Here is a 107,343-nt window from a genome sequence, read left to right on the forward strand (position 1 = left end):
TATACTGACATTTCCTGTTGCTCCAATTTTTACCCTCATTTGATGTCATCAGTACTGTGAATTTTAGTTACTCTGTTAGGTGTATAGTGGTGCTTCATTGCTGTTTAATTTGCAATTCCTTAATGACATATGATGCTGAGCATCTTGTGATAGGCTTGTTATCTGTGTATCTCCTTGGGGGAGTTGTCTTTATAGATCTTTTGCCCATTTTAAAGTTAGCTTTTTTGTTTACTTTTTTTTTTTTTTTTTTGTCTTTTAGGGTTGCACTTGTGGCATATGAAAATTCCCAGGCTAGGGGTCTAATGGGAGCTGGAGTTGCCTGCCTGTGCCACAGCAATGCGAGATAAAAGCTGTGTCTGTGACCTAAGCCACAGCTCATGGAGAAGTTGAAACTTTCATACACTGCTGGTGGGAAAAGAAAACAAAGCAGTCACTTTGTAAAACAGTCTGGTAGTTCCACAAAGATTAACCTAGAATTACACATGACCTATCAATTCCATTTCCAGCATATACCCGAGTGAAATAAAAACAAATATCCACCTCAAAACTTGTAAGTGAATGTGCTGACCCAAAACATACTGTCAAATATTTCTCCAGCAAATATGGGTTTATTCAGGATCAGCAGAGAATTGCATTTCAGGGTCTGCCACTGTGGTGAGCCAGGTGCAAGTCACCCCAGAGCAAGGGAAGGAGAATGCTTTTACAGAGGGGAAAAGCAGGCTGGGAGGACAATAGTAAAGTCTACAGTTTTCCATCTTCTGAGTCCCTGACCAGGAAAGAGGAATCTTTCTTCTTCCTCTTGGGCTCCGCTATCATTGTGGGGCATGAGAGCTCCCCCTTCTGGTCTCTCAGCTCTATTTAATTGAGGTTTCTCCTTTCTTTCTTTCTCTCTCTCTCTTTTTTTTTTTTTTTTTTTTTGTCTTTTGTTGTTGTTGCTATTTCTTGGGCCGCTCCCGCGGCATATGGAGGTTCCCAGGCTAGGGGTTGAATCGGAGCTGTAGCCACCGGCCTACGCCAGCGCCACAGCAACGCGGGATCCGAGCCGCGTCTGCAACCTACACCACAGCTCACGGCAACGCCGGATCGTTAACCCACTGAGCAAGGGCAGGGACCGAACCCGCAACCTCATGGTTCCTAGTCGGAGTCGTTAACCACTGCGCCACGACGGGAACTTCTTTCTTTCTTTCTTTCTTCCTTTCTTTCTTTCTTTCTTTCTTTCTTCCTTCCTTCCTTCCTTCCTTCCTTCCTTCCCTCCTTCCTTCTTTCGGCTAAACCTGAAGTTCTCAGGCTAGGGGTGGAATCGGGCTGCAGCTGGTGCCTATGCCACAGCCACCCAGGATCCTAGCCAGATCTGCAACCTGCACTGCATCTCCTTTACCCACTAGGCAGGGCCAGGGATCAAACCCCCATCCTCATGGATACTAGTCGGGTTCTTAATCCACTGAGCCACAATGGGAACTCCTCTCCCTTTTTGTCTTTTCAGGACCACACCCTCGGCATATGGAAGTTATCAGGCTAGGAATCAAATGGGAGCTGTAGCTCCCGGTCTGCACCACAGCCACAGCAATGCCAGATCCAAGCCACGTCTGCGACCTACACCATAGCTCATGGCAACACCGGATCCTTAACCCACTGAGCAAGGCCAGGAACCCATGTCCTTATGGGTACTAGTTGAGTTCTTTACTGCTGAGCCACAATGAGGAACTCCCCCCCCCCCAACCCCTTTTTAATGGCTGCCCTTGGGGCATATGGAACTTCCAGGGCTAGGGATTGAATCTGAGCTGCAGCTGCGGCAGCGCCTGAGTCTTAATCTGCCACACCAGGAATCAAGCCCTACCACAGACAAAACTCACCGGACCTGCTGTGCCATAGCAGGAGCTCCACTTTTTATTGTTTGTCTTATATCAGTGAAAATAGGATTTTTCTGTAGAGATGGTAATAGCTACTTACATCTCAAAGCTCTCTAGGAACACACTCAAAGACTAATGTCAAGTCAATTTCCTTCCACTGTAATGAGAATTTAATGAGTACATCTCATAGCTGTGGGAAAAGAGATTCTGGGCCCAGGCTAGAGATGCAGAGTTCCAACTTCCCACTAGAGACCACAAGAATTTTTTTTTTTTTTTTGGTCTTTTTAGGGTTGAATCTGAGCTGTAGCTGACAGCCTACGCCACAACCACAGCAATTTGGGATCTAAACAGCTTCTGAGACCTACAACACAGCCCACCGCAATGCCAGATCCTTAACCTACTGAGCGAAGCCAGGGATCGAACCCGCTTCCTCATGGATACTAGTTGGGTTCGTTACTGCTGAGCCACACCAGGAACTCCTGGGATTCTTTATAAAGTACCAAATACATGGGGGTGGGGAAAGGATGAGTATGGGAAGAATCAACGCAGTCCACAGTCAAAGATGAAAATGGAGCCTGACTCTATTACAATTGGTGAGGGGACTTTACGTGTCTGTGTTTGTAAACCGGGTCACATCGCAGCCTTAGGTCAAGGGCCTGATCTCCGGAGGACAACAGACCTTTTTTGTTCCAGTCTGGCCTGGCCCCGGGCAACCCATTTGCTCTGGACTTGCTCCTCAAGGGATCGGTCCATCTGGAGACAACCTTGAGTTCCCTGCACACACCTGTGTCCCATTCAGGTCTAGAACAGGATCTGGTTAAACGCAAAGATCCTGGGAGGGCCAGGGCAGAAACAGGTTCTGCTTGGCTACATGACCTCCGCCTGCTCTTACTCTGAGCCTGGGCGTTGGTAGTGGGGAGAGCGGGTCTCCTGAAAGGTCCGCGCTGCAAGAGCAGGTGGGTGGAGCGACGCTCTGCAAGGCTTGGATCTTGCCTCGCCTTGTGGATGCTCTAGGGTTGCATCTCAATTGAGCTTAATCGCCACACGTGTCTCCGTTGCAGCGTCTTTTGTGCCTTAACTTGCACCCGTCTCGGGAGTCAAAGGGAGGACGCCAGGGGATCTCAGAAGCCGGAGAACGGTGAGTGTGTGGGCCCAAGCGTTCCAGGGCTGGGAGGAGGGGTTAAGTTGGAACCCGCGGTGGCTGGACGTGGGCCTCCCTGTGGCCAGCTCGGGAGTCTGCTGACCTTGGTGGGTCTCGGCGCCGCTCTGCCCTCAGTCTCCCTCTGGTTCGTGGGTGGGGGTAGGGTGGGCAGTCGGACCCCAGGCGTCCTGTCCCATCACTGCGCTCCGAGACTTCAGTCTTGGAGCCTCTTTGGGTAGCTCTGTGCCCGCAGTCTCGCGTATCCCTGATTTTGTGGAGGGTTATCAGGGGACCGTCGTGGCTTGGTTTTTGGGATTCCTGCGTGGGAGGAGCTGTGGTCTGTGGGATCTCCGGGCCCTATTTTCTACCTAGACGGCACCCGTTGTTTTTTGGGTTTATCCAAATTTTAGGAAGCAGGGCCTCAAATCCATGACGCTGTCCCCCTAGCCTAGCTCTTCCTAGGACTGACATTAAATTCCTAAATTTCAGATCCCTCCTGCCTTCCTAAAGCCAGCTTGCCCTCTCCAATTCACAGCCTCATGAGCAGCTGTTCGCCCGCCATGATGCATTTCAAACACCCAATATTTTAATTGTTTATCCTTTCCCCACAGTCAATGGACAGCTCATTTAAAAAGACATATCTTTTGTTAGTGGATATTTTACATGAGAGAAAAGCAGAGAATAAGCACCTGGAATTGGGTCTTATGAAATCTTTGGGCCTTTCCCCCTGGATCTTCCCTGGACAGATGCATCTTTTGGGCAGAGGTACCTCTTAGGAAACTTTCCTGGGTGTTCTCACCTATCAGCGCTGTCCCTCCCTGAGTCTGTCACCTTGAAAAGTTTATTAGAGTCTCATTTTTTCAGTATAAAATATATTAATAGATCTTGAAAACAGTATACAATATTTCCAATGAAGCAAGAAGGGAGTGAGTTTCAGAAAAATGAAAGAATGTATTTCAGTATTATTACATTTCATTTGCTAAAAATTATTTCCCATTTTTATTCTCCTGGAAGCATGTGTAGCTACTCTGAGGTCTTATTACCAAACCAAACTTAGCTCTGCTTTCTCATGTGTGTGTAGTAAAGCCAATCTATTGACATCGGGTTGCGATGAAGGAAAGTGCAGCGTTTACTGCAGGCTGCCAAGCAAGGAGTCTAGGTAGCCAGTGCTCAAAAGGCCCAAACTTCTTAGTGGTTCTCATGGAAAGGTTTTTCAAGACAGAGTTAGGGAGAGGGGCTGTAGGGTGCATGATCAGCTGGTGGACATTCGTCTGATTGGTTGGTGGTGGGGTCATCAGGAGTCAGCGTTATCAACCTGCTGGTTCCAACCCGTCTGGGGTCTACTTGCTTTTGGGCAGCATACAGTTAACTTCTTCCACCTGGTGGGGGTTTAAGTAAAATAGCTCAAAGGACATGGCTCAGAATATATAGTCTGAGGAGGAATAGGTCTTTGATTTTATTATTTTGTTTTACTTGACTGTTTTCTTTCTGCATTTTCTCACTTCTCTGATTAAATTTACTCTTTGGAATTTGAGAAGGCCTAGGAGGCTAAAGTTTCTCTACAGATAAGAGACAGGAGGAGGACATGGAGGGCTTGGTTCCAGGAAGACCCCATGGATTCCTGCTCAGTTATAGTCCTTTTCTTTTGGGTTGTTTCAGGTGGAATGTCAGGGCTTAGACTTGTGTTCATATTCTTTTTTTTTTGTCTTTTTGCCTTTTCTAGGGCTGCTCCCTTGGCATATGGAGGTTCCCAGGCTAGGGGTCAAATCGGAGCTGTAGCCACTGGCCTACACCACAGCCACAGCAATGCAGGATCTGAGCTGTGTCTGCAACCTACATCACAGCTCACAGCAACACCGAATCCTTAACCCACTGAGCGAGGCCAGGGATCGAACTCACAACCTCATGGTTCCTAGTCGGATTAGTTAATCACTGAGGCACGATGGGAACTCCTAGACTTGTGTTCAAATGGGATTGTTTTCTAAGCAATTTCTTGCCATGGAAATAATAATTAATTCTCATATTGATTTTCTGAAGGGAATAGGTATTTGTGAGGTTTCTTGTTACAACTAGAAAAGTGCCTTACAATCTTCTTCCTTCCTTTACACATAAACACTGGGTTGGAGTGATTTTACTGGAGTCTTCAAGCACTGGGTTTGTCATTTTAAAAATATCAATGCCTGCCTAGAGCAACTTGACTGGGGTCAGAGACTGAGGTCAGTGTCTCCAAGCTAAGCTCCCACCTAGAGGCTGCAAAGGGAACTTGAAAGCCAGTAGGTTCTTCCTGAAAGTCTCTCCCTGCAGGTGCTTACCTGCTCCTACCCACCTGAGAAGGAGCCCTTGCTACTGAGAGAAGCTACCACCCTGGAAAGCTAGAGATGCTCCTGCAGTGGGGATTGTGGAGGGATGCCCTTTTGGAGGCTATAACCATGGTACCTTTGTGCCCATTTCCAGATGTAGCTTGAGTTTTGCATCCACAGTGTAGGTGCACTCAGTGTAATTTGTGCACATTGGGAAACTCTGGGAAGATCACACATTCTGTCTTCTGACAATGGGTCTGTGAATTTGGGAGTTCTTTGGGGCAGAACTTTTAGTTGAATCTGGGTGAGAGTTTCCTCATTGTGAGAATGGAAGCCTGGGGGAGAAAGTGTTTCTATTATTCTCTGGGGAGAGGAGGATGTGGGGCGCTCCCAGAATTCATTTCTGTGGCTGCCAGGTGCCCTGCCCTCCTTCACCAGGGACTGAGCCTCTCCAGGGGTTCTCTCTCAACCAGGAGAATCTGGAGCCTGAAGCTTGGGAAAGTGTTTCACCTTTAAAATATTGCTTTTTGAAGGTCCTGTTGTGGCTCAGCAGGTTTAGAACCTGACTAGTATCCATGAGGATTCAGGTTCGATCCTTGGTCTCACTCGGTGCGTTAAGGATCCAGTGTTGCTGCAAGCTTTAGCGTAGGCCGCTGATGTGGCTCCAATCCTGTATTGCCATGGCTGTAGTGTAGGCCAGCGGCTGCAGCTGTAATTTGACCCCTAGCCTGGGATCTTCCATATGCCACAGATGCAGCCCTAAAAAGAAAAAAATTCTGCTTTTCCTTCTGAACTGTGGGATGAAGGCTGCTTCAATATTTGTGATTCTTTCCCTTGATTCCTTTGTCTGATGATTATTGGGGTCCTGTAACTCTAATTTCCTTTAGCAGTTTATAATTTTATTTCCTGTGTGAGTGTATAAGATTTTTGATTTCTTGGGCTTTAAGAATGTACATTGATTGAGAGATACAATGTGAGTTAGACAAGAGAATTGTGGAGACAATATTCCTTTTAGGGCAGAGGACCTCAAAATGTGAGGTCGATTTAAATTTTTAGGTACAGCGTCAATGTTAAAATAAGTTTTTCAGAGTTCCCTTGTAGCTAAGCAGGTTAAGGACCTGGCATTGTCACTGCTGTGGCTTGAGTTGCTGCTGTGGCAGGGGTTCGATTCCTATGGCGGATGTGGCCACAGACACACAAAAAAATCAGTTTTTCTGTGTGTATGTCCCTGAGAATTTTGATATTTAAAAGGCTATCCTACTGCCAAGGCACATGAATTCCCATTAAAATTTTTTTTATTAAAGTATAGTTGATTTACAATGTTGTGCCAATTTCTGTGGTACAGCAAAGTAACCCAGTCATACATAAATATACATCCCCTTTCTTATACTATCGTCTATCATGGTCTATCCCAAGAGAATGGACATAGTTCCCTGTGCTATACAGAAGGAGCTCATTGTTTACTTATTCTAAAGGCAATAGTTTGCTTTTACCAACCCCAAACTCCCCATCCATCCCACTCCCTCCTCCTTCCCCCTTGGCAACCACAAGTCTGTTCTCCGTGTCTGTGAGTCTGTCTCTGTTTTGTAGATAGGTTCATTTGTGCCATATTTTAGACTCCACATACAAGTGATATCATATGGTAATTTGTCTTTCTCTTTCTGACTTATTTCATTTAGTATGAGAATCTCTAGTTGCATCCATGTTGCTGCAAATGGCATTATTTCATTCTTTTTTTAAGGCTGAGTAGTATTCCGTTGTGTGTACTACATCTTCTTGATCCATTCCTTTGTAGATGGACAGTTAGGTTGTTTCCATGTCTTGGCTATTGTGAATAGTGCTGCAACAAACATATGGGTGCATGTATCTTTTGAATTCTTGTTTTAATTGATGGAAAGAAAAATACTCAAAGTTTATATAAATCTTTGAAAACTCGACTATATTTATGGAATTAATAATATAATGCAAACTTCTATTGCATTATAATATGTGACCTATTCCCCTCAATACTCCTTAGTTTGATATATAAGGATAAACTCTGATGACTTTTGCTATTTTAGTTGGGAAGTGATTTGAAATTTTTCATTTTTTATGACTTAAACTTTTATAATCATGAATTTTTTTTTTTTCGGTCATGCCTATGGTAGTGGAAGTTCCCCCGCTAGGGATCTAATCTGTGCCACAGCAGTGAAAATGCCAAATCCTTAACCTCTAGGTCATCAGAGAACTCCCTACAGCCATTAATGTTTAAAGGATATATTAGAATGGTTTCCTATGAAGAAAAGTTAAAATTAATGAATTTTAGAAGGCAGACATAGGTTGTTCTTCTGTGGTGTAGTGGGTCACCACACCAGTATTGTCAATGCTGTGGCTCAGAGTTCGATCCCTGGTCTGGGAACTTCCACATGCTGTGGGCACAGCCAAAAAAAAAAAGCAAAAGTGGGTTAATGAAATATACATCCTATGAGATAGTAAATTAGGTAATAAATTACATACTTTGTTTACATAAATCATGTATGTGAAAGTTAAAAAATATGTAAGAAAAGAATCTGATCTAGAAAACTCCTGGCTGGCATACCCTGGTCCCCTCCAGTGCATTTGCTCCAGCCATCTCAATACCTGTGTTGATAATTTCTTGGGCTTTTTGTTAGTGTTTCTTTGTATAAAAATGAGCAATCGTGGATACTTATTTATTTATGTATTTTTGTCTTTTGTCTTTTTAGGGCCACACCTGTGGCATTTGGAGGTTCTCAGGCTAGGGGTCTAATCGGAGTTGTTACTGCTGGCCTGCGCCAGAGCCACAGCAATGCCAGATCAGAGCTGTGTCTGACCCATACCACAGTTCACGGCAACAATGGATCCTTAAACCATTGAGTGAGGCCAGGGATCAAACTTGCAGCCTCATGGTTCCTAGTCAGATTTGTTTCTGCTGCACCAAGACGGGAACTCCAGAATGCTTATTTTTCTTTTTACCCACATTTGTTCTTATAATGAGCAGCTGTACTCCACATTTTTGGATGTTTTGTCACAGCTTATGCCTCACCCCACCCTCTTTCCCTGGTGCCCCCACTTGGATAAGCCAATTAGGAAGCTTGGTGGGGGATCTCTTCTCTAGAGCAGGAGATGCCAGCTGCACAAGCCCCTGCCTTACCTCCCACCACAGTGAAAACCCAGGCCAGGCTCCTTTCCTTCCTTCCTTCCTTTCTGTCTTTCTGTCTTTTAGAGCCACACCCATGGCATATGGAGGTTCCCAGACTAGGGGTCCAATTGGAACTGTAGCCTCTGGCCTACACCAGAGCCACAGCAACTCAGGATATGAGCCGTGTCTGCGACCTATACCACAGCTCACAGCAACACCAGATCCTTAATCCACTGAGTGAGGCCAGGGATAAAACCCACATCCTTATGGATGCTAGTTGCGTTTGCTAACCATTGAGCCACGATGGGAACTCCCTTTCCTTGCTTTCTGAAGCCATTTCTGAGCTCTTGTGAGACTAGCTGTGCCCTTTTCTGAGTCCTCAATTGTGTGGGTTGTAAGACTTTTCCTACCCTCTTGATGTGTGTGTGTGTGTGTGTGTGTGTGTGTGTGCGCGCGCGCGTGCATTCATGTGCATATGCATACCAGCATCAGTCTCAATAAGGATACCCCACCTCTGCAGGTGACCACAACAGTTGCCACCATGGGCAGCAGTACCACACATAACCACCACCCGTAGATCTGTCTTCTGCTCTGACTTGCTGACATGCTTTGCTGTTTGATGGTGGCTGGTGCTGTGGGCTGCTGGGGACTGGGGAGCTCGTCCTATGAGCTGTGCTATCCTTTGTTGCATTGTTGACCTTACCATGCCTCAGTTCTATGGTTAGCCAGTTTTGAGAATTCTTAAAGCCTTTGGGAGCAGGAATATGGGATGAGGGCTTTTAAAGTAGTTCTGGGTTGATGTCTTTTCTGGGATTTATCTGAATGTTAGAAACTGTTATGGAGGCTGGGTTGGCCCTGACAAATCCTAGGGGGTGGGAGAGAGGAACTGTACACTGTGCAGAAGGTGGACCCATTGGGTGGTCACTGCTGAAATAGCTGTCATTTAAAAAGAGAAAGAGGGGGAAGGTAGCTAGTAGATAGCAGTTGAGTTCATCCTCCTAATACCAGATGGCTCACCAGGACCCTTGGGTAACTCTGCTGCTGCTCCTGCCTCTATAGTGGCAAAGATCCTACCCTCAGGGCTGTAGGTGACAACACTTGGCACCCCTGTGGCCAGCAAAGGTATTAATTTAAACCTGAATGAAGTCCTGGGCCTTAAACCCAATGAAGCAACCAGTTGTCATGGGGGAGACCCTGACCCTAATGGTACTGCTCTGAGGCTCTCTGGAGGAAACATTTAAAAACACCAGGGTGGAGAGGACACTCACCCTGAAGAGACATCTCTTCCCTTGAAGTATATCCAGTGATGGAAATATAGGGGAGGAAGGGAGGGAGGAAGCGAAGGAAAAAAATACTGACAGTTTGACCAATTGGCAATTCAACATATACTAAGAGAATTTATGCCACAAAAAATGTTAAAAGGATGCCGCTTGGCTTTTGAACCTCTGCAGCATAGGTTCTGAATTAATTTTGCCATCTAGTGTAGGTCACTAATTCACAAACCTTCAAGCAGTTAATCAACACTAGGTCTCAAATTACAGTCACGTGGGGATCCCTGTAAATTAAAAAAAGTTTTATTGGAATATAGTTGACTTACAAAGTTGTGTTGATTTCCGGCATACAACAAAATAAATCAGTTACACATATCCATATTTCCATTCCTTTTCAGATTCTCTTCCCATATAGGTTATTATACAGTATTGAGTGAATTTCCCTGTGCTATAAGTAGGTCCTTGTTACCCATCTATTTTAAACATAGTAGTATGAATATATCAATCCCAACCCCCTGATTTACCTACCCTCGCATTTCCCCTTTGGTAAACATAGTTTGGTTTTGAAATCTTTGAGTCTGTTGCTGTTTTATAAGTTCTATTGTATAGTTTCTACTAGATTCCATATATAAGTGATATCATATGGTATTTGTCTTTCTATGACTTACTTGGTATGATAATCTCTAGGTCCATTCATATTGCTGCAAATGGCATTATTTTGTCCTTTTTAATGGCTGAGTAGTATTCCATTGTATGTATGTACCACATCTTCTTAATCCATTCCTTTGTAGATGGACACTTAGGTTGCTTCCATGTCTTCACTATTGCAAATAGTGCTGCAATGAACATTGGAGTGCATGTATCTTTTCAAATTATGGATTTCTCTGGGTAGATGCCCAAGAGTGGGATTTCTGGGTCATATGATACTTCTATGTTTAATTTTTTTTCTTTTTTTTAAAGGCCGCACCCATGGCATATGGAGTTTCCCAGGCTAAGGGTTGAATTGGAGCTACAGCTTCTGGCCTACACAATAGCCACAGCAATGCAAGATCTGAGCCACATCTGCAACCTATACCACAGCTCACGGCAATACTGGATCCTTAACCCACTGAGAAAGGCCAGGGCTTGAACCCACAACCTCATGGTCCATAGTCAGATTCATTTCTCCTGTGCCACGATGGGAAATCTATATTTAATTTTTAAGGAAGCTCCATACTATTTTCCATAGTGTTTGTATCAGCTTACATTCCCATGAACAGTGAAGTAGTGTTCCTTTTTCTCCACACCCTCTTCAGCATTTATTGATTGTAGATTTTTCAGTGATGGCCATTGTGACTGGTGTGAGGTGATTACGCATTGAAGTTTTGATTTTCATTTCTCTAATAATTAGCGACGTTGAGCATCTGTTCATGTACTTTTGGGCCATTGGTCTTCTTTAGAAATATCTGTTTAGATTTTCTCATGATTTAAAAAAATTTTTTTTATATGAAGCTGAATGAGATATTTGTATATTTTGGGAATTAATCCCTTGTTGGAAGCTTCATTTGCAAAGATTTTCTCTCATTCTGTGAGTTTTCATTTTGTTAATGGTTTCCTTTGCTGTGCAAAATCTTTTAAGTTTAATTAAAAACTTAAAATTTGTTTTTATTTTTATTACTCTAGGATGTGGATCAAACAAGATACTGCTGTGATTTATGTGAAAAGTTGTTCTGACTCTGTTTTCCTCTAGGAGTTTTATAGTATCTGGTCTAACATTTAGGTCTTTAATCAATTTTGAGTTTATTTTTGTGTATAGTTTTAGAGAATTTAGAGTTCTAATTTCAATCTTTTACATGTGGCTGTCTAGTTTTCCCAGCATCACTTATTTGTCTGTTCTTGCCTCCTTTGTTGTAGATTAATTGTCCATATGTGTGTGGGTTTATTTCTGGGTTTTCCTTCCTGTTCCACTGATTTATATGTCTGTTTTTGTGCCAATGCTGTACTGTTTGGTGACTATAGCTTTGTAGTATAGTCTGAAGTCAAGGAGTCTTCTGTTTTTCTTTCTCAAGATTGCTTTTGCTATTCAGGGTCTTTTTTTTGTTTCTGTACAAATTAAAAAAATTTTTTTGTCTATTTCTGTGAAAAATTCCATTGGGAATTTAATAGTAGATTGCCTTGGGTAGTAAAGTCATCTTTTTTTTTTTTTTTGACTTTTTAGGGCCGTACCTATGGCATATGGAGGTTCTCAGGCTAGGGGTTGAATCAGAGGTGTAGCTACCGGCCCACACCACAGCCACAGCAATACAGGTCTGAGCCACATCTGCGACCTGCACCACAGCTGACTGGCAGCACTGGATCCTTAACCCATTGACAGAGGCCAGGGATCAAACCTGAGTCCTCATGGATGCTTGTCAGATTCATTTCCACCAAGCCATGACAGGAAATCCCTGGGATTGTTTTTTTAATTCCTCTTTGTGATCTTTTGTTTTTAGTGTCTAGAAATGTGAGAGATTCTTGTGTATTAATTTTGTATCCTGCAACTTTACTGAGTTCATTGATGAGCTCTAGTAGTTTTCTGGTAGCTTCTTTAGGATTTTCTATGTATAGTATCATGTCATCTGCAAACAGTGACAGTTTTACCTCTTTTCCAACTTGGATTCTTTTTTATTTCTTTTTCTTCTCTGCTGTAACTGGGACTTCCAAAACTATAGTGAATGAAAGCAGTGAGAGTGGGCATCCTTGTCTTTTTCCTGATCTTAGTGGAATTTTTATCAGCTTGTCACTGTTGAGAATGATGTTGGCTGTCAGTTTGTCATATATGGCCTTTATTATGTTGATGTATGTTCCCTCTATGCCCACTTTGTGGAGAGTTTTTATCATAAACGTGTTGAATTTTGTTAGATGCTTTTTCTGCATCTATTGAGATGACCATATGATTTTTATTCTTCAGTTTGTTGATGTGGTGTATCACATTGATTGAGTTGTTTATATTGAAAAATCTTGCATCCCTGGGATAAATCCAACTTGGTCATGATATAAGATTCTTTTAATGTATTGTTGTATTTGGTTTGCAAATATTTTGTTTGCTAATGTTCATACATGACATTGGCCTGTAGTTTTCTTTTTTTGTGGTATCTTTGTCTGGTTTTGGTATCGGGGTGATGGTGGCCTCATAGAATGAGCTTGGGTGTGTTCCTTCCTCTGCAATTTTTTTGGAGGTGTTTCAGAAAGACAGATGTTAACTCTTCTCTAAATGTTTGATAGAATTTACCTGTGAAGCCATTAGGTCTTGGACTTTTGTTTTTTGGAAGTTTTCTCTTTTTTTTTAGGTCTGCATCTGTGGCATATGGAAGTTCCCAGGCTAGGGGTAAAATTGGAGCTGCAGCTACTGGCCTACACCACAGGTGTAGCAACCTGGGATCTGAGCCATATTTGCAATCTATGCTGCAGCTGTAGCAACACTAGATCCTTAACCCACTGAGCAAGGCCAGGCATTGAACCCACATCCTCATGGATACTAGTCAGGATCCTAACCTTGCTGAGCCACAATGGGAACTTCCTCCCTTTTTTGGGGAAGTTTTAAAATTACATTTCAATTGCAGTACTTGTGACTGGCCCATTATATTTCTATTTTTTCCTGGTTCAGTCTTGGAAGGTTGTCACTTTTATGATCTTTCGTATTTCTGTGGTGTCAGTTGTAATTTCTCCTTTTTCATTTCTAATTTTATTGATTTGAGCCTTCTCCCTTTTTTTCTTGATGAGTCTGGTTAAAGATTTATCAGTTTTGTTTACCTTTTCAAAGAACCAGTTTTTAATTTCATTGATCTTTCCTATCTCATTTATTTCTGCTGTGATCTTTATAATTTCTTTCCTTCAACTCAGTTTGGGTTTTGTTTTTTCTTCTTTCTCTAGTTGCTTTAGGTTAGGTTGTTTGAGATTTTTCTTTTTTCCTGACAAGTTTATATTGCTATAAATTTCCCTTTCAGAACTGCTTTTGCTGTGTCCCATAGGTTTTGGATCATCATATCTTCATTGTCATTTGTTTCTAGGTATTTTTTGATTTCCTCTTTGACTTCTTCAGCAATCCATTGGTTGTTTAGTAGCGTATTGTTTATCCTCCATGTTTTTGTATTTTTTGCAGTTTTTTCCATGTGATTGATTTCTAGTTTCATAGCATTGTGGTTGGAAAAAATGCTTCATGGTTATTTAAATTTTCTTAAATTTACTGAGGTCTGATTTATGGCCCTAGATGTGATCTATCCTGGAGAATGTTCCATGTACACTTGAGAAGAATGTATATTCTGCTGCTTTTGGTTGGAATATTCTATAAATATCAATCCAGTCTGTCTGGTCTAATGTGTCATTTAAGGCATGTGTTTCTTTATTGATGTTTTGGTCTGGGCGATCTGTTCATATATGTAAGTAGGGTGTTAAAGTCTCCCACTATTATTGTATTACTGTTGATTTCTCCTTTTATGGCCATTAGCAGTTGCCCCATATGATGTAACGCTCCTATGTGTGCCTATATATTTACAATTGCTATATCTTCCTCCTGAATTTATCCTCTGATCACCATGTGGTTTCCTTCCTTGTCCCTTGTAACATTATATATTTTAGTCTATTTTGTCTTTTTAAATAATTTTTTTATTACTCAATGAATTTATTACATTTATAGTTGTATAGTGATCATCACAATCCAATTTTATAGGCTTTCCACCCCCAAAAGTCTATTTTGTCTGATATAAGTATTGCTGCTCCAACTTTTGGTTTCTGTTTGTATGGAATATCTTTTTCTAGCCCCTTAGGTCTGTGTGTGTCCCTAGATCTAAAGTGGGTCTTTTGTAGACAGCATATATCAGAGTCTTGGTTTTGTATCCATTCATTTGGTCTGTGTCTTTTGGATGGGGGATTTAATCCATTTACAGTCAAAGTAATTATTGATATATATGTGTACTGATTGTCATTTTCTTAATTGTTTTGGATTTGTTATGTTGGACTTCTTTCCTCGCTTCCTCTTTTTTTCTCGTCTCTCTCTCTTTTTTTGTCTTTTTGTCCTTTTAGGGCTGCACCAGCGGCATATGGGGGTTCCCAGGCTAGGGGTCTAATCAGAGCTGTTGCTTGCCAGACTATGTCAGAGCCACAGCAACACCAGATCCGAGCCACATCTGCCACCTACACCACAGCTCATGGCAATGCTGGATCCTCAACTCACTGAGTGAAGCCAGGGATCAAACCTGCAACCTCATGGTTCCTAGTTAGGTTTGTTTCTGCTGTGCCAAGATGGGAATTCCTGTTCTCTTCTCTTGTGATTTGATGACTATCGTTGGTTTTGTATGGGGATTTCCCTTCCTTCCTCCCTCCCTCCTTCTCTCTATTTCTTTCTTTCCTTCTTTGTGTACCTAATGTCCTTTTTTTTTGGTCTTTTTTTTTAGGGCCACACCCACAGCATATGGAAGTTCCCAAGCTAGGGGTCGAATTGGACCTGCAGTTTCCAGCCTATGCCACAGCCACAGCAATGTGGGATCCTAGCTGCGTCTGTGACCTACACCACAGCTCGTGGCAGTGCTGGACACTTAACCCACTGAGCAAGGCCAGGGATCAAACCCACATCCTCATAGATACTAGTTGGGTTTGTTACTGCTGAGCCACTGCGGGAACCCCTAATGTCCTTTTTTGGTTAGTGATTCCTATTAGGTTTTGATATAGCATTCTGTATATATGCAAAATTGTTTTAAGTTGCTGGTCTTTTGATTTCAAATGCATTTCCAATATCCTGCTTTTGTACTTTCCTCTTCTTACAAGTGCTGGTTTTGAGACCATATTATGTGTGGATGGTTTCCTACCTTTACTCTATGTTTGTGTTTACTGGTGAGCTTCCCTATTCATAATTTTTTTGTTTATAGTTGTGGCCTTTTCTTCTTTTCTTTTTTTTGGCTGCCCAGCCCCATATGGAAGTTCCCAGGCCAGGAATCTAATCTGAGTCACAGGATCCATTAACCCACTGTGCTAGGATGGAGATTGAACCCATGTCTCTGTAGCTACCTGGGCCACTGCTGTCAGAGTCGTTTTTCTTTTTTTCTTTTTCTTTTAGGGCTGCGCCTGAGGCACATGGAAGTTTCTAGGCTAGGGTTTGAATTGGAGCTGCCACTGGACCTATGCCACAGCAATGGCAGATCCAAGCTGCATTTGTGACCTATGGTGCATTTGTGGCAACACTGGATCCTTAACTGGGTCCTGGTCCTGAGTAAGGCCAGGGACCAAACCCACATCCTCATGGATACTTGTTGGATTCTTAACCTCCTGAGCCACAATGGGAACTCCTGCAGTCAGATTCTTAACCCACTGCACCACAGCAGGAACTCCTTGTTGTGGCCTTTTTTTTTTTCTTTCAACCTAGATAAGCTCCTTTAGCTTTGTTGTAAAGCTGGTTTGGTGGTGCTGAAATAATTCTTTTAGTTCTTGATTGTGTGTAAAGCTTTTGATTTTTCCATTGTATCTGAATGAGAGCCTTGTAGGGTAGAGTATTCTTGGTTTTAGGTTTCCCCTCTTAATCACCTAAAATATATCTTGCCACTCCTTTCTAGCTTGCAAAATTCCTGCTGAAAAATCAGCTGTTATCCTTACGAGGGTTTCCTTGTATGTTTATTGTTGCTTCTACCTTGTTGCTTTTAATATTTTTTCTTTGTATTTAATTTTTATCAGTTTAACTAATATGTATCTCACTGTGTTTCTCCTTGGATTTATCCTGTATGGGATTCTCTGTGCTTCCTCAACTTGAGTGAATGTTTCCTTTCTGATATCGGAATTTTTCAGCTATAATCTCATGGCAATACTGGATCCTTGACCCACTGAGTGAGGCCAGGGATCAAACCTGAGTCCTCACGGATACTAGTCAGATTCATTTCCACTTAGCCATGACGGGAACTCCTCTAGTGTATTTTTCATTTCAGGTATTATCCTATTCATCTTGGTTTGTTCTTCAAATCTTCTAGTTCTTTGTTAAACAGTTTTTTTTTTGTAACTTCTTGATCTGTGTCTTCATTCATTTTCCAAGATCTTGGGTCATCTTTGCTATCATCACTCTGAATTCTTTTTCAGGTAGATTGCCTATCTCTTCAGTTAGTTGTTTTTGTGTGTTTTTATCTTGTTGCTTTGTCTGAAAGCTATTTATTTGTTGTCTCATATTGTCTAAATTTTTTTATGGTCCCCTTAATAGTAGGTTTGTAGATGTGGTGGCTGGTGTCCAGTCCTGGAGTTATTGGGTGTGATGGTGGCTCACATGTACCCAGAGCAGGTGATAGGAGCAATGGTATCATGCTACCTCTCCTGGAGCAAGGTGGCCGCTAGTGATGGGGTCTGTGAGGCAGGTGACACTGGTTCACGGGATTGCAGTGGATCAGGGATAGGGTGGCAGCAGCTTCCATGACCCCTCCTTTGCCAGGCAGCTCATGCTAGGGCTCCTAGAGCTGGAACAGGTGGTGTCTTGCCACCTAAGAGCGTGCAAGCATGCACAGAGAAGGCTGTAGTGGATCTTACCCCTTCTCTCCAGCACCCCCAACAATGCTGCCTAGCTTCCAAGCCCATCCAGGTTTCCTTGGCTATGCTCTCAAATGTTATCGACCTAGTCTCTAGTCCCTCTAGGCTGTTTCTGCAGGCCAGCCCCATTTTTTACCCATTCAGTCAGCTCCATTTCTCTGAGTCTGGTCTCCAAAGCCATAGTTTTAGTTCCCAACCCCTGCCTGCACCAGCAGATGGTCATCCTGGGCTGGGAAGTGCAAGGATGTAGTACTGTTTTTGCAGGACTGTTTCTATTTTAATTGCTTCAAACAGATTGCTGTGCTCTCCTCCAAGACTCTGAAGTTCCTCTTCTGTCCCAGCTGATCCTTTCACTGGTGGACAAACTTCTCAGGGTGCAGGAGCTTTTCTTCTTTCCCAGCTCCCTTTTAGGGGTGCAGATCCTGTCCTGTTTCCCTTTCATATTTTCTCTCCCTTTTCCTTTTTTCTTCTTTTGTCCTGTCTGGTTTTGTGAAGATTTTCCTGCTCTATCAGAATTCTGAGGTCTTTTGCCAGCACTCAGTAAATTTTTTGTGCATAATTTTCCACAAGTAGATGGATTTTTATTTTTTAAAAATTATGGTTGGAGTTCCTGTGTTAACAAACCTGACTAGGATCCGTGAAGATGGGGGTTCGATCCTTGGCCTCTCTCAGTGGATTAAGGATCTGGTGTTGCTGTGAGCTGTGGTGTAGGTCACAGATGTGGCTTGGATCCCTAGTTGCTGTGGCTGTAGTGTAGGCTGGCACCTGTTGCTCTGATTCCACCCCAGCCTGGGAACCTCCATATGCCACAGGTGTGGCCCTAAAAAGACAAAAGACAAAACAAACAAAAATTATAGTCAATTTACAATGTCCTATCAATTTCTGCTGTACAGCAAAATGATCCAGTCATACATATATATATATTCTTTTTTCATGTAGATGGTTTTTGATGTATTTGTGGGAGTGGATAAGCTCCACATTCTACTACTTGGCTGTATTCTCCCCCATCCCCAGGATCTCAGTCACTTTAAGTGAAGTATCTATGGTAATCTTAGGGGAATTACTGAATATACTGTAGGGGATAAATAAATATGCCTCACCTAATCATCAGAAAACTCTTGCCCCAATTCCCCATGGTAATAACACCCAGTGTCCTAAAATATCCCACACAGATCAGGGAAACTATGCCAATGAGTTATGAATTAAGTGTAAATGAAGTCTTTGACACTTTCAAACTGTTTTTTTTTTTTTTTTTTTTTTTTTTGCTTTTTAGGGCCGCATTTGCAGCATATGGAGATTCTCAGGCTAAGGGTTGAATCGGAGCTACAGCTGCTGGCCTACGCCACAGCCACAGTAACACAGGATCTGAGCCATGTCTGTGACCTACACCATAGCTCACACCAATGCCAGATCCTCAACCCACTGAGCGAGGCCAGGGCTCAAACCTGCAACTTCATGGTTCATAGTTGGATTCATTTCCACTGCTCCACAATGGGAACTCCTTTTTTTTTTTTTTTTCATTTTTTTTTCACACTGTCTTTACAAAAATGGGATTCCATGGACCTTACCCTCCTCTCTGTGTTCCCATATCTTAGTTAAGTTACTTAATCTTCCCAAAAGTAAGTCAAACAGGACTTTGAAGGATTGAAAACCATTGTAGGACACTTGTTTAGTGAAGAAGTGATTATCCCCTGTTCTTCTCCTCAAATGGTGAAATTTAGTCTGTTCTTAAACCTGGAAAGAATGAATGACATCTCATGGTGCATTACTGCAACTTGGGGGCTGTGATCACATCATACAAACCCCTATTCCCAGTCTCCAACATTATGGTAAACAACTTGCTCTCACAGATTTGCCTGTTTGAATGGCCTCTCAGCTGCAGTTGGAGAATGACAAAATTATTTTGCTTGTCTGTAAAGCTTTTGATTTCTCCTTCAAATCTGAATGAGAGCCTCTGGGTAGAGGTTTTTTCCTTTCATCACTTTAAGTACATCATACCACTCCCTTCTGGCCTGCAGAGTTTCTGCTGAAAAATCTGCTGATAACCTTATCAGGGTTCCTTTGCATGTTTTTTGTTTCTTTTCCCTAGCTGCTATCAGTAGTTTCTCTCTGTCTTTAATTTTGGTCAGTTTGATTAATATGTGTCTCAGGTTGTTCCTCCTTGGGTTTATTTTATATGGTACTCATCGTGCTTCCTGGATTTGAGTGAGTGATTCTTTTCCCATGTTAGGAAAAGTTTTTGGCTATTATCTCTTCAAATATTTTTTTCTGGCCCTTTCTCCCTCTCTTCTCCTTCTAAAAATCCTATGATATGGATGTTGGTGTGTTTAACATTGTCCCAAAGTTCTCTTAGACTGTATTCATTTCTTTTCAATCTTTTTTTCTCTTTTCTGTTCCACATCAGTGATTTCTACTAGTCTGTCCTCCACCTTGCTTATTCATCCTTCTGTCTCCTGTATTCTGCTGTTTGTTGCTTCTAATGAATTTTTTTCAGTTATTGTAATTTGCATCTCTGCTTGCTTAATCCTTAAATCTTGTATTTCTTTACTCAGGGTTTCTTGTAACTTACCAATCTGCCTCCAGTTTATTTCTAAGATCTTGGATCTTCGCTATTTTTAGTCTAAGGTCTTTTTGTGGAGGTTGATAATCTCCAGGTCACTTAGCTGTTTTTCTGGTTTTTTTTCTTGCTCCCTTTTCTGAGTCATAATTCTCTGCCTTTTCATTTTGTATAGATTTTTGGTGTGGTCTCCTTTTTGCAGACAATAGTTATATAGCTCTCTTGCTTCTGATGTCTGTCCCCTTTGTGGCTGAAGTTGGTATGGGAGCTTGCTGTAGGCTTCCTTATGGGAAGTGTTGGTACCTGCCCATTGGAAGGTGGAGCTGATTCTTATCTCTTTGGTGGATGGGGCTTTGTCTCTGGGTGAGATTATGAGCTATATGTCTGGGGGCTCATTAGGCAGGCGATTTGCTGATGGGTGGGGCTGTGATCCCACCTGGATTATTGTTTGGCCTGGGGCTTCTCAGCCCTGATGGGTAGGGCCAGATTTTTCCAAAATGGCCACCTCTAGAGGAACACACACTGATGGTTATGCCTGTGACCTTTGCCTGCAATGTCCTTCCTCCACAATGAGCCACAGTCACCCCTGTTTTCCCAGGAGATCCTCCAAGAACTTCAGCCATGTCTGACCCAGGTTCCTATGGAGTCTCTGCTTTGCCCTGGGACCCAGTGCAAATGAAAACCTGTGTGAGCCTTTCAAGAATGGGGTCTCCATTTCTCCCAGTCCTGTGGAGCTCCTGTGCACAAGCCCCACTGGCCTGCAATCAAAATGCTCCAGGGGCTCCTTCTCCCAATGCCAGATCCCCAGGCGTGGGGACTTGATGTGGGACTCAGAACTTTCACTCCCGTAGATGCAGTCTCTGTGATACAGTTACTTTCTAGTATGTGGGCTTCTCACCTAGCAGGTATGGGGTTGGTTATATCACATAATTGCCCCTCCTACTGTTTTGATGTGGCCTCTTCTTTGTCTTCTGGAGTAGGATATCTTTTTTGATGGTCTGCAGTCTATTTGGTTGAAGGCTCTTCAGCAGTGGTTGTAATTTTGTTGCTGGTATGAGAGAAGGTGAGCTCCAGTCCTTCTACTCTGCCATCCTGTCTCTTGTGGTCACGTTCAAAGGCATTGTAGAGATCATAACCCAAGGACAGGTTTGGGAGGAGATGGGGTTCTTGTTGATCTCCTCAATGGCGAAGAGAAAGGCCAGAATATAGTGGTAGTTTTTCAAGAAGCACCTAAATATAGGGGACAGCTTTAGAGAGAATATTCAAATCAATTAATTTTGGGACAAATCCATTGCCAAGGGAAGGGAAAGATTTTATTTTTTTTTTATTTTTATTTTTTTTTATTTTCCCACTGTACAGCAAGGGGGTCAGGTTATCCTTACATGTATACATTGCAATTACAGTTTTTCCCCCACCCTTTCTTCTGTTGCAACATGAGTATCTAGACATAGTTCTCAATGCTATTCAGAGGGATCTCCTTGTAAATCTATTCTAGGTTGTGTCTGATAAGCCCAAGCTCCCGATCCCTCCCACTCCCTCCCCCTCCCATCAGGCAGCCACAAGTCTCTTCTCCAAGTCCATGATTTTCTTTTCTGAGGAGATGTTCATTTGTGCTGGATATTAGATTCCAGTTATAAGTGATATCATATGGTATTTGCCTTTGTCTTTCTGGCTCATTTCACTCCGGATGAGATTCTATAGTTCCATCCATATTGCTGCAAATGGCATTATGTCATCCTTTTTTATGGCTGAGTAGTATTCCATTGTGTATATATACCACATCTTCCAAATCCAATCCTCTGTCGATGGACATTTAGGTTGTTTCCATGTCCTGGCTATTGTGAATAGTGCTGCTATGAACATGCGGGTGCATGTGTCTCTTTTAAGTAGAGTTTTGTCCGGATAGATGCCCAAGAGTGGGATTGCAGGGTCATATGGAAGTTCTATGTATAGATTTCTAAGGTATCTCCAAACTGTTCTCCATAGTGGCTGTACCAGTTTACATTCCCACCAGCAGTGCAGGAGGGTTCCCTTTTCTCCACAGCCCCTCCAGCACTTGTTATTTGTGGATTTATTAATGATGGCCATTCTGACTGGTGTGAGGTGGTATCTCACGGTAGTTTTGATTTGCATTTCTCTTATAATCAGCGATGTTGAGCATTTTTTTCATGTGTTTGCTGGCCATCTGTATATCTTCCTTGGAGAAATGTCTATTCAGGTCTTTTGCCCATTTTTCCATTGATTGATTGGTTTTTTTTGCTGTTGGGTTGTATAAGTTGTTTACATATTCTAGAGATTAAGTCCTTGTTGATTGCATCATTTGAAACTATTTTCTCCCATTCTGTAAGTTGTCTTTTTGTTTTCTTTTTGGTTTCCTTTGCTGTGCAAAAGCTTTCCAGTTTGATGAGGTCCCATGGGTTTATTTTTGCTCTAATTTCTGTTGCTTTGGGAGACTGACCTGAGAAAATATTCATGATGTTGATGTCAGAGAGTGTCTTGCCTATGTTTTCGTCTAGGAGTTTGATGGTGTTCTGTCGTATATTTAAGTCTTTCAGCCATTTGGAGTTTATTTTTGTGCATGGTGTGAGGGTGTGTTCTAGTTTCATTGCTTTGCATGCAGCTGTCCAGGTTTCCCAGCAATGCTTGCTGAAGAGACTTTCTTTTTCCCATTTTATGTTCTTGCCTCCCTTGTCAAAGGTTAATTGACCATAGGTGTCAGGGTTTATTTCCAGGTTCCCTATTCTGTTCCATTGGTCTGTCTGTCTGTTTTGGTACCAGTACCACACTGTTTTTATGACTGTGGCTTTGTAGTATTTCTTGAAGTCTGGGAGAGTTATGCCTCCTGCTTGGTTTTTGTTTCTCAGGATTGCTTTGGCGATTCTGGGTCTTTTGTTGTTCCATATAAATGTTTGGATTGTTTGTTCTAGTTCTGTGAACAATGTCATGGGTAATTTGATAGGGATTGCATTGAATCTGTAGATTGCTTTGGGTAGTATGGCCATTTTTACAATATTGATTTTCCCAATCCAGGAACATGGAATATCTTTCCATTTCTTTACATCTTCTTTGATTTCTTTGATTAAAGTTTTATAGTTCTCGGCATATAGGTCCTTTACCTCCTTGGTCAGGTGTATTCCGAGGTATTTGATTTTGTGAGGTACAATTTTAAAAGGTATCGTATTTTTGTATTCCTTTTCTAATGTTTCATTGCTGGTATGCAGAAATGCAACTGACTTCTGAATGTTAATCTTCTATCCTGCCACTTTGCTGAATTTATTAATCAGTTCAAGGAGTTTTGGGGTTGAGTCCTTAGGGTTTTCTAGGTATAGTATCATGTCATCTGCATACAGTGACAGTTTGATCTCTTCTCTTCCTATATGGATGCCTTTGACTTCTTTTGTTTGTCTAATTGCTGTGGCTAAGACTTCCAAAACTATGTTGAAGAGCAGTGGTGAGAGTGGGCATCCCTGTCTTGTTCCAGATTTGAGTGAGAAGGCTTTCAGTTTTTCCCCATTGAGTATTATATTTGCTGTGGGTTTATCATAAATGGCTTTGATTATATTCAGGAATGTTCCCTCTATACCCACTTTGGTGAGGGTCTTGATCATGAATGGATGTTGAACTTTGTCAAATGCTTTTTCTGCGTCTATTGAGATGATCATATGATTTTTGACTTTTTTTTTTTTGTTAATGTGGTGTATGATGCTGATTGATTTGCGTATGTTGAACCATCCTTGTGGACCTGGGATGAACCCAACCTGGTCATGGTGTATAATTTTTTTGGTATGTTGTTGGATTCGGTTGGCTAAGATTTTGTTGAGAATTTTTGCATCTATATTCATCAATGATATTGGGCGATAGTTTTCTTTTTTGGTGGTATCTCTGCCTGGTTTTGGAATGAGGGTGATGGTGGCCTCATAGAATGTCTTTGGGAGTATTCCTTCTTCAACCTTTTAAAAGAGTTTAAGGAGGATGGGCACCAATTCCTCTTTATATGTTTGATAAAATTCACCTGTGAAGCCATCTGGTCCTGGACTTTTATTTGTAGGGAGTGATTTTATGACCTCTTCAATTTCATTTCTAGTGATCGGTCTGTTCAGTTGGTCTGTTTCTGCTTGATTCAGTTTTGGCAGGCTGTAAGATTCTAGAAAATTGTCCATTTCTTCCAGATTGTCAAACTTATTGCCATACAGTTGTTCATAGTATCCTCTTATGGTTTTTTGTATTTCTGCTGTATCCGTTGTGATTTCTCCTTTTTCATTTCTAATTTTGGTTATTTGGGTTCTTTCTCTCCTCTTTTTAGTGAGTCTGGCCAGGGGTTTGTCAATTTTGTTCACCTTTTCAAAGAACCAGCTCTTGGTTTTATTAATTTTCTCTATTGTTTTTTGAGTCTCTATTTTATTGATTTCTTCTTTGATCTTTATAATTTCCTTCTGGGAAGGGAAAGATTTTAAACCCAGGCTTCCCATTCAGAGAGTCTCCTGTCTTGCTATGTGGAGATGATGTGACTAGGCTTCCCAGGACTCTGGAAGATCCTGGACAGGCTCTTTAACTCTGAGGAGTCAACTGGTTGCCTGTCTTTCTAGAGAGATTTATAGGGCACTGTGAGTGGGGTTGGGTGGTATTTAGCTGGATGATATAACTGTCAACGAGGTGATTCTTTTGTTAGCTCTTGTAATGGAAGGTGTATCAACATATAAACAGGATAGCAAGATAATGTCTTCTAAGTTTATGAGTAAGGAGTGCAAAAACCATTGGATCTTGTTTTTACTTAGGACTGGAAGCTAAGATGCAACCATTCCTTCCCTTCCTCATTCATGGTTATTTAATAGCGCCTGATTTAACAATTCCTCAAACATTTTGGAGGATTCCTTTCTGACACCTTATTCATGTGAGACATTGCAAGGTACTTTCACTACTACTTTTGATTCCAGTTAGTCTGCTTTATGAAGGTAATTTTTTAGAATTTATCCTTGAAAAATGAGCATTAAGTCGTTATTCTAGTTTATATTTATAGATTTCAACAAACTTTTAATATTTTTCTTAATCATTTTTCACTTTAGCTGAAACTTTTCTTGTAATTCCTTAATTTGATTTGCTAAAAAAATATTCTTTGATATTTCAGAATTTTCATTTTCTTTGTTAGTCTTGTCTTTTTCTTGGGATATTTTTGGTGTTTTTCTACCTTTATTAATTACAAGCTTAATTAAAACACATTTAAAATCAAATATGGAGTTCCTGTCTTGGCGCAGTGGTTAACGAATCTGACTAGAAACCATGAGGTTGCGGGTTCGGTCCCTGCCCTTTGCTCAGTGGGTTACCGATCCAGCGTTGCCGTGAGCTGTGGTGTAGGTTACAGACGCGGCTTGGATCCCGCGTTGCTGTGGCTCTGGCGTAGGCCAGTGGCTACAACTCCGATTCGAGCCCTAGCCTGGGAACCTCCATAAGCCGCGGGAGTGGCCCAAAGAAATAGCAAAAAGACAAAAAAAAAAAAAACAAAAAAAACAAATACTTATTTTCTAATAAATTTTAATAGAATTAATATTTTTATGTAAATAAGTGCTTTGATTTCCAGTAGTTCTTACCTGCTTCAGTACTTCCATTTTCTATCTAATGTGCAATTTTATTTTGGGGTATATCCTATCAAAATATTATGAGATATTAAAAAAATAATTACCCAGAGGATAGCATTATATTTTAATTCAAATCTGTCATGTCATTTTGTTCAAGTAATTTCATGTGCATTATATTTACTCATGAACATTGATGTTTTTTCTAGTGCCCCCTAATTTTTTTTGCTCCATTAAATTTCTTTTTTTTTTTTTTTGTCTTTTTGCCTTTTCTAGGGCCGCTCCCACGGCATATGGAGGTTCCCAGGTTAGGGGTCAAATCGGAGCTGCAGCCGCTGGCCTACCACAGTCACAGCAACGCAGCATCTGAGCCGCATCTGCAAACTACACCACAGCTCACGGCAACGCCGGATCCTTAACCCACTGAGTGAGGCCAGGGATTGAACCCGCAACCTCATGGTTCCTAGTCAGATTCGTTAACCACTGAGCCACAACAGGAACTCCTCCATTAACTTTTAAAAGAAGACTGTATACAGTTCATATAGATGATAGAGTCAGTATATATCAATAGCTCGTCCATACTAATGATGCATTTAGACATCTGTTCTTTCTTGGGTTCATGTATTTGAACTGCTATAAACTGCAAGAGGTGAATTTATTTTTAATATTTGCCTCATATATTTTTAAAAGGTAATTAAAATTTTTTTCTGTTGGGATGTAATACTTCATTCAGCTTTAAACAAACTTGTTTAATTACCTTCTTTCTTTTATATATTTTAGTTTATACCATCCAATGTTAAGTTTATCACTCTGCAAATAGTGGGCAGAAAACCCAAAGAGATCATAAATACCACCAAAGTTAGCTTTGTAACTTAATTTGCAATACAGAACAGAAAATCCAGATATAGTTTGATTTTTTCCATGGTCTTTAGTAAACTTCAGGGTGCATATAAAATGTGAGTTATAAAATGTGTGCCAGAAACAAAAATGGAGGGCTCTGCAACCAATTCCTTTAAGGCTCAGATAGCTATGACTCAACGTTGGAGGATGAGAAAATGATATTGTCCCATTCCACTTACTAATCTAGATGTCATCATTCTCTAAAACATGTTAGTTTTGAAACTCAATAGGACATCAAAAAAGAACATTTTGTTTGTTTTTTTGGTCATCCTGTAGCATACGGATTTCCCAGGCCTGGGGTTGGATCTGAGCTGCATTGTGACCTATACTGTAGCTGCTGTAATGCCGGATCCTTAACCCACTGTGCCAGGCCAGGGATTGAACCTGCATCCTAGTGCTCCCAAAACGCCTATCCCGTTGCACCACAGCAGGAACTCCAAAAAAGAACGTTTAACGACATAGGAAAATGTATCACAGCATTCAAATATTGGAAGAAAAAAATTTATTACTTCTCCTGAACATTTAAGCTAAAGATCAGATCAATTCTTTAAAATTTCTTTCTGAAAATGAGTGAGAAGTAATACTTCCTTTCTCATTCTGCACAAATAGCATCACCATAATAACAAAACAAGACAGGGACATTACAAGAAAATAATGCATTACTGATTTTTTGAGTTTGTCTTAAAGTCAAGGTTTTCCTCACATTGAAAAATCAGCATAATTTACCACATTAGCCAAATAAAGGAGGAAAAAAACACATGATCACCTCAATACATACAGATAAATGTGTAGCAAATAACATAAAATTCTTTATTAATGAAACCACAGCAAACTAGGAGTACAGGAATTCCTCAACTTGATAAAGCACATCTACTAAACACTTAGTACTTAATCCTACTTCATGTAGTGCCTTGATATACTAAGGAAATCCTAACAGATCATAAGGGGGAAATAGACCACAATTTAATAACAGTGGGGGATGTCAACACCCCGCTTTCAACAGTGAGTAGATCATGCTGAAAGGTAATCACTAAGTAAAAGAAGCAACTCACAAAAGGCCACAAATTATATAATCCTGTTTATATGAAATCCTCCAAAGAGAAAAATTCATAGAGATAGTAGATTATTGGGTTGGGATAGAAGGAGAGAAAAATGAGAAGAAACTTGTATGGAATTTCATTTTGGGGTGATACAAATATTCTAAAATTAGAAGTGATAGTTGCCCAACCCTGTGAATACACAGAAGCCACTGAATTGTGCACTGTAAGATGTTCAATTTTATGATGAATTATATCTTATTAAAGCATTATTGAACAATGTAGAAGCATACCCATATATGCTTGAGTTAGATAGAACAGGGATACAAATGTGCAGAAATAAAAACTTTAAGTACAATATGAACATTTTAAAATTCTCCACATCATCACACTATTAAAACAAAATAAATGTCAAATTAGAAACTGGGTACCAATAACTGTTAAATCTGTAACAATGAGCTCAGATAATTATTACATAAAAAATTATGGGGAGTTCCCACTGTGGCTCAGCAGGTTAGAAACCCAAATAGTATCCATGAGGATGCGGTTCAATCCCTGGCCTCACTCAGTGGGTTAAAGATCCAGCGTTGCCATGGTGTAGGTCACCATGCAACTTGGATCCCGCATTGCTGTGGCTGTGGCATAGGCTGGCAGCTGCAGCTCTGATTGAACCCCTAGCCTGGAAACTTGGATGTGCCACAGGTGTGGCCCTAAAAAAGCAAAAAAGCTTCTTGATGCATAACCAATACCTAGTAAAAATATTGTTGAAGACAAAGACTATGATGATATGCATACCTTTACAAACATATATGATGTTTTAACATCATCGACACCAGTCCTGAGACTCTAATCAACAGAGGTACACATTACAATAATGGTCTTATATTTGTACTTTGGAGTGATGAAAAAGTGGAATAAATATTCATTTTGGCCAGAAAGTTGGAAAAGGACTCTGCTTCCTCTCCCTACTGGCTGTATTGTGAAGTGCTAGGTATATAGCAGGTGCTTGGCCACATAAAGCAAAAGCTATATGAATGTGCATGTGCCCTGATGCAACAATTTTACAGTTATCTAAACCAGAGAAATGTTCCACACTTGCTAAAAATTGATCATTATTTGTTTGTCGTCACACAAAATTAATGACCTTATTTAAATAAATATTGAAATATCTATATGAAATGACAGTTGTATACATTAAATAATAATGTAAGTGTGCATTTACTTAAATTATGTCTGGTAAATTGTTATATATGAGAAGCAGGCTACAGCATCAAGCTTATGGTATATATGCCCACCAAGTAACCCACAGAGTTAAGGAAAACATTCTATAACTGGACAGTTACATTATACCTGCGGCTCTCTGTCCAGAATGGATTTGAGCAGAAAGTTCTCTGGTAACAGTTCAGAAAAAAGGGTACAAAGTTTGGCCTCCAGACTTGTGACATTACTAAAGACTCTCAAGTCCTTCACACTGGCTTCATGGACAAAACAGTTTCTCTCTTTTCCCACACAGTGCCTGAAATCAGAGAGGTTCCTTCAAGCCCTGATAGTCCCTTCCTGCCACATTAACCTTCTCTTGTCCACCTCATGAAAAAAAGTACATAGCTTCTAAACATCTCCCTACTGTTCTGAAGATATGGGCATGTCAGTAAATGTTGCAGAGGCACCAGCAAAATCTTCAACCAAAAAAACACATGCAGAACACAGGCTGCTTATGGAAACCCCTCCTGAAGCACCATTGCTGTAACTTAACCAGACACATGCATGCCACACTTTTGGATACAGTCTACATTTTAAAGCCATGTCCCTCATTTTTCCCAGAGAATTAAATGATTCAGATAAAAATGAAGGGCTTTAACCTCCTCTGAAATATCTCCTTGTCTTCTTTTGGCTTACAGGATGATGGACTAAATACCTCATTCTCGATGGGATTAAATTAATGGTCTTTAGAAGTTATTGTTTTATTAGGGTGGTGTATCCAGTGTACTTAGGTACACTCCAGGGGGGATACAATTCAACAAAGACTTTGTCAGCAGTGGGCATCCAAGCTGAGCCAGTTTCTTCTAAGAGCGATCTTAGGCCAGAGAAACCAATGTCTCAAAGGGATTTTGTACCTCAGTCTAAGGGTCCTGGCAGTAGGAGGGTCTGGGTTTCAGCTGACTCACTAATTCTCAGACCTGCAGGGACTGATCATGGATATTGGACCCCATGGAGTGGACATGAAAGATGCAGAATTCTCTCCTCTGTCTTGAAAACATTGAGGAGAAAACAACTTTTCTTGCTTTTTAGACAGCAACAGAGACATATGAAAGTTCCCAGGCTAGGGGTCATTTCAGAGCTGCAGCTGCTGGCCACTGCAGCTGCTGTGCTGTGCCACAACCACAGCAACACCAGATCCAAGCCACACCTGTGACCTATACCACAACTCATGGCAACGCCGGATCCTTAACCCACTGAGTGAGGCCGGAGATTGAACCCACATCCTTATGAATAGTAGTTGGTTTGTAACCTGCAGAGCCACAAAGGGAAAGAGAAAACAATTTTTAAGAGAGTAGAGAGGCACACAAGGAATAGAACATTTATAATCCTTTTGGTCTATATTTCTGCCATTTCTGTGCACACCTTATATCATTTTCACTAGGATGAAACACACACACACAGGTGAGCAAGGACTTACATGTTGGATAATACTACTTCTGGCCTGAGCATGAGAGAGCCGGAATATGTCTGCCTTCTGGTCCATGACATAAAGGAGGAAAAAACCCACCCACCCCCAGGTCCCCATCTCTATGGACACATGGCTTCAGGTCTAGATAACACTACACACAAGTCATTGCTCATACATGTATAGAGGCTGCAGGAGTAGAAAAAGGCAAATCAGAGGGAATAACATGACAGTGTTTGCTGCACAATAGAGAGACAGAACCCTGTGTCTAAGCCGAAGTGAGAAGACAGATCAGCAGTAAGTCTGCAGGCTCTGCCCTCAGTAAAGAAAATTTCTCCTCATGTACACTACACCATATGCCCACTACTATCAGCCTTTGAAAAGGCCTGTGCCAGGCTGGTGTGCCAGACAGAGGCACAGCTAGAATCATAAAGTGTGTTATTATACAGGAATCACAGTGCTGAGACATTACCCTCATTATCACTGTTAATGGGAGCAGCCTGGCTTCCCCTTTTTACTGCTTCATGTCAGTCCCATGGAGGACCTCTGGGGGAGGCTCTTGTCTTGAGATTCTGCACCTGTGTTCCTCCATCCTGGTGAAAAACAATGAGGAAAACATGTTTTTCCCCTTGCCTCTATGATTTTATCATGACTGTGACCACAAGACATCAAGTTAGGAGTGGAGAGGGAGATGTGGAGTAGTCAAGCCCATCCTGTGTCCTGCAGGGAGCTCACAGTTGTGTCAGACTGTTGCTCTCAGGGACTTAGAGGGTTAGGACAAGTTGATGTTGGAATCAACATAAGATGCTTTAGCATAATTTCAGCTGATGCGTTAGCAAGAAGATAAATGGGAAATAGCAGTTATTGATAATGGCAGGTGTAATCAAGAGACTATTTTCTTGCCTAGTTGCTCTGGCTAGAACACCCAGTACTACGTTGAATAGTAGTAGCAACATGGGAACCTTTGTCCTGTTCTTGGTTTTAGAGTAAAACTTTCACCCTTTCAACATTGTGTGTGTTGTGAGCTGTAGCATTGCCACATATGGCTTTTGTTAAGTTGAGGTATAGTTCATCTCTGCTGAATTTGTTGAGAGTTTTTATGGCAGATGAAACTTCAATTTTGTCAAATGCTTTTCTGGCATCTATTGAGGCGATCGTGTGATTTTCCTCTTTCATTCTATTGATATAATGTATCATGTTTAGAATTTGCATGTGTTGAACCATTTTCCATCTCAGAGATGAATCTCACATGATTATGGTGCATATCCTTTTAATGTGCTGCTGAATTCAGTTGTTATTTTGGAGGCATGTTTTGCATCTATATTCATGAGGGATATTGGTCTTTTGTTTGATTTTCTTGTAGTTTCCTTATCTGACTTCGGTATGATGCTAATCCCAGCCTACCTAAGAGAAATAGGCACTCAGGTTTTAGTTCTCTACCACATTTATACCGTTTGTACCTTAAACCACTCAGGTAGATGATGTTATATGTTTTTTAATTCATACATTAGAAAACATCAGAACTTCTTTATATCTATTTGTCAAGGAATTCTCACCTCGCTCTTTTTCTGTCTCTGTGTATAACTCTCCTCAGTCATCACGACAGAGGTTCTTTGTCCAATTAATGACTATCCTGAAAGTTTTCACTATTGAATATAGCCATTTCTCCCACCATTAAGTATTCAGAAATCCCATTCTTATTACTTCAGCCACTCCTCTATCCCACATAAATCATTTTATAACTAAAATCTTTTCAGATCACCCTTTGTTGTACCTTGTCTGTTTTGTTTCATCAACTGGCAGTTAAAGATTCATATTGGGGTAATATATTTAAGTTACACATGCTTTTCCATATGTATTACAACTATTTTAGAGTTTTTCTTTCTTTTTTTTGCCCTGCTTGCAGCCTGTGGAAGTTCCTGGGGCTGAACCCACACCACAGCAGCAAGTCAAGCTACTGCAGTGCTGATGCTGGATCCTTAACTTACTGCGCCACAAGAGAACTCCACAACTCTTTTTGAAATTTTATATTAACATATAATTTTAGGAGTTCCTGCTTTGGTCAGCAGGCTAAGAACCTGACATTGTGTCTGTGAGGATGTGGGTTGGATCCATGGTCTTGCTCAGTGGGTTAAGGATCTGGTATTGCTGCAAGCTGTATTGTAGGTCGCAGATGCGGCTTGGGTCTGGTGTTTCCATGGCTGTGGCATGGACCTACAGCTTGGGCTCTAATTCAACCCTTAGCCCAGGAACTTCCATATGTCCCAGGTGTGGCCATAAAAAGAAAAAAATTATATATATATATTATATTATTTTATTTTATTTATTTTCCCACTGTACAGCAAGGGGATCAAGTTATCCTTACATGTATACATTACAATTACATTTTTTCCCCCACCCTTTGTTCTGTTGCAACATGAGTATCTAGACAAAGTTCTCAATGCTACTCAGCAGGATCTCCTTGTAAATCTATTCTAAGTTGTGTCTGATAAGCCCAAGCTCCCGATCCCTCCCACTCCCTCCCTCTCCCATCAGGCAGGCACAAGTCTTTTCTCCAAGTCCATGATTTTCTTTTCTGAGGAGATGTTCATTTGTGCTGGATATTGGATTCCAGTTATAAGTGATATCATATGGTATTTGTCTTTTTCTGACTCATTTCACTCCGGATGAGATTTTCTAGTTCCATCCATATTGCTGCAAATGGCATTATATCATTCTTTTTTATGGCTGAGTAGTATTCCATTGTGTATATATACCATATCTTCTGAATCCAATCATCTGTTGATGGACATTTGGATTGTTTCCATGTCCTGGCTATTGTGAATAGTGCTGCAATGAACATGCAGGTGCATGTGTCTCTTTTAAGTAGAGTTTTGTCCGGATATATGCCCAAGAGTGGGATTGTGGGGTCATATGGAAGTTCTATGTATAGATTTCTAAGGTATCTCCAAACTGTTCTCCATAGTGGCTGTACCAGTTTACATTCCCACCAACAGTGCAGGAGGGTTCCCTTTTCTCCACAGCCCCTCCAGCACTTGTTATTTGTGGATTTATTAATGATGGCCATTCTGACTGGTGTGAGGTGGTATCTCACGGTAGTTTTGATTTGCATTTCTCTTATAATCAGCGATGTTGAGCATTTTTTCATGTGTTTGTTGGCCATCTGTATATCTTCCTTGAAGAAATGTCTATTCAGGTCTTTTGCCCATTTTTCCATTGCTTGATTGGCTTTTTTGCTGTTGGGTTGTATAAGTTGTTTACATATTCTAGAGATTAAGTCCTTGTTGATTGCATCATTTGAAACTATTTTCTCCCATTCTGTAAGTTGTCTTTTTGTTTTCTTTTTGGTTTCCTTTGCTGTGCAAAAGCTTTCCAGTTTGATGAGGTCCCATGGGTTTATTTTTGCTCTAATTTCTGTTGCTTTGGGAGACTGACCTGAGAAAATATTCATGATGTTGATGTCAGAGAGTGTCTTGCCTATGTTTTCGTCTAGGAGTTTGATGGTGTTCTGTCGTATATTTAAGTCTTTCAGCCATTTGGAGTTTATTTTTGTGCATGGTGTGAGGGTGTGTTCTAGTTTCATTGCTTTGCATGCAGCTGTCCAGGTTTCCCAGCAATGCTTGCTGAAGAGACTTTCTTTTTCCCATTTTATGTTCTTGCCTCCCTTGTCAAAGGTTAATTGACCATAGGTGTCAGGGTTTATTTCCAGGTTCCCTATTCTGTTCCATTGGTCTGTCTGTCTGTTTTGGTACCAGTACCACACTGTTTTTATGACTGTGGCTTTGTAGTATTTCTTGAAGTCTGGGAGAGTTATATGTATTCTTTTTATCAAAAAGTTTTAAAAATTAGAATTTTTATATAGTACTGTAAATTAACTATACGTCAATTTTTAAAAAAGAAAAAATATACTTTTTTTTCTGCTGCAGAATTTGGAGAATTTTTAGTAGTTGAAATGTATTTACCTCATCCTTTTAAATCCTAATTTCCCAACTTATTCCATTGACAGGTTTATCAAATATGTGAGGGAATAGCCTCATCTAGGACTTTTTGGTATCATTCTCCATTCATCTAAGGTTGGAGATGGAGTAGGGATGGTAGTAGAAGAAGCAGTATATTCTGTTTTACATGGTCCATAGCTTTGGCTCCATACAGAAACTAAATATGGTGGTGTTTGGGTGTTCCAGAAATGAGCCGAAGATTATGCATGTATATTAGCCCCCATGTTATTTATCTCTTTATAGCAGGCTGGGATCCAAAGCCTTCTGGGACAAAACTCAAATTTTATACATCCAGTTGTTTTGAACATCATCCACACAAGCAGATTTTAGTCATTTAGAGTCTACCTGTTTTTTATGTCCATGTGGAGTTGGGGTGCATCACTCTACTGGTACATAGATGTGGTCACTGACTTGGAAGTTCCTCTGAACTCCATCCTATTGGGATTTTTAGAGAGGCTTCGTCACGTGGGCAAGATCAATCATTAACTCCATTTTCAGCCCTTTTCCCTTCTCAAGAAAAGGGAAGGGCTGAAAATTCCAAATTCCTAGTCATGGCTTGGTCTTTCTGGTGACCAGCCATAGCAATGCCAGATCCTTAACCCACTGAGTAAGGCCAGGGATTGAACCTGCAACCTCATGGTTCCTAGTCAGATTTGTTTCTGCTGTGCCACAATGGGAACTCCAGTATGGACCTTTTATTAACACTAATTTTTCTAGCCCATATACACAAGTTATCTTTTCATATATATACATATACTACACTTATGTTGGTATTTATATTTGTGTGTTTGTAATACATATAGATATATAGTACATATATGTATATATGTAGATAAACCGACCATAGGTGTGTGTATTTATTTCCAGAGTTTCTATCCTGTTCCATTAATCTATATTTCATTTTTGTGCCAGCAACAAACTACTTTGATGACTGTAGCTTTCTAGATAGTCTGAAGTCAGAGAACTTGATTCTTTAACCTCCATTTTTCTTTCTCATGATTCTTTTGGCTATTTGGGGTTTTTTTGGTGTTTCACACAAAAGTTTTTTTTTCTTTTTAGTTTGGTGAAAAATGCCATTGGTAATTTAATAAGGATTGCATTGAATCTGTAGATTGCCCTGTGTGTTACGGTCATTTTGACAGTATTGATTCTTCCAATCCAAGAAGATGGTATACCTTCCCATCTGTTGTACCATTTTCTATTTCTTTTCTTTTCTTTCTTTTTTTTTTTTTTTTTTTTGGTCTTTTTGCTATTTCTTGGGCTGCTCCTGCGGCATATGGAGGTTCCCAAGCTAGGAGTCTAATCGGAGCTGTAGCCACAGGCCTACGCCAGAGCCACAGCAATGCGGGATCCAAGCCGCATCTGCAACCTACACCACAGCTCACGGCAATGCCGGATCGTTAACCCACTGAGCAAGGGCAGGGACCGAACCCACAACCTCATGGTTCCTAGTCGGATTCATTAACCACTGCACCACGACAGGAACTCCCATTTTCTATTTCTTTCATCAGCATCTTATAGTTTTGGAAGTACAGGTTTTTTGCCTCCATAGGTAGGGTTATTCCTAGGTACTTTCTTCTTTTTGATGCTTTGTTAGATGGGATTGTTTCCTTGATTTCTCTTTATGATCTTTCATTGCTAATGTATAGAAATGCAATAGATTTCTGTGTATCCTGCAGTTTTATCAAAGTCATTGATGAGCTCTAGTAGTTTTCTGGTAGCATTTTTTTTTTTTTGTCTTTTAAGGGCACACTCATGGGATATGGATCTGACTGGAACTCCCTGGTAGCATCTTTAGAATTGTCTGTATAGTATCATGTCATCTACAAACAGTGACAGATTTACTTCTCCAATTTGGATTCCTACCTTTTCTTTTTCTCCTCTGATTGCCATGGATAGGATGTCCAAAACTACATTGACTAAAAGTGGTAAGAGTGGACATTCTTGGGAGTTCCCATTATGGTGCAGTGGTTAACGAATCCGACTAGGAACTATGAGGTTGTAGGTTTGATCCCTGGCCTTGCTCAGTGGGTTAAGGATCCGGTGTTGCTGTGAGCTGTGGTGTAGGTTGCAGATGTGGCTTGGATCCTGCATTGCTGTGGCTCTGAAGTAGGATTGTTGAGGATTTTTGTCTCGATGTTCATTGATGATCTTGGCCTGTAATTTTTGTAAATGGCAACATTTCATTCTTTCTTTATAGCTGAGTAGTTTTACATTGTGTGTGTGTGTGTAAATACCAGATCTGTAACCAGCTGTGCCACAGTGGGAACTCTGAGGCCAGAAACTTTTCCAGAAAATTTAAAACTTCTAGAGGAAAACAGAACACTTTTGAAATACAGTGTAGCAATGCATTTGCCATGTATGCTACAAGATAAAGAAAATCTTTATATTTTTATAAATATAGGTTGATTTGCTATCTTGGCATTTATAAGCAACAATGCTGTGAACATTGGGGTGTGTGTAATATTTAAATTGGTGGGGTTTTTCAGACATACATTGAGGAGCAGAATTGCCAAGTCATGTAGTAGTTCAATATTTAGTTTTTTATTTTCCACACTTGCTGCACTGATTTACATTCCCAATGACAGTGTACAAGTGTTCTCTTTCCTCTGTATCTTATCAAACATTTGTCACTGTAGACTTTTTATGATAGTCATTCCAACAGATGTGAGGTGACATCTCACTGTGATTTTGCTTTGCATTTCCTTGATGATTAGATAGTGATGTCGAGCATCACTTCATGTGCCTGTTGGCCCATATGCACATCCTCTTTGGAAAAATGTGTATTCAGTTCTTATGTCCATTTTTAAGGGTCTCATGCTCTACCGACTGAGCTAGCGAGGAGGTTATTCTGTCCATTTTTATTTATTTATTTTCATCACTCAATTTATTACATTTATAGTTGTGCAGTGAGCATCACAATCCAATTTTATAGCATTTCCATACCACACCCCCAGCACCCTCCCACCCCCCAAACTGTCTCCTTTGTAAACCATAAGTTTTTCAAAGTCTGTGAGTCAGTATCTCTTTTGCAAAGAAGTTCATTGTGTCCTTTTTTCAGATTCCACATGTCAGTGATTGCATCTGATGCTGGTGTCTCATTGTCTGACTGACCTCACTTAGCATGATAATTTCTAGGTCCATCCATGTTGCTGCAAATGCCATTATTTCTTTCCTTTTAATGGCTGAGTAATATTCCATTGTATATATGTACTACATCTTCTTGATCCACTCTGTCAATAGACATTTAGGTTGTTTCCATGTCTTGGCTATGAATTCGCCTGTGAAGCCATCTGGTTCTGGACTTTTGTTTGTTGGAAGTTTTTAAATCACAGTTTCAATTTCTGTACTTGTGATTGGCCCATTCATCTTTTCTATTTCATCTTGGTTTAGTCTTGGAAGATTGTACTTTTCTAAGAATTTGTCCACTTCTTCTAGGTTTTCTGTTTTATTTGTGTGTAGTTGCATATAGTAGTCTCTTAGGATCCTTTGTATTTCTGTGATGTCCATTGTTACTTCTCTGTTTTCATTTCTAATTTTATTGATTTGAGTGCTCTTTTTTTCTTGATAAGTCTGGCTAAGGCTTTACCAATTTTGTTGATCTTTTCAAAGAAGCAGCTTTTAGTTTCATTGATCTTTTCTATAATTTTCCTTGTTTCTATTTCATTGATTTCTGCTCTGATCTTATGATTTCTTTCCTTCTGCTAACTTTAAGTCTTGTCTCTTCTTCTCTCTCTAGCTATTTTGGATGTAAAGTTAGGTTGTTTATTTGAGCTTTTTCTTGTTTCCTGAGGTGGGCTTGTATTGCTATAAACTTTCCTCTTAGAATGGCTTTTGCTGCATCCCATAGGTTTTGGAGTGTCATATTTTTGTTGCCATTTGCTTCTAGGTACTTTTTAATATTTTCCTTGATTTCTTCAGTGACCCATTGATTGTTGAGTAGCATGTTGTTTAGTCTCCACATGTTTGTATTTTTTGGCATTTTTTTTCTTGTTGTTGATTTCCAGTCATATAGCTGGTGGTCAGAAAAGAAGCTTGATATGATTTCAATTTTCTTAAAGTTACTGAGGTTGGATTTGTAGCCCAGGATATGATCAATCTTAGAGAATGTTCCATGTGCACTTGAGACAAATGTGTATTCTGTTGCTTTTGGATGAAATGTCCTATAAATATCTAGTAAGTCCATCTGGTCTAATGCTTCATTCAGGGCCTGTGTTCCTTTGTTGATTTTCTGTCTGGATGATCTGTCCATTGCTGTAAGTGGGGTGTTAAAGTCCCCCACCATTATTGTGTTATTGTCTGTTTGTCCTTTTAAGGTTGTTAGCAGTTGCCTTATATTTGTGATGAACCTATGTTGGGTACATAGATATTTAAAATTGTTATATCTTCTTTTTGGATTGATCCTTTGATCATTATGTAGTGACCTTCTTTGTCCCTTAAAATATTCTTCATTTTAAAGTCTCTTTTGTCTGATATGAGTATTGCTACTCCAGCTTTCTTTTGTCTCTTTTGTCTTTTTTGTTGTTGTTGTTGCTATTTCTTGGGCCGCTCCCGCGGCATATGGAGGTTCCCAGGCTAGGGGTTGAATCGGAGCTGTAGCCACCGGCCTACGCCAGAGCCACAGCAACACGGGATCCGAGCCGTGTCTGCAATCTACACCACAGCTCACGGCAACGCCGGATCGTTAACCCACTGAGCAAGGGCAGGGACCGAACCCGCAACCTCATGGTTCCTAGTCGGATTCGTTAACCACTGCGCCACGACGGGAACTCCTACTCCAGCTTTCTTTTGATTCTCATTTGCATGAAATATTTTCTTCCATCCTCTCACTTTCAATTTGTATGTGTCCCTAGAAGTGAAGTGCGTCTCTTGAAGACAGCATATATATGGGTCTTGTTTTTGTATCCATTCAGCCAGTCTATGTTTTTCGGTTGGGGCATTTAGTCCATTAACATTTAAGGTAATTATTGATATGTATGTTCTTATTGCCATATTATTAATTGCTTTGGATCTGTTTTTATTGCTCTTTTTTCTTCCCTTCTTCTCTCGTTCTCTCCTCTTCTGGTTGATGACTATCTTTAGTGTTATATTTGAGCTGATTTTTCTTATTTGTATGTGTATCAATTACAGATTTTTGGTTTGCCGTTACCCTGAAGTTTTGATATAAGAGTCTATATATATATGAGATTGTTTTAAGTTGTTGGTCACTTAATTACAAGTGCATCTCCATTGTCCTGCTTTTGTACCCTCCTCTTCTCATGATTTCTGATTTTGGTGGCATAATGGTGCATGGATGGTTTTGCATCTTTACTGTATTTTTACCTTTACTGGTATTTTTGTTTCCTGTTGCTGCTTTTTCTTTTCTGCCTAGAAAAGTTCCTTTAGTATTTGTTGTAAAGCTGGTTTAGCGCTGCTGAATTCTCTTAGCTTTTGCTTATCTGTGAAGCTTTTGATTTCTCCTTCAAATCTGAATGAGAGCCTTGTTGGGTAAAGTAATCTTGGATGGAGGTTTTTTCCTTTCATCACGTTAAGTACATGCCACTCTCTTCTGGTCTGCAGCGTTCCTGCTGAAAAATCTGCCGATAATCTTATTGGGGTTCCCTTCTATGTTATTTGTTTCTTTTCCCTCGCTGCTTTCAATAGTTTCTCTTTGTCTTTAATTTTGGTCGGTTTGATTAATATGTGTCTTGGGGTATTCCTCCTTGGGTTTATTTTATATGGTACTCGTCGTGCTTCCTGGATTTGAGTGAGTGGTTCCTTTCCCATGTTACGGAAGTTTTCAGCTATTATCTCTTGGAATATTTTTTCTGTCCCCTTCTCTCTCTCTTCTCCTTCTGGAACCCTAAAATATGGATGTTGGTGCATTTAACATTGTCCCAGAGTTCTTTGATACTCTGTTCATTTCTTTTCAATCTTTTTTCTCTTTTCTCTTCTGCATCAGTGATTTCCACTAATCTGTCCTCCACCTCACTTACTCATTCTTCTGCCTCCTGTATCCTGCTGTTGGCTGCCTCTAGTGAATTTTTTATTTCAGTTATTGTATTTTTCATCTCTTCTTGTTTAAGGTTTATATCTTGTATTTCTTTGCTCAGTGTTTCCTGTAAATTATCTGTCTTTGCTTGCAGTTTACTTGCAATGTCTTGCATCATCTTCAGCATCAACAGTCTAAAGTCTTTTTCCTGGAGGCTGAGAATCTCCTGATCACTTAGTTGTTTTCTTGGCATTTTTTCCTTTCTCTTATCTGAGTTATAGTTCTCCGTCTTTTCATTTTCATAGGTTTTTGGTGTGGTGACCTTTTTACAAATAATAGAGTTGTAGCCTCTCTTACTTATGGCATCTTCCCCCCTTGTGGCTGAAGTTGGTATGGGGGCTTGCTGTAGGCTTCCTGATGGGAGGGGCTGATGCCTGCCCACTGGTAGGTGGAGCCGATTCCTATCCCTCTGGTGGGTGGGGCTTTGTCCCTGGGTGAGTTTAGAAGTAGCTGTGTGCCTGGAGGGTCATTAGGCAGCCTGTTTACTGATAGGCAGGGCTGTGATCCCACCTGGATTCTTGTTTGGCCTGGGGCTTCTCAGCACTGATGGATGGGGCCAGATTTTCCCAAAATGGCCACCTCCAGAGAAAGGCACACTGATGAAGATTCCCAAGAGCTTTGTTCCAATGTCTTTCCCCCATAACAAGCCACATTCACCCCTGCTTTCCCAGGATGTCCTCCAAGAACTGCAGCAAGGTCCAACCCAGATTCCCACAGAGATCCTGCCTTGCCTTGGGACCCAGTGCATGAGAAAGTCTGTGTGCACCTTCCAAGAATGGGGTCTCCACTTCCCCCAGTCCCATGGATCTCCTGCACACAAGCTCCACTGGCCTGCAGTGCCAGATGCCCCAGGGGTTCTTTCTCCCAGTGCCATATCCCCACATGTGGGTGTTTGATGTGGGACTCAGAACTCTCACTCCTGTATGTGAGTCTCTGTGATACAGTTACTTTCCAGTCTGTGGGGCTTCCCACCGGGGAGGTATGGGGTTTCTTATATCATGTACTTGCTCCTCCTTCCTCTTGATGTGGCCTCCTCTTTGTCTTCTGGAGTAGGATATCTTTTTGGAAGTTTCCGGTGCATTTGCTTGAAGATTGCTCAGCATTTGGTTGTAAATTTTGTTGTTTTTAGGAGATAAGTTGAGCTGCAGTCCTTCTATTCTGCTATCTTAATCCCATCTCCCCTGTCCATTTTTAAATCAAGTTATGTTTTGGATGTTGAGTTGTATGAGCTGTTTATATATGTTGGATAGTAACACCTTATCTGTTATATCATTTGCAAATATTTTCTCCCATTTAGTAGGTTGTATTCTTGTTTTCTCAGTAGTTTTCTTTCCTGTGCAAAAGCTTTTCAATTTAATTAGGTCCCATTTGTCTATATTTGTTTTTATTTCCTTTGTCTTAAGAGACAAATAAAAATATATTGCTACAATGTATGTCGAAGAGTATTCTACCTATGCTTTCCTCTAGAAGTTTTAAAGTTTCTGGCATTGTATTTAGGTCTTTAATCCCTTTTGGTGAGTTAATTTTTCTTTATGGTGTTAGTGAATGTTCTCATTTCGTCCTTTTACATGTAGCTGTCCAAGTTTCTCAGCACTGCCTATTGAAGAGACTATATTTTCTCCATTGTGTATTCTTTCCTTTTTGAGGCATAGATAAGTGGCCATATATATGTGGGTTTATTTCTGGGATCTCTATTCTGTTCCATGGATGTACGTGTCTGTTTTTGTGCTAGTACCATATTATTTTGATTGCTATAGCTTTGTGGTATAGTCTGAAATAATGGAAAATGATTTCTTCTGCTTTGTCCTTCTTTCTCAAGGTAGTTTTTGCTATTGTAGTCTTTTTGTTTCCATACACATTTAAATTTTCTTTGTTCTAATTTTGTGAAAAATGCCCTTGGTATTTTGATAGAGATTGCATTTATTCTGTAGATTGCCTTGGGTACTACAGCCATTTTAACAATATTAATGATTCCAGTCCTGGACACAGTATATCTTTCTATCTGTGTTGTCTTGAAATCTTCATCAGTATCTTTTAGTTTTCCATGTATAGATCTTTTACTTCCTTATATTTATTCCTAGGTATCTTATTCTTTTTAATGCAATGGTAATGAGATTGTTTCCTTAACATTTCTTTCATATAGTTTGTTTTTAGTATATAGAAATGCTGCAGGTCTATATATTGATTTTCTATCCTACAACTTTACTAAAGTAATTGATGAGCTCTAGCAGTCTTCTGGTGGCATCTTTAGGATATTCTATGTATAACATCATATAATCTGTAAACTGATAGTTTTACTGCTTCTTTCCCAGCTTTGATTCCATTTATATCTTTTTCTTGTCTGAGTGCCAGGTTAGGACTTCCAATAGGATGTTGAATAAAAGTGATAAGAGTGGAAATTCTTGACTTGTTCTTTTGTTTAATGGCCACACTCATGGCATATGGAAGTTCCTGGGCCAGGGATTGAACTGAGCCACAGCTGTGGCAATGCTGTATTCTTTAACCTACTGTGCTGGGATGGAGAGTCAACCTGCACCTCCACAGCAAACCAAACTGCTGAAGTTGGTTTCTTAACCCACTGCACCAGCATAGAAACTCCATCCTTGACTTGTTTTTGATCTTAGAGGAAATGATTTCAGGTTTTCACCATTGAGTATGATGTTGGCTGTGGGTTTGTCATATGTGGGTTTTATTGTGGTGAGATATGTTTGCTCTCTGCCATCCTTCTGGAGATTTTGTATAATAAATGGATGTTGAATTTTGTCAAAAGCTTTTTTAGCATCTATTGAGCAGATCATGTGGTTTTTATTCATGTTTTTAATGTGGTATATGTCACATTGATTTGCTGATATTGAAAGATCCTTCCATCTCTTGGATGAATCCCACTTGATCGTGGTGTATGATCCCTTTATGATATTGTTAGATTCAGTTTGCTAATATTTTATTGAGGAATTCTGCATCTATGTTCATTCAGTGATACTAGCCTGTATTTTCTTATCTTTGTCATATCTTTGTATCAGGATGATGCTGGCCTAGTAGAATGGGTTAAATACAGAAATACAATCTTTATCAGTGGTTAAAATGTTTTAATTGACTAATTTTTAACCAAAGTAAATGATTCAGTGTAATCAAGTTAGAATCATGGCATAATTTTTAGAAAATGGAGATGTTGATTCTCCAATTCAAAGGGAAAAGACATTTTTCAAAGAGAAGTATGCTTTTCTCCCCCCAGAAAAGTTGAGAGAGGATATGGAAAAAAGTAATATACCACGATATTGTCAAAAGTTCATTCTTGGAAGATAAAATCCAACAAATCACATATTAATATGGAGGCTACAGAAAGACTCCTTTGTTTATGTGGAATCTTAGTAGTTGATAAAGTTGCTAATTCTAGTAAGTAGGAAAATTATGACTTTCTTAGCCACAGCAATTAGACAAAGAAAAGAAATCAAAGGCATCCATATAGGAAGAGAAGAGATCAAACTGTCACTGTATGCAGATGACATGATACTATACCTAGAAAACCCTAAGGACTCAACCCCAAAACTCCTTGAACTGATTAATAAATTCAGCAAAGTGGCAGGATAGAAGATTAACATTCAGAAGTCAGTTGCATTTCTGCATACCAGCAATGAAACATTAGAAAAGGAATACAAAAATACGATACCTTTTAAAATTGTACCTCACAAAATCAAATACCTCGGAATACACCTGACCAAGGAGGTAAAGGACCTATATGCCGAGAACTATAAAACTTTAATCAAAGAAATCAAAGAAGATGTAAAGAAATGGAAAGATATTCCATGTTCCTGGATTGGGAAAATCAATATTGTAAAAATGGCCATACTACCCAAAGCAATCTACAGATTCAATGCAATCCCTATCAAATTACCCATGACATTGTTCACAGAACTAGAACAAACAATCCAAACATTTATATGGAACAACAAAAGACCCAGAATCGCCAAAGCAATCCTGAGAAACAAAAACCAAGCAGGAGGCATAACTCTCCCAGACTTCAAGAAATACTACAAAGCCACAGTCATAAAAACAGTGTGGTACTGGTACCAAAACAGACAGACAGACCAATGGAACAGAATAGGGAACCTGGAAATAAACCCTGACACCTATGGTCAATTAACCTTTGACAAGGGAGGCAAGAACATAAAATGGGAAAAAGAAAGTCTCTTCAGCAAGCATTGCTGGGAAACCTGGACAGCTGCATGCAAAGCAATGAAACTAGAACACACCCTCACACCATGCACAAAAATAAACTCCAAATGGCTGAAAGACTTAAATATACGACAGGACACCATCAAACTCCTAGACGAAAACATAGGCAAGACACTCTCTGACATCAACATCATGAATATTTTCTCAGGTCAGTCTCCCAAAGCAACAGAAATTAGAGCAAAAATAAACCCATGGGACCTCATCAAACTGGAAAGCTTTTGCACAGCAAAGGAAACCAAAAAGAAAACAAAAAGACAACTTACAGAATGGGAGAAAATAGTTTCAAATGATGCAACTGACAAGGGCTTAATCTCTAGAATATATAAGCAACTTATACAACTCAACAGCAAAAAAAACCAATCAATCAATGGAAAAATGGGCAAAAGACCTGAATAGACATTTCTCCAAGGAAGATATACAGATGGCCAGCAAACACATGAAAAAAATGCTCAACATCGCTGATTATAAGAGAAATGCAAATCAAAACTACCGTGAGATACCACCTCACACCAGTCAGAATGGCCATCATTAATAAATCCACAAATAACAAGTGCTGGAGGGGCTGTGGAGAAAAGGGAACCCTCCTGCACTGCTGGTGGGAATGTAAACTGGTACAGCCACTATGGAGAACAGTTTGGAGATACCTTAGAAATCTATACATAGAACTTCCATATGACCCCGCAATCCCACTCTTGGGCATCTATCCGGACAAAGCTCTACTTAAAAGAGACACATGCACCCACATGTTCATAGCAGCACTATTCACAATAGCCAGGACATGGAAACAACCTAAATGTCCATCGACAGAGGATTGGATTTGGAAGATGTGGTATATATACACAATGGAATACTACTCAGCCATAAAAAAGGATGACATCATGCCATTTGCAGCAACATGGATGGAACTAGAGAATCTCATCCGGAGTGAAATGAGCCAGAAAGACAAAGGCAAATACCATATGATATCACTTATAACTGGAATCTAATATCCAGCACAAATGAACATCTCCTCAGAAAAGAAAATCATGGACTTGGAGAAGAGACTTGTGGCTGCCTGATGGGAGGGGGAGGGAGTGGGAGGGATCGGGAGCTTGGGCTTATCAGACACAACCTAGAATAGATTTACAAGGAGATCCCTCTGAATAGCATTGAGAACTATGTCTAGATACTCATGTTGCAACAGAAGAAAGGGTGGGGGAAAAACTGTAATTGCAATGTATACATGTAAGGATAACCTGACCCCCTTGCTGTACAGTGGGAAAATAAAAAAAAAAAAAAGAAAATTATGACTTGAAAGGTTGAGGAAAATATATTACAATTACTTAAAATTGGCTCCTTTCTGCATTCAGAGAAATTCAATTTTAAAATTCTTTTTTAAATTAAAATTTTAAGTTAAAATCTCTGAAAGAGTTGCACTAACACATGTAAAAAGCATGCATACCTTTAATATATTACCCAAATATGAATCTTTACACTGATGTTGGTGAAAAAAACCAAAGTATAATAAAGGGTGGTTTGAAATATTTTTAGTTATAAAATGAGATTTTTAGATGTGGGAGTGGCGGAAGCAATAAGAATATGCTTACTGTATACTTAATGGTGGAGGAACTGGCTAGATTCAGTAGCAGAAGCTTTGAGGATAGCCATTAATCCGATATAGAGCACCTATCTGAAAGTCTTAATGTCTGAGTGTAGTTGTACACTAAGATTTTTAAAAAGAGAAGGGAGCATCACTTGATAAATAGAGGTAGAGCAGTTTTCGTGGTTTTTAATATCTGAATGAATAAACATCTTATTATCTATCTGAGTGGTATAGTGTTCAAAAGCCAAATGTGATAGAGACTTATTATGAGATAAAACCTGAATGCCTATTTCTTGTAGATCCTATCTGATTCCTTAAACCTTTCAAAGAGTTCTTATCAGGTCTTAGGAGAATAATATAGCACTTTGGGACAAAGATGCAGCCTAGTAGTCCAGCATTAGGGCCCAAGATGGAGAAGATCTCCATGGCCACCATAGCCTTGCCCTTGTTGCTGTGGTGGATGGGGAGGAAGGTCACCCAGACACTGTAGAACACCAGCATGCTGAAGGTAAGGAACTTGGATTCATTGAAGGTGTCAGGTAGGCTCCTGGCCAAGAAAGCCAAGGAGAAGCTCCTCAGGGCCAAAAACCCCAGGTATCCCAGGATACAGTAGAAGGCAGTGATGGTGCCCTTGTTGCACATGAGGATGAGGTTCTTGGGCTCAGAATGAGTGTGTATCTCAAGGAAAGGGGGAGAAGTTCCCAGCCAGACTCCACAAATAACTACTTGGATCAGGAAGCAGATGGGAATGACATAGTTAGAAGCTCCTGTTACCAGCAATCTCCTCATGATTCTTCCTGGTCTCATGGCTTTGAATGCCAGAATCACAGTAAGTGTTTTGGCCAGAACAGTGGCAACAGCCACAGTGAACAAAGCTCCAAATGTGATTTGTCTGAGGATGCAGGTGGCAGTGCTGGGACGGCCAATGAAGAGTAAGGGACAGAGGAAGCCCAGAAGGAGGGAGATGAGCAGGACATAGCTGAGAGCCCAGTTATTGGCCTTGATGATGGGGGTGTCTCAGTGCTCAGTGCTTCGCAAAAATCAATAAAATCACAGCTGTGATAACAAAGAAGCACAGAACCATGCAGGTCAGTGACATCCCCATGGAATCCTCGAAGGCCAGGAAGGTCAAAACTTTGGGAAGGCAGTGATTTCTCTCCCTGTTTGGATACCCTTAGGCTGGGCATGGGACACACTGCTCTGCATCTGTGGAGAAAGACTCAAACATTTCATTTTTACCACATTTAAATGTTATGGTAAATAGAAATATTTCCTTTTGTTGTGCATTGCACATATTGATTTCTTCTGATGTAATAATCAGATACACCAAATTAGAAAGTGTGGTGAGGATGGCAAGACTGGAACATTTGTTCATTCTTGGTGGGAATGTAAAATGGTGCAGCTAATATCATTCTATCAGTTCCTGACAATGTTAAATATATAATTACAATAAGAGTGAGCGGCTCTCATCTAGCTACATACCCCCAAAATTGAAGACACTGGCTTGAACAGGTACTTGTACAATGGTCTTTTATCACTGATTACAATATCCAAAATGTGGAAGCAACACAAATGTCCATTGACAGATGAATGGACAAAGTGTGGTATATACATATAATGTAATTATATCCTGCCTTAAAAAGGAAGGAAAATTTCTGGCACATGCTACACTGTGGGTGACTCTTGGAAGTGTTATACTAAGTGAAATAATCCATACTCCAAAGGACAAATACTGTCTGATTTTACTCATATAATACATCTAGAATAGTCAAATTCATAGACACAGAAAGTAGAATAATGCTTTAGAGGACCTTGGGGAGGGGGTAGGTGGGAGTAACTGTTTAATGGTAGCAGAGATTAAGTTAGATACAGTGAGTTTGTAGATTAATAGTGGAGAAGGTTGCACAACAATGGAAATGTGCTTAATGTCCCTGAATTATACTCTTAAGAGTAGTTAAAATGGGAGTTCCCACTGTGGCTCAGCAGGTTAAGAACCCAACTAGTATCCATAAGGATGCAGGTTCCATCCCTGGCCTCACTCAATGGGTTAAGTATCTGGAACTGCCACAAGCTGTGGCATAGGTTGAAGTTGCAGCTCAGACCTAGTGTTTCTGTGGCATAGGCTGGTAGCTGCAGCTCCAGCTCCAGTTTGATCCCTAGCCTGGAAACCTTCATATGCCATAGGTACAGCCCTAAAAAAGAAGAAAGAAAAAGCCTAGAAGAAAGAAAAAAAGAATCACTAAAATTGGAAATTTTATATTATGTATATTTTACCACAATAAGTAAAAAAATGAATAAATGCATGAATTGAGAAATTTGTGCTTGGTGACTCCTTTGCCAAAGCCCTCAGTTTTCTTTTCTTTATGAAATAGATAAGAGGTAGAGTTATAGGTGATTACAAATTTTTATACCTGTGTGGTTGGAAATGTATCTTTCTGGGCAAAAAACACAAGTAAAGCAGTAAAATAGGCCTGCCTTCTTGTGGAATTTTTCTGAATCCTGAACTGCAACTCTGGCTACACACAGATTGCGGTGTCTGGAAAAAAAGGCATTGGTCATAGTTTTACACTTTATTAGCTGTAATCAGAGGAAATTTGTATTTCTCCCAGAAGAAGAAAGGACGTTTCACTTTTGATTATATCTCCATGTATCTTTCTTCTCTATTCCCATTTTATTGATATTATCTAAACATCTAAGTGTGGGATATGGGGGTTACATTTCCACTTTCTTTCTTCTTAAATATTTACTGAGACAACCAGAATTTTACCAAATTACATCTCATTTCTTACATTACTGGCAACATGTCTTGATTTTCTCTTATTTAACCACCTCACCCCAAAATTCAGTCAATGCTGATATCCATATGGTGATTATATTGAGGTTTTATATGAAGAAAAATATTATACTGTGCTCTCATAGTTGGCTGCACAGGAGACTGTAGGTTCCAGGTAACAGAACCTAAGAAGAAAAGCAATCACACTAGTAAAAGCACCTTAATTAAAAATAAGTTTAGGCCAGGAAGAAAGGAATTATGAGAGTGTGTTATGAAATGCAGATTTGTTTAACCCAATTTTGGACTCCTGATCCAGGTATGGCACAGGTTTGTCAGGAAATTAGAAACATATTAAATGTACAAACATTGTTATTTTATAAATAAATAAAAAATTACCCTGGAGTTTTGAACTGTGGGAGAGCTAATGGAAATCATGGCCAAGGCTTTGAGTTTTAAGTAGAATCAAGTTTGATGAGCAAATTACATTCAAATAACCAAGAGAAAGTATAAATGGAATCTACAAAGCAATAGTGGATATCCATAATCAGCTTGTGTTTATTGAAATATAAGAAAGACTCTTATATAAATAAGGTAAGGCTGTAATTAGCATTGCTGTTTCATATTTATGAAAGTTTTAATTGCAGTAAATCCTAATAATTCTTTTTTATTGTCTTTTTGTCTTTTCTGGGGCCACACCCACAGCATGTGGAGGTTCCCAGGCTTCAGGTCTGATTGGAGCTGTAGCAGCTGTCCTAAACCACAACCACAGCAATGCAGGATCTGAGCCGTGTCTGTGACCTACACCACAGCTCACTGCAACACCAGATCCTTAACCCACTGAGCGAGGCCAGGGATTGAACCCGCAACCTCATGGTTCCTAGTTGGATTTGTTAACCACTGAGCCATGACGGGAATTCCTAAAAACCATTTTTACTCATTTTTTCTTTTGTAACTCTATAAGATAGATATTAAAGTTATTTTATAAATCATTTAAAAAATAAATAGGGTCGTTTTAGTCAACATATTTATTCATTAACTTCATTTATTATACTCACACAATTTCTGCATAAATAAAATTAAAAATAATGACATGTAACTGTAGATGACATGATACTATACATAGTAAATTCTAAAGTGCCACCAGAAAACTACTAAATTTCATCAATGAATTTGGTAGGTCACAGGATACAAAATTAATATACAGAAATCTGTTGCATATCTATACATCAACAACAAACTATCAGAAATTAAGGAAACAATCCATTTACCATCATCAAAAAATAAAATACTTAGCTATAAACCTACCTAAGGAGGTAATAAACCTGTACTCAGAAAACTGTGAGACATCAATGAAAGAAACTGAACACAGCATAAACAAATGGGAAGATGTATTGGGTTCTTGTACTGGAAGAATCAATATTGTTAAAATGACCATACTAATGACCAAGACAATCAATAGATTCAATTCAATCCTTATCAAAATACCAGTGGCACTTTCAGAGAACTAGAAAAAATAATTTTCAGATTTATATAGAAATACAAAAGACCCTGGGTAGGCAAAACAATCTTGAGAAAGAAGGACAAAGTTGGATGAATCACTTTTCCTGACTTGAGAGCACACTACAAAGATACAGTAAACAAAACAGTATGGTACACACACACACACACACACACACACACACACACACACACACAATTCAGAGAACACTGCAATGGAATAGAGAGCCCAGAAATAAAACCACATACTTATGATCAATTAATATATGACAACAGAGACAATCATATACAATGGAGAAATACAGTCTCTTTAATAAATGGGGTGGTAAACCTGGACAGCTACATGTAAGAAAATTAAAACATTATCTAACACTATATAGAAAAATAAACTCAAAATGGATTAAAGACCTAAATGTAAGACTAGAAACCGGAAAACTCCTATAGAAAAACACTCTTTGATATAAATCATAGCAATATTTTGGGGCTTCTTTCTCCTAAAGAAAACAAAGCAAAAATAAACTATTGTGATCTAATTAAAGTGGAAAGTTTTTGCCCTGCAAAGGAAACTATTGAAAAAAGAAAAAGACAATCTACTGAATGGGAGAAAATATTTGCAAATTACATGACTGATAAGGTGTTAATAATCACCATATTTAAACAACTCATACAACTCAACATCAACAAAACAAACAACATGATTTTAAAATGGGTAGAAGAACTGATAGACATTTTTCCAAAGAGGAAATGCAGATGGCCTACAGGCGCATGAGAAGATGGTCACTATCTCTAGTCACTAGAGAAATGCAAATCAAAACCACAATTAGATAAATTGGTGCAACTGCTGTGGAAAGCAGTATGGAGATTCCTCAGAAAACTAAAAATAGAATTACCATTTGATCCAGCAGTCCCACTCCTGGGCATCTAGCCAGAGAAAACCATGACTTGAAAAGATACATGTACTCCAATGTTCATTGCAGCACTATACACAATAGCCAAGACATGGAAACAACCTAAATGTCCATTGACAGAGGAGTGGATCAAGAAGATGTTGTACATATACACAATGGAATATTACTCAGCCATTGAAAGAAATAATGGCATTTGCAGCAACATGGATGGACCTAGAAATTATCATGCTAAGTGAGGTTAGACACACCAACATCATATGATATCACTTACCTGTGGAATCTAAAAAGACACAATGAACTTCTTTGCAGAAGAGATACTGACTCACAGACTTTGAAAAACTTATGGTTTCCAGATGAGACAGGTTGAGGGGTGGGGGGGATGTGCTGGGGGTTTGAGATGGAAATGCTATAAAATTGGATTGTGATGATTGTTGTACAACTATAAAGGCAATAAAATTCATTGAGTAATAAAAAATCTATATGTATCAATATGAATAAAACTCAGTGTTAATAAAAAAATGAGATTATCACCACATTCCTATTAGAATGGTGATCATAAAACAGGACACAAATAGCAAGTATTGTTAAGAATGGGGAGAAAAGGGAAACATCATACACTTTGGGAAAGTAAATTGGTGTAGCCAATGTGGAAAACAGTGTGGAGGTTTCTAAGGAACCAAAAATAGAAGTACAGAATGATCCACTCTTGGGTATATAACTGAAAAAAAAAAAAACTTTCCTAATTGGGAAAGATACACAGGCCCTAATGTTCATAGCATAATTTACATTGACAAGATATGGAAGCAACCTAAGTGTCCATCAGCATATGAATGGATAAGGAATATGTGGTAACTTTATACAATAGAATATTACTCAGGAGTTCCCATCGCAGCACAGCTGAAATGAATCCGACTAGGAGCCATGAAGTTGCAGGTTTGATCCCTGGCCTCGCTCAGTGGGTTAAGGATCTGGCGTTGCTATGGGCTGTGGTGTAGGTTGCAGACATGGCTTGGATCCCATGTTGCTGTGGCTGTGGTGCAGGCTGACAGCTGTAGCTCCAATTAGACCCCTAGCCTGGGAGCCTCCATATGCCACAGGTGCAGCCCTAAAAAAACAAAACAAAACAAAACCAAAAAAGAAGGAATGTTACTCAGCCATAAATAAAAGAATGAAAATTTGCCATTTGCTGCAACATGGTTGAACTTGGAGGGTATTATCCTACATGAAATAAATTGGACAGAGAGAAGACATACTGTATATCTCTCATATGTATAATCTAAAATATACAAAAATTAGTGAATATAACTAAAAACAAAGAGACTCGGGAGTTCCTGTTGTGGCTCAGCAGAAATGAGCCTGACTAGTATCCATGAGGATACGGGTTCAATCCCTGGCCTCGCTAAGTGGGTTAAGGATCTGGTGTTGCCATGAGCTGTGGTATAGGTTACAGATGTGGCTCAGATCTGGAGTTGCTGTGGCTGTGGTATAGGCTGGCAGCTACAGGCCCGATAGAGCCCTAGCCTGGTAACCTCTATGTGCCACAGGTGTGGCCCTTAAAAAAAATTAAGCAAAAAAACAAAAGGAAAACTCACAGACATAGAGGAAAAATTAGTGGTTATGGGCAGGGAGAGGGAGGGAGGAGGGACAATATAGACGTAAGGGATTAACAGATACAAACTATTATGTATAAAATAAGCTACAAAGCTATACTGTACAACACAGAATAGCCAATATTTTCTAATAAGTATAAGTGGAGTGCAAACGTTAAAATTTTTGAATCACTATATTGAACTCCTATGAATGATATAATATGGAATATCAGACATCAATTAAAAAATAATCATGTACAAACCTGCTCCTTCTAGACATTGGGTCAGGATGTGTGTTAAATGACAGTATGAAACAAAATGTTGCATTCAAAGAATGAATTTAGTGCTCAGTTAAATGCATGCACATTTCATCTCCTAAGAGGATTCTACTCCAAAATCTTCATGATACATACATCTAATATTGAAAAACTGTCTCACCTCTTTAAATCCAGTAGGCCATTCTATCATCTCTTTGTTGATCACCAAGCCTTGGTCATATAGACCGCTGGAGCCAGACTCTCCCCCTTTAACCAGGAACCCAAGACCACCTGGGAAACTCACAATATTCATGATATCATATTTCACCACATGGTATCTTTTCTCATCTAAGGATATGTGCTCCCCAGCACTGTTTCTAAATTGGATTTTATCCAGGAATGGCTGAAGCTGGTGGAGAAGAAAGATTGAAAGATGGAAAGTGAATTCAAATTACTGATGGAAGGCCCATACTTAAAAAGCAATCATTCTTTCCCCCCTCTCCACCCTCAAGATTGCTTCTTGGTAGAAGCTGTGTTGTGTTTGGGTGTTTCCCATCTCTCAGACTCTAGTGACATAAACATTTCTTCTCATCCCCAAAACAATGAGAGATGGAAGTGAATACAATCATGACACTGTTCAAAGTGTGCCTTAGTCATGATTTTTGGTTCAGCCCTGACACATGAAGTTTGCTGAGGCTTCTAGAAGGAAATACCTATATTTCAAAAGGGGTACAACGTGGAATTTTTATCTTACTGCATTTGAACATTTTTGGCCAAGAGTATGATTTTCTGGTGATAATGGAATGTACCCTCTTGACTATGAGAAAAAAACTGAAATCTACAATTCATAGAGTATTAATGAGATTGCTAATAGTCTTTTAATCCTTGAACCATAGGAACTGTTGACACTGTTCTGGGAGATAACAATACTTTTTTTTTTTTTACTTGTTAAACTTCACATAACATACAATTCACCATTTTAAAAGGTACAATTCAATGGTCTTTTGTATATTCATAGTGCTATTCAATCATCACCATGGTCTACTGCCCGAACATTGTCATCATTCTGAAGGAAAGCCTACCTCTACCCATTACCCTATAATTCCAGCCACTGGCAACTACTAGTTCACTATCTGTCTCTAGATAGGCCTGTTCTGGACATTTCATATGGATGAAATCTTATAATATTTCTTTTGTGTCTGGTCTTTTTCACTTAGCACAAGTGTTCAAGGTTTATACATATATCAGCGATGCATTTCTTTTAATGGCTGAGTCTTATTCCATTACTTAGATATATACTACAGTTTGCTTATTGATTTATCAGCTGATGGATATTGGTGTTATTTATACTTTTGGCTATTACTCACAGTGCTAATATGAATATTCACATACAAATTTTGATTTTAACACTTCAGTTTGGGGAGTTATAAATAAGAGTGGATGGATGTGCTTGTTTACATGATAATTCTATGCTTATTTAAAACCAAAATTCATATTTTATCAAGTTTGAAATGAACCACATCAAATTGATTTTCTTTACACCCAAAAAACAGCAAATGCTCTTTATTATTCCTAGGTCTACCACAAAACAATTCTTTTTGGTCAATTATCAAGATTTTGCTTGTAACTCAAGATGAGAGAGTAGACATAGGTATGGAAAAAGACAGAAGAAAATAGGCAGTTAATTTGTCAGTATCCATGGCCTCGGATTCTGTCTTGATCATGAACCAGAAGTGTTTAACAGATGAGGTGTTTGTCTAGTAACCCCTGAGGGCTTCTTCAGGAACCATTCTATTATTTAATTTTTCCTAAGTAGGAGTCATTCTTTCTTATATCTTTGTTTAACTTGTATTTTTGATAAATACTTACTATTTGGATTATTAGAATGTTACAACTATGGAAATCAAGTTATCTCCTCTTCTCAGCATTTGAAGTTGCCGCTTATGGTGATAGCTGTTGTTAGTTTGTTTAGGGTATTTTCTGATCCTATCCTGTAAACTTGCTTAAGTTTTTGCTCCATTAGGCTATTGATCAGCTAGTGATTCGACAGAGATCTCCTTCAATGCCAAAATAAAATAAAATAAAATACCCTGAAGAATTATTTCCCTGTCTCTGAAGGTGGGCTCTTGTGTGTGTTAGAGCAAGCTTTTAACATTCAGCCTGGCAGTTGATAGCTCTGCTTTAGGCTTCATTCCCACTTGAATGAAGGCTGATGTTCAGGAGAATAAAAACTTAGGACATTTTCAGGCCTTTTTTTCTGATATGAACCAAACCCTATACATGATCTTCTAAATTTTATGGAGTATTTGGGAGCTTTTTACAGTCTTTGTTATCCAAAGCATCTTTCCCCAGCCTTTCCTCCAAAGTTTTAGAGTTTTTCTATAGTAGTCCCCAGTTTTTATCTCTGACCCCAGGTGACAGCTAATAAACATTTACCTTTATATGTTTTCAACATACCACCACCCTTAGCCATCTCAATCATAAAATGGTTTAAAGAGTGGCAAAATAAAGGTAAGTCTTAGTTCAGTCCCTCAGAGAGCCACCAGCTTGGTCAAAGAAAATAATCATAATTTTTTTAGAATAAGATTTATATAGATCCTCTTGGAACTAGTGAATTATACTAAGAATGTTAGGTATTGTTTAAAAGATCTCTGTTGAGATGGGAAGTCAAAAGTGGTACCAGAGTAAATTAAAACATCATGAAGCTCTATAGCCAAATTCAGCCATATCTTTTTTTCTACATTAAGCATTCCCCAAGCTTTTGTTTGGATGCCAGAATAATGAAAAATTTAGTTCTGATCATTGTTTGCCAGATATTTAACACATTCTTAGAAGGGCAGATATTTGGAGTTCTCTAATTTGCTATTTTTGCTGCCATCTTACTTTCATTGTTTAAGCAGCTGCTTTTAAGTCTTCAGTTACTTGTGGTAGAAGTATCCTAAATAATCCAGAATCATATCTTTGGAAGTAATATTGGAAAGGCCACCCACTTTTCTAAGAGAAAAAACTAAATGAGTTCTAAGGCATATATCTAATATTCTTGTTATGCAAAAATTAGTAAATTAACATTCTGACATGAATTTCTATGTCTAAATATTTGAGTTATATTAAGATATTTAAAAGATATAAATTTGTACAATTTGATTAGTTCATTTGTTTATTCAGCAAGTCAACATTGATTAAATGTATTTATTCCTTGTAATAAGAACACAGGTTCCTAAATATACTCTATAAGATACTTAGATTCAGGTAAGCCTGGGTGAAAATTCAGATAAATTTATAACCAAGGAAGATATCTTGAGCTTATAAGTATCCTCTATGTTTGAATATTTAAAATTGAGGAGGCGCAATTTTGATCGCATGTTTTATAGGAATAGTTCTGTATAAAAATAATAACTTTTCAATTTCATTGTATGATATCAAGTAGATTTAATTTCTGTTTTCACCAAAATCATTTCCTGGAAGGCTTGAACCACAGTATGTACAACAAATTGCTGGATTCAGATATGTTTATTATGTCAGTCTTTTCTGGCATAGGGTACATTCCAAGGAAAAATAGAGATTTTACTAATTTTTTTATTCCTGTATGTTTTGTTATGAATTATCTTTCAACGTTTTACAATATTCCAGCTTTCATTAAGAAAATTTTATTGGGCTTAATTTCTAATTAAATAGATTGTTAAAGGGGCCCAAATGGCAGAATTCTCCAGACAGACATAGCATTTATAGATATAAGTATAAACAATGTGAAAGAACTCTCCATCCATTGTGCCTAACCCTGCGGACCTTGAGACAAAAATATGGTCATGATGCTGTATCTCAGTAACACACAAGATGTCATCTGATTGTCTCTGCATGACCTGCATCTGAAGGACATTTATCTTCCAGGGAAGAAGCATAGGTTGGTCTGCATTTCCTGGAGGTCCCATTTCTGTTGTCACCAAAAGCATTTCATGGAGGGTTTGGACCACTGCATACACAGCATTATAGATAAAATAATTGGAGTCAGACATAGTCATCACGTCAATATTCATTGGCATAAACTCTAAGGAAGAATTTGGTAGACAGTCATTGACTTTTCCACGTAGAGATCCAGCAAGTGAATGTGTGAAAATCTTAAACCAAATAATACACAGGTAAAAGTTTTCTGGGTATTGAGAAGGATTAACTGTCTTAAGAAAGTGCTGGAAACCAGGGATTTTTCTTTTCTGGAGTGAAAAGGAGAGAATTCCATGGGAAGAGTGCAGTATGCTGTCCACTTCATTTAAAACAACATCCCACTTTGCTACCAAGATCCACACCTTGCCCAAGGTTAAATAAAAATCTCATCCCATGTTGAGAGTCATGAAGCTTGCCTCATCACCATATAGCATATGCACATTTGCAGATGAAACTCTATTCCTGGTCAAGAAATGTATATCAGTTGATCCGTATGTTCTCTTAGTGGTGAGAATCTTTTCAGTAAAGGCCACACATATACCTTTCTGTAACATCTCTGCTTTCAGGTCCCAGAGGAAATGCTCCCCTTCCCTATCATCAGAGAAAAAGAGTGCCACCCAGATCCAGCCAAAATGTAGCAATAACCAGAACAATCCATGGATGAGAGAGCTGTTCTTGCTGGCCATCTGATAAAGAGATGGAAATTGATCTTTGTCACTCAGGAAAGGATCAAAAGGACCATATGTCACCTGAATAGGAAAGAAACACATGATTCTGAGTTTTGTGGGTTTTGCAAGTCTTTCTTGCAAAGAGAGTTAGCCAAATCTCTATGTGACTGGGAGAGTGACCAGATTATTTTGATGAAAAGAAATAGACTTACATGGACATTTTAGAGTTTTCATTTCATACTGGGATTTCTCTCTTAAGTTGCCTAGATCCCTTGTTTTTAGAAAATACATACAGCTTCTTCTGACCAGGGGTATCACCTTTGAGCCAGAGAATAGAAGAGAATGTGTAAGATCCCTATGTGCTTTTTATCTCCTTCAATTGCAGTGAAGAAGGCATGCATTTCAGATGATGTACCAATGTTATGTTGGTGACTCCATCAGTCTTGAACCATGTGACTTTTTGAGAAGACATATTTTTACACCAGCAACCAATGGTACACACTGAAAAAAATATTTTCTTATTAAACTTGTAATATTGTAATTATTACCAAAGCATTACCTAGGTTATCATTAAGATTAAACACTCTCAGATTTAAAAAATAATTATTCCAAATTCTCCTAGCTTAATGATGTTATATTCAAAAGTAATGTCCTTTGCTTCCTACTTGTCAGAGTTCTTTCCTTGGAGAGAGATCCTGACATGGAGAGTTCCTGTGGAAAGTTTATGGGATGGTTCTCCAGAGATATACATCTGAGAATGGAGCAATGCAGCAATAGGAAGAAGGAAATACCGAACCTCAAAGTTGTTGTGACTAAGTCTCAGCCAATCCTCAGGGATCTCTTCAGCTGGAATGGCCCTTCAGTTTTGTCTCAAACTGAGACTAACCAGGCTTCTTTTCCATGTCTTCCAGACACTGGTTCTGGCTATGCTCCTGTCCTTGGGTGAGGAGTATCCCTATGCTGTATGTATCATAGGATCATTTCCTATGATATACAGAAAGGTGAACCATCATCATTCAATATTCCCAGTAGCTGTATGATAGATGCCTTCACTTTGAGCATCAATCTGACCTTCAAAGCATTGACTGTTGTTCTCTTTCACCTTCCTCCTCCTTCTCAACTAAGCTAATAAGCTCAAAATCTGGGGAAGCCTCTGGGATATGTTTATAACTCTATGGGATGTAATATATCTAGCTTTTCTCTTTGATTGAATGAGAGGGAAAGGTACTGGGGAAGGGCAGAATATCTCTCACCAGAACTCAGATACACTCACCTGTGTGATTTTGTACAGCTCCAGAAGTGTTCCAATCTCAGCTGAAAATGCCAATGTGGTTCCACTAATAATGGCCACAGATTTCCTCTGTCTCTGGCAGTTGTAGTTAGGAACAATCTGATTCCCTCCAGAGAGCCAAAACAGGGCATTTTCCAATGTCTTGTGGTCGCTTTTATAATCATTGTAGAGATCATAACCCAAGGACAGGTTGGGGAGGAGATGGGGGTTCTTGCTGATCTCTTCAATGGTAAAGAGAAAGGCCAGAACATATTGGTAGTTTTTCAAGAACCACCTGAACAGAGCAGGGAGCTTTAGGGAGAATAGTCAAGACAAGTAATTCAGGGATATAACCTAGGCCAACCAAAGGGATGGGAAAAGTTTTAAACCCAGGTTTCACATTCAGAAATTCTCATGTCTTGCCATGTGGAAATGGAATAAATGGGAAGGCTCTCTCACTCTGAGGAGTCTAATGGTTGCCAGTCCTCCTAGAAAGGTTTGTAGGGCATCGTGAGTGGGGTGAGGTGTCATTTAGGTGGATGACATGGCTGCCAATTGGATGAAATTTTTGTTAGCTCTTATAATGGAAGGTACATCAACATATGGACAAGATATCAAGTTATTTTCCTTTTGTTTGCGAGAAAAAAATCACAAAAACCATCTCATAAGCTGTTTTGGAAGACTTGGCTGAATCCCAAATGTGATCTTGTTTTTACTTGAGACTGGAAGCCAAGATGCAAGCACTCCTTTATTCTCCATATGTGGGTTACTTTAGCTTCTAAATAGCAGTACCTCAAATATTTTGGAGGATTGCATTCTAACACCACATCATGTGAGGAAAGGACTTTCACTATTCTGTTCTAATTAGTCAATTCTTATAAAGACACTTTTGTTAAATTACATCATCCTTGATAAAAATAAACAATTTATCCATTCTTCTAATTCATGGATTTCAAGAAATGCTTTCTATTGCTTTTTATCATTATTTATCACATTATATAAAATTTTCCTATATTTCCTTAATTCCACCCACTAAACATGTAAGTTCTTTGACATTTAAGATGGCTCTAACATCCCAGGTTCACAAAGATGGTTCAACATATGCAAATCAATCAACATCATACACCACATTAACAAAAGAAAAGCCAAAAAACACATGATCATCTCAATAGATGCAGAAAAAGCATTTGACAAAGTCCAGCATCCATTAATGATAAAAACTCTTACCAAAGTGGGTATAGGGGGAACACACCTTAACATAATAAAAGCCATTTATGACAAACCCGCAGCTAATATAATACTCAAGGAGAAAAGCTGAAAGCCTTCCCACTAAAATCTGGAACAAGACAAGGATGCCCACTCTCACCACTTTTATTCAACATAGTATTGGAAGTCCTAGTCACAGCAATCAGACAAACAAAAGAAAAGTTATCCAAATTGGAAGAGAAGAAGTAAAATTGTCACTATGCAGATGACACAATACTACAGATAGAAAACCCTAAGGACTCAACCCAAAACTTGAACTGACCAATGAATTCAGCAAAGTAGAAGGATACAAGATTAACATTCAGAAATAACTCATGTTTCTGTATACTGACAATGAAATATTAGAAAAGGAATGTGAAAATACAATACCTTTTAAAATTGCACCCCCAAAATTAAATACCTGGGAATAAACATGACCAAGGAGGTGAAAAACTTATATGTTGGGAGATATAAAACATTAATCAAGGAAATTAAAGAGGATTCAAAGAAATGGAAAGATATTCCATGCTCCTGGGTTGGAAAAATTAATATCATAAAAATGGCCATTCTACCCAAAGCAATCTACAGATTCAATGCAATCCCTATCAAATTACCCATGACATTTTTCACAGAAGTACAACAAATAATCCAAAAATTTATATGGAACCATAAAAGTCCCAGAATTGCCAAAGCAGCCCTGAGTAACAAAAACCAAGTGGAGGCATAACTCTCCCAGACTTCAGGCAATATTACAAAGCCACAATAATAAAGACAGTATGGTACAGGTACCAGAACAGATACACAGACCAATGGAACAGAACAGAGAACCCAGAAATAAACCCAGACACCTACAGTCAATTAATCTTCAACAAAGGAGGCAAGAATATAATATGGAAAAAAAAAACAGTCTTTTCAGCAAGGGAAAACTGGACAGTTGCATGTAAATCAGTGAAACTGGAACACACCCTCACACCATGCCAAAAATAAAATGGCTTAAAGACTTAAATATAAGACAAGACACCGTCAAACTCCTGGAAGAGAACATAGGCAAAACATTCTCCAATATCAACCTTACAAATGTTTTCTCAGGTCAGTCTCCCAAAACAACAGAAGTCAAAGTAAAAATAAAGCAATGGGACCTAATAAAATGGACAACCTTTAGCACAGCAAAGGAAACCATAAAAAAAAAAACCACCAAAAAGACAACTTACAGAATGGGAGAAAATAGTTTCAAATGATGCAACTGGCAAGGGCTTAATCTCCAAAATATACAAACAACTTATACAACTCAACAGCAAAAAAGCCAACAACCCAATTGAAAAATGGGCAACAGACCTGAATAGACATATCTCCAAAGAAGATATACAGATGGCCAACAAGCACATGAAAAAATGCTCAACATCCCTGATTATTAGAGAAATGCAAACCGAAACTGCTATGAGGTACCACCTCAAACCAGTCAGAATGGCCATCATTAATAAGTCCACAAATAACAAATGCTGGAGAGGGTGTGGAGAAAAGAGTACCCTCCTGCACTGTTGGTGAGAATGTAAATTGGTACAACCACTATGGAAAACAGTATGGAGGCACCTCAGAAAACTATATATAGAACTACCATATAACCCAGAAATCCCACTCTTGGGCAAATATCTGGACAAAACTTTCCTTGAAAAAGACATGTGTACCCCTACCTTCATTGCAGCACTATTTACAATGGCCAAGATATGGAAACAACCTACATGTCCATTGACAGATGAATGGATTAAGAAGATGTGGTATATATACACAATGGAAGGCTACTCAGCTGAAAAAAGAACAAAATAATACCATTTTCAGCAACATGGATGGAACTAGAGACTCTCATACTAAATGAAGTAAGTCAGAAGGAGAAAGACAAATGCCATATGATATCACTTATATCTGGAATCTAGTATCTGGCACAAATGCATCTATTTACAGAAAAGAAAAAAACTCACGGACATGGAGAACAGAGTTGTGGTTGCCAAGGTGGAGGGGAAGGGAGTGGGATGGACTCGGAGTTTGGGATTAGTAGATGCAAACTATTGCATTTGGAGTGGGCAAGCAATGAGATCCTGCTGTATAGCACTGGGAACTATAGCTAGTCACTTGTGATGAAAACATGATGGCAGACAATGTGAGAAAAAGAATGATTTCATGTATATGTATATATACACACACACATATATATATGTGTATATATATATATATGTATGATTGGGTCACTTTGCTGTACAGCAGAAAATGACAACATTGTAAATATACTATAATAGAATAAGAAGAATGCAAATCACAACTACAAGGGGGTACCATCATACACTGCTCTGAATGGCTCTCATTTAAAAATCTACAAATAACAAATGCTTGAGAAAGTGAAGAAAGGGACCCCTCTTACACTACTGGTGGAAGTGTTAATTGGTGCAGCCACTGTCGAGAACAGTATAGAGGGATATAGCTGCCATATGATCCAGCAATATACTCCTGGGGGGTATATGCAGAGAAAAGTATAATTTGAAAAGTTACAAGCACCCCAGTGTTCATAGCACTGCTGTTTACAATAACCAAGACATGGAAACAACCTTAATACCATTGTCAGATGAATGGATAAAGATGTGTATATTTATATATATACACATATATTCAATATCCTTTAATAAACCATAATGGAAGAGAATACATGTATAACTGAATCACCTTGCTGTACATCAGAAACTAAACATTTTAAATCAACTATACCTCAATTTAAAAAAAACTCTTCCAGAATGCTAAAAGGATGTAATATTTCTTTCATTCTGTACAGCTACCATTATTGTAATTAAAAAAAATGTCAAGGATACTACAAGAACATAATACTACAGAGAAACATCTTTCCATACCTTAGATACAAAATTTCTTCCCTGAAGTTTTGCGTATACAGGTATTTTTTTGTTTGGTTTTGTCTTTTTAGAGCCGCACTTGCGGTATATGGAGGTTCCCAGGCTAGGGGTCTAATTGGAGCTACAGTTGCTGGCCTGATCTGAGCTGCGTCTTCAACCTACACCATAGCTCATGGCAATGCTGGATCCTTAACCAACTGAGCAAGGCCAGGGATCAAACCCACAACCTCATCGTCCCTAGTTGGATTCATTTCAGCTGTGCCATGTTAACTCCCATATATATGTATTTTTTATTATCATTTTAATTATAGCTCATTGCACCATGGCTTTTTTAGGCACAGTGTTCACATATTTAAAAAAGCATAAAATGTTCTGAGCAGGTTTGGTCAATATATTCAAGCCTAAGATATATCTTCAGACCCTCTGGAAGCCTGTAGGCATTATCCATACACAGCTAGGGCCTGATCATTATACTCTTCCCACATATGTGTATTTTGGAGCAGCCCAATCAGAAAACCAAGGCAAGCTCCATCTGAGCCTCCAGCTTCTGTGCCAGTTGTTTGTCCACATGAGACAATAGAAGGGAATAGGTTTTAGGGTGAAGGTTCTGTAATACATTACAAATACATTACAAATTTTGAGTTTTATCCTAGGAATTCAAGGTTGTTCTGACACTGAAAAATCAATGTTATTTACCATATTGGCAAAGGAAAGAAGGAAAAGCATGTGATCATCAGAATATATGCAGAGAAATATGTAGCAAATAATCTAAAATACTAAGACAACCACAGCAACCTAAGCATAGAGAGAATTTCTTCAGCCTCATAAAGCACATCTACTAAACCCTTCCTACTTATGTCGTACTTCATGGGGGTACCTCATACAAAGAAAATACTAGCAGATTAGTTGGGAAATAGACGGCAATTCTATAACAATAGGGATGTCGGTATTCCACTTTCAACAGTGAATAGATCATCCAGACAGATAATGAGGAAACCAAGTGAAAAAAGCCACTGACAAAAAACCACATATTTTAAAATCTGGTTTATATGAAATGCCCCAAATAGGAAAATCCATAGGCATAGTAGATTAATGGCTGTGGTGAGAGGAAAGGAAAGTTGGAAGAACCTGATAATGTATACAGAATTTTGTTTTGAGGGTGATACAAATTTTCTAAAATTAGGCTGTAGTGACAGTTGTCCTTACAAAATACACAAAAAACATTTTATACTGTAAAACGCTCGATTTTATGTGAATTATGTCCCAATAAGGAATTTATTTAAAAATTCCATGTAGGAGTTCCCGCTGTGGCACAGCAAAAATGAATCCAACTAGGAACCATGAGGTTGCGGGTTCAATCCCTGGCCTTTCTCAGTGGGTTAAGGATCATTGCGTTGCCATAAGTTGTGGTGTAGGTCACAGATGCAGCTTGGATCTGGCGTGGCTGTGGCTGTGGCATAGGCTGGTAGCTGTAGCTCCGATTTGACCCCTAGCCTGGGAACTTCCACGTGCTACGGATTTGGCCCTAAAGAGAAAAAAAAATCCATGTACATGTACACTCATAATTCTTGAGTTAGATGAAACAGAAAAACAGTAGTGGAAAAATAACAGGTTTAACTACATAAATGTGAGCAATTTTTCATTCTCCACACTATCACACAGTTAAATGGCAAAAAAGAAAACTGTGCATTAACAGTGGTCAAATCTATGAAAATGGGCTCAGATAATTATTACATGAAGAATAGTGAATGCAGGGAATTCCTGTCATGGCTCAGTGGTTAACGAATCCAACTAGGAATCATGAGGTTGTGAGTTCAATCCCTGGCCTTTCTCAGTGGGTTAAGGATCCAGCATTGCCGTGAGCTGTGGTGTAGACTGCAGACGCGGCTCGGATCCCATGTTGCTGTGGCTATGGTATAGGGCGGCAGCTACAGCTCCGATTAGACTCCTAGCCTGGGAACCTCCATATGCCACAGGAGTGGCCCCAGAAAAGGCAAAAAGTTCAAAAAAAAAAAAAAGAATAGTGAATGCATAAACAAGGGACCAATCCCCCAATAGGAATATTGTTAAAGGCTATGACCACACACACTCCTTTACAAATATGTACAATGGTCTAAAACCATAGGCAACAATATTGACCCTCTCATCAGCAACAAGGTATGTATTAAAATGATGGCCTTATATTTGTGCCCCTCAAGTAAAGCAAAAAGTAGAATATTCACTTTGGCAAGAATGTAGGAAGAGAATGATCCTGCCCTCTGCTTGCTGCACTGTGAAGTGCTAATTTCCCAGCAGATGCTTTGTAACTTAGAGCAAAAGCTGTATGTGTCTTGATCCAACAATTTTATAATTATCCAAATCAGAGAAGTTGTCCAAGCTTGTTAAGAAGAGTTGATCATTACTTATTTGTATCACGAAAAATTAGTGACAATGTCTAATATTGACATATCTATATGAAATGGCATTCATAGAAGTTAAATAATGCAAAAATGCATCTACTTATGTTCACTATATCTTGTTATATGTGAGATGCTGTTAACAGAATGAAGTTGACAGTATGTACCCATGCAGTGAATCAAAAAGTAAAAGAAAAAAATATTCCAGAGTTTGACCATCACATGATGCCTGCAGCTCCTTTGCCCGGAATGGAAATGGCCAGAAGTTCTCTGGCTGCAGTAGTGAAGAAAGGGTGCAATTTTTGGCCTTCAGAATTGTGACATTACTAAAGACTCTCACCCCATCCACACTGACCTCATATACAAACCGGTTTTCTCTTTCCGCACACAGTGCCTAAGATCAGAGAGGTTTCTTCATCCCTGATAGTTCCTTCATCCCAGTAGTCACTTCTTGCCTTAACCCTGGTAGAGATTAGCTACCACAAAACCAGAGGCTGTACATGCATGAAATACTTTGCATAAAATAATTCATATTTTGGCTAAAGAAGAAAATGAAATGTGAAATGAGACAGCTAGAAGAGATAAAGATTGGGCAGGCAGAGGTCCTCACACGGATGAGAGAAGATAAGATTGAAATTCTAATCCCAAAGATTAGCCATCCTTCAGTGCAAGGGCACCTGCTGAAATAGGTAGTGTTCAAAAACCCCCAAAGGAACTAGTATGGATAGAGACACCTCATGAAAACTAAGTACATAGGTACTGAACATCTCACTCTACGGGACAGGAACATGTTGATAAAAGTTGCAAAAGTACCAGCAACTCTTTCAACCAACAAAGCATGAACAAAGCACCAGCTGTTTGAGGTATCCTCTTGAGGAAGCATCAACCAGAGATATGCATGTCACATAGTTGGGTAAAGCCCAGATTGTAAGGCGATGTTGCTCATTTTTCTGAAAGAAGTTAATGATATGGATAGAAATGAAGGACTTTAATTTTCCCTGAAAGATTACTACTATTCTCCTTTTGGCTTCTAGGATAATGGGCTGACTAAATTCTTGATAGAATTAAATGACTGATCTTTAGAGGGACTATTTTTTTAGTGTCCCTCTGGTGAGCAATTAGGTGCTCACCAGAGGGACACTTTCAGCAATGTCTTTTTCAGTAGTGGGCATCTAGGCTGAGCCACTTTCTCCTACGATTGACTTCAGGCCAGAGGAACCAGTGTCTCAAAGGTATTGTTGGCCTCAGTCTAAGGGTCCTGGTGGTAGGAAGAGCAGTCTTAAATTCTAAGTCCTCCAGGGAGCGATCATGAATATCAGGGTACCAGAGTAGACACAAAAGATGCCTAATTTACTCCTGTCTTAAGAATGAGGAGAAAAAATATTTAAGGTAGTACAGAGACAAGGGAAAAAACTTTCAGAATCCCATTCATCTACTACCATTTCTGTGCACACCTTAGATCAAATCAAGGGGAAGAAACACACACACATACACATATATATGCAAAAAGGAACTTACCAATTGGATGTATGTTTTTTTGGCATAAGCATGAAAGAGAGCTGGGATAGGTCTGATTTCAGGTCCATGACGTAAAGGGGAAAAACCCACCCACCACAAAATCTCCATCTCTATAGACACTTGGCTTCAGGTGTTCATGACTGTCCACATAATCCACTCCCCATGCAGAGTGTAAAGGCTGCAGGGGTAGGAAAAGACTAATCAAAGAGAACAACAATGGCAGGGTCTCCCAACAGAGACCAAACCTAGCATCTAAGCTTAGCTGAGAAGAAGGATCAGGAGTGAGTCTGTAAGCTCTTCCCTTAGAGAAATTTCCCTCATGTATACCACAGCTAATGCCCACTACTGCTCTCAGCCTGTGGAAACACTGCAGGGCATATGCCAGGCTCATGTGCCAGACAGGGGCACAGTTAGCATCATAGAGTAGGTGTTTATAAGGGAGTCACAATGCTGAGACCTCACCCTCTCTGTCACTGAGAAGAGAGCAGCCTATCTTCCCCTTCGTTTTACTGCTTCATATCAATCTCATCAGGAACCTCTAGGGAGACTCCTGTCCTGCAGCTCTGCACCTGTTTCCATCCATCCTGTGAAAAACAATGAAGAAAAACATGTTTTTCCCCTTGCCTCTGTGATTTCATCATGGTCTGTGACTAGCAAGACTTTAGGGAGATAGAGGTAGAGAAGGAGGTGTGGAGGAGACAAGCCCATCCTGACATCAAGAGCTCTGTCATCCTGTGTCCATGATTGATGTCTCTGCAAGGAGCTCATGTTCGTTGTATCAGACTACTGCTCTGAGAGACTTGGCAGGGTTAGGACAAGCTGATGTTAGAATCAACACAGGACCCTTTAGCATAATTTCAATCATCTTTAGCAAATAGGTAAAAGGGAAACATCAGTTATTACTGATAATGGCCTTTGGAACCCAAGAGGATACTATTTAGCCCAAATAAATTTATTTTATCTCGCATCTGTTTATCTCATATCAACTACATGACTTTACTCCTCAAATGATTAGGAAAAGAAAGAGCAAACCACACGCAAAGCTGTCAATGGGAGGACCTAATATAGATTGGAATGGAGATGATTAAAGTAGAGAAGAGAAATACAACAAACTCAAGAACCAAACACATAATACAAGAATCATAAATAATATAAAATAATGCAAGAATCAAAAAAGTTGTTTCTTGGAAAAGAGCAACCAAATTGACAAACTTTTAACAATGCTGACTGAGAAGACTCAAATTCTTAAAATAAGAAATGAATGTGTGTGCACTACTACTGAATTTACTGAAATTGGAAAGAATTATAAAAGAATATAATGCACCAATGCACATAAACAGATTAAACAATCTAGATGAAATGGATATATTCCTAGAAATATAACCACCAAAATGGAATCATAAAGAAGTAAAAAATCTGAATAGACATAACTAGTAATGTGAATGAACTGTAATTGAAAAAAAAATGTCCAACCAAGAAAAGTGGACCACATGGTTACATGGTTGAATTCTCTCAAACATGTAAATATTACTTAGCACCAATCCTTCTCCTATGCTTCCAAAAAATGAAGAGTAATTTCCAATTCATTTTATGAAGCCAGTATTACCCTGATACCAAATCAGGCAAAAACAATACAAGAAAGCTACAGATCAATATCCTTTATTAATATGAATAGAAATATTTTGAACAAAATACTGGCAAACTGAATTTAAGAGCATATTAAGTAGAGTATACACAATAAGCAAGTGAGATTTCTTGCTGGAATCTAAACATAGCCTAATATATGAAAAGCCATCAGTATAATTCGCCACACTTTTAAAATGATTGGGAAAATGATTATCTCAATTGATGAAGAAAAAGGATTTAAAAATTCAACCGCTTTCATGATAAAAATATTCATTAGAATAGGAATGAAAGGAAACAAAATAAACTAATATAAATATAATTCATCAGAGTAAGAATTAAAGGAAACTACTATATGTGAAAAACCCACAGTTGTCATCATATTCACTGATGAATGTCTGAAAACTTTCCTTTAGTTCATGAACAAGAGAATTCCTCTTTTGTCACTTCTAGTCAACATAGTAAAGGAAGTCCTAGTGAGAGCAATTAGGCAAGAAAAAGATACACGTGGACATTGGGAAGGAAAGAGTAAAATTAATGACATGATCTTATTCATAGAAACCTCTAAAGATTATGCACATACATAAACACACGCAAAGACACAGACAGACACACTTTCAGAGGTAATAAATGAATTTAGCAAGTTTCAAGATACAAATCAACCTGAAAAAATCATTGTTTCTACACCCTAAAAATGAACAATTCAAAAAAAGATAAAATTCTTAGGAATAAACTTAACCAATGAGGCAAAAGTCTTGTTCTCTGAGAACTACAAAATGTTGCTGGAAGAAATTAAGGAAGACCAAATTAAGTGGAAAGACATCCCAAGTCATGATTGGAAGAATTAATGCTGTTAAAATATCAGTATGGCACAGAGTGATCTACAAATTCAGTGCAATCCTTACCAAAATTCAAATGATATTTTTACAGAAATAGAAAATTCTCTTCTGAAATTCATAGCAAATCTTAGGAACTCTGCATAGCCAAAACAATCTTGAAAAATCAGAACAAAGTTGGAGACCACAAAAAAAATCGGACCACTTCCTGGTCCCATAACTTACTAAGAAAGCTACATTAATGAGGAGTTCCTGCTGTGGCACAGTGTGTTAAAAGTCTGACTGCAGTAGTTTGGGTTGCTGCAGAGGGGCAGGTTCAATCCCCAGCCCAGTGCTGGGATTAAATCATCCCACATTGCCACAGCCACAATTTGATTCATTCTCTGGCCCTGGAACTTCCATATGTCACAGATGCAGCCATATGTTTTTTAAAAAAGCTACAGTAATTGAAACAGTGTTTTTTGAAATGGAATAGGTTCTAGAGCCCTGGAAAATATCCTCAAATACATGACCAAGTGATTTTCAACAAGGGTGTCAAGACCTTCAATGGGGAAGGGACAGTTTTTCCAACTTCATATTGGGCAGAGTTGAAAAGTTGCAAAATGAAGGTGAGGTAGGCATTTTTCATGCTTACAGAGGCCAAAGCAGAGCCCCTGAGATGGAACCAATCCCCAAGATCATCAGCCCTAGGTGTCAAGGCTAATTTAGACTAATTTGGCCAATGACAAAGCAGTATTTTTTTCCTTCTGGGGTAGAGACTTACTTTAGATACATATTTTCCTTCCCTGTGTGCAATGCCTCAATCAAAACTAGCATACATGGACTGTAGATGTTTTATCCATTGTCATGGTGTACCACACCATTAATTGGTAAGGCTGTGTCCTGCATCCCAATGCATCATCAGTTTGGTGACATCCCCTCCTGGACCCCTCAAACCACCCCTTCTCAAATTTTACAATAGCCATTTCATGGTCTATAGCTCTATGGACTCAGGCCAGCTGCTGCTTGAGTACACATCAGTAACAACACAAGTGAGTTTGTAAATTGGTTGTTCTGAGGTGCATGGCCTCAGAACCACATAAAACATGAAGTCACCATGGGCAGCAAGGGAGAGTGTAGAGTCATTCACTAGCCATGTCTACAGACGTTATGCTGGCAAATCAGAGCTTTCTCTCACACACACAATGGTAGACTACTGAGCCATAAAAAATAAGGACATCCTCTCTTTGTAACAACATGGATGGCCAGTGAAAGCATTATGCTCAGTGAAATAAATCAGAGAAAGACAAATATTGTATGATATCATTTATATGTGGAATCAAAAGACAAACACAAATTAATAGAAGAAAAGGATCATTTTTGAGGTTACCAGAGCTGGATAATTGGTTGGGGGAGAAAGAGGATGAAGGTTGTCAAAAGGTACAAACTTCTAGTTTTTTGATAAATAGTACAAAATATATAATACAACATGGTCATAATTAGCTCTTTTTTATGATATATATGAAAATTGTTAAGTAAATCCTAAGAATTCTCATCATAAGAAATTTTTTTGTAACTATATGAGATGAATGTTAAACTTATTTTGGTAATCAAGATATATATATATATATATATATGTATGTATATATGTAATATCATGTTGTACACTTAAACATACAGTGCTTTGGAGTTCCTGTCGTGGCTCAGTGGTTAACGAATCTGACTAGGAACCATGAGGTTGTGGGTTCGATCCCTGGCCTTGCTCAGTGGGTTAAGGATCCTGCGTTGCCGTGAGCTATGGCGTATGTTGCAGACGCGGCTTGGATCGCGCGTTGCTATGGCTCTGTCACAGGCTGGTGGCTACAGCTCTGATTAGACCCCTAGCCTGGGAACCTCCATATGCCGCGGGAGCAGCCCTAGAAAAGGCAAAAAGACAAAAATAAATAAATTAGTAAACATAGTTCTGTATGTCAATGATATCTCATAAAACTTAGAAATATTTGAGACAATATAGAAGTGCAAAAAATGATCAATGAAAGAGGACAACCTATGACTGTTTTTCCTTTAGAAGTCTTTTGTTAGATTATAAATGTACAGCAGCTTCTTAACTGTGCATATGTACTTAAATTAAAAAAATTTTTTTGCTATTCATGCTATAATATTTAGTGGTGAAGTGTCATGATATTTTAAACTTTCCAATGGTTCAAATAAAACTGACTCCATTTAGACAGTAATTTCTGTTATAATGCTTGTTTTGAAAGCATGATGTTTTCAGGGTCATTGATACATTAGTGAACAATTTGAACATAATGTCAGTTTCACATTGGCTAACATGCAATTTCATCTGTAAGGCACACAAGAGGAACATTAGGTAAGTGCAGAAAACTGTACTCAGCTGACCCTTGCTACAAAGGCGTGCACAGAAAGCATCCATAATGTTCCAAAATCTACCAGCTCAATCAATGCCCCTCAGGTGTTGTAGGCGATCCCAATATCCATCTTAGGTTCTGACTTTTTATCTGATTTCAAATAACTCTCCTTTCACCTCTTCATATAACTCACAAAGTTCAGTCCTTCTGAGTATTACTTCTAAAGCAAAGGGCAGGCTCTATTAAGTTAAATGGCTCTATTTGTTGCAGTGTTTTTTATTTTCTTAACCATTCAACATAAGTAAAACTGCTGCTTTATTAGATTCCTTCTATTTATATGACCGTCACCTTATGAGTGTTGAACCCCAATTCCATTTTCCCCAGAAGCCCTGAGGTTTTCATTGTGTGACTATACAGAGCATTTGTTAGGAATCCTGATGAAGGAGTCTGGTTCAAAAACAAACTTCCTTGGAGGAGAAAGCCTTCTGCCCGCTGGCAAAATTGCCTTCTGTTAATCAAATGACTTCCTGCCTGGTTGTCAGGAGAAAGGCAGGAATATGTGAACTGTCCAGTCAGGTGCTACAACATTGGAAGGATGGTATTCAGCCAAGCACATGGAAGCTTCTTTTTTTTTTTTGCCTTTCTTGGGCTGCTCCCATGGCATATGGAGCTTCCCAGGCTAGGGGTCTAATCGGAGCTGTAGCCGCCAGCCTACGCCACAGCCACAGCAATGCCACATCTGAGCCACGTCTGCAACGTACGCCACAGCCACAGCAATGCCACATCTGAGCCACATCTGCAACGTACACCACAGCTCACAGGCAACACGGGATCCTTAACTCACTGAGCAAGGTCAGGGATCGAACTCTCAATCTCATGCTTCCTAGTCAGATTCTTTAACCACTGCACCACAATGGGAACTCTGAAGCACATGGAAGATTCTTAAAGCTGTTAAGTCAGCGTTCCTGGTAGTTGTTCAGTGGAAACAAATCTGACTAGTATACATGAGGACTTCGGTTTGATCCCTGACCCGCTCAATGGGTTAAGGATCCGGAGTTGCTGTGAGCTGTGGTGTAAGTTACAGATGCGGCTTGGATGTGGCATTACTGTGGCTGTGGTGTAGGCCAGTGGCTGTAGCTCCAACTAGACCCCTAGCCTGGGAGGCTCCATATGCTGTGGGTGTGGGCCTGAAAAAAAAAGCTCTCAGTATCATGTTTCACTTGCACCTAACAGCCCCAGGTTTCTCTGGTATACCTTCTGTTGCTCTGTGAACTGCATCAGCAAGAGTAGTCCAGGGAATGATGAATGGGGGACCCCAGAAGCCAGGAAATGATGAGTTTGAGGGGCATATTGTCCATGAACAGGAAGGAGGGGTTGAGTCAGAAACGTTGGTGGCAGCAGGATCCAGGCTTCCTGCCATCAACTCTGGAGTGTGTAGAGGCGAATCTGCCAGGGACCCCAGGCAGATCTCAGTCCCCTCCACCTCCCACTGGCTGGGCTAGGCCAGAAACTGAGACCCCTTGCATCCTGTCACTAGGTCTATCAGCTTGGGCCTGGAGCCTCTGTGGGCATCTCTGCTCTTGTGCAGTGACCACAGGAGTGGTCATCAGACTTAGTGTCTGAACTTTATGCATGGGAAGAGATTTGTTTTGTGGAATCCCTAGTCCCTCCTTTCTCCCCAAGGGGATATATTTTCTCCTGAGTTTCCAAATATTTGGGAGCAGAGTGTCACATTCATGACCCTGTTCCCCCATCCTAGTTCTTCCAGTGGCTGGCAATATGTCCCTAAATTTCCAGGTCACTCCCTACCTTCCCAAAGCCAACTCTCTCTCTGATTCACAGAATCACTCCAGGGGTTCCATTTCAACCAATAGAATCTGGTTGTGGAACCTTCTGAATACCTCTGTCTGTGAGAAGCAGACTGCTTATCTGTCCTTCTTCCAGTATTTGTTTCTTTCCTTTGGATTTTTTTATCCATTGAATATCGCAGCCATTTGACTCTTTGTACTTTCCTTGGCACTTAAGCTCTGGAACTGTAAGTTGATGGAGAGATTCAGTGTGAGGAAAGCCAGAAAGTCATACAATGAAATATAATTTTTAGCAAGAGAACCTCAAGACCTGAGATGAAGGCTTTTAAGTTTTCAGATCATTTTGCCATTTTTACGTCAGTGTTTGTATGTGCATATCTCTAGAGAACATTGAAAGTTAAAAAGCAAAACCACCTTCACTTTCCTGGGATAAAACCCACTTGATCATGGTGTATGATCCTCTAATGTATTGTTGGATTGGATTAGCTAATGTTTTTTAAAGGAGTTTGCCTCTATGTTCATCAGGGATATTGGCCTGTAATTTTCTCTTTTTTTTATATAATTTTTTTTCTGTTTTTGGTATCGGGATAATGCTGACCTCATAGAAAGTTTTTAGAAGCATTTGTTTTGCACAACTTCTTGGAATAGTTTGAGAAAAATAGGTGTTAACTCTCCTCTGAATGTCTGGTAGAATTCGCCTGTGAAGCCATCTGGTCCTGAACCAGAGACCTGTCTCGTTTGCTGGGAGTTTTTTCCTAGGACTGATTCAATTTCATTTCTGGTAACTGGCTTGTCCATATTTGCTATTTCTACATGGTTCAGTCTTGGGAGGTTGCATATTTCTAGGAATTTGTCCATTTCTTCTCAGTTTTCCGTTTTATTGGTATATAGTTTTTGTTAGTAATCTCTTACAATCCCTTGTATTTCTGTAATGTCAGTTGTAACTACTTTTTCATTTCAGATTTTATTGATTTAGGCCCCCTCTTTTTTTTCCCTGACACATATGGCTAAAAATTGATTTTATTTAATTTTTGAAAGAACCAGCTCTTTGTTTCATTGATCTTTTCTATTTTTTTTGCCACCATTTCACTTATTTCTGCTCTGATCATTATGATTTCTTTCCTTAGTAAGTCTGGATTTTCTGTGTTCTCTGTGTCCTAGTTCTTCTTGTTGTAAGGCTAGGTTGAGATTATTCTTGTTTCTTGAAATAAGCTTATTATCACATAAACTTCCTTCTTTGAAGTGCTTTTTGCTGTGGTCAGTAGATTTGGATCATTGTACCCTCATTTTTATTTGACTTGGGTATTTTTAAATTTTCTATGATTTCCTTAGTGATCCATTAGTTGTTTATTTAGCTTTCAAGTGTTTCTGTTTTCTGTAGTTAATTGGATTACAAACTAAGACCTGTATATATGCTGTGTACAGAAGACTCACTTCAGATCTAAAGACAGACACTGTGAGAGGATAGAAAGTAGCATATTTAGCTTCCAAGTGTTTCTGTTTTCTGTAGTTATTATCTTATAGTGGATTTCAATTCTCATAGCATTGTGGTTGGAAATGATTCTTGATATGATTTCAATTTTTTAAAAAATTTCTGAAGCTTGTTTTCTGGCCCAGCGAGTGATCTAATCTGGAAAATGTTCCCTCTGCAGTTGAAAATGACATGTATTCTGCTGTTCTTGGATGGGATGTTCTATTAAGTTTATCTCGTAAATTGTGTAGCTTGAGGCAAATGTTAACTTTTGCCTGGATAGTCCATTGATGTAAGTGGGTTGTTAAAATTCCCTACTATAACTGTATAACTGTCAATTTCTCTCTTTATGACTGTAATATTTCTTTATATATTGAGGTGCTCCTATGTTAGGTACCTGTATGTTGAAAATGGTTGTATTTTATACATGGGTTGACACCCTTTACATTGTGTAATATTCTTCTTTGTATCTTGGTAGAGTCTTTGTTTTAAAGCCCATTTTTTTCTTTTTCTTTCTTTCTTTTCTTTTCCTTTTTATTTTTTTTTTGCTTTTTGAGGGCTTCACCTGTGGCATATGGAATGTCCCAGGCAGGGGTCAAATCGGATCTATAGCTACTGGCCTACACCACAGCCATAGCAACATGGGATCTGAGTGCGTCTTCAGTCTACACCACAGCTCAGAACAATGCTGGATCCCGAACCCACTGAGTGAGGCCAGGGATTGAACCCACATCTTCATAGATACTAGTCAGATTTGTTTCCACTGTGCCACAATGGGAATTCCAAAGCCCATTTTTTTCCTGATATAACTATTGTTACCCCAGCTTTCTTTTGATTTCAACTTGCTTGGAATACCTTTTTCTATCCTTTCACTTTCAGTGTCTGTCTGTCTTTATATCTGAAGTGAGTCTTCAGTACACAGCATATATATAGGTCTTGTTTTGTAATCCAATAAGCCACACTGTATATTTTGATTAGAGCATTTAATCCATTTACATTCAAAGTAATTACTAACATGTATTACTAATTTCCATTTTTTAAATTGTTTTGCAAATGTTTTGTAGTTCTTTTTGTTTTTTCCTTTTCCTTTTGTTTTCTTCTCTTATGATTTGATGACTGCCCCAAGTGTTATGTTTGGATGCCTTTCCCTTTTGTGTGCATGTGTTTATTATAGATTCTTGGTTTGTGGTTACCATGACAGTTATATAACAGTAACTAAACTATATATATATTATATATATATAGTTTATATATAATATAAATATACATATATTTATATTTTACATTGATGATCCCTTAATTTCAAATTCATTTTAACAACTCTTTGTTTTTACTCTCATTCCCCTCATGATTACTGATGTCAACATCTCATTGTTTTCTGTATCCCCTAACTGCTTGTTGGGGAAATATGTGATTTTACTACTGTTGCTTTTAACCTTTCTCCTAGCTTTATTTACTACCTTTACTATATAATTTGCCTTTATTGATGAGCTTTTATTCCTTTTGTAATTTTCATGTTTCTATTTGTAGCCTTTATTTTCAATTCAAGAAGCCCCCTGAACATTTCTTCTAAAGCTGGTTTGGTGGTGCTGGACTCTTAGATTTTGCTTTTCTGTGAAACCTTTGGTCTCTCTGTCAAATCTGAATGAGAGCCTTCCCAGGTAGAATATTAATATTATAAAATCCCAGGTAGGATTTTCCCTTTCATTACTGTAAATATGGCATGCCTCTCCTTTCAGGTTGCAGAGTTTCTGCTGAAAAGTAAGCTGCTAGCCTTTTTGATGTCCCTTGTATGTAACTTGTTTTTTCCTTGCTGCTTTGAATATTCTCTTGTCATCTTTAATTTTTGCCATTTTAATTACAGTGTGTCCTGGTGTGGTCCTCTTTGGGTTGATCATATATGGGATTCTCTGTGCTTTCTGTCATGGTTGTCCATATCCTTTCCCAAGCTAGGGAGATTTTCAGCTATTACATCTTCAAATGTGGTCTCTGCCACTTTCTCTCTCCTTTTGGGAGAAATGTTAGAATATAAATGATAGTACACATATGCTTGATATTTTCCCAGAGGGCACTTAACCTATCTTCATTTGGTTTTATTGTTTTTTCATTCTTCTGTTCATCTTCAGGGAGTTCCACTACACTGGCCTCCAGATTGCTGATCTATTCTTCTGTGTCATTTACTCCACTATTCGTTCCTTTTAGTGTTTGTTTCATATTAGTTATTGTATTCAGCGTCTGTGTTTGGTTGTGCTTTTAACTTTTTGTTAAAAACTATCTTCCTGCTCTGATTGTCCATTATTCTCCCAAGTCCTTTTATTATCCTTATGATCATCACCTTGAACTATCTCATGGGTACATTGCCTATCTCTACTTAGTTCTTTTTCTGGGGTTTTATTTTATATCTTTGGAATGTTTCTCTTTCAGTAATTTTCCCTAATTGCTGTTTTTACTTCTATGCATCTGTTAAGTTGGTTACATCTCCTGACCTTGGAAAAGTGGCCAGCAGCTGTTTGATGAGGGTAGGACACCAAGTAGCTGGCTTCTCCTGCTGACTAATTGGTGGGTGGAATCAGGGTCCAGGAGACCCTGAGGGTAATGCTCTCCCAGTGATGGGTGAAACCAAGTCTTGGGGTTGGTGGAGAGCAGAACCATGTATGGGGTTCTGGCTGCAGGTCCCAGGGTCCCAGAGCTGGTGTCAGACTGCTGGTGGGTGGGCCAGTTCATGAACACAGTTTGCTGTAGTGTATGTTTTGTCCCAGTGCAAGTGTTAGTGTGCTTGTGGGCAGGACCAGGGCCAAGCTGATCCCAAGGCTGGTGCTGGCCTACTGGTAGGTGGGGTGGGTCTTCAGGTGTGAGGCTTTGGTTTTCCTGTGGCTAGTATCCACTAGCTGATGGGTGAGACTGGTGGAGAGACTCAAGCAGTGTCATTGTTGGGCAGGGCCAGGGATTCTGTGGCTGTTTCCTGCCCACTGCTGGGTGGAGCTGGGTTCCAGGGTCTCTGGCTTCATTGTCCCCTAGTTATCATTATGCTGTACGTGTTAAACTTTGATATCTCTTAAAACTAGAAAAGTATTTACAGATACAAAATGAAAGTGCAAAATATTATCAGTGAAAGAGAACAAACTTTAACTGTTTTCCTTTAGAATTAATTTATTGTATATTAAATGTACAATGGCTTTTTAACTCTATACACACAATAAAATTTCTTAAAGAAATGATGATGTCTTATTACAATCTATCTAATGGCTTTTGAAAACTTTGAGAAAAATCATGAAAAAGGTTTCACATGTCATTTTCAAATTCAAAACTCATCATCACCAAAGAAAAGATGCTTCTACACTCCTACAGAGATCACTAGAAAGAAACAACACTTAAAAAGCTAAGAAACTGTCTTGGGGATTCCTGGTGGTGTGAAGTTAGGATTAGGCATTGTCACTGCTGTGTCTCAGGTTCAATTGCTGGCCCTGCAGCTTCCACATGCCATGGGTGCACCAAAAAAAAAAAAAAAAAAAAAAAAAAAAGAAGAAGAAGAAGAAAAGAAAAGAAAAATGAAACCCAACAAAACAAAAAAAGTGAAGAAACTGTCTCAAAAGCATTTTTTATAGTCTTTTCTAAACAGTAAGGTAATGCACTAACATAACCCAATTCATCCACAAAATGGCTTTCTGTACCTGCTCTGGTTTCTACTGCCAAATTACTACATATTTATACATAACCGAGGTAAGAGTTTCCTCAACATTGTTATTTCAATAATCTGAAGCTCTTGTGTTACCTATGGGCTCTCATCCCCTGCCATTTATATATGAAGCATGAGAAAAACAGGAAGAAGCTCAGTATTGTCTTGTCTTTCTATAACTCCAATGCTTCCTGGACCATAGTTTCTTCCACTGGATGATCCTCCCATGTTTCTGCTACCACCAAGTTTTCCACTCTTCAGTAAAGAGTACTTAGAAGATGCCTGCTTATAATTTCTCAAATCATTATAATTTTCACTTCCACAATTTCCTCTGCCACAGTTGTCATAAACACCTTCAGAGCCCCCATCCTGGTTGCCATATTCATGTCCTGTACTGCTATATCCTCCTGGTCCTCCATAACCAGAATAAACTCCACAATTGCTACCTTCAGATCCTCCTCTATACACATGATAGCCATCCCTAAGTCCAGGACCACTGAGATATCTATCGGATCCTCCTCTAAAGTCCCTTCCTGGTCCTGCTCCAAAATTTCCACCACCACCAGGAGAATCTCCCAAACCAGTGTGGCCTCCTTTTCCACTTCTGAAATGTTGGACTTCCTGAATTTTAGATTGAGACAAGGCCTTTCTTACTTCTGCATGATGACCATTGACAGTGTGGTTTTTCTGCAACAGTCTTATCCACGTGATCATGATCATCAAAAGTAACAAATCCAAAGCCTCTTATCTTGCTAGACTGCCTATCAGTAATTATCTCAATGGCATCTATTTTTTCATATTTCTCAAAGTAATCTCTAAGATGATGTTCCTCGGTATCTTCTGTAAGTCCACCAATAAATAGCTTCTTCACGGTGACAAGAGGCCCTGGCTTTCCATAGTCCTCTCTTGGGACAGCATGTTTGGGTGCAACCATTTTCCCATCAATGGAACGAGGTGTGGCAGCCCTGGCAGCATCAACCCTCAGCCATGGATGAAAATGTAACAAAATGAATCTTGATTTTTGGCTTGTAGGATCCCTTATGACCACACAGTCTATAGTTTTCCCCATTGCTTATAGTAGTTCTCAGACCTTTTCCTGTGGTTTGAGAGCTTAGACCACCAATAAAGAGTTTATAGGATTGTTACTTTTCTTTCTTTTTTAACTCCAAAAGAACAGATTTTGAAGTTTTTTTCATTTGGTTTTACTCACTTCAGCATTTTTTCCAAAGCTGAGGGAGATGAGGGAGATCTCAGAGACTAACAGGAACCGGATTGGCCCCTACAATGTGGTGAGAACACAAACCAGACTGGTCCTGGGCCTGCAGTGGAAAACCTCTGCTGTTCCAGGAAAACACCTCTGTGAGTACCTCCACAGAGCACCTTGCAATGCTTCTACTGCCTCTAGAGTTACTGCCACCCCTGAATCAATCTTGAGCAACTTTGATTTTTTTCTGCAAAACACTATTTGAACAGAGTGACCAGTCATTAAAGTTCGTATTACATTTTCTCTGTGGTGATTTTTTTCCAGTTTTTAATTGTATCAGCATTATCTATTTATTTTATACTGTTTTTCTAAGTTGGATATTTAATGAAGAGATGATTAATGTGGATATTATTAATGTTTTACCCCAACATATTTACCTATTGCTTTGCTTCCACAAGGTGATCAGCCTTTTTTGTAAGAAATTATTCAAACTCAAAAGGATTTTTCTAAAATTTTTTAAATAAGTTCCCTCAACTACAAATTATCAAGTATATAATCTCTTTCTGTAATTTCCTTTGTGGTGTACAGTAATCAGTTGTCTCAGTTGTCATTAAGATTCCAAATCCTTTCTCTGTCTAATCCATTATAAGATTATAATCAAATAATATGTTTAAAATTTGTATTGAATCAGTGCAGCTTTCTTCTTAAGTCATTTCTGTCCTGGAAGATATTGTTTCGAAAGGGGAAATCATTTCATTCCTATCATTACACCATAATTATGAATGCTACCACTTTCTTTACTCAAAATGTCCAGTTAGAGGGATAATTACTTGATCCCCTTATTGACAGAAGGCCTAATATATTCCAAGTTGTGTACAAAACCCCAGGGTTTGGAATTTCAGTTAACAAAGTCACTGGCCCAGTTTATTTGGATCTTGGTGAGAGAAAAGGAATAATGTACTAATGAATGTCTGATCTAGTGTTGGGTAGGAGAAGTGTTGTAATAAACAGTAAGGTTCACATAGAGAGAGAGGGAGAGATAGGGGAAGTGAAGTAAGAAGAGATAAAGGGAGAAAGAAGTTAACTATAATTGATGATGAAGTGATTAAGGAAAGCATAATGATGACATATTTGAGCAGAGAAGTTAATTTAAAAAAAGACCAAGCACAGTGTGGGTGAAGAATTCTCCAGAGAGAACAATTTAAACAGATCAGGGTCACATACTACTTCCATGATTGGAAAAAAGATGGAGATTGTGGGAGTAAGACATGAAGCTCACCTGCTCCCACAAATTCATTGAAAATCCATCTATATGTGGAACTATTTGGCCAGAAAATTTGCTGAATGCTGACAAAAGGACCCAGGATTCTGATAGAGAAAGAGACACTTCACAAAACAGGGTAGGACAAAAGAAAGAAGGAAAAAAAAAGGAGAGGAAAGGAGAAACAAAGCAAATCAGGACCTGTGCCCCTGGGAAGGAGCTGGTAAAGGAAAAAAAAAAACAAAAAAACAACCTACTCTGCACCCTGGGAAGTCCCACATACCAGTGAGGAGACCAGCAGAGACAGAGGAAGAACTTTTGTGACTCCCAGGACCTTTTGCAATGTTCCTGAAATGCTTTTACCAGTTTAGTCAGCTTTTCACAGCTCTCTACCTGCCCAGGAGGCCCTTCATGGGTTTCCAGGATCTTTTGTGCCGATTCTGAGATTGCTTTCTCCACCCACCCCCTCTGGCAAATCATGGCTCTGCGTCCACCCAGGAGGCACCTTGCAGAATCCTGGACAATCCATACTGTTTCTGAAATCACCCTCTGTCCCTTAGGCAAATTGCAGCACTGTGCTCACCCAGAAGGCCCCTTGCACACTCCCAGGATCTTTCCCTGTTTACGAGATAACAGTATTGGAGGAGAACACAGCAATCTGTGAAAACCAGTTAAAACAGAAATGGTCCTCTGCAAGTGGTCAGTGTCAAGGCCCTGCACTTCCCAACCATAGGCTGGGGCAGACAGGGGCTGGGATCTGAAACCCCAGCTTTGGAAATCAGACTCAGAAAGCCAGTGCTGGCTACCTGGGGAAAAACTAAGGTTGGCAGCATGTAGATAGCCTGGAGGGACTGGAGTCTAGATTGACCACATTTGAAGCTTTAAGCTGAGGAATCCTGGTTGGGCTTGGAGGCTAGGTGCCATTATTAGTGGATGCTGGAGAGAAGGGATGGGATCCATCAATATAGCCTTGCCCTTGTGAGTGCTCTCAGACTGCAAGACCCCAACTACCCCAGCTCCTGGATCTACCCTTGAGCAGTAGCTTCTTAGCAACAGTTACAGAACAGCCCACAGCACTTAAGGCTACAGAGAAAGTGGAGCAAGCAGAGGGAACCCTTGCAGCAGATAGATGGAATTTGGGAATAGGTCAGTCCATGCAACCCTGGCCAGCAGCTGGGTTGGGAAACACATGACTGCTCTAAAAGTTCAGAAGACTCAGAGGATCACAGATGGCTCAGTGTGCAGGTGGAGAGCCCCATTTTCCCTAGGGGCAGAAGGTGATTTTGGAAACGGTGCAGATGGGGAGGATCCACAGGGAGCCCCTGAGCAGACAATGAGCTCAGTTTGCATAGGGGGTGGAGAAAGTTATTTTGGAAACAGTTCCTGGGTCCTGGGAGTCTGCAAAGGGCCTTCTGGACTGGCATGGAGCTTAAGTTTAACTAGGGGGTGGAGAAAATTATCTCTGAAATCATGTGGAGGGGAAGGATTCCGCAAAGGGCCTCCTGGCCAGGCACAGAGCTGCAATCTCCCTAGGAGGTGGAGAAAGTTACCTCGTAAACAAGGAAAGATCCTGGGAGTCTGCAAGAGGTCTTCTGTCTGTGTACAGAGCTGCAATTTGCTTAGGGGGCAGAAGGTGATTTTGGAAATAGTGCAGACTGTCCGGGATTCTGCAACAGATCTGCTGAGCTGGTGGAGAACTGCAAATTACCTAGTGGGTAGAGAAAGTTATCTCTGAAACAGTGCAGGAGGGCGGAATTCTGTAAGGGGCCTTCTGGGTGGGCACAGAGCTACATTTTGCCTAAGGGACAGAGGGTGATTTCAGAAACAGTATGGACTGTCCAGGATTCTGCAAGGTGCCACCTGGGTGGGTGCAGAGCCATGAATTGCCCCCCCCCCAGGGGGGGGTGGAGAAGGGAATCTCTGAAGCTGCAGAAAGGATCCTGGAAACCCACAAGGGGCCTCTTGGACAGGTGGAGAGCTGTGAAAAGCCCATTGAACTGGTAAAACTATTTCAGGAACAGTGCAAAAGGTCCTGGGAGTCACAAAAATCCTGGTGGCAGGTGAAGGGCTGCAACCTGCATAGGGGACAGAGAAAGTGAACTTGGAAACAGCACAAAGGATCCTAAGAGTCTCAAGAGACCAGGTGGGCAGGTAGAAAGGCCCAAAAGGCCCAGTGAAGGGGCAAAGTGTACCTGGAAACAACATGCACAGCCTGGGAGACAGACACAAACAGCCTGGTGGATTGGCAGAGTGATCTTGGGAGTAGCACAAGCAAGCTCTGTGATCCCTGCCAACAATCAAGCAGGGGACCATAGAAATAGTGTATGTTGCACAGCCAGCCAAAGGAGCTGAGAGGGGCCCACTGGCACATGTTTTTACTTTGCAGTGGCTACAGGGGGCACTCTACCATCAGCCTGGTAGGAGAGACCACTGGAAAAGTGCAGGCCTTATAGCTATTAGAGAAACCCTTTTAGCAACAGTTAGGGAGCAGCCCCTGCCTCTGGGTCTACAGAAAATGCCCCCTAGACTGGTCAAACAAGGAAGTGACTACGGACAGGCACCTGCACCACCCCAGCTACAGAGAGCAGTCCCTAGAGCCTCCCCAACAAAGTGAGGGAGTGCAGGATTAACTGCTGACACTGCCAATTACAGGAAACTGAACTGAGAACTACCTGGAAGTGGGAGGGGTGACAGGAGCCAGCTCCTGAACCTCCCACTCCCCTCTACAAAAGCAGTCCTATCAACCATGAACCACTGTCAACACTCACATGGACCCCATTCCTAACAGCCACCTGGCTTCAGGACAGGTAGTGTAATACCACTGCTCCCATCACATGCTCTAGGTACACATGAGCCACTACCACTCCTTAGAACTCTAAGATGAAGCATCAGTTGCTTCATCTACATACCTGTCATCAAGGAAACCATAAATATAGAAATTTAGGCTTTATGAGATGACAAAGAAATAGCTTTCAGACAAAGGAACAAGACAAAAACACACGAAAACAACTAACTAAAGAGGAGTTAGGCAATTTACCTGAAAAAGAATTCAGAGTGATGATAGTAAAGATGATCCAGATGTAAGAAAAAGAATGGAGACACAGATGGAGAATTTACAAGACCTATTTAACAAAGAACTAGAGGTTTTAAAGAACAAGCAAACTAAGTGATGTGAAAGAGTGGTGTAAGTCACTGCCATGGGAAAGAATAAAGAAAAAAGAATGAAGAGAGCTGAGGAGAGTCTAAGAGATCTCTGGGACAACATTAAACATATCAACATTCTCATCATAGAGTTTCCAAAAGGAGAAGAGAGAGAGAAAGTTCCAGAGAAAATAACTGAAGAAAACTTCCTTAATATGGGAAAGGAAACACTCAAGTTGAAGAAGCACAGAGAATCCTACATGGAATAAACCCAAAGAGAAACACAGCAAGACACATACTAATCAAATTGACAAGAATTAAATATAGAGAAAATTTTTTTGTCTTTTTGCTTTTTCTAGGGCCACTTCCTACAGCATATAGAAGTTCCCAGGCTAGGGGTCAAATTGGAGTTGTAGCCACCAGCCTACACCACAGCCACAGCAGTGCCAGATCTGAGCTGTGTCTGCAGCCTACACCACAGCTCACAGCAACACCATATCCTTAACCCACTGAGCGAGGACAGGGATCGAACTCGCAACCTCATTGTTCCTAGTCTGATTTATTAACCACTACACCATGATGGGAATTCCGAGGAAAAATATTAAAAGCCACAAGGGGAGTTCTCGTCATGGCTCAGTGGTTAATGACCCCAACTAGTATCCATGAGGATGTGGGTTCAATCTCTGGCCTTGCTCAATAGGTTAAGGATCTGGCATTGCTGTGAGCTGTGGTGAGGGTTACAGATGTGGCTCAGATCCTGCGTTGCTGTGGCTGTGGTGTAAGCTGGTAGCTATAGCTCCATTTTTTTTTTGCCTTTTTGTCTTTTTAGGGCTGCACCAGCAGCATATGGAGGCTCCCAGGCTAGGGGTCAAATAGAAGCTGTAGCCACTGGCCTACACCAAAGCCACAGCAATGTGGGATCTGAGTCACATCTGCAACCGGAACCACAGCTCATGGTAACGCCAGATCCCTAACCCACTGAGTGAGGCCAGGGATCGAACCTGCATCCTCATGGATGCTAGTTGGGTTTGTTAACCACTGAGCCACGACGGGAATTCCCTACAGCTCCAATTTCACCCCTAGCCTGGGAATCTCCATATGCCAGCAGCGTGGCTCTAAAAAGACAAAATAGGAGTTCCCGTCATGGTGCAGTGGTTAACAAATCTGACTGGGAACCGTGAGGTTGCGGGTTCAATCCCTGGCCTTGCTCAGTGGGTTAAGGATCCGGCATTGCTGTGAGCTGTGGTGTAGGTCACAGACATGGCTTGGATCCCACGTTGCTGTGGCTCTGGCGTAGGCCAGTGGCTACAGCTCCAATTAGACCCCTAGCCTGGGAACCTCCATATGCTGTGGGAGCGGCCCTAGAAAAGGCAAAAAGACAAAAAAAAAAAAAAAAAAAGACAAAACACAAACACAAAGCCACAATGGAAAAGCAACAAATAATATACAAAGGACCCCTGTAAGGATAACAGCTAATCTTTCAGAAGAAACTCTGTAAGCTGGAAGGGAGTGGCAAGATATATTTAAGGTGATGAAGGGGAGGAAACTAGAACCAAGAATGTTCTACCCAGCAAGGCTCTAATTCAGATTCTATGGAGAGATCGAAAGCTTTTCAGACAAGCAAAAGCTAAAAGAATTCAGCAATTAACTCCAAACCACTCTACAACAACTACTAAAGGAATTTTCTAAGCAGAAAAGAAAAAGACACAATTAGAAGCAAGAAAATTCCAATGAGAAAACTGGTAAAGACAAAGATAAATGTAGAAAATCACCCATTGACAAATATGGTATCAAAACTAGCAAGTATGAGAAGAGAAGACAAATGCAGAACACTGCAAATGCATTTGAAAATAAGAGAACCACAACCCAAAACAATTCTGTACACACAGAGATGGTCATATACAAATCTAATGGAAAGCACAAACAAAAAAACTATAATGGACAGACACATAAAAAAGGAAAAGCAATCCAAATACAGCACTAAAGATAGTCAGCAAATCACAACACACAAAAGAAGGGAAAAAAAAGACCCAAAGTAACAATTCAAAACAATTAGCAAAATGGCAATAGATACATATTTATCTGTAATTACACTGAATGTAAGTGGATTTGAATCATTCATGCCCCAACCAAAAGACGAGACTGGCTGAGTGGATCTAAAAACAAGACCCATATATATGCTGTTTACAAAGGACCCACTTCAGACCCCAGGACACATACAGACTGAAAGTGAGGGGATGGAAGAAGATATTACATACAAATGTAAATCAAAGGAAATCAGGGGTAGCAATACTCATATCAGACAGAATAGACTTTATTTTATTTTTTTGTCTTTTTGCCATTTCTTGGGCTGCTCCCGTGGCATATGGAGGTTCCCAGGCTAGGGGTCCAATCGGCGCTGTAGCCACCGGCCTACATCAGAGCCACAACAACGTGGGATACGAGCCACATCTGCGACCCACACCACAGCTCATGGCAACGCCAGATCCTTAACCCACTGAGCAAGGCCAGGGATTGAACCCACAACCTCATGCTTCCTAGTCGGATTTGCTAACCACTGAACCACAATGGGAACTCCAGAATAGACTTTAAAATAAGGTCACAAGAGACAAAGAAGGACACTACATAATGATCAAAGGATCAACCCCCAAAAAAAGATGTAACACTTGTAAATATGTATGCATCCAATGTAGGAGCACCCCAATATGTAAGGCAACTGCTGACAACCATAAAAGGAGAAATTGACAGCAACACAATAAGGAGGGACTTTAACGCCCCACTTACATCAAGGGACAGATCATCTCAGACAGAGGATCAACAAGGAAACACAGGCTTTAAATGACACCCTAGATAAGGTAGATTTAACTGACATTTATAGACATTCCATGCTAAAGCAGCAGAATATACATTCTTCTCAAGTGCACATGCAATATTTTCCATCTTGGGCCACAGTACAAACCTGGGTAAATTTTTAAAAGTTGAAATTATTCCATGCATTTTCTCTGACCTCAACGCTATGAGACTACAAATCAACTAAAAGAAAAAAAATCCACAAAAAACAGAAACTCCTGGAAGCTAAACAATATGCTGCTGAACAATCAATGGATCACTGAAGAAATCAAAGAGGAAATCAAAAGATACTTAAAGACAAATGACAATGAAGATTCAGCAACCCCAAACCTATGGGACACATCAAAAGCAGTTCTGAAAGGGAAGTTTATAGTGATACAATCTTATCTCAGGAAACAAAAAACTCAAACAACCTAAGCTTGCACCTACAACAACTAGAGAAGGAAGGACAGACAAAGCTCAAAATTAGTATAAGGAAAGCTATCACAAAATCAGAGCAGAAATAAATGAAATAGAGACAAAGAAAACAATAAAGATTAATGAAACCAAAAGTTTGTTCTTTGAAAAGATCAACAAAATTGATAACCCCCTAGCCAGACCCATCAAGAGAAAAAGAGAGAGCTCAAATAAAAAAATTAGAAATTAAAAACATATTATAACTGACTCCACAGAAATACAAAGGATCATAAGAGACTAGTATAAACAACTATATGCCAATAAAATGGACAATCTAGAAGAAATGGACAGATTCTTACAAAGGTACAGCCTACCAAGACTGAACCAGGAAGAAACTGAAAATGTGAACAGATCACTTATAAGTACCAAAATTGAAAATGTGATTAAAAACCTTCCAAAAAACAAAAGTCCAGGACTTGATGGCTACACAGGTGAATTCTATCAAACATTCAGAGAAGTGTTAACAGCTATTTTTCTGAAACTCTTTAAAAAATATCAGAGGAGGGAACACTCCAAAGTTTATTCTATGAGGCCACTATCACCCTGATACCCAAACCAGACAAAGATACCACATCAAAAAAATTATAGGCTAATATCACTGATGAACATGGATGCAAAAATCCTTAACAAAATACTAAAAAACTGAATCCAAATATATTTTACAAGGATCATACACCATAATCAAGTGGGATTTATCCCAGGGGTGCAAGGATTCTTCCGTATCCACAAATCAGTCAATGTGATATACCACATCAATAAACTGAAAAATAAAAACCATATGATCATCTCAATAGATGCAGAAAAGGCTTTTGACAAAAGTCAACACCAGTTTCTGATAAAAACTCTCCAGAGAGTGGGCATGGAGGGGAACTCCCTCAACATAATAAAAGCCATTTATGACAAACCCACAGCTAACATCATTCTTAATGGTAAAAAACGAAAACATTCCACTAAGATCAGTAACAAAACAAGGATGTTCTCTTTCACCCCTATTTTCAACATAGTCTTGTAAATCCTAGCCATGGCAGAGAAGAAAAAAAAGAAAGAGGAATCCAAATTGGAAAATAAGTATGACTGTCACTATTTTCAGATGACATGATGCTATACCTAGTAAACCCTAGAGACAGCACCAGAAAAGTGTTGCAATTCATTAATGAATATGGTAAATTTGCAGGCTACAAAATTAATACACAAAAATCAACTGTATTTCTATATACTAACAACAAAAAATCAGAAGGAGAAATCAGAGACCATCCCATTTATCATTGCATCAAAAAGAATAAAATACCTGGGAATAAACCTACCTAAAGGAACAAAATACTTATACTCTGAAAATTATAAGAGGCTGATGAAAGAAATCAAAGATGACACAAACAGATGGAAAGATATACCATACCCTTGGATTAGAAGAATCAATATTGTCAAAATGACTATACCACCCAAGGCAATCTACAGATTCAATGCAATCCCCATCAAATTACCAAGGACGTTCTTCATAGAACAAGAACAGACTATTTTTATTTTCCCACTGTACAGCAAGGGGATCAACTTATCCTTACATGTATACATTACAATTACATTTTCCCCCATCCTTTGTTCTGTTGCAACATGAGTATCTAGACAAAGTTCTCAATGCTATTCAGCAGGATCTCCTTGTAAATCTATTCTAAGTTGTGTCTGATAAGCCCAAGCTCCTGATCCCTCCCACTCCCTCCCTCTCCCATCAGGCAGCCACAAGTCTTTTCTCCAAGTCCATGATTTTCTTTTCTGAGGAGATAGAACAGACTATTTTAAAATTTGTATGGAAACACAAGAGACCCCAAATAGCCAAAGCAATATTGAAAAAAAAAAAAGGAAAATGGAGGAATCAAGCTTCCTTTCTTCAGACAATACTACAAAGCTATGGTTGTCAAAACAATATGGTACTGGCACCAAAAAGCAGAAATACAGATCAATATAACAAAGTAGACCAGAAATAAACCCAAGCACTATGGTCAACTAAGATAAAGGAGGCAAGAAAATACAGTGGAAGAAAAATAGTCTCTTCAGTAAATGGTGCTGGGAAACTGGAAAGCTACATGTTAAAGTATGAAATTAGAACACTCAAAATGGGTTAAAGACTTAAATATAAGGCCAGATACTATAAAACTCCTAGAGGAAAATCTAGGTAGAACACTGACATAAATCACAGCAACATCTTGTTTGATTCACCTACTAGAATAATGACATTAAAGACACAAATAAAACAATGGGACCTAATTAAACTAAAAAGATTTCGCACAGCAACGAAAAACTATTTAAAAAATGAAAAAGACAGGAAATGGGATTAAGAAGGCAGAATAGGTCAGAAGCTCACCTTCTGTCATAAAAAAAACAAAACAAAATTACATCCAAATGCTGAACAACCTTCAAGAAAATGGATTGGAAACGTTCAAAAAAGGTATTCTACCCCAGAAGACAAAGAGGAGGCCACATCAAGACAGTAGGAGGGGAAATTATGTAATATAATCAACCCCATACATGCTGAGTGGGCAGCACACAGACTGGAAAGTAACTGTTCACAGAGACTCACATCAGGTCCCCATGTCTGGGGATCTGACATTAGGAGAAAGAGCCCCCAGAGCATCTGGCATTGAAGGCCAGTGGAGCTTGTGTGCAGGAGTTCCATGGGACTGGGGGAAACAGAGCCCCCACTCTTGAAAGGCACACACAGGCTTTCATATGCACTAGGTCCCAGGGCAAAGCAGAGACTCCATAGGAATCTGTGTTGGACCTGACTATAGTTCTTGGAGAATCTCCTGGGAAGGCAGGGGATGACAGTGGCTCATTGTGGAGAAAGGACATTGGAGGCAAAGGTCTCTGGAATAATCGTCAGTGGGTATTCCTCTAGAGGTGGCCATTTTGGGAAAATTTGCCCCCACCAATTAGCACTGAGAAGCCCCAGGCCAAACAGTAATCCAAATGGGATCGCAGCCCCATCCATCAGCAAACAGGCTGGATAAACACCCTCAGGCACACAGCTGCCTCTAATCTCACCCAGGGACAAAGCCCCACTCACCAGAGGGGTTAAGAATCAGCTCCACCTACCAGTGGGCAGGAACTAGTCCATCCCATCAGGAAGCCTACAGCAATCCCCCATACCAACTTCAGGCACAAGGGGGCTAGACATCAGAAGTAAGACAGGCTACAACTCTATTGTCTGAAAAAAGGAGACCACACAAAAATCTATACAAAATGAAAATGCAGAGAATTATGACTAAGATAAGGGAGAAAGAAAAAACACCAGAAGAACAGCTAAGTGATCTGGAGATTATCAGCTTCCAGGAGAAAGACTTTAGACTGATGATAGTGAAGATGATGCAAGACATTGGAAATAGACTGGAGGGAAAGATTGGTAATTTACAGCAAACATTGAGCAAAGAAATACAAGATTTAAAATTTATGGGAGTTCCTGTTGTGGCGCAGTTGTTAACGAACCTGACTAGGAACCACGAGATTGCAGGTTCAGTTTGATCCCTGGCCTTGCTCAGTGGGTTAAGGATTCAGCATTGTTGTCATGAGCTGTGGTGTAGGTTGCAGATGTGGCTCGGATCCCGTGTTACTCTGGCTCTGGCATAGGCCAGGGCTACAGCTCTGATTAGACCCCTAGCCTGGGAACCTCCATATGCCATGGGAGCAGCCCTGGGAAAAGCAAAAAAAGACAAAAAAAATTTAAGCAAGCAGAGATGCAAAGTACAATAACTGAAATAAATTCATTAGAAGCAACCAACAGCAGAATATAGGAGGCAGAGTAATGAATAAGTAAGGTGGAGGACAGACTAGTGGAAATCACTGATGCAGAATAGAAAAGAGAATAAAGATTGAAAAGAAATGAGTCTCAGAGAACTCTGAGACAATGTTAAACACACCAACATACATATTATAGGGGTGCCAGAAGAAGAGAGAGAGAAAGGGACAGAAAAAATATTCACAGAGATAATAGCCGAAAATTTCTCTAACATGGGAAAGGAACCACTCACTCAAATCCAGGAAGCACAATGAGTACCATATAAAATAAACCAAAGGAGGAACACCCCAAGACACAGATTAATCAAACTGACCAAAATTAAAGACAGAGAAACTATTGAAAGTAGCTAGGGAAAAGAAACAAATAACATACAAGGGAACCCTGATAAGGTTATCAGCAGATTTTTCAGCAGAAACTCTGCAGTCCAGAAGGGAGTTGCACAACATAAAGTGATGAAAGGGAAAAAACCTCCAACCAAGATTACTTTACCCAGCAAGGCTCTCATTCAGATTTGAAGGAGAAATAAAAAGCTTTGCAGACAAGCAAAAGCCAAGAAAATTCAGCAACACTAACCCAGCTTTACAACAAATACTAAAGGAACTTCTCTAGGCAGAAAAGAAAAGGCCACAACTAGAAACAAAAATACTACAAATGACAAGGATCACCAGTAAAGGCATATATACAGTAAAGGTAGGAAATCATCCATGTACAAATATAATACCAGAATCAGATATTGTGATAAGAGGAGGGTACAAATGCAGGACACTGGAGATGTACTTGCAATTAAGAAGCCAAAAACTTAAAACAATCTTGTGTATATATATGTATATATATACTCCTATATCAAAACTTCAGGGTAATTGCAAGCGAAAAATCTACAATAAATATATACACAAATAAGAAAAATCAACTCAAATAGAGCACTAAAGATAGTCATCAAACCGCAAGAGGCAAGAACAAGAGAAGAAGTGAAGAAAAAAGAGCAGCAAAAACAAATCCAAAACAGTTAATAAAATGGCAATAAGAACATACATATAAATAATTATCTTAAATGTTAATGGATTAAACACCCCAACCAAAAAACAGATTGGCTGAATGGATATAAAAACAAGACCCATATATATGCTGTCTTTGAGAGACCAACTTCACTTCTAGGGACACATACAAATTGAGAGTGAGAGGATGGAAGGAAATATTTCATGCAAACAGGGATCAAAAGAAAGCTGGAGTAGCAATACTCATATCAGACAAAATAGACCTTAAAATGAAGAATATTTTAAGAGATGAAGACATTTATATAATGATAAAAGGATCAAAGAAGCTATAACAAGTGTAAATATTTATGTACCCAACATAGGAGCACCTTAATATATAAAGCAACTAACAACCTTAAAAGGAGAAATTGACAATAACACAATAATAGTGGGGGACTTTAACACCCCTTACAGCAATGGACAGATCATCCAGACAGAAAATCAACACAGAAACACAGGCCCTAAATTGAAGCATTAGACCAGGTGGGCTTAACAGATATTTATAGGACATTCCATCCAAAAGCAACAGAATACACATTCGTCTCAAGTGCACACGGAATATTCTCTAGGACTGATCACATTCTGGGCCACAAATCAAGCATCGATAACTTTAAGAAAATTGAAATCATGTCAAGCATCTTTTCTGACCACAATGCTATATGACTGGAAATCAACAAGAAAAAAATTGCAAAAAAACCCCACAAATATGTGGAGACTGAACAACATGCTACTAAACAACCAATGGATCACTGAAGAAATCAAAGAGGAAATTAAAAAGTACCTAGGAGCAAATGATAACAAAGACACTCAATCCAAAACCTATGGGATTCAGCAAAAGTAGTTCTAAGAGGGAAGTTTATAGCAATACAAGCCTTCCTCAGGAAACAAGAAAAAGCTCAAATAAACAACCTAACTTTATATCCAAAGCAGCTAGAGAGAGAAGAACAGACAAGACCTAAAGTTAGCAGAAGGAAAGAAATCATAAAGATCAGAGCAGAAATAAATTAAATAGAAATGAAAAAAAAACATAAAAAGATCAATGAAACTGAAAGCTGGTTCCTTGAAAAGATCAACATAATTGATAAATGCTTAGCCAGACTCATCAAGAAAAAAAGAGAGAGGACTCAAATCAATGAAATTAGAGTCTGGCTCTTTAGACCATGTGGCCATCCCATCCTGACACCTTCAAATCAATAAAATTAGAATTGAAAAACAAATTACAACAGACATCACAGAAATAAAAATGCTCATAAGAGACTACTACATGTAACTATATGCCAGTAAAGTGGACAACCTAGATGAAATGGACAAATTCTTAGAAAAGTACAATCTTCTAGGACTAAACCAAGATGAAATAGAAAAGACAAATGGACCAGTTGCAAGTCCTGAAATTGAAACTGTGGTTAAAAAACTTCCAACAAATGAGTTCGTATTGTGGCACAGCAGAAACAAATCCCAACTAGGAACCATGAGGTTGTGGGTTTGATCCCTGGCCTTGCTCAGTGGGTTACGGATCTGGCATTGCCACGAGCTATTGTGTAGTTTGCAGATGTGGCTCAGAACCCGCGTTGCTGTGGCTGTGGTGTAGGCCAGCAGCTACAGCTCCGATTAGACCCCTAGCCTGGGAACCTCCATATGCCACAGGTGTGGCCCTAAAAAGACAAAAGACAAAAAACAAACAAACAAAAAACTTCCAACAAACAAAAGTCCAGGATCAGATGGCTTCACAGACAAATTCTATCAAACATTTTACAGAAGAGCGAATACCTATCCATCTGAAACTATTCCAAAAAATTGCAGAGGAAGAAACACTCCCAAACTCATTCTGTGAGGCCACCATCACCCTTATGCCAAAGCCAAACAAAGATACTACAAAAAAAGAAAATTACAGGCCAGTATCACTGATGAACATAAATGCAAAAACCCTCAACAAAATACTAGCAAACTGAATCTAAGAATACATGAAAAGGATTGTATATCATGATCAAGTGGGATTTATCCCAGGGATGCAAGGATTCTTCAATATCCACAAACCAATCAGTGTGATACACCACATTATCATACTGAAGAATAAAAACCATGTGATCCTCTCAATAGATGCAGAAGAAGCCTTTGACAAAATCCAACACCCATTTCTGATAAAAACCCTTCAGAAGGTGGGCAAAGAGGGAACCTACCTCAGCATAATAAAGGCCATATATGACAAACTCACAGCTAACATCATTCTCAATGATGAAAAGCTGAAAGAATTCCCATTGAGATCAGGAACAAGACAAGGAAGTCCACTCTTGCCATTACTATTCAACATTTTTGGAAGTCCTAGTCACAGCAATCAGAGAAGAAAAAGAAATAAAAAGAATTCAGATTGGAAAAGAAGAAGTAAAACTATCACTATTTGCTGATGACATGATACTATACCTAGAAAATCCTACAAATGCTACCAGAAAAACTGTTAAAGCTCATCCATGAATTTGGCAAAGTCACAGGATACAAAATTAATACACAGAAATCGATGGCATTTCTATATCCTAACAACAAAAGATCAGAAAGAAAAATTAGGGAAACAATTCCATTTACCATGAGTTCAAAAAGAATAAAATATTTAGGAATAAACCTACCTAAAGAGAGAAAAGACCTGTACTCTGAAAATTATAAGACACTGATTAAAGAAATCAAAATGACACAGTTGGAAAGGCATGCCATGCTCTTGGATTGGAAGAGTCAATATTATCAAAATGACTATACTACCCAAGGCAATCTGCAGATTCAGTGCAATCCTTATCAAAGTACCAAAGACATTTTTTCACAGAACTAGAACAAAATATTTTAAAGTTTGTTTGTAAACACAGAAGACCCAGAATAGCCAAAGCCATCCCGAGAAAGAAAAACGGAGCTGGAGGAATCAGGCTCCCTGACTTAAGACTATACTACAAAGCTACAGTCATCAAAACCGTATGGTACTTGTGCAAAGACAGAAATAAAGATCAGTGGAACAGGATAGAAAGCCCAGAATTCAACCCACGCACCTACAGCCAACTCATCTATGACAAAGGAGGCAAGAATTTACAGTGGAGGAAGGACAGCTTGTTCAATAAGTGGTGCTGGGAAAACTGGACAGCCACATGGAAAAGAATGAAATTAGAACACTCCCTAACACCATACATAAAAATCAAAATCACTCCCTAACACCATACATAAAAATCAACTCCAAGACCTAGATATAAGACCAGACACTATAAAACTCTTAGAGGGAAACAGAGGCCAAACACTCTCTGACATAAACCACAGCAATATCTTCTCAGATCCACCTCCTAGAGTAATGACAATAAAACAAAACCAAATGGGACTGAAAGGTTTCCGCACAGCAAAGGAAACTCTAAACAAAATGAAAAGACAACCCACAGAATGGGAGAAAATATTTGCAAATGAATCAACTGACAAGGGATTCATCTCCAAAATTTATAAACACCTCCTACCGCTCAATACCAAAAAACAACCCCATCAAAAAATGGGCAGAAGATCTAAACAGACAGTTCTCCGAAGAAGACATACAGATGGCCAACAAACACAGGAAAAGATGTTCAACATCACTCATCATTAGAGAAATGCAAATCAAAACCACTCTGAAGTACCACCTTACACCAGCCAGAAGGGCCATAATCAAAAAGTCTACAAACAATAAATGCTGGAGAGGGTGTGGAGAAAATGGAACCCTATTACACTGCTGGTGGGAATGTATATTGGTGCAACCACTGTGGGAGACAGAATGGAGATTCCTCAGAAAACTAAAAATAGAATTACCATTTGATCCAGCAGTCCCACTCCTGGGCATCTATTCAGAGAAAACCATGACTTGAAAATATACATGTACTCCAATGTTCATTGCAGCACTATACACAATAGCCAAGACATGGAAACAACCTAAATGTCCATTGACAGAGGAGTGGATCAAGAAGATGTGGTATATATACGCAATGGAATATTACTCAGCCATTAAAAGGAATGAAATACTGGCATTTTTAGCAACATGGATGGACCTAGAAATTATCATGTTAAGTGAAGTTAGTGAGACACCAACATCATATGCTATTACTTACATTTGGAATATAAAAAATGGACACAATGAACCTCTTTGCAGAACAGATACTGACTCACAGACTTTCAAAAAATTATGGTTTCCAAAGGAGACATGTTGGGGTGGGGAATGGGCTGGGGGTTTGGGATGGCAATGCTATAAAACTGGGTTTTCATGATCATTGTACAACTATAAATGTAATAAAAATTCATTGTGTAATTTAAAAAGTCATTAAAAATAAATAGCGAAAAGACAACCCACCGAATGGGAGAAAAATCTTTGCAAATGATGTAACAGACAATGATGTCGCTCCAAAATATATTAACAACTTATATAATTCAGCAGCAAAAAAACAAAAACCAACAACCCATTTGAAAAATGGGCGGAAGACCTTAGTAGACATTTATCCTAAAAAGATGTGCAGATGGCTAACAGGCACATGAAAAAATGCTCAACATCACTAATTTTTAGAGAAATGCAAATCAAAATTACAATAAGGTACCCCCTCACACCAGTCAGAATGGCCATCATTAACAAGTCAACAAATAACAAATGCTCAAGAGGGTGTGGAGAAAAGGGTACCTTCCTTCACTCTTTGTGGGAATGTAACCTGGTACAGCTACTATGGAAAATAGTACGGAGTTACCTCAGAAAACTAAATATAGAACTAACATATGATCCAGCAATCCCACTCCTGGGCATGTATTCGGACAAAACATTCATTCAAATAAATACATCCACCCCTGTGTTCACAGCACTGTTCACAATAGCCCAAGATGTGGAAACAACCTAAATATCCCTTGACAGATGAATGGATTAAGAAGATGCGGTAAATATAGACAGTAGAATTCTGCTCAGCCATAAAAAAAAGAGAAACTAATGACATTTGGAGCAACATGGATGGAACTAGAGATTCTCATACTAAGTGAAGTAAGCCAGAATGAAAAAAGACAAGTACCATATGATATCGCTTATTTGTGGAATAGAAACGTGGCACAGAAGATCCTATCTACAAACAAGAAACCTGATCATGGCCAAGGAGAGACTTGTGGCCCCAGGTGGGAGTGGGGAGGGAGTGGGATGGACTGGGGTTCAGGGTTTTTAAATGCAAACTCTTATATTTGGAATGGATGGAGAGCACAGGGAACTGTATGTGGTTGGGTCCCTTTGGTGTACAACAGAAATTGAAGAAACATTGTAAATAAACCATAATTTAATAAAAATAATACTACTTCCACTTCCTAGTAATAGTGATTTTTTAAAAACAATCTGGCCTGTTATTTTAAGAAAACTTCAAATAGAAAAAAACGTACAAAATGTTGATATTATATAATATTAACCTTAGGATATAACTTTCAATAACATAACTTTTTTTTTTTTTTGGTCTTTTGTTGTTGTTGCTATTTCTTGGGCCGCTCCCGCGGCACATGGAGGTTCCCAGGCTAGGGGTTGAATCGGAGCTGTAGCCACCAGCCTATGCCAGAGCCACAGCAACGCGGGATCCGAGCCGCGTCTGCAACCTACACCACAGCTCACGGCAACGCCGGATCGTTAACCCACTGAGCAAGGGCAGGGACCGAACCCGCAACCTCATGGTTCCTAGTCGGATTCGCATAACTTCTTATTTTAAGAGCTAACTTAAAAAGATGTTACCAAAAAAGAAAGAAGGATACAAATGGGCATTTTTTCCAACAATATGAATCCCACACTCACCAGAACAGAAGTCAGTGCAGATTCCACCAGTTCCAGTGGGTCTCAGTGACCCACTCCTGAGATGCAGACAGCCTGCAGCTTGCTGGAGAAAGCAGTGACTTCTGCCTCTCATTCCCTTTTTAAGGAGGGAGTGGATAATCCAATCAGTGGTTAATCCAGAGACATACCCTATCTCCTATCAAAGAGATTTGAGATTTTAAATCTTTAAATCTTTTATACACCCTGCAAAAATATGGGGCTATTAACACTGTCAGTATACTATCCTAGATGAAAAAATGTAATACTTCTGTGTATAGGGTTGTTATTTGCAATTTCTATCAATATGTTAATATTTCCTTCCTCTCTCACAATGGATAGATTCTACACAAATAGGAATGGAAGTTTTTATATACAGAGCTTTCCAGAAAGCAATATTTTAATAGCAAAAAAATAGAGACTTTGAATTCTTATCAATAATAGAATATCCCAAATGTTTGTTCACAAGTCTGTAATGTCTGTATCACACAGCTGTTACAAAGAAATTACTGTTTTGTGCATTTACCTTTCAACTAATTCCTGGTAAATTTGACATGATTTCAACCATCTTGCTCTTTCCCTACCCTTTGACAAAATAGTCTCTTTACTCTTTTACTTCATTGACTAGGATTTAACTCTTCTTCATTATTTCTCTCAAAACTCGTTAGGCACAATCATATACCCAAATCATTATGTAGTTACATTAGTGATTAAATTATGAATCCTTCACTTAATAGTCTAATATAGATCATTAGCACCTTTCCCAAAGGATACCTTAGAACACTTTCAATGCCATTTTAACTTCCTGACTTTTCTATTACTATTGTCTAGCATTTTTATTCTACATATATTTTAATGCCCTTGAGATGTATCTGGAATTGCTTTATGAAACAAAATTATCTCTAAATGATCCTTTTCTTTCCTCTTCATTTCCTCCTGCATTTCTGGTTTTGGAAGGCAGCTCTGCTCACCACTATACCACCAATGCCTGCATTTCTGGTTTTGAATCTGAGATTATTTTCCTTTGGACTTAGTAACTCACTGTAGCATTTTGTCTAATTCAATGCTTCTGACAGTGGAATGTTTCACTTTACTTTTTTTTTGGGTCTCTTTAGGGCCACACCCACAGCATATGGAAGGTCCCACGCTAGGGGTGGAGCTGTAACTGCTGATCTGTATCACAGCCACAGAGCCTGAGCAGTGTCTGCAACCTATGTGCAGCTCACAGCAATTCTGGATCCTTATCTCATTCAAGGCCAGGGATCAAACCCACATCCTCATAGATACTAGTCAGGTTTGTTACCCCTGAGCTCCAATGGGAACTCCATTTTACATTTTTTTAAGATATCTTTTTTGGGGTAATAGGGACTTTGGGTATAGAATTCTGAGTTGTCATAAGTTTTTTTTTAGCAATTCAAAAATAGTGCCTTCTTGATGTCAATTTTTATTTATGTTTAGACATCCCCAGGTAACCTTTTTCTTGTTTATTCTCTTTATTCTCTCAAATCTTTTACATTAACCTTGATTTTTAGACCATAGTGTAGCACATTATGGATTGCTGTATATTTATTTTACTCAGGGACTGTTGAGTTAATTGTCTCTGTGGGTTGTTGTCTGTCATCAATTTGAAACATACTTGTATGTTTTTACTTCTGATATCTATTCCTCCCCACTTCCTCTCTACTCCCCTTTTAATCACATCCTGCTTCTCTGAGATTTCCAGTATCATTTACTCTGTACTTTTCTTGGCATATTTGCTTTTGAACTATCTCACAGTTTAGTAATCTGGTATATCACTAGAATCAGTACCTTCTAATTGTTTAAATTCTTCATTTCAATTCTTGCAAAAACACAATATCCAGCTTTACTTTTTAAAAAAGAGATTTCCGGAGTTCCCCTTGTGGGCAGTGGAAACGAATATGACTAGTATCCATGAGGATGCACGTTTTATCGCTGGCCTCGCTCAGTGGGTTGAAGATCCAGCATTGCTGTGGGTTGTGGTGTAGGTTGGAAACTTGGCTTGGACTTCACGTTGCTGTGTCTGTGGTGTAGGCTGGCAGCTGTAGTTCTGATTTGATGCCTACCTTGGGAACTTCCATATGCTGCTGCACATGTGGCCCTAAAAAGCAAATGAAATAAAATAAGAGGTTTCATAATGAGGAGAGACTATATTCCTTTTAATACAGTAAAACTCAAATACATAGGTGGAAATTCTAACTTAAGATCGTATTAAGATATATTAGGAATCAGTATTTATCAAAATTTACCAGAAGGACATGGGGGTGGAAACCCCGTGTAGGGAAAGGGATTATTGTTACATACATCTGATATTATACATGAAGTCAGATCATGTGAATACGGTAGTTATGTCAAATGAAACAGAAGACTGAAAAACCCCTGGAAGATCAAAATCTAGAATAGGTACTCCATTAAAAAGGAAAAATGGATGCTCTGTATGAATGTTCTCTTACAGCTGTTAATCTTATGAAGTCCCCATACAGATCAAGTAAAACAAATAAGATTTAACTTTTGAATTGACATGTTCTATAAACCTAAAACATTGTGTTTCAAGGCTCAGAAAGGAGAAGAGTACAACATCTTCTTCTTCATTCTATGTGGACTAGATTTTGAAAAATTAGTAAATTGATATCTTTGGCTAAATATAAATTTATGAAAACTAGTTTCCTCTGCTTCTGTTTACATTCTTTAATATGTGTTCTTTAATTTTTTTTTTTTTTTTTTTTTTTTTTTTTTTTTTTGCTTCTTAGGGCCACACTCGAGGCATATGGAAGTTCCCAGGTAGGGGTCAAATCAGAGCTATAGCAGCCAGCCTACACCACAGCTACAGAAATGCAGGATCTAAGCTGTATCTGTGAGCTACACCACAGCTCATCATAATGCCAGATCCTTAACCTACTGAGCGAGGCCAGGGACAAAACCTGCATCCTCATAGATATTAATCAGATTCGTTTCTGGTTCACATGAAAAGAACCCCATGTTCTTTAAATTTTAAAATTACATAGGTCACCTTGTTATATTTCTATTCATGTTGTCTGGGAATGCTATGCATGATGGTCAGTATTTTATATCATCTGGACTGATACTAAGGGATAGCTCATTAGGTAATTAAGCATTATATTAGGCTGTGTTCTTGAGAGTTTTCTGGAAAGGGTTAGCATTTGATTGGGTAGACTAAGTAAAGAGATCTACCTACACAATGTGTGTAGGTTCCTGAGGGCTAAAATGGAACCAAAAGATGGAGGAAGCATGAATCCATTCTCTCTTCCTTAGCTGGGATCCATCTTTTCCTGCCCCTGGAAATCAGAGCTCCTGGTTCTCATGACTTCAGTCTTGGACTCAACTATGCTACAAGCTTTTCTGGTTCTCCAGCTTGAAGATGGCAGTTTCTGAAACTTCTCCACCTCATGACCCTGTAAGCCTATTCATGTAATAAATTACCAGATACATATGAAAAGTTATGGTGAACTGATCAAATTTATAGTTTAAACAGATCGTTGTGACTAGAATCTCATAATTCAGTTATATGTGGAGAAAGGATTTTGAATCTTAAGCTATAGTTGCCAATTTATTGCAGTGTATCACTCAAAAGATGACATCTTTGCACAAATGTAGGTAGAAGGTGGATTTTAAATATTTTAGGAAGTAAATGTTAGTCTTTGAATAATTTATTACATAAATGGGTATTGATTTGGCACTGGATAAGGGCCTTCAGCTTTCTGTCGTTGTCTCATGTTGGCTTCTTGATGTCCCAGGATCTTGTTCTCAATGTGTGGTGCCCACACTGGAAGAATCAACATCACCTGGGAACCTCTTAGAGATGAAAATACCTCATTCCCATCTAGACCTACTTAGGTTGAGGTCTAGCCATCTGAGATTTTAAAACCCTTTAGATGGTTGTGATGCAATCTGCAATTTGAGATACATTTCTCCATGGAGATAAGGAGGGTAGAGCATCCAAATGAACGGAGACATTCACTGTGGATTACAGATTTTGTTCCCATTTTGTTCAAATTTCACATTTTATTTTGTTTTAGAGAGCTCAAAAAATATGCTTCAACTTTACAGGGGAAACAATGAGACTGTGAAAATGAGGCAAAGCAGAAAAACGTGGTTTGCGTTCTAGACACCTAGTAAGGAAGACGAACTACACGTTCCAGAGGTCAGTTACTGGAACAATTTCCAGGTAAATTTTTGTTGCTTTGGTTTTGGAACCTTAACAATGATCGTACTCCAAGCATGAGCATTTTCCACTTGGAGAACTTGATAGGAGACTCATTTCTTTAATTCCCACTCAAGATCCATTGTCAGGGAAATTCATTGACCTGGCTCACAGCATAGAACAGAGAATGATTACTCAATAAACATGTGATAAATGAATAATTTGTGGTTTCTTCATTCACAGAAGTCAGATTGAGAGACAGCTTCACTAGGTCAAGAAGGCAAAGGATTCCCTTATATATGCAGTGTTTTTTTTTTAATATTGTAAAGTAAACAGCAAATATAATATTTTATTAAAATTGCATTCTGTGGAGTTCCTATAGTGGCTCAGCAGTTAACGAACCTGACTAGCATCCATGAGGATGTGGGTTTGATCCCTGGCCTCACTCAGTGGGTTAAGGATCCGGCATTGCCAAGAGCTGTGGTGTAGGTCACAGATGCAACTCAGATCCTGTGTTGCTGTGGCTGTGGTATAGGCCGGCGGCTACAGCTCCGATTGGACCCCTAGCCTGGGAATCTCTATATGCCACGGATGCGGCCCTAAAAAGGCAAACAATACCAAATCTGGAAGTATAGAAAACAAACTACTGTGAACCCATCCTTCCTTCAAATATTGTCAACTCATCAACAGTCTGGCTTTGTTTATCTGAGGAGCATCCACTTCCCTAGAAATAAGCAACTGCTTATTGACAAAAGCTCATAATTTCATCAGTAAATATTTCAGTTTCTACTTCAGATGAGAACTTTTGGAATGCAGACACAACAACATTATTACAAACAAAAATAAAGTCTTCCTATGATCAATCATTTAGTCATTATACAAAATTCCTAGTTTTTTCAATGTTGTTTCTTGATTTTACATTTTACATTTTATTTGAATCAAGACTTTAATAAAACTGATATCATGCAATTTGTTGATTTATTTATGAAGTTATATTTAGTCTCTGTAGTTCATGTTTCTTCGTAGAGTGGGATATCTGGGTGTATATCTCTGTGTGTGCAGCAATTGTGAATCATTAATTGAAAATATCATTGGAATGGACTTACAAGGAGATCCTGCTATGTAGCACTGAGAACTATGTCTAGATACTTAGGTTGCAACACGACAATGGGAGGAAAAATTATGTATACATGTATGTGTAACTTGGTCCCCATGCTGTACAGTGGAAAAATAAATAAATTAAAAAAAAGAAAAAAATATCAGGTTGTTTTGCAAAGTTTACTGTTGTCTTGGTTTTGATCGTTTCCACCCTAAGAGATCACTGACCTTTTTTCCTCTGGCATCCACCATCTCATGAAAGTCATTGCTGACTCATATGTGGTGTGGTATTACAGCCATTCATTGGAAGACAATACAATGTCTTCATTGCAGTTTTCAAATTTTATGAATTTCTGACAATTACACACAACTCCTAGTTCCTTACTGTTCACCAGTAGAAACACTCAAAATACATTATCCTATCCTCCTTTATACATAAAATCATTATATTCTTCTTTTAATATTTATTTTATTAGAGTATGGTTGATTTACAATGTTGTGTCAATTTCTGCTATATAGCAAAGTGAGTCAGTTATATGCATACACATATATTCTTTTCATATTCTTTCCTTACAGTTTATCAAAGATATTCAATATATTTTCCTGTGCTATACAGTAGGACCTTGTGTTTGTTTATCCATTTTATATATCATAGTTTGTATCTGCTAATACCCACTCCTAATCTATCACTCCCCATTTAGCAACCACAAATCTGTTTTCTATGTTTGGGAGTATGTTTCTTTTTCATAGATAAATTCATTTGTGTTATAGATTTCATATATAAGTGATATCATATAGTATTTGTCTTTCTCTTTTTGACTTAATATGATAATCTTTCAATTATTAATTATAATTATTAATAATTATTATTAATCCACTTATGTTCCTGCAAATGGCATTATTTCATTTTCTATGGCTGGGTAGTATTTCATTGTGCATATGAACAACAACTTCTTTATCCATTGATATTTCAATGAACATTTAGATTGTTTCTACACCTTGGCTATTGTTAGTAATGCTGCTGTGAATATTGAATTATAGGAGAGACGGGATTAAGATGATGGAATAGAAGGATTGGAGCTCAACTTCTCTCCTAAAAACAACAAAATTCACAACTAAAGACTGAGCACTCTTCACCCAAAAGGACTGGAAACCTTAAAAAAGATACCCTACTCCAGAAGAAAAAGAGGAGGACACATCAAGAGGTAGGAGGGCTGATTTCACTATATAAACAACCCATACCTCCTGGGTGGGAAGCCCCACAGACTGAAAACTAACTGGTTCACAGAGACTCACTTACAGGAGTGAGATTTCTGAGCCACACATCAAACTCTCACATGTGGGGATCTGGCACTGGGAGAAAGAGCCCCTGGGGCATCTGGCATTGAAGGGGCTTGTGCACAGGAGCTCCATGGGACTGGGGGAAATGGAGACCTCATTCTTAAAAGGCGCACACAGACTTTCACGTGCACTGGGTCCCAGGGCAAAGCAAAGTCTCCAAGGGAATCTGGGTCAAACCTGACCACAGTTCTTGGAGGACATCCTGGGAAAACAGGGGTGAATGTGGCTTGTTGTGAGGGAAGGACATTGAAAGCAAAGCTATCAGGAATATTCAGCAGCCATGCCTTTCTCTGGAGGTGGTCATTTTGGGAAAATCTGGCCCCACACATCAGTCAGTGATGAGAAGCCCCAGGGCAAACAATCCCAGGTGGGATCACAGCCCCATCCCTCAGGAAACAGGCTACCTAAAGACCCCTCAGGCACACAGCTGCCTCTAATCCTGTCCAGAGACTAAGCCCCACCCACCAGAGGGATTGAAACAGCTCCACCTACCAGGGGGCAGGCATCAGCCCCTCTCATCAGGAAGCCTACAGCAAGCCCCCATACTGACTTCAGCCACAGGGGGGCAGACATCAGAAGAGAGGCTACAATTCTATTTGTAAAAAGGTCACCACACCAAAAACCTATAAAAATGAAAAGACAGAGAATTATAACTCAGATGAGGGAGAAAGAAAAAACCCCAGAAAAACAGCTAAGCCATGAGGAGATTCTTAGCCTCCAGGAAAAAGACTTTAGACTGTTGATGCTGAAGATGATGCAAGACATTGGAAATAAACTGGAGGCAAAGATGGAAAACTTACAGGAAACACTGACCAAAGAGATACAAGATATAATACTTAAACAAGAAGAGATGCAGAATACAATAACTGAAACAAAAATTCACTAGAGGCAATTAACAGCAGAATACAGGAGGCAGAAGAATGAATAAGCAAGGTGGAGGACATATTAGTGGAAATTATGGATGTGGAACAGAAAAGAAAAAAGACTGAAAACAAATGAAGAGAGTCTCAGAGAACTCTGGGACAACGTGAAACGCACCAACATCCGTATTATAGGGGTGCCAGAAGGAGAAGAGAGAGAGAGGAGGAGACAAAAAAATATTCGAAGAGATAATAGCCAAAAACTTCCCTAAAGTGGGAAAGGAACCACTTACTCAAATCCAGGAAGCACAATGAGTACCATATAAAATAAACCCAAGGAGGAATACCCCGAGACACATATTAATCAAACTGACCCAAATTAAAGACAAAGAGAAAATCTTGAAAGCAGCTAGGGAGAAGAAACAAATAACATAGAAGGGAACCCCAATAAGGTTATCGGCAGATTTTTCAACAGAAACTCTGCAGGCCAGAAGGGAGTGGCATGATATACTTAATGTGATGAAAGGAAAAAACCTCCAACCAAGATTACTTTACCCAGCAAGGCTCTCATTCAGATTTGAAGGAGAAATCAAAACCTTCACAGATACGCAAAGGCTGAGAGAATTCAGCAACACTAAACCATCCTTACAACAAATACTAAAGGAACTTCTATAGACAGAAAAGAACAAGAGAAGAAGGAAAGGAAAAAGAGCAGCAAAAACAAACCCAAAGTAATTAATAAAATGGCAATAAGAACATACATATCAATAATTACCTTAAATGTTAATGGACTAAACGCCCCAACCAAAAGACATAGACTGGCTGAATGGATACAAAAACAAGACACATATATATGCTGTCTTCAAGAGACGCACTTCACTTCTAGGGACACATACAAATTGAAAGTGAGAGGATGGAAGACAATATTTCATGCAAATGGGGATCAAAAGAAAGCTGGAGTAGCAATACTCATATCAGACAAAATAGGCCTTACAAAGAAGGTCTTTACATAATGATCAAAGGATCAATCCAAGAAGAAGATATAACAATTTTAAATATCTATGAACCCAACATAGGGTCACCACAATATTTAAGGCAACTGCTAACAACCTTAAAAGGACAAACTGACAATAACACAATAATAGTGGGGGACTTTAACACCCCACTTACAACAATGGACAGATCAACCAGACAGAAAATCAATAAGGAAACACAGGCCCTGAATGAAGCATTAGACCAGATGGGCTTAATAGATATTTATAGGACATTTCATCCAAAAGCAACAGAATACACATTCTTCTCAAGTGCACATGGAACATTCTCTAAGATTGATCATATCCTGGGCTACAGATCCAGCCTTGGTAACTTTAAGAAAATCGAAATCATATCAAGCATCTTTTCCGACCACAATGATGTACGACTAGAAATCAACAACAAGAAAAAAACTGCAAAACACACAAACACGTGGAGACTAAACAACATGATACTAAACAACCAATGAGAACATACATATCAATAAATACCTTAAATGTTAATGGACTAAACACTCCAACCAAAGAAATCAAAGAGGAAATTAAAAAATACCTAGAAGCAAATGACAACAAAGACACTCAATCCAAAACCTATGGGATGCTGCAAAAGTTGTTCTAAGAGGAAAGTTTATAGCAATACAAGCCCACCTCAGGAAACAAGAAAAAGCTCAAATAAACAAGCTAACTTTACAGCTAAAGCAGCCCAAGAGAGAAGAACAGACAAGACCTAAAGTTAGTAGAAGGAAAGAAATCATAAAGATTAGAGCAGAAATCAATGAACTAGAAACAATG

At 39.2% G+C, this 107,343-nt stretch overlaps 1 long non-coding RNA gene and 1 pseudogene across 1 annotated transcript; one reads left to right on the forward strand and one right to left on the reverse strand.

Moving 5' to 3' along the window:
* Positions 2,688-102,560, forward strand: LOC110259347. The gene is made up of 5 exons (XR_002341664.1): positions 2,688-2,806; positions 2,912-2,988; positions 101,333-101,474; positions 102,128-102,245; positions 102,465-102,560. It is a non-coding gene; the product is annotated as an uncharacterized LOC110259347 (long non-coding RNA).
* Positions 78,392-81,497, reverse strand: LOC100737176 (annotated as a pseudogene).

The sequence above is a fragment of the Sus scrofa genome, chromosome 2 (genome assembly GCF_000003025.6).
Source record: "Sus scrofa isolate TJ Tabasco breed Duroc chromosome 2, Sscrofa11.1, whole genome shotgun sequence".
Taxonomy (NCBI): Eukaryota; Metazoa; Chordata; class Mammalia; order Artiodactyla; family Suidae; genus Sus; species Sus scrofa.